We start from the raw sequence: 144,179 nt of genomic DNA on the forward strand, positions 1-144,179 counted from the left end.
TCTTGTCCAACAATCTGTTAAATTGGTTTTGGTTCAATTAAAAATGGGAGAAGGAAAGAAAATTTCTTCTAAACAACAAGGTGAAAACAGAATTGAAAAAGATTCTTATTAATGGTTATTAAATGCATTATGTGTCAGAAGTGGCTAAGAAGTTGGCTTTTGGAAATCCTGAACCCAATTTTCCTCCAATGGCCTTCCTGTACTGTGGCAAACAGAGCTTTGGACTGCTGAGTCTCTGGCCTGTGGCTCAGGAGATTTTACAACAAGCTGCTGATGCCAGCTGTAGACAAAACAGGATCTAGTACCTGTGTCTGCACAGCCTCTTGGCCCTCCTCTGAAAGTACATTGGTGCTCATTGTAGTTAAATGGGACCTTAAGCAGAGGGAGGAGCAGGGCAGGACAAGCATATGGCTGGTGCTTTGTTCCCTGCAGTTGCCTTGTTAATGAGCATACGGTGTGCCGGGCGATGCAGTCGGAAGGGTTGGCTGCATTCCTGCCGGCTGTGCTGGGAGCTGGCCTGGGCTCACCTGAAGCCACCTTCCCCTTTTGGCAGCTTGGCTTTATTTCTGTGCTCTTTTCCCTTTCCAGCTGCAGTCCTTTGAGAAGGGCAGACAGTACCTTGGCAATTGGAAGTGGAAGATTTTGAAGGAAAAATCTTTCTGGTGGTGATGCGAGCTGTGCATTTATTCTACCTACGTACTGGCACCTGTACACATAACTACATGCCAGCGCCTGATAGATGCCATACATTTTGGCCACCTGCTCAGCTCTTGAAAAGTTAGAACACTCCAAGTGACTATGTTGACTGTCTCAATATTTTATAGGAATGCACATTCATCAGGCATCTGTTTCAGTTCATGGGGCTTGGCTCATTTTTTGTGGAAGCTGCTTGCCATTCTAGTCACAGAACAAGAAAAATTCCGCTCTGCAACACACTAAATGAATAGAGAATCAGGCCCTTGCAAAATATATGATTTCCTTGATGGTAATATTGAGAGGAACAGAGTGAAGGGATTTGAAATCTCAGGGTGTCTGACAGTTCCACTAACACAATATTCATATTTAATGACATTCATCTCCATGTTTTCTTTATCTGCTTGCTTCTTTTCAAAGATAATCCCTTAAGGATTCCTCATTCTTCTGCAAAGGTTTCTTAACAAGAAATGAGAAATGGCTGTGCATCCCTTTTGCAAAATGAACCAGTCTGGAATAAGACAACAACGAGTAATAAAGATGAGGAAAAATCTCCTATTTAAAAAAAAAAGAAAAAAGTTTAAATTATATAAGAAAGAGAAACCACCAACTCGCATTTTATTATTTATTATAAAAATGCTCAGTGATTTTTGAAACTCTAGTGTTTTACTATGGGTAAAATCTAAGCATTTGCAAAAGATCTGATTCAAAATTGACATTAGAGGAAAATTCAACTTTCTGTCAGTTTGGGGATCTGATTCAAAGCTGGATAGAGACTTGACAGGTGAGAAAGATCAACCTGGAGCCCAGCAGAGAACAGTTATCTAATTCTGTGATGCTTTCAATATTTCAAAATTAAGTTTATACAGATTCTGGATGAAAGTCAAACTTTTCCATCAAAGAGAAGGGCTTTTCAGCTGTGCTTACTGGACTCTAACTCCAGAAGCAAGAAATTTGGGGATGCAGTGAACACAGTGTGCTGTTAGTTGGCCCCGTGGCCCCTGGAGTCTCTGCAGAGTGTAGCTGAAGTTCACACCTCACAAAGAGCATCCTGGGAATGGATAAGTTTGGCAGTGTCAACATGCTGCTACCAGGTCCTGCTTTGGGATGCAGATCCTGAAACTAAATGCTTGGGAGGAGGTTATAACCAGCTTCTGAAATCTTACTTTGACTCCCAAAATTTTTAATCCTAGTAACAGCCACTTCATTCTGGAGGGTGGAGGATGGATATTAGGGGTTTCTGTCAAGAAAATCCAGTATCTTTTTATTTAGCCCATAAAATATCATTGCTGTTTCTAGTCTTAAAGATTTATAAATTTGATGTCATCTCCACCTGGAGGGGCTCAAAAATTGTATAAATGTGAGTACAAATGTGTGGTGGAATACTTGCATCCTAAGTAAGGCACACATGAAATCCTCTGTTTCACACACAGCAATGACCTACAAGAGTCCAGAGACATGGGCATCCCTTCCCAGCCACATCCCAGGCACTGGGACCACGTGGAGATGTTTTTGGTTCCAGATTTGAGGCAATCAATGCAGCCTGTTTGGGTATTGCCTACCCGGGGTGTCCAGGTCTGCATCCCTCTGGGTGCACAGCGCCAAAGGAACCCAAGGCATGTGCTGAGCAGCTTGTTAAGTCAAAGGAGAATGAGTTTCTGACAGACAACAGGAATTGTGTCACCAATGTGTCAGTTCTGCTCTCCTGTGCAGCGGGGATGAGGGCACACCACTCTAAAGTGGTGCTGTGCTCCAGAACCAGCAGCTGAGTCCCTCTGAGTTGCCCCAAATGTTCAGCTTTTGGGGAGGAGCTGAGCACTAGGAAGAGCAGGCTAAATTTCCTCTTCCAAAGCTGGCATATAAAGATTTGGATAAGCGTGGGGTTTTTTTTACAGAAAAGCAATTAACTTGCTGCTCTTTTAGAAGTAAGAAATATCTCATTCTCTTTCTTCCCACAGTCTGATACCGTTATTTGTTCTTTGCATTTAATATGATTATGCCTAACTATTCCTGGGTGCCAAAGCTCCAAAGAGCAGAAAACCAAATATTTTTTCAATTTTACTCTGAACGATGCCTAAATACAACAAAATGAAATCTAGCATAAAGTCTCAGTAAAAATAATATACTTGAGCAAATCTTTTTTCTGCCCATTTCAGATGTACCTAATCTTTTTAAAAATTTGACACATTAGAATATTTACACTGGCTGGCTTTTGGCAGGTTATCTGCATCATGCACAAAAATACTGCCACACAACAGTTTCTGCCAGGGAAGTCAAGATACAGAAACAGATAGCAGAGGAGGAACCAGATATTCCTGCACAGTCCCTCCTCCTACTGCTGCTGAGTTTTGGAGTGTAACATCCTCTGTGATGGCACCTCTGCCTGCCATGGAGCATCCACACTGTGATGCACAAAATGAACCATCTCCACCTATTGCATTTCACGGCTGCTGTGCAGGAAAGACCAGAGTTTTTGCATGAGGAATTTCAGGCTTAAATAATCAAAATCACTAATTTTTACTTGATCTTTAAAAACTTTGATTCATTGCTTCCTGTTTTTCCTTTTCTTTTTTTACCTTTTCTTTCCAGAGTTACCGACCTACATCTACCACATCACATCATCACATCATCACATCACATCACATCACATCACATCACATCACATCACATCACATCACATCACATCACATCACATCATCACATCAATCTCCTGGTTTCACTTTCTGCAGTTTACAAGGTTTCCTCTTCTTTCCAGAGGGGAGTGCCATGCCACTATGGGGAGATAAATAATAGAAATTGCACATCTGCCCCCATGTTTCTGCACATGCAGGGTGTCAGTTTTGATGCACACAGCAACCACAGAATACTTCCTTCACCTTTCAGTGGAACCATTTATGCTCTTAGGTTTTCTGGTGCTTTGCTTCAAGTTTTCTTATTTAAGAAAACGAAATGTGTGTAGCTCCTGAGACTGAGATAAAGGCAACAGCAAATGAGGAGGCCTCTAAAGCAAGTTCTCTCTATTCTTCTTTCAAATAATCCATTCTTATTGCTTATGGATATTTAAATATCTTTCCTACTTATGAAGCATGCTGTGGTGCAGTGCTATAATACAGTGACTTTAAAAAAAAAGCCACTCTAAAGGTTAAGAAGGAAGAAGCGTATGTTATTATACATTAGATGAAAAACTGTCTTGCAATAATAATTGGACAGCATTTTGCATTAAAGCAGAGAGAAGACTGAACTTCTCTCCCTGTAAAACTGTCTCAATCTCTTAAAACTTTGAAAGTTCTCAGAGGCTTTCAAGGTCCCAACTGAGGAAAAACCAAAGTGTGTTACTGGACTCAATCAGCTATTCCTTCAGCACAGAGGAGCTTCTAGGATTTGATCTTGCATTTTGTAAGTTTTTGAGATTCAATCATAAAATATTTTATTTTGCCATTCATTTCAGAATTTGCTTAATATCACCATGGAGAGTGGGGTCAGGAAAAAAATCTGAACACGAAATTTCAAAGAGTTGTTAATGACTTGTAGTGGTTTAAAACCAAAGTATTTTATTCTAGAGAATTAGCCTAATTCTAGACGTGGTACCACAGACAGCCTACGGCTTCCAATTCTGTGACTAAACAGCATTTTGACAACAAAACACGGCAGAGACAGTGACTGAGAAATACTCACTGGAGGAAAAGCTAATAGTGATGGAAAATCTGCATTAGCCTCTGCAGACCGGAGAGTGCTGGAGCAGGGCATGGGATAACCTTTTGCAGCACCTTAAGCACTACTTAGAGAAAGTAGCTGGCAAAGCCACAAGACAAGTCACTCTAGGTTAGCCCTGAGAGCTGCCCATGATCTGGCATGTGGGGTGGATACTGAGAAGCCTCTTAGTGCCTGTAATATGCTTGAGCTTAACAGCTCTGTAGGAATGAAAGTGCAAAAAACCCAAAAGCTCAGTGTAATAAATTTCGACTCTAGACAAGAGAATTCTGTAAATATAAGAAAGAAACATTAGAAGAAGGAAGAAGAGGGGTAAAAAAAATGGTAGAGTATTTTCAAGACGGTTGGATGCTACTTAAATACTGAGCAGAGTTTCAAAGTCAACCTGTACAATCAGTCAGAAAAAAATGCAAAAATGGTTCCCTTCTCTTTTATATAATATATATGAGCATTTCCCCAGTGGTTTTCAGCAAAAATGTTGTGGTTCTATAATATTTCTTTTAATCTTTTTTCTTTATATTTCTTTTTTATCTATTTCATGTATCCAACCCATGAGTCATTTGTCACTGTTAAATATTGATCACTGGTGCATATTAGTCAGAGTTGATTGCCTCCTGACTGGTACTGATTATCTGTACTGGTCTAGACTGATTCCCTCCTCTAATGTCTCCACTGAATGACTCTGAGGACTCCAGCATCTTCTGGAGGGCCTGATTATTGCTCAGACACACAGAGGTTTCTGCAGTCTCCAGAACAGCCTGGTCTAAAGCCCTAGATCCAGGCATGTCCTAATTTGGGAGGATTCAGAGTCAAAATTTGGACTTGAATTTCCCTAATTTCCCCTATGAATACAGGGTCTGGGATTTGGAGGGCCTTTTAGTGACCCCTCTCTTGCTGCTCGTGTAGGCAGGGATAGGCACAGTCCCAAAAAGATCAGGGACATGGACGATGTGGGCATTTTGTGGAGACTGCTGCTCCAGCACCTGGGGAAAAGGTGTGCTGTGCTAGCAAGAGAGAGGAGTCCAAAGACTCCTGAGCTCACCCATGGCCATCTGTACCTACAGAAATGCAGGACTGGGTTTTGCCATGAGCAGGTAAGGAGACATTGAATTGGTGGGGTGTGAGTGTGAAACACTTCGAGTTCTGCTTAGGATTGCACTGTCATTGGGACAGAGCATCCTCACAAAGATGAACAAAGGCTGTATTTACAAGTGACTTTGAGCTCTGGTCAGGGAAGGTGAGTGCTCTCTCATTTGTCACCTTGATGTACAGCTAGAGTGACGCCACTGGAGATGGGCAAAAAACATCTGAATAAACAGAGGGTGTGTGGGATCGGTGCCCAGAAAATCGGTGAATAGAGACATAATTGATTACCTGATTATTCTGAAGAGTCTTGAGCCTCTAAGTATTTAGGACCTGTGCCTTTCCAGATAGGTTTTCTGTATGGTGAAGAAAGCACTGCCTTCCTGGGTGTGCAGCACACTCCAGCTCTTTGCAGAGGTGAGGGAGAGGTCTATTTATGGGGTCAGGAAGATATTGACAGGTCCCTTAAGCCTACAAACTTAATAAGGTTTTATTAATATGGGAGAGCATGTTGGTGTTTGTTTATGGATATACCATAAGACTGAAGGTAATCAACATCATAGCGAGCCCAGCTAAGGTAAGTAAGCAATGCTGCTGAGTGGAATACCCAGGCTCCTGGGTTTAGTGCAGGGAAGAGCTCCATGCTTTTACAGGTGTGCCTGACTCCAGAGCTAACAGCTTGGGGTGCCAGGTAATCCAGAATAGACAAAGCACATGGCTGGGGCCATGTGTGCTGACTTTGTTACTGGCTGCTGCTGTTGGGAAGAGCATGTGGATGGCTGTCGTCAGAGTTGTACCAAAAGAAAGCTCACAGGAATGCCAGCTTGGTTGTTTTTTTTTTTTTTTTTTCCTATCACTCAGCTGCACTGAAGCCCGACACCTCTGGTAGCCAGTGAGAGGCTGGTTCTGTGCTGCGCTCTTACAGGAGAAGCCTGGCTGCATTAACTCTTACTAAAACCAGCACTAGACAACTTCAGCAAAACCCAGTGATGGAGGTCAAGTCCACAGAAGCCAGCAGCAGCTCCCAGGGAGGCACCGGCTGTCTGGATCTTACCCTGGTCACTTTCACTGAAACGGTGACTTTCACAGAAGTGGTGGCAGAAGAGGAGTGGGGATCCTTTTACTATTCCTTTAAGGTATTACTTTAGGGGTGCATTACTTTTCTCAAATGCTTGCAGCTTTGGAGCTTTTTGAGCACATATGTGGGGAGGCAACTAACATTCTTTAACTTTTTTTCCCAGATATTGGTAGGTTTTTTTCCCTGCAAAAACAGCTGACAGCATGTGTGAGGCATTTACTGAAAAGCAAAATACTTGTAGAAATTGGACTTCAGATTTACATGTCTTAGCTAACTCTATCCCCTTCCAAGAGAGGACAGTACTGGTTTTCTGTAGAGGTATTGTAATTATACATGCATCTTTAGTCAAAAGCTTGCATTATTTTAACACATTTTTAATGTAATTTCTTAGATGCATCATCTTGGCATAAGGGATTTCTTTTCAATTTTCCAGCTGTAACAAATATTGTACACAAGTGAGACGGGGTTTTTGTTGTTTGGGGTTTTTTTAATTGTGAGGGACAGGTTCTAATTTGTTTGTTTGTTTGTTGGTGAGTTGAGTGGGGGTTGCAGTGTCTTTTGAAATCTGTTGTTAAGAATGCATTAGATGAGTCATTCAGTAGTGAATGCTGTTCAATTGAATGGGAAGTGTATTCAGTCATCTCCAAAACTAAACATCATCCTAGCGATATGTAAATGAAGGAAAAAGATTGGAGAAGTTCTGAAGCTCACATTTCCTTCAGATTTCTCTGCCTGTTGCTACTGCTTAATTTTTTTCTGAATGCCATGTATCTCTTTATTTTTATGGTATGTTGTACAAGTTCAAGTCATTAAAAAGTCTGGCTAGGAGTGCCCTGCCATTCCTTCTGGACCTCAGCACCAGAGATCAATTTCAGCAAGAAAGATCCAGGCATTTGTATCATTTGACAACATGAGAGGTAAAAGGGGATATATTCAGGAGCAATTTTGTATCTGTGAGAGTAGTAGTAGTGCTCTGACACAATCTTAGTGGAATCAGTGGAATTATAGCAGGTTCCCAGCCCTGGTTTAGAAAGAGATGATCCATAGGGCCAGTCTTAACTAGTGAGGGTCTCTTTTAACATGCTGCTTGAAATTGCTAGGGTAATACTTCCTAGCTAGGATTTCAAGGGTGAAAAGTATTTTTTATTCCCCCTCTCCATGTTAGACTCCTAAAATGCTCTTGAAAAAAAAATCACAAGGGACAAGAAAAATATTTTAACAACTTTCTCTTTATCTCCTGTCTTCTTTTCACAGTTAGGGCTGTAAATCTGAACAATGTCATGGGACCAATATTTTATAATAGTAAAAGTGACAATTAATTCCATGATTAGAAAGTCCCCAGGCAGAAAAATGCTCATTAATAGGAGAGATTGAGTAAATTACAATAATTAGGGAACCAAGGATAGTCATGCATGCTCATCCAGAGCTAAAGGAAATGATTCTTCTGTAGCTGTGGGCTTCTCATTAGACTTGCTCTTGAGTCTCTGCCGGATGCCTGGCTCTGGCACATGTAGCATGAACTTTGCAAGGAGACTCACTGATTTCACATCAATTACTAGCTGTTGATAGGCATGGAAATATTTTGACTCTAGAGACGAGTGACAGCTGGTGCAGCTGTAGGAAAGGAAGGAGAAAGCACCTGCTCTGATGACTGCAGTGCAGGGAAGACAGGGCTCCCTGCCAGCAATTTCAGCACTCAGTAAAACCCACATGTGGAAGTTGCTGCTGATACCTGTTGACTCCGCTGGCCATCATCATCCCCCTGCTCTGCCCATATTGTGGCTGCGTCCTTGCCACTTCAGCAAGCCAAGCAGCATCATCTTCCTCTTTATAATGCTGTAGTTAAGCAGCTAAAACAATTCAAGTTTCAGTTTGGAACAGGCTGAATGAATTTGAAAACCAGAGCTCAGTGTTCAAAACGTAGCTTACAAATAGGGTTTGGATTTTCAAACACACTGTAGCTTGTGGCTGACTGTGAAGGCAGGGTGGGTGAGCGGTCACTACACAGGCTGAGCCCAGACCCTATGTGCAGACAGAGCACACAAGCTATTTCTGCTTGGAAAATGCAGGTGTAACCCACCTTAGCAAAGCAGTCATAGGAAAATATGATCTAAACTGATAAAAGGAGACTAGGGAGTGACACCCTGTAACTGTGTTGATGACTTTTTCATGATTCTACCCAATGACAGGTGCCAGGGTATCTCACACGTTGCTCAAACTACATGAGCATGTGCTGGTGTCTTCTTTTCCTCCCAAGTGGCAAAAGGATGGCCAGTACCCACCCCGGGTACTGTGGTGGCAACGTGACAAAAGTAAAATAATGTGCATTAGAGTATTTCAGTGCCAGAAAGGCTGAGCTGTGATTGCTTCTCTTCCCAAAAAATTTGCGCTTCTGTCTCTTCCTCTGCTTAACAACTAAACCCTGCAGAGTTTCAGATTAGACAATGTTTTGCCAGTTCAGGTTTTTGCTGTCTTTTTGGGGGGAAGGCTGAGGAGAATTTTATTGATTTATTTTATCTCAAAAATGGAACATTTCCTCCACTTAGAGGAATGCAGATTTTCTTCTAGTAGTCATTACTACAGAAGGGCCAGCTGCTCATCAAAGCTTTGCTAATGATGTCTAATTTTGGGGCCATGTGGGCTAACTAAACTGACTCTTGGCATACAGAATGGCAGCTTTTGGGGCAGGACTGGGTGTATCCATGCATCACTCAGCATGCAAGAAGAGCTGGTGCTTTCCATGGCAAAGGCATTGCCTCATTCCCACTGCTATTTAGGTCTTGCTGCTGTGTCATGGCAAATTGTCCCTGAAAATTCAGATCATCTTTCTTCCTGGGTGCCTTTTTGTGGGGTATCCAGGCATTTTATACCTACCTGGTATAAAATACCAGGTAGGTTAGTGTCTTAAACTACAAGGAATTCTGCTGGCTGCTTCAGCACCTAATTCAGAACAGATGTGAAAATTGGCATTAATTACAGCTCCAACCTTCCAAGCCAAAGGAAAGTTCATTACAATCCTTTACAATCTCCTCCATATGTGTATGTGTAATCCATGTGTAAAAGGGCTCTAAGCATCAATAGCACCTGCCAAATACAATAGTACAGAAAGCGCAGAAATCATCCAAATACCTGTAGCCTTCCTCTACTTTAGGACCCCCTTAACTCTGCAAACCTGACAGGGTACAAACCAGAAACCTGCCTGGAGAAAAGGTGGAATCTCAGAATAGGTTTGGCCTGATTTTGCACAATGTTTGGGAGGTTTTGTCAGGGCTAGAGGAAGCATCTCCTCCTGCCAGATTCTTAACAGACCAGAAGTTTTCACAATGGTAGGAGCATGTGCTTGTCCTCAGAAAGATTGGGTAGGGCTCATCTCTTTTTTAAGAGCTCTGCTGAGAAAGAAGATGCCCTGCTTTTACACAGGAAAGTAGAGCTTGGAGTGCTCAAAAAGAGAAAGGAACAGCAACTGTGAGTTTTCTCAGTGGGACTGTGTTCTCACCATCATTTCCTACCTCCCAGCAAAGCTGGGAATCCATCAAGTAGTATTTTTTGTTTCCTGCTGTGTACAGTCCCCACCTGTACAGCAGGAAACGAAAAGCAGGACACAAAGGTTTTGTTGCTTACATCCAAGGTTGTTGAGAACCCCAGTGTCCCCCCTTGCCAAATGGGAGCCCCAATCACTGCTCCAAAAGTTGACACACCCCTGCCTCTGTGCCCATGAGCCCTGGTCCCCGTGCCATGCAGCAAGGGCACAGCAGTGGCATTGAAGTGTTACCGCTTTCAGGAGGAACTGTGTGCTTATCAAAACCATCACAAATTATTTTAAATGTGTCTTTGACTGCACTCCCCCAATGTTGCAGCATTCACTGTACCTGTGTGTTTTAGCCTATGTAGCTCAGATTTTAAACAGGATAGCACAATCTAGCACAAGTAAGTACAACTCTAAGAACATGGGCTGCTTATCCATGGAGCTAATGGTCTTTACAAGGGTTGGGGTTTTTACCATTACCAGCAAAGAGCTGAGGAGACCAGCATGCTGAGAGGTTTTGTAGGACTGTCCTGTTATATGGATTTGGCTCCAGGTGTTCTCGGAGACTGCTGAAGTCACAGTCTAACGTCCCTATCCTTTAATCCAAATATAGGAGTCTCTTTATCTCCTGAAAAGCATTTGCTTATGCTATTGCTCATTCTGATTTTCAAGCAAAGATCACAGAGCATCCCATCATTGAATACATAATAGGAAAATAATAATGGGTGCTGTCAAATTTCTGGAGTAATCTCTGCAAATGCAATCACACATTTTAGAAAATAGACATATCAAATAATTCAGAGGTAACTTTGCAATCTTTCGGTGGGGGAGAGGAGGAGGATTTAGTTTACACAAATAAGATGTCAGGGACTCCTGAACACAGCCTCTGCAATGTGCTGTAATGACTGTTGCTATTCCTGAGATGAGAATGATGTCCTTGGGCTGCTGCCCTGTTGTTGGCCAGGCTGGCCTCATCCATCAGCTTAAACAGAGCACAGAAGGGACTGGCAGTCTGACAGCCCAACAGGGAGCAGCTCTGAGACAGCTGATTTGGGCTGTTCTACACCAGCAAACCTCATACTACTGTCCCTGTTCTCCACACAGGCACACTGTTTGCACCTGTCTGCATCTCCTACATAAATGTCCCTAAAAAGTATAATTTTTTTTTTACATTTTTGAGATATTTAAATTTTACCAATGAGGCATACATAATAATTTTAGGTGATTAAGAAAAACACCACTTTGGAGTTTTAAATAGGGCTGTCAAAAATCATAAGATTATGGATAGACCTTTGAGTGGTCTAATATTATCTTTCTAGACTGAAAATATTCTAAAAAAATATAGATAGGTACACCATTAAAAATTTATGTTTCCTGATGACATTTAAATCAGGAATATCTGTCTAATTCTGTGGAATTTTCCTAGAGTGCAATGAGTAAAACATCCTGCAATAACTGAACAGCACTGCCTGCATTTCTTATCTGTCTTGTACCAAATCACAACAGAATGGCAAATAAGAACTATTTGGTGACAGAATTGAATTGAATTAATCACATTTGTTACTGACTGTCACCATCACACCCGTGGAGAATTTTGGGACAGAGTGGAGGCTTGTTCAGCTGTTGAGGTTGGAAAGATCATTGCAATTAGCATGCGTTAGATTGCGTGCACTGAAGGGACCCTGCTCATCCATGGTGATGAAGTCAGAGCTAATAAATAGTTTTTTTTTTAAAACAAAAAAGGTTCACAAAAAAAGAAAAAAGCTAGATTTCAAAAAGAGGAGAAATGCATCTTGATAACAAAATTGCCCCTTTCCATGAGGAAGTGTCCTGATTTAGTGAATAGACTTTCTCAGTCTATTTCTCAGCTTTTCTGTTTCCCTAAGTCTAAAAGGAAGAAAATTTTGTAGATCTTTCCTCTATGTAACACATAAACATAACAGACTATGAGTGAAATACCATGTCGACACAAACTCATACAAAACTGCTTCTCAAGTTCAACAGAACAGAAAAAGTCAGCTTGTGCTCCTTCCAGCTGTGTGTTTTTTACAATGATAAGGACTCCTTGGGAAGTGACTGTTGTCAGAATATTTGATATGTTGGTGGAGGTTTCATGTGGCAATGCATCCCAGCTTTTCCAGAATGTTCCGTAACCTTGGGCTGGGAGGGTAACCCAAGTAATCAGTTGGAAGGCAGCCTCTGCACAGGGGATAGGAGGGCTATCAAGCACAACCAGTAGCATTTAAATGAGAAAGCAGCAGTCCCAGAGTCAAACCTGAGGCTGAACTGGTGTTTATGCACTTTGAATCAGGCTCCATTCCAGCCTCACTAATTAAAAACAACAAAAAAAGATCAACTCCTAGAGGGCTTGTTGCCTGCTGAAATGTGTTTCTCTCAAATTCAATCATAATGGAAGCACTTTCAATGACAAAATATAAAACTTAGCTTTGAACTTTCTTTTCTCCCAGTCTTTCTTACCTTCACATGAGTTTCCCCTCTGTTTTTAAGTGTCAATCAAATTGTTTTCCCAAAATTTTCAGGAATATCTTGTGTGAGATCTGAGTAGAAACATCTTCTCAGTTTTGCCTTGCTGGATGGAGAACCCTCTTTCAAAACATATTTGTATTACAGGGGTGGACAGTACAACTTCCTGCTGCTTGTGACAGCAAGGCTGAAGATTCCAGTGACCTTCCCAGTTTTATGTTTCTTTCTTATTAAGACACAGGCTATCAGCAAATGAATCAAGAGCTTTTCAGCCATTTTTTTAGCTTTTCTTTTCTTGAACATTAGGAGACGAATTAGTAATCTGAATCTTCACATTCAGGTCATTAGCATTTGCTGCTGTTTGAAGCCTACTTCTAGCCCAAGTATTCTGTTTGTTGTGCCTCTTCTTGTAAGATATTTGGTGGCCCTTGCTTTTTTCCTTCTTGACAGTCAGAACTGTTGTTAATAATTTAAGTATACGCAACTTTCTTTGAGCAGATTGATGTTACATTGTGGGGGTTTTTCACAACCCAACTTGGGTAGAAAGTTTCAGCACAGGAAAAAAGATGGATGTTTCCTTAGAATTTTAACCAAGTTTGTTCTTTATTTTTATGTATTAAAAAACCTTTACTTTGTAGGTGGTAAGCATAACCATAGTCATGACCCCTTCAGTGGCATCACACTTCATTTCTGGAAGCCCACAGTTTAAGCTGATCACACCTGGCAGAAATTCTTCATGTCAGAACTGCAAGTAAATATTTTAAAAAGGACCTTTAAAGTCCTTTTTCTTAAGACAATGATGTTTTTCCCATTTCCATGCCAGTAGCCTTTACAGCCATACTCTTTACTTGCAGAACAAATTTTAAGTTATGTAAAGATTACCAGAAAGATCTGAGCTGTTCTTTTTTCTGTGATACAAAAAATAATATGCAACATGGGCAAAGCACTAATATGATTATGTCTGTTTAAGTATCTTCTAGTTTTAAGAATACTTAAGAAAATAGGTATTATGCATACTTGTGTATGTGCATAATAATTCAAGTAGAGAAGGACTTCTGGAGGTAACCTGAACTAGCCACTTGAAAGCAAATCCAAATGATGCTAGATTTTTCAGGGCAGTGTCTGCCTAATTTCTGAATATCTCTAGGGATGGAAATCTCACAACCTTTCTGTGTTCCCATCCTGGTGCTTGACCACCCTCATGAAGAGACTTTCCTTGTAATGTCATACCAAGATGTCCCATGTTGCAACCCCTGTTTGTGGACTCTTGCCCTTTCATGGTGCACATCTGAGAAGAATCTGGCTCCATCTTCTCTGCACCCTCCTGCCAGATAATTGTAGGCAGCACATAGACCCCAGAAGGCTCCTCTAGAGTTTCTGCTGTGTAGGAATCTGGCAGTATGGAAAAGAGGTATTTTATTATTTTTGCTTTTGTTTATTTATTTAAAAATTCAATGAATTATATCAGAGGTTTAGTCAGTACCTTTAAAACTCCCTAATTGGCTTAATGGGTGTATTTCTTTTATTCCCTTCAGTGTAGCAGTCCAAAGTGCAATTTGCCTTAGAGATAAGCTGATTATAAATCCCTGACAGAAATCAGTCAAACTGCATGGCACCTGTCTGCCTCTGGAAAATTAATTCTCCTGGTTTTTTGGGGGTTTTTTTGGGTCTTTGGTTTATTTTTGGGTGGGTTTTTTTTTTTTTTTTGGTGTTTTTTAAGGGTTTTAAGTTTCCATCCTAAATGGGGGATGTTAAAATAGCAAATCCATCCTGAACATTTTCAGTTTTCAATGTTCAAGATACCAAATCTTCTACAGTAGGATAAAAATAAATGCTAATCTAGACTGCTCCATTTTTCTGCATGGTCTGAAATTAATGTGATTATTTTAGAGAATGAAAAAAGATTTTTCTCTTTTTTTCCCTCCTTCAAGAAAGTGCAATGCAATCTACTAGTGCTGAACTTGACCAAGAGCATGACAGTTACCCAATTTAACAAGGGGATTTATATATTCTTCTTATGTGTTAAGAGCACTCTTGCAAAATTGCTTGGCTTGCTTCATGATTACAGCTCTCTTACAATCTCAATTGCTGCTACGCTAACCCCATAATTTTTAAAATATACCAAAGGCAAGATCATTTGTGTATTCCCAGAGTTTATCAACTGTCAAGAAAAAGCTGTTCAGAGACTTAAGCTGCTACTGGCTTGTGATATGAGGAATCATTCCTCTTCTTCACCCAGGAGACCAAGAAGATGGTGCAGAAAGACGCCAGGTCAGCAGGACCAAGAAGTTGCCACAGGCCTGCAGTGCTCATATTAAGAGGCCAGTCAGCCACTCCAGGCATGGAGTATCTCTCCCTCCCTTTTTCTGTTTCCTCATTTCTTACCTGAAACCAAATTTTTCCAGAGCAGCCTCAGCAGTTAACACGTTTTAGATTGGGTCTCTGTTCAAGTACAAATAATCTTTGCCCATTGCTAGTTGAACCTCTCTCTCTATTAGGCAACTTCTCTAATATCAGACAAAGGCTTTTGCACCTCAACACTCGAGGAAAAGCCCCTCCATTGGACTGGGCTATCAGGTATATCCCCATTCCACAGTCACAGCTGGTGCTCCCCAGCAAGAGGGATACAAATTCTGAGGGAAGACAGAGCAAGGAAGTTGGCTGGGGAGAACTGGAAGGAGGGATGGCATTGTGGTACCAAAATGCCACCCAACATCTCCAAAAGGATTTAAGTATGGTCTTGATTAAAGGGGTTTGCAGGAGTGATCTCTGCCTCAAATATAAAGCAGAATACACCTCTTGTTAGACTTATTCCAGCCTCTGGATTCAGAAATTTAATTAGAGAAAGAAAATTATAAGCCATTTTACAGCCAAAGGAAAATGCACACAGTCTTCAGACAGGTTTTCTGGCTTCCATTTCACCCATGAAGAGGCATTTTCTTCATTGACTAAACATGGCTTTAATCTTGGAGCAACATAGCAAAACCTGAATATGCTCTCTGGATGTTGAGCACTTCCATGCTGCAAACACAGCAGCCTTGTGGAACAGCAATATGTGCAATGGCTCGAGTCAAACCAAGGAAATCCTCTTGACTTTCATTTGTTGATGACTTTAATAATGTCAACAGCATCTCTAGCTTTTCTAACCTGAAATAACTGCTCTATGACACTAGTCTCTCATGGCATTCTCATCTACTGTAGTTATTAATGCCCATTTCAAAAGAAGCCCTTGTCAAAAGAGGTTTGGGAGATATTATTATCTTCCTTTTTATCAGAATGCTTCTGATGTTTGCACAACATATTATTGAGGCATGTTTTTTGTAAATTACCTTGTCCAGGACTGTTATTAAGAAAGGATTTTTGTTTGATGAATGAACAAGACATGAATCTAAACACTTCTATATCAAAACAATCTGAAGATGATGAATAAAACTAAAGAAAGTTCAGCTGGAGTGAGATTCAAAAATCCATCAGCTATCTCTCTAATCTAATAACTATTTTTAAAGGCTTCACAGACGGCTTCACTGGCTCAATCAATCTCTCTATCTATGATATATTTTAAGGCCTTCTTATTCTTTTTAAATTTTCATCCTGACTTCTGTACCGTAGTTTTGATTTTTTTGTCCAGTCCACAGTGGATCTAAAGAAGAGATTAGTGCTTTACTTTTTTACATTAGTCTTTTTATGTCCTCAAGGCTATGTTCATCTTTTCCTGCAGTCGGCTTTTCCTGGATTTAGCAACTTGATTCATTCAGTCGTTTTGCCTGACTACATCCTTTATGCCAACTCGTTTGTGTGTGTCTCTTGAAGCACTGTGCCCAGGAGATGCAGCATGAGCCTGGTGTTGATCCCAGAGTGGTGGGCGCTGTTGCTCCCATGGTTGGGTGATTCCATGACGTTCTGGGGCACTTTGCACGTGTGCTGCCTGTGAGGGTTGGTGTTTGGAAGGCTGGTCCGACCAAGAGAGATTACACTCACTGCACTGCAGCCCTGCACTTCTCCTTGTTGGACAGCATGTTGCTTTTTTTTCCCAGTACACGTTTCCAATTCATGAAGATAATTTTGAATTCCAATCCTGGCCTCTGCAAAGGCCTTTATCACAGTGGGCATCCCATTAATAACCATGGAAGTTTTCATTCTGCAAGTTAACACAGACTGAGAGAGGCTGCAGTGATTTAAGTTTCCTATTGTTACAACTCCTTAATCCTCAGGAATGAGATCTTTTTCCTTTTAGTCAGAATGTCAGCTCCCACAAATAGATTAATAGAAATTTTGGCTTTATTTCTTTGTCTACGGCCCTTCCAGAGTTACCTCTATTTTCAGTGTTTGCATTTTTAAGTTATCTTTGCAGTCTGGTTTAATGTCTGGAGTCTAACATTGCTTAATTGTTAGGCATTGCTTTTAAATTGGCAGAAGGGATTTAATCTGACCATTTGTACTGTGTTCTTATTCTTCTAACACAGCCTCTGATGCTCCATAGCTATTTCTTCTGTGGGAAACATAAGAAGGTTTGAGTGTCAGATCTTTCTTCTGTTCCTATCAATATCAGTTTAATACAGGAATATAATTCCTTTTAAGAAAATGCTCTTCTGATTTTATACCAAAGAAAACGGGAACAAGTCTAGTCCCTTAGTTTTCTTCATGTGAGAAATATGTTTTCTGAAATGGAAAAACCAAAACAAACCCCAAGGAGAAATCATTGATTTCAAGGACAAAAGAGATGTGAAATCTTATCTTATGATTTTATTGTCTTCCAAAAAGATATTTCCTTCCAATTCCTGTGCTAAGAAAAGCATCCCCATAAAAACAGTTTCGCCATATTTCTGCCACACATTTTTAAGGAAATTTGTTTCCAATAAATTAAAGAGATTTGCAGGTAACACAAAAAGACAATTTTTTTTTTTAATCTAAAGGCCAAGTATCTAGCCCACACGGGTTGTCTCATCTAGGTCACTCTATACTCAGTGGAGACAAATCATCCCAAGGTAGGTGAGATGAGTGGTGACTCATCTCTGAGACATGCTATTACCTAGACAATACTAAGACAATTTAGAACAGTTGTGTCTCTTTGGAACTTCAAAGTTAGGTGAGATGACACTATGTTGGTGAAAATCATCATGCTCTGAAAAGTGAAATCCTCTCTACACAGCCTTCATTGTTTGCTTAAACTATCTCTAGGCTCAGGCACAGAGTGCAACATCAAATTGCCCCTCATCAGGTCTTGCTTTCCCTGCGTGACCCTGTGATCCACAAGGTAGTGTGGGTCCCTACCTGGAGCAAAGCTGAGGCTGGTTCCCAGGAGAGGCTGCTCTGGGGGGCAATGGGAGGGACAAGGAGGGACAATGACTGCTGGCCAGGAGTGGGGCTATGTCCCGAGAAGGCACTAAGGCTAATTATAAAGCAGGAAGTTCCATGTCCCTGCTCCCTTCATTTCATTGCACCTTCCCTCCCCACTCTCATAGTGAACTATTTTCTTTGAAAGCAGAAGGAGCTCTGGCTTCTGCTCACCATAGTGGCTTACAAATGCCTTTAACGAGTGTTCTCCCTGGTTTTTGCTCTTCTATCAGCCTAATCATGTAGGTGGGTATTACTGACAGCATCTCTCCCCCAGCCTGCTGAGTCCAAGTCTGTAGGGCCAGCACCTGGCACCCCTCCTCAGCTGCAGCCCTCGCCTGCATCCTCCATCTTCCCCTAACTCCCATGTTGTGGATCTGCTGTTTTGAATGGAAAGATCCCAAACTACTGCATTGACAATTGCTAGGATATAAAGATTGGATGTGCACGTACCAAACAACCAAACGTGGACACACACATACGGTGTTGATCCTGCAGCCAGAGCATCCCGATGCTTTGAGAGCACGAACAGCTTTCTTACCTTGTTTTCTTTATACACACACCACTAGGGGACGTTTTGTCATCACGTTTCAGTCGCTACACAAGTATACTTTTCTTTAGTGGGTCACGCTTCCTTTTCAGTCTTGGTGCACATCTAGATCATGGAGTGGATGTCTGAATTTCATTAGGGCTCGTGAATGACCCAGACTCACTGAAGTTGGGGAAGAGAGAAGTATTTATTTCCTCCATTTCTCCAAAGGAGCCCATCTATCAACATTCCTTATGAAGTGAGGCAGCTGGTTATTTCACAGCTTGCTGGAGCAGCACAAGAAAGCTGAGAGCTGCCTCTCATTTTAGCACTAAGTGCAGAATACAGACGCTGCTAGTTGTTTTGTGAAGGGAGAAGTAATATACAGCCCCTGCAAACCAAACTGGAAAGAACATCACTAGCAGTGATGCATGTTAAGTATTTTCTGAAAAAAACCAAGAATGTCTTTTAGACTAAATAGTTTAAATCAATTAGCAAAACTCAAATTTCACTCCTGTTTTCCATTCTCGTCTCATTTGTCTGAGGATAAGTGACTGTCCATCCAACCACCAATATGCTTCTTTCCCTTCTTTCCATTGCAGACAGAGCAGCTGGTGACTCTTTGGATTCTCTTTATTGTCACAATTTCTGGAAATGCCATTGTGCTCTTCTCTACCTGGAGGAGGAAGCGGAAATCTCGAATGACCTACTTTGTTACTCAGCTGGCAATCACAGGTAGTGTATGGGAGGGGAAAGGGCACCTGACCTGCACAGGAATCACTGTTAAAATGACAAATAAGAAAATGTGAGTTGAGGGGTGAAGAATCTAGTTGCCACCTAATGTCCAGTTGCAGTTTGCCATAAAGCAAATGGATGGCTACTTATCTTAGGGCTCAGTCTGACTCTGATCTAAAAAGATGTTGCTAGATGTAGTAGTATGCAGCAGCTGAAACTCATTGGTGTCACTAAATCTTATATTCCAGTCTGAGTTTGCATCTACATTTCCCAGAAGCTGTCTCCAGTTGTTGTCATGGAACTGCTTAAATTAAACTAGTTTAAGATTAATCTCTTGTGTTTTTCTACTAAAACTACTCCATCAATTATTGTCCTGCGGTGAAGAGTGAAAATAACTTCATGTTGTCCAGTTTAATGAAGGGAAATATAACAATATAAAGGTGGAGAGGAATGCATTTAGGTGGTTTTTTTTAATGGACAAAAGGATGCTGATCCAAGGACTTTGTAGTTTTTAAACAGAGTGTGAAATGTACAGGAGCCTGGTTTGTAAAATGTCAGTCTCAGCAAGAAGGAAAGGAAATGAGCATAAGCAGCACATTGTTTATCTGTGGTCTTGAATGGACTACATTTGTGGGGGTTTAAGTTTCCCAAGGAAAAATATGTGCTGTTTCTCTAACAGTGTCCTGCTACTAATCCCTGCTTACAAGACATCTGTGTTGTACTGTTTGTGTATATAGGATATGTTTATATGCTTCTATTGGTTTTTTTTCTTCCCCTAAGCTATGGTAGGAATTATAGCACTTTTTCACTAAAGAACCATTTAATATATGATTTTCCAACAATACTGCTTCCTCCTTTGCTGTCTGTTGTACCTGTGTTTAAACTGGAAAAACAAAGCACTACGCTGCCCACTTTCCACCATGCATTTTTGTAAATAAATGAACTCCATGGTCTCAGCCATGTCTGCTCAGGAGCATGTTCAGTTTGAAGAACTACTCTTAGCTGAAACAGACCAGGGTGTGCAAATTGATGCAAAGAGGCAGGCCTGTAACAGGTGATGGAAGAATCCTTGTAAGGTGAGGAGGTGAGGGTTTGCAGTGACTTCTTTTCTGAAGTGCTGACAGCTGTTTTCCTATTTGCCTGAGTCATCTGTAATAAATAGTTTTACTTCTTATCTCAGTTGTGACCTTTATTGCCACTTCCTTCATGAGGCAGCAGTATTATCCATCAGGTAAGGCAAGTCAATACAGCCTCACCCCACAGCTTGGAAGCATCAATCACAGATCAAGCATTGCAGTGTTCACAGGAGTTTCAAAATAAACACTGCTCAAAGAGCTCCCCATCCCAGATGAATGGAATGTACTCAGGCAGCCAAGCAGAAGTACAGGCAAAGAAAGAAGAGCAGAGGAAGCCCCAGACGGACATCATCCATTTCATACTTACTGTCAGGGGTACTGGGAGGAGTCTACTGCTGTTTCTGTGCTGGAAAAGTGTCCGAGGGGGAATTTTTCCATTTTGTACCCATAGGAAAGAGGACTTTTTCTATTAGAATGGAGGTCCATGAAGAACTATTCACTAGGGGTTTAAGTACTGTCAGCATGAAGGGAGAGGAAGGCATTGCAAGTGCAATTTTGAGGGAGCTGAAAGAATCAGTGACAGTGGCAAAGTCAACAAAGCAAATACACCATTAGATGTGGGCAGCAAATAGTGCTATACAGCTGATGCTATAATTTGACTGAGATTTGTGTGTTCCACTTGCTGATTCTTCTGACTTCCCCTTCCCTAAAATTATCCTTGACTTTTAAAATTGCCTGAGTTCAACAGTCTATTCCATTTCATATTACGAAAATTCACATAGAAAACTCACTTGACATTCACATCTGCAACGTTAAAAGAAGTAACTTCAGCTCTAACAACACGGCTCCTTTCAAGCAATGTCGATTTCTTTTTTGTGATGCAGGAGTCAGAACTCTAATTTATCTTCCCGCACCAAGACTGCTTGTCAGTATTTTGGCACAAGGAAATGACTTAATTCCTGAAATGGAGCCATTTCACTTTCTTATCTTTAAAAATATTATTAAGAACAAAGCAAGCTGGCAACAGCCATCATCCTTTCACAACAAGTTATGAGGTAGACGCAGAACATTATGAAAACACCGACTTGTCACATTGCTTTGACATGCCAAGCATATTTAAATCCTTCCAACTAGGGCCTAATCTCCTGGCAAAAAGTTTCTGCTTAGTCAATATTACTACTTTCATCTATTTTGAGGTCCTTAAAATATTTATTATTTCTGCCCAGTAGCAGAAAGAAGAATAATGGATATAGTTTTATCAATGCAGACATTTCAAAGCCATTTAAAAACTTTTTGTCTATTGATCTGTGGCTCAACAACTGTGAGATACCCTCAATTCTCACATTTAGCCGCTGATGTAGTACCAAAAATGAAATTAAAATTCAGCCTTTGTGTTAGAATAAACAAGGTATTCAAAGCAAAATTGTGCATAATACATGAATAAGAAGTGAGTGCTGTTGTTCTTCTTGATTGGTTGCCAAGCCAGATGCAGATGAGAAATAACTAACTGATTGAGGCTTCTTTCAACACTGACAGAATTCAGTGGTTCAACCCACTCCACAAATCTAGAGAATATTCTTACTGATCCTTTACTACATCATAAGTCAACATGGTGCTCAGGGCTGTGGCGATCTGTAGGAATGTGAGTAATCCCTTCAACTTCAGAATGCTTAAGGATGTTGCTGAAGCCTGGATTCACAATATTTTACATTAAATATACACTTATACAATGCTTGTGTCAGTACCACATTTAAGTCTATGTCTAACTCTCAGTTCATGCATAAATCTCTTTGAAATTATCTGGGAATTAAGAACTAGGAAATCAGCTAAGAGTTAACAGCTGAGCTGAACAATAGTACTAATCACTCAGCATCAGCTAATTTAATGAAGAGGAATATTGCCATATTTGGCTTGTGTTCAGTTTTCAGTTTGCCTTTGGGCATATTCCTCTTCTGTAAAAATGTTGCTCTTAGAAACAAGTTTGTCTGTGCAGATGGAAACTAAAGCTAGGTTTCCTACAGATTTCTATCTCCAAGGTAATTTAGTTTCTCAGAAAGAGCAAGCTCTGAAGATTACCCTGTGAGGAGGGTATTTCTAAGCACTTTTCCCCAAACACTTTTCTTCTGAGCTTAGCACAAGTTATGCTCATGGCATATCTATCTCTCCTGGCAGGAAATCTCTTACATCTTCCCCTACCCGGTGCCATTTCATGTAACTTCAGTGTCTTACTGTATTTAAGATGTTTGCCTCCGACTGAAATCACCAAGTGGTTCAAGATCAAAGACTGGGATGAGTTCGAAGGCGCTGTATAAAGCTGGAAGTATTGAAGTGAAATATTGTTGTTTTCAGGAAACATGGTTTGTCCACACATTTGTATCTGAACAGGTCAATTTACCCAGCTCTACCAAATGAAGGCCTTCTTAAGTTTACTCTCAAAATGTAAAAGCAGTGGACACGAGGCATATATCAAACTATTTGAGTAGTAGTGGATAAGAAATATAATTTATGGGCCAAAGAGCTAGTACTTTGTAACAGCAAGAACTGCTATTATTTGACCAATTCCAAAACCAATCAAGCAATACATTGAAAAAGTCTATATTTAAATGAAAAGAAATGAATTGAAGAGAACGAATGAAATGAAAGAATTTTTCTTCTCATTATTTTCCATTCAACTTTAACTACCACTGACAGAGGAATGTATTTAAGTTCCTTTTATTGACGAGAAGTAGGTAGCTTATTTAAATCTTTTTCTCCAACATTACCATCCGGAAATTTGGAACTTGAAATGTCACGACCTTTAGCCCAGTGTGCTTCTATTCCACCATTTAACAGAAATCAGTAATTTAGGAACAGTGTTACATTTTGTCCATTGTTAGGGGTAGAACTACATGTAGGCACTTAACTGCATGCCAAATTTTAAGCTACAGTCTGACAGTCTTGTTTGGAAGTATGTGCTCACATATGTATTGCTTTGGCTGTAATGAAGAGAGAAAATAGAAAGAACATCACATAACTTTTATGGTAGCTTACATATAAAGAGGAAAACAAAAGATTTTCTGTAAGCATATGCAGCTGTACAGTCCATATTATGGTATAAATACCAAATCCTAAGGGATGACCTGAGAATTACATTAAAAAGGCAAGGAGGTAATTAAAAAAGTGATATAAAGATATTTGTATCATTACCTTCCTCGGTTGCTCCCAGAAAGTTGAAGGCCTTGGTCCTCACCAGCTGCACTCATTTTGTTCAGTGTTTGGTAAAAAGCCAATACACTGAGAACCTGCTACGAGAGGGCAACACAAGCATATAGGTGGAAATGGACCCTGCTAAAGCAAAGAGTGCTGCTTTATTCCTGTGCTGCTTCTGCCCAGAGAGAGCATGACAGTGAGACTAAAACCAACTGGGCTCAATCACCGACTTCTAGGGCGACTTTGGATTAGATGACTGAAGGCAGAGACTAATTTTCCAGTTAAATGCACTAAATGAGTGTATCTAACTGTGCAGCCACAAGAGCTAAACATGAACAAATTTTGTTCTTTTCTTCTTCTTTTTTTCCCCTACACCAAAACCAGTAGGGTACTGGGTACTGACTGCTTTAATGTACTGTGCCTGTCCTTCAATAATTTTCTTCATTGTTCTATATAACTTGAAGGAATGAAGATGAGTTGTTACTCCATGATCTGTAGAAAAGCTTAATATAATAACACCATTACCAAAATTAACATGTAGAACATTATTAACAGATAATGGTCTCTGTTCCAGCTTTTCATCAGGAAAATGATACTTGGAATATTTCTGCACTTTAGGGAAATCATACATACAAATTCATCAGTTTTACAAGTACCTTAGACATCACAGTGATTATGAGCATTGGAAGTTAATTGCACAGAGGCAATTAGCAGCTAAATCAGCAAGTCACCTTAATGCAGGTGGACTGTTGGCAGCCAAAAAGTCCAAAGAGTTCCCAGTTATACTAGAAAACTTGCCTTTCTTGCCAGCTGGGTCTTGGCTGGAACTTACCAATATGATTTACATGGCTGTCCACCTAAGACACAGAAACTTAATGCACAAAACTGAACTAATTCCCAGAAATCTGGCTTCCTCCTCTTTCCATGCTAATTGTCTGCTATTTGTAGGAAAAATATGAAGGCTGAAGAAAGGTGAGAAATTTCATCATCCTACCTGAAGAAAAGAAAACTTAGAGGAAGTTACAATCATACTGCAGAATTCATTGCTGAAACTGAGAGAAGGACATGTGCATTTCTTATATTCATTATGATCTAAAACCTCTTGAAAGTGTAATTAATGTAAGGAAACTGTCTCTGCTAATGGATCATCTGTGTTCTGCACTGCATGCTCCCATCACTGCTGAAAGAGGTTTGTCAAGGTTGGAAAGAAAGTGTAATTTGTTAATATTTCCTCAGGCACAGACACTTAAATTTTACAGAATACCCAATGGCATCCAAATTCCCCACTTTTGCAAGCAGCTTGATTCCCAAAAACCTATCTGTAAGTCTAAGAATTCTGCAAATCACCTAACTGCACACATGGCTTGATAAATAGGGAAAGAAATAGATTACATTCACCTTTCCTCTGTAGGCTGTGAAAACGATAGCATTTAGTACAACTTTCATTTTGCATTTACAGAATAAATGTGCTTCAATTTACCAAGAGCAAAAATGGTCTCTGGGAGTAAACACAGCAATATTAATATTGCTTATTCAATGCATCCCATGAAACTATGTGAATTTAAAAAAAAATTGTTTCATGGTTGCATTAGCTGCCTGGAAAAGTAGCAATCATTTTTCCATGCTGATTCTGCCAAGATGAATTCAGTAAGAGGAAAGCAACATGGGACTTTAAGCGAGGCATGTATTAGCGTGCCCCCACAAACTGAAACATAATGCAGGATAAGATAAATGTGATCACAGCCTGCAATACCCTGTGGCAGCACGAGGCAAAACAGATTTGCTACCCATTGCCATTCCTTGTGATTCAATAACATCTAGGAGAGACTTGAATTCTCCTTTGAACTTTTACTCAGATTTGAAGATGAATCATAGTTCCCTAGTTTGTAATATGCAACTTGGACACTGGTGCTGTGCAATTCCAGCTTGATATTATGAATCATCTTTTACTATACTCTAATATTTCTTACGTAAAGAGCCATGAGTATTTCTGCATGTATTCATTTATCTCTGCATAAATGGTTAGTCAAAACATAGTTTCTGTTTTCCCGAGGAAAATATCCAATACATGCATCCCTCTTAAAATGCATTTTCTCCCCAACCAGTCCTGAAGTAGATGGGGTAAAAAGTGGAATATCCTCAGAAGGTAGGAAAGGAAACCAGAAGTGAACTTCAACATCAAAACTGAAAGACAGAAAGAAGCTTTATGTGAAAGGGGTGTTCAGGGCCTCTATTTTGTAGTGTTTGGTCTGCCAGCCAAAGGAAAATGCTCACAGAAAATGAATAGATTTTACGTTTTAGAGGTGAAATCATGAAGAATGAGGTCTGACGTAGAAAACTTGGTATCCTGAAAATACTTTGTTCTGATCCTGTCTACTAGTGTAGGCACATTGAATTTGGGACTAGTGCTCCAACAATCCATGGAGTTATACTACTTCCCTGTGAGGTCTAAAGCAAAAGAAACTTCTCTTGGTGCAATATTTACGTCCTTGAAAAGGTAAAGTTATGACACCACAAGATTGGGACTATAAGAAAAAAAGGTAGCCTTAGAGACTTGGCAGTAATCCTGGGATCTAGGGCAGTTGGATCACCTTTGCCTTTCTTGTACGTGCCCAAAAGGTTGGAGTCAAGCAAGTATATGTGGAAAGACAAAGAAACAGCAATGGATCAAATCTTGATGCAGAAACCAGAGAGTTTTAGGCCAGAATGAGATACCCCAAAAACCTGGCTGGGAGCTATTGTAGAAATGGGACATTTGGAGAATGCAGAAATGAGCTGTAGGTTTGCTGACAACAACTTCTGCCTTAGAATTCAATTCCAAACCAAACCCTAAGTGTTTTTAACCAGCCCACAGATGGAAGCCTGTTATGCTATATTTTTTTAATACTCATGTAGTTTTAGATAATTAGATATTTTCTTAGGGGTTCGCTGGGAAGTCCAGGGATGGACACAGTATTTGTGTTTGCTTAGTTGCTTAGACTCTACCCACTGGAGCTCACTGCAGTAGGAAACAGCAGCACTAGCACAAAAAAAAAAAAAAAAAAAAAAAAGGCACTGATGTGCAGTAACTATAGTAGTAGAATGAGTAGAATGCAGTATCCCTCCCATTAGTGGCAATATAATGGTAATTTGCTACTGGAAGCAAGCATGATCATCCCCTTAAAAACCCTGTAATGACTTTTATTTATATCGCGTACTTTAATCTTACAAATGCAGGAAGAAAATGTCCATGATTCATGATTTGTAATTAATGCAATCACAACCCGCTAGGCAGACATCCTTAAACCAGTGGTTTTCTGTCTATTTTCTTTGAACAGTGGTCTTCAGATCCCTTTCAGGCAGCAAAAATCACTCTGCAGCTTAAACCCAAGTGCAGAGCTGACGTTCACACAGGCAAGGAGAACTCATGAAAAAAGTATTTTCTTTCCTCAAAGCACCTAAATGCTGCACTAAATTGTTCTGGAAGGGGACAGTTTGTGTGCTCATCGTACATAGGAACTCTGTGGAATTTTCAGAGTGCCTAGGGATAGAAACTGTATCTTCCTCTGCAAATGCAAAACAACAGACACATTTTCTCTGCTTGTCAGTAGTTCCAGTGTAGGATATGGTCATGTGGGGTTTTTTTCACATTCCAGTGGACCTCCTGGGACCTGAGAATTTAGCAACAAAGATGATATGCCCTCATTTCATCTGCATCTCAATCACTTTGACACTCTGAAGTCAGACATGTCCTTTTCTAATTTGGTGGCTTTTTGTTGGGTTGTTTTTTTTTTTTTGAGTTATGAAGTATTTTCAGTAGATGTGGTGATTCTTCTACAAAGATATTGAGTATTTCCTTATACAGCTTTTAGCGACTTAATAGGCTTCAGTTCATAAATCCTCTTGCATCTAAAGCAGAGGAAAATTTAACTACAACAGGTCTATAAATATGCAATACAGTGTCCAATGACTATTCCCTTGCAGTGCATGTGTATGTTTAAAATCACAAGCAGGCACCAGACTTCTGTACTAAGTCATCTGGGAATGTTTCTGAATGCCATCTCTAAGGTTTGGGCCCCTGTACATCCCCAGAAAGGAAGTAAGAAATATCAACATAACATCTCAGTGACAATCTTGTCTTCCCAAATTCACCCTAGATCATGCAGTTTTAAACTAAGATGGAATCAGTTCTTCTGCTTGCTTTTCCTGGCTAATAAGTCATTTCTGAAAGGATTAAAAGTGATGAATGGACCTTATATATCCTATCTTTGTCAAAGGCATTGTTTTCCCATTTCAACAGACACACACTGCCTAAACTTGATTCCACTTACCCACCTACAGATTTCTGCACAGGAAGTCCACATTTACCATTTCTATTCTTTCAAAAGAAGCTGTCATTCCTTCAGATCTTTGCATACAAATGTTTTTCCTGACTAGACAGCTGTGTGACTAAAATGAAAGCATTTCCTTTCAGCTGGTTGTTTTGACTTTTTTTGCCAGTAGCTTTTTACTCTCTACTTTCACCTGCAATATAATTTCTCTAACCCTCTGCTGACACACTGTGCAGCCAAGTTACTCCACTGTCACAGCTCTGCTGGTACCAGTAGGGCTGTGTGGAGATTAAAAAGGTTTGTAGGGGCAACGACAGCACTTTGAGGGCTGTAAGAAAAAAATGTAGTATGGTCTGGGCTCATATGCTAGAGCAGCTGTGTGGCATTTGAAAGAAACAGCAAAAAGAACAACAAAATTCTAATCTTGGTAACTTTTCCAGTCAGCCAAGTGAAATGCAGACTAGGCAAGTATCTTCAGCTACCTTCCTTGTCTTACAGCTGGGTGGTGACTATTTACATTTGCTGGTCTTTGACCAAAGCAATTTTAATCTGTGACCTTCTCCACCTGAGGAAATTACTGTTATTTGGAACATTACACCTTTTGTTTTATACAACATCATTAATACTGAGATTGGCTCAGCTGCTAAGAGTTTGGTGCTAATAATGTCAATTTTGTGGGTTTGATCGCTGTATGAGGCCATTCACTTAAGAGCTGGACTTTGGTGATCCTTGAGAGTCCCTTCCAACTTAGAATATTCCATGATTCTTTCTAATAGCAGGGAGGATGGAGGGCAGATGCCCTGTTAGCCTCTTACCATGTGTACAGAAGGAGGTCTGAAGAAAGCCCACAACTTGACATCAGTTCTGGGAAGAAAAATGGGACATAATTGTCACAGAGATAATTGGATTAAATCTCATGACTGCATTCTTGCACACTGGTATTCATGTTAGGGATTATTCATGCCATCTATTTTAGGCACTTCACTGTAGGTATATAAGATACAAAGTCACCCTTCCCATGCTCAATTTATAGCCAATAGAGCAAAACTCTCCATGCAGTTCTATACTTGGGCTTAAGTTTCATTGACTTGCACAGAAGGACTCAATTCCTAATTTAGGTCTCTGAAGTTGACTATATAAATCCCTCCAGTGTTTGTACATCACCAAATATGTCAGGATTACTATTCATTTTTGACAACTAAGAACCCAATCTTCCTCCTTTTCAATCAGACCTCAGAAGGCTCTGATTCCAAGCCCATTCCCAAACACCAAGTTTTACAGGGAAGATATTTCTCAGAACCTTTCCATTTGTTTATTTTTAAGCACAGCAAGGCATAGCAATGTTACCTGATGGAAAGTGCAGGATTATTTCTTTTGTGCTCAGAATTGTTTCTTAATAGCCATGTGGAACTTGTCCAAGATTTTCTAGGTGCTGCCCAAAAGACAATTTTTTTCATGAAATCACAGAATCGTTTAGGTTGGAAAAGATCGAGTCAAACCTAACACTGCCAATTCCATCACTAAATCACGTCCTTGCATTTCACATCTACATCTCTTTTAAATACATCTATGCATGGTCATTAACCCCCTTCCCTAGGCAGCCTGTTCCAATGCTTGAGCATCTTTTCTAAGAAGAAATCTTCCCAAGTATCTAAACTAATTTTCCCCTGGCACAACCTGAAGCCATTTTCTTGTTCTATTGCTTGATACTAGGGAGAATAGACTGCCTCTCAACTTTCTACATTGTCCTTACAAGTAGTTGCAGAGATCTAAATGGGATATGGAACAAAACTGACAAATTTAAGTGACAAAAATTACTCCAAACCTGTGCATTAACACTACAGCTGCATGATTAGCCTTAAAGGAGAATCTTTAGGATCATAGAAAAAATTAGGTAAGGAAAGAGCTTCAAGATTGTTGAGTTCAGTGCATGTAAGTGCTGTGCTCCACTGTGTTGGTGGAAAGAACCACCTGAAATCACTAAAGGATGCAATGGGGATCTGGTTCTGTTTCTGCACACATGCAATACAGGCACAGCCACATCCACCTGCCCATCCCCACACCACAGCCCTGAAATCCAGAAAAACTTGCAGGTAAGTCACACGTTTCTCCACTCCTATTATGTTATGTTGCAGGCAGTGGCAAGCAAGAAAGAAGAGTGAAGACCTGCTTAAGAAGAACATGATCGGTCCAAATAGCACGGAAATTACATCTGGAAAAATCTCCAAACATTTCATTCACAAGTCAAACTTTTTGCTAGTTCCTAAGGAACAGGGATAACAGCACTGAAAAGTGAAGTGTTTGATTATGCCAGTTTCTTAGAGGTTACTCATAACAAAGGAAGGGAAGTTTTTCTTGAAAGGCATTTTTTGCTTTCATTGTAAACTAGCAAAATAGAACAAGAGACAAAACGTTATTCAAATATGCCAGAAACCTGCACACTAGAAGTGGGAATAAGGGGTTGTCTGCATGAGGAAACAGATTGCTTTGAAATTCTGGGAATTTGAAGACACATGACAAAAGAGAGACGTTTATTTGTTTCCTAAAAAAAAAACTCCACAATCAAAAACCCATCTACATTTTGAGATGGTATTGGTTTTTTTGATGGACATTTTCTAGTCTTAAATAGAAGAATGATTTCTACACATTTTCATTTCCAGCTCCCATAGTCAGAGAGAAAATCAGGAGCTGATGTCACATCTGGAAAGGATGGAGAGCCCTCTTAGAAAAATGACTTTGCCATGCTGCAGGGACAGGGACTGTAAAATCTAATGTGTTATGGGAGTGCTGGAGTTACTGCTATATTACTAGTAAGTCCAGAGAAAAAATTTAAGGTATATTAAGTATGGTAATTTCAATGCTCATTTTGAAACTGTCTCTCCTGCTGATAAGCCAGTTGAAATACAAGAAATGTCTTTTGCTGCTCAGTCATCTTTGTTTAATGAAACATGCAAAACTTTTAGAAATCAAGGGGACATTTTTATTTACACCCTTTTCTTAAGAACTGCAAGGTCACAGCAGTTTGCTCATGGGAGGCAGTAGCAGATTCCCTCTAAAAGAGCTGAAAAGCAGAGTGGTATTTTCCGTCACCCTTAGCATGGAATCCAGTGTCACCACTCCTGAGGACAGCTTTGTACATAACGGTAAAGTAAGGGTCTTTCAGTGTTATGTTCATCTTTTTGAAAGGAGAATTCCATAAACACTTCCATGTTTCATTCAGAGAATCAATTTAAATTTGGATTCCCTCTTATCCCTGTCAGAAGCACATGCAGGCACACAGCAAGCTTGACACATTGTTAGATGGCACACTCCATTTGAATAATCCTCACAATACTGGGAGCATGAGACCCAAGAAGACTCCACTACAGTACCAGTTCCAATCCACTCATGGAATCCATGCATCTCCAATCTCTGATGAGGTTTTATAGTGTTGTGTTTCTCAAATGAATAAGTTTCTTTGTGTCAAAGAGTTATTAGTGGCAAATCTCATTGCGCTAAGACAGAAACTCTAATGAAATTTTAATGCACAAAAGACAGCACAGTGATAAAACTACTCACCTGAAATCTTTGCTTTGCCAAGGTGTCTAATCTAATATTAATAAGTGACAACCACATCAGTTGCACATCAACCTAGTTTCTCTGAAGTGCCCTCCCATAATATGCTGTAAGATCTTTTCTCTCAAGCACTGAAACTTAGACAAACAAATCAGTGATGCATCCTGTGCCTTTGCAGTCTGTCTGTAAGTCTCCCTGCGTGGGTATGCTGGTACTCACAACTTGCCTAGTTCAATGGAACACCACAACACGGTACTCAAGTGCCTCCCAAATTCCCAGTTTGCCTTCCACGCAGTAAATAAACCAGTTTGGTTTGTTCAAAATAGAGCACTTTTGGCTCTCCTCAGGTATTTCTCAAAGGCAGTCACATGTCTACCAAATGCTTGTTAGGCCAGATGTTTTTGAGTGGTGTGGGCCTGTAGCAACGCAGCTTATTGGACCTGGTTGTAGAACGAATGAGACAAGGTTCAGTGCTGGCTGTCTTCTGAGGCCTTGGAGAAAATGGATGGTTAATGGAAATCAGCATGGAATTGTTTTGCACTGTGTCTGGGGCAGGGAAAAGTGTGTGTACATTGCCTGAAGTATGGATTTTCTGTCACTAAAGGCATTAAAACCATGTTTTGCACTCCAAAGTTACCTTACTGTAAGTGCATACCATGTCCAAAGGCATGGAGCATGAAACAACTTATATACTTAAAACTGAATTTAAGCCCTCTGCCTACTAATTTCTTTTGGTTATGGTGGAGGCATAAACTCCATCTCTGAAAGTAACTTTTAAGTGCTCTTTTTGGGAGGAGCTCTCGCTATCTAGACAGTTATGCAAATCAAATATCTCCATTCAGAGCTGGAAGTGGAGAAAGGGGAAGTGGAGAAAGGGGAAGGGGGCAGTGGAGAGGAGGAAATGAAGGCAGTACAGTTTATTCACTATTAAAGAGGATTCCCTAATAGATCAAAATACACCAGAAGGGAAAGTAATTTCCATTTTAGGGGAAGTTGTGAGCCAATAGAGAAATTGTTGTTTGAGATAAAGCTCTTGAGGCCAACTGAAAAAATAAATCCTATGTTGACAATTTGATACTGACTAGAATGGTGCCTGTTGTCTGTATGAAGGTTTTAGATGTTCCAACATATCTTGCATCCTTTTTGACTGCATTTTGCAGAAATACTTCTTAAGGCTGCAAAATCTGCACCCTGTAGACAGTATAAAGTTAATGCTTAGTTTAAAAAAGAACTAGGCAAAATAGAAAAATAATAAAAAAACAGCATTTACAGAAAATAATAAATTATAGAAGAATTCCCCAGCACACTGTAAATATTAGCAATGCTTATTAAGCTGTTGAGCTCTACAGCAAGTCTCATTGGTCTTCTCTTTCTGGGGAAAGTTCCAGGTCACCTGCACAAGTTGTCTTGATTTTGAGAGAAAGCACATCCTCAGATGTGGTCCCAATTCATCAGGTAAAGGAGAAAACTCATATGTCTGGACATTAGGTCTGAACATAACATTATTGGATATTGCTTGGCAAGGGATGACCTTAGGAGATGGGAAGATTGCTGTTTAATGCAGCCAGAAAATAAAGCACTATGCCACTTTTTCCGTGAACATCAGGATTATCTTTAAAATGGTTCCTTTGTTATTCTACCTGGTAAAGCACACAAAGCACATCGGCACAGAAAATGCTCTTGTCCTCTGTGGCCTTTGTAGGTCTTCAGAACTCTCACCTTGGGAGCCAATTCACATTAGCAGGTGAGCCAAAGCACCTTTGCAGGACTGGGCATCTCCAGAGACTCTGTGGTTTGGGAGAACACTCATTAGTAGAAGGGAAATGGTTCAGGATGCTCTGAAAAGGTTCCTTCTGTAGAAGAAAGGTTGTTTGTGCCACCTGCCAGTCACTGAGCTTCCCAGCAAACCACACTCAGACTCCTGACTTCTGGAACTGGAGGGAGAGCCAGAGTCAAACCAGACCAGGGTGACTGGCAGAGGAGCACAAGCTGTCGGCTGGAAAGCCACGACACCAACTCCAAGAGAGCACATCTCAATATATTAAAATGCATTAGAAGTATTAAAGCACTTCAGCTTGTGTGCTTTAGGAGTTATGAGCACAAAGGGCATTTGCCTTTTAATAATGTTTTTTATGAGGTGCCTGAGTGGCTTGCAAGCAGTTCAATATCCACTGCTGCATGCCATTACTGCTGTAGTTTCTAGAACACTGCTTGGGAGACTCAAGAAAGAAAATTACTGTGATCAAAGTCAAATTACAATACACAATTGCATTTCTGTGAATCCTCTACCCAGCTAATACAAATAGACTGGAAAAAATCAATTCAACAAGATTGTTGGAAAAACAAAGCTGTGCTTCCAAAACCAAGCCCCTTGAAGGTATACTTTTAAATAACTCTGTGCTCCACTTACAAGGTTTATAATGTCAATGTGAATTTGAAAGGATCTGTAAAAGGAAATGGTTTTGAATTCTTCTATTGGACCTCTTTGTATGCAGATACTATCACAAACAAAATGTTTTACTCTTGCTCAAGACTAATTTGATCACTCTGAAATATCACAAATGAATGGACTCCTGCAAGATAGAGTTTTTCATTTTCAACTCTATTTCCAAATCCTTAAACACTTACTCATTAGTATACCAAATACATTTCAGTATGAGTGCTTTGGTAGGTTAGCATTGTTTTCAGCTAACAATATTTCCACAATACATTTTTTGCGCCTTGAGGAAAATGTTCTTGAAATGATAGTGGTTATAAATTCTTCATATTGCTGAATTTATGAAGTCTATTGATTATGCCATTTATTCATCACAAAGATTGTTTCCAACCTAAATAATTCTAGGATTCTAAGGTGTTTGTAAAAATACTCACATCCCTTTCTTGACCATTCACTGCTTCAGATATAGATAAACATACTTGGAATTTCATTATTTTTTCCTCACAGTTACATTTTCAGTGTGAATTTTAAATAAACACAAAACTTCATATTCATTCATCATTTGGGAAGACATTCCAATTTCAGAAGCACTTTGCTAGGATGTTGACTGACAGGATGTGGAAGAGGCACAAGTCAATTGATTTTAGCTTTCAAATTAGAGTTGTTGTTTACAGTCTTTAGAGTCAATCAATCTCAGTGAATTACCTCCAGGGAAAATCCAAATATCTGGTTATTAATCTCAAAGATTCTCATGCATTTTTGGTCAGGAAAAGAAGCCAGGCATTTTGAAAAAACTAATGTCTTTTATGATTTTAGCATGTTGGGGGTTCAATTTTGGGCTGTGATTGCAACCTTGACGCAGCTTCTGGCTGGCTGGCTTAGCCCTTAAGCTAAAATTCAGATGCAATCCAAATATTTTTGACACTGTGGGGGACTTTGACTCCATCAGAGCAAAGCTCTGTGTAGGTCTTGGAGATTTTTTGTGCCCCAAATTGGTCTCAGGTGGAACCCTTTGGGAACCCAGGGAAGGAGTCAGAGAGGTCTGAGTTGGCCACACTGACAACATCTGATGCACCAGCTCCATGCAGTGCCACAGTCCAGATGTGGTGTGTGTAGGCACAGCCCTTATTCGCATCAGTAACATAGTCTGGGAAAACAGAGCAGCAACATCTCTAAGTCTGGCTGCAAAAACAATGTTTAATGCCTCTTTTCATAAATCACTTTCTTCAAAACACCGCATTTTTTGAACAAGGCAGAGTGCAAGAACAGGTGGGGTTTTATTCTTGTTGCATGTAATGAGGCGCAGGGAAACATGAAGGGCAAGAGGTGAACTCAGGGTTTTCTATGGGGCTCCAGAGCAAAACCAGACACGAGGATGGTCTAGGAAGGTTGTTTTGATAATCTTAGGAAGGTTATTTTGATACCCTTTCCTGTAGCCCAGTGGTGGCCCTGAATATGTTTTGTAGATACACTTGACAGTCAATGAAATGAACCATGCATTTTCTACATCAGCAGCAGTCAGCTTTTGCTGTGCCAATTTATGTCAGTTTATAGGAAGCCTTAATTCTTGTTTTGACAGCTACAGAATTGTTATGTGGTCCTGAAGGACTGATTATGGCTTTTCTATCTTCAGCCTGTTTCAGACATTCAAATCCTAATGACAGTTGTGTTATGTTTGTTTTTGGTTTTGTTTTTAATAAAAGGTGCTTGGCAGATAAATTGTATAATCCTCTGGGTCCAACATTTAAGCATTAAGGGGAGAAATGGATTTCTTTCTGAATTACTTGAAAAACATTACCTCTAAATTTTATGGATTCCTGTTTGATTCCCTGATGGCTATCCAGGCAGGTTTGTCACCTGGCATAGAGGATATTTATTTTACAGTTACTCTACATGAGAGTTTGACTTCTATTGTTAACTATAGGTAGGTGTGTGGCATTTGCTACCTTTCTTCACGTGCAGTAGTAAATGCTGAGAAACAGGATTGCACAAGTGTGGCACTGCCAACAGCATGGCAATAACGACTATGCTTTACCTGGAATCATCACTTAGGATCTCATTAGCTCCCATTAAAAGACATGACTTTAAACTTTTGACATCAAAAGTACAAATACATCATTAGCACCTTTTAGTCCATCATCTGTACTGCAGCACATCTAGTTGCAATCGAACAGAAATTATTCTAGAAACAGCCTTTGCAGGCACTGAAGTTACGTTAAGAAGATCAGGGTTTTTCTATTCCCCTCTTGCATATTCAAGCAGTGGTATTTATTTACTTAGATTGTCTTTGTGTCACTAACAATAACACTGACACATTTCCTTTTACCCATCTTTGCAAAGGGCTCTAGGATGACACATCCAACTCTTTCATGTGGCAGTTCATCACCTGCCAATATGTCCAACTCACGTTCACCTGTTTTGCAGGTTTTCTCTGGAGAGTCATTCCCTTTAGCTCCATTGCCTAGATGCTTACCAAATGTTTACAAATGATTAATAGGATTTATGGAATTCAGGTCAAAGATATCATGCGGCACTACAGAGACCTAGTTGCTCTATTAAGACCAAATGCTTAGAAGTCCATTTTGGCCATGTTCAGCTCAATTACAGGACTGAGATCCACACCACATGTAATGAATTTTCAGCCTGTTCTGGCACTGCAGTATATTTAATGGAAAACAGCTCAGTGTGAGTTTGCCTGATCTGCCTTTTCCATGTGATGATTTTACATGGGAATTTGCCAATGAAACTAACCAGTGTGCTTTTGTTCGTGCTATGAGCAAACACCAGGGGAGACAAAGCAGATACAAAAATGGGAAGGAACACTATTCTACTATTCTGTAAAGGAAAGCCTAAGCTTCAACAAAAATTGAGCTGCAGCATGCAGTGTCACTGCTTGAGCACCATGGGAGTCTGATTTGCAGTTTGCTGTGAGGGAAGAAAGAAGGCTTCACCCTTACCACTCCTATTTAAACTAAGCTACCTGCATCAACAATATCTGAGCCAACTAAGGCAGTGTTGGAAGAAGTGTGGGTAATCAATGACTCTGGTGACCTGGGTGCCTGAACTACACCAACAGAAAATACTCCTAGGATGGTCCACATTTTTAGATGACAATAGTCACACAGTTTCTGTTGTGACCAATATATACACCTACGGTCCTTCAAATAGTTGAGGTAAAGAGTTGGCAAAAGGATCAATACAGAGGATTCAGAAGAAATAGCAGAAGGTTGAATGTACAAGATGTTGGGGAAGCAAATAATTAAAAATTGAATTGTTTGGTACTTGGTATCTCAGAAGGTAATTTTTTTTCTGGAAAACACTTCAAGTATAGGCACCACTTGAAATATATACAGCAGCAATGAATTACAATCAGTGTGATTCCTTTGTCTTTTGAGGAGGCATATTCTTGTTTTTCTGTGTTTAAGTAAGACAAATTCATCCACAGGACTGTGTCTTCTGCATTTACACTGAGACACATTCTTTTTACACAGAATGAACCACTGAATGAACCATTGAATGAATTTACACAAAATGAACTGCATGCAACAAAATAATATTTCATCTAGTAGAAAGTGGTCTCATCTACGTGCAAGTAACTCAATCTGGGAAGAGGAAACTTTTTGCTAGGATTCAGAATTATCAACAACTTCATCTGCCCCTGCATATTCCCCCTAAGGGCAACTGCCATTCCCAAACCACAGTATTTACAGAGTTCTGAAGAAGGGGGCATCTGAATGAAAATTACTTGCCTTTACTGTTCTGACTGGTTCATAATACATCCTGGTTTTACAAGGAAACCGATCTCCAGTAATTTATTCAACTTTGTGGGAGGAACCAGTTTTTCTGAATGATGAGACAAAGCCCTCTGTTTTGCCTACCTCTCCCCACTGTATTTGATATGCTGCTGCTGTTCCCATTATCCTGCCCTGTTTTGGTGGGTGCCATTCTCCTTCTTGGCAGAACTGCTCGATCAGTCCAGCCCCCTCCAGCTCTATCCCCAGAGCAATGGTGTGGTAGGAAGAGATATATTAATAAAGGTAAATTAAACATAACTTTAATGCCTTTCACAATGGCAGGGCATATTAAATTTTAATTCCTGCAGGCCTGATCTCCACGTCTTTTGTAAGTGCTGTTTCTTAAGAGGTTGGTACTGTGCAGTATATTCTTTTCTCAGCCCTTCATCTTTCAGCCTGGATGAGCTATGGAGTGAGGCTGGTGCATCACTGCATCCATCCTTTAAAACATCTAGCCTAACAGGGCCTGCCTCATCTCATGAGAAAGTGGATCTCAGAGCAGAAATATAAGAAATGCAACAAATAAATTAGGTGCTTACACAATTCAACAAAATTTCCTGTCACTTCCAATGAGCCAGAAAGAGAAAGAAAGCACCACTTCTGCCACAAAAAAAAAAAAAAAAAAAAAAAAAATCCACATAGCTTTAACAGGTCAATTGAGCAGGTTTTCTCTTGACAATTTTCAAGTGGGTTTTGCTTCATACATTACATTTGGTGTTCTGTTCCAGCCTGCCAGGCTTGAAGGATAAAATGCCCAAGAGCAGCACAGTACACATTGTTAGCACCTGTGGCAAAACTGCTGCTCCAATGCAAAATGTGTGCTCCAATGCAGGCACCACAGTGGAACAAAGCACTTGTGGGTGTCCTTGCTGATTCCCTACAAATACTTAGTGCACCCCACATTTTGGCTCACACTTGCTGTCCCTTTGCCAGAGATTCTCTGGCAGAGAGCTGGGATCCTCGCACTGCGTTAGCACAATCACATCTGCTTCTTATCAACACTTCTAAAATAGTTAAAATCAGGATTGGCAGATCCATGGCAGCTCCTGGGGTTGTCAACCACCCTCCCTACTGGCCCTGCCTCCAGCATGGTGCCCAGATGCTCTTCAGTGCTGGAGCAAGGGGCTGCAAACCACCATAAACTCGGATAAATGCACCTGGAGGGGTTGTGAAGAGGAGGAATCAGTTGTCAAAGCACGAGGGCAACTCTTGTACCCAGGCCCCTGCACCTACCCTGCTCCACACGCAGCCCCTTGCTGCTCCATGACTGCACAGAGAGGCCACACACCAGGCTCTCCTGGCACAGTGTTTAAAGAGCTAAAATGTCAGAATTTGAAAAGGCATCTTGTAAGTATCTTGTCCTACAGATGCCCAGAGCAGGGACACAACCTATTTCACTATCAAGTCCTGAATGAGAACAGAGTTCTGGGTATATTTTTCAGGACATGTGGTTACAAAATTATTTCTAGTGCAGTAAATGCTTGCAAAGCCACCTGTGAAATTTACAGTGGAAATCACAGGCTATGGGAAGAGTGGGAGAAAATGAGCTGCAGGGGTGTCTGCAAGAGGCAGGGCAGCTTCTCCTGTTATCTCTACCCTGTGCCTGAATTAAAGCTGACCTCCAGGACCCCTAAGAACACCTAATTTAAATATCTTGCACCCACAGGCCTGTAGAAATATCAGATATGAGTTTTGCTAACTTGCAAGGCCAGTTCACAGCACTGACTCTGGTTAGCTGATAGCACATAAAGTGTGATACACAGCAGCAAGGTCAGAGAGCAGTGGCTGCCTCATCAGCTCAAAATCATGGACAGGACCTGATTTTTGCTATAGGGCAATGAAGCCACTTTTGTTTTTATGGGTCTATCACTCAGTTGCAGGCAGTTGTTGGTGAACTGCTGCTTCTGATGCTTCCAGAGGATCCACTCCTTGGGGAGTGGTGGGTGATGGGAATGTATATCACAAGGTCCAGAAAAAATGAGCCATATGAAATGCTCAGCCCTGACCAGCAGCTTGCACCCTTTGTCTGGCCTTACAAAATGTTGTGTTTCCTTGTGCTTCTTGGTGCTGTTTACAAAGCAGAACAAGATATACCTCGTTAAAATGGAATCACTGTAAGTGACACGAAAAGAGAGCAGGTATTTTAGTAAGAGGCACAGCTTCACCAAGATGTCATGGATCACCACATCCAACTTAATAGAACTGTTCTCATCAGGGGAAAATGAAACTGCAGCTGAGATGACATGTGGAGGTTTTTAACCCACCACAGCTTACCAGCAATCTGCTCTCCACTTCTGACAGAAAAGACTTTCATCCTCAGGGTGAGTGTCTTGAGGGAAGAGTGGTGTCAGTAGTAATAATAAAATGATAGAGATATTTTCTTGTAGACTTGCTAGTGCAGATTTTTGTCTGAACCTCCTTAGTTGCAATGAAAGGAATATCCTCAAGTCTGCACAGGTACATCCCTGTGGCAATACCATCAAGTCAATGAATTTCTATGAACATATTATCTGAGACAGTTGTAACCTGTCTATTCCCAAGCCAGATTGCTAATTACCTCCATTTGCTTTCTATAATGAACTTCTTTCTCTGTGGAGGGCTTTTTGACAAAAAAAATCTGTTTCACTCACACCAACAGCAAGCTGACATTCAGATTTCTCCCTCCAAGGGCAGTGATTTCTTTTTTACATTTCTGAGATCAGTCATATGAGGCAGCACCCACTACCCAAGCTACTGCCATCACCTCCTGAACCAAGTGGTACCTGGGCTCAAAACTATAGAGGCAACGCCTGCACTCACTCGTGCCTGTAAAAAAACCCAAAGGCATTTTGCTACAATGATGGAAACCCGAGTTGTGTTGGCCTTTAGGACCCAGGATTTTCACAGGTTGTTTCAGTACCTGACATATTTCCCAACGACAGATGCTGCAGCTCTATATTCAGCATGTTTCGGTCTCCTCTGGGAACAACAGGGCGCTTCTCCTTCTCAGGCACTTTCTTGGCCTTTTTGATAAATGCTGTCTAAAAATGCTGCATTTTGAAATGCTGACAGGTTTGTAAAGGCAGACACTAATTCTGCCTTTGAGGACTGTCTGTGGCCATGGCGGCAGCAGGGAGGAGGCAGATCAAGGTTTGCAGACCTGTCCAGTTGCACAAACCCCACAAAGATCTTCTTCCCTCCCTCTGCCCAGGCAAAGCTATCTTTACTCCCCTTCTCCCTCTACTTTTCCTTATTATTGAAATCTCATGGATTTTTTCTTTTACATTTGTTTGTAGAAAATCCACTCTCCCTCAAGAGCAAACTTCTTCCATTCCTATTATACTAGCGCTACGTTCTCTCTTCAACAAGAAATTGTTTCATCTGTATCCTTCTTTGAATATACATTCGGCTTAGAAGTCAAAAAGTATCACTTTCTGGCATCTTTATTTTGAATCAGAAGAGAATATGTTTCATTAATTGAATTTCTGCCTATTTTTCTGAGTAATTAAATGGTCTTATAACCCCACTGTTGCCTAGCAATGCTGACACAGTACCACAGTAAACACACTGCTGTTTAGTAAAAAAACTTAGAACACTGTTTAGAAGGCAGTGGGAATGACAAGGCTTGTACACAGCTGTGAGTGAAGATTGCTTAGGACAGTTTTTAGAAATTATCTTGGTGCTGTTTGGGCCAGGAGCAGTTGTCAGTGAAAGAGCACAAGTGTTTAACACTTGAGCCACCAGCTTTGTAAGGAGTGGTGAGCACACTCAAAGTAATGAGGACACTGAGGTTTAGAGCAATGTATTGGCTATGTCAGCTTTGTGTACCTGACATTCACCACTCAGGATGACAATGATGCAATCCAGTGACACGGTTTGAGGTGCAAGCTTGCCAAAAGCAGCCAGGGAATGTGTGATCTGCTGAGATCATCACTGAAACCAGCTGACTTCCACGCACTGACCTCTACCACAGCAATTCAAATTACATGGCAAATGAGGATTTCAAGATGCTGTGGTCATGGATATAATTGCATCTGAGATGATACAAGGGTGAGAAGGATTCATCTACCAGTGGCAAAAGGTCTGCTGGCAATTCATTATCTCTGTACCAGGTTTATAGTGCTGGCATGTCAGGGCTTTGTGCAAAAAGAGGCTTGTAAGAAAAACCACTGTGACGGTGTGAAAAATATAAAGTCTAGTTATTGAAGGTGTGATGAGCATAAGAGAACAGATTAATGAGCAGCACATTTAGTGTCTAAATCACTAATAACGGTTTGCACTAGGTACTTGTGTCTCTGGAGAGTATATAGCAATCCTTTGTCATAATTTGTGGGCTTGCTGCATTTTCCCTTTATGCTGTCTGATCACCAGCACAAAGCACATTATTTATTTGGTGGCCCTGTGTAAATTCTGCAGAACAAACCCTGGAGACGTGTGTTCATACTGAGAGAGCCTGGTCCTTGGCAGAGATGGGATAAGAAACACTCTCTGGAGCAGGCAGCAGAGGACTGAAGGATCCTCTGAGAACAGTTAGTCTGGTACATTTAGGATTGAAAAGACAAGAGATATTCCTGAAACCTGAGTAGGGCATGAGGGCATTGAGTGGGAGAATGTTTCTATAATTAAAGGGCATTGAGAAATCTGACTGAATTTGGCCCACACAGGTGCATTGGCTTTGGTACACACATGTATGTTGTGTTCAGGGGCACGTGCTTGGAGGCTCGTGCTGAGCCCTCCACAGTTCTGAAATTCAGCACAAGGAGCTCTTAGAACATACTGCTGGGGGAGAGGAGCTGAGTCTGCCAGCACAAAAAAAGCTGTGAAGTTTGAGCCTCATTTAAAAGCCTCTGCAGTCACCTGAAAAACCTCACTCTACGGCTCTCAAGGGAATGACAATTCTGAGTTGTCTTTAAAGCTCCTGAAGTACTTAAGGCTATAGATATATTTGTGGGTAATGACACACAGTGGGTAGAGACCGGTAGCATGAAATACACAGAGCTGATACCCACATTCTGTATTTCTGGAGAGGCATCTGCTTCTGCTGCATAAACTTTGCCATTGCTCCTGAGCCTGAGCACTGCCTGGTAGCTGCACGAGTGGGATGCATGGAGGGCAACCCTGGAGAGTATTTTTGGGCTGAGCATCAGCCAAACAAAGGCTCATTTCCCTGTGGATCTTCATCACATCTCCAGTGAAGTGGGGGCCATCCATAAGTTAAAAATCACACTCCTGACGCAAGAAAGCTGAAAGGTGTAAGCTGAAAGTGTGTTACCTGGGACTGCCAAATTGCTTACCTGAAGGAAACCACCAGGATGCTGTCCCATCTCCCACCACAGCCGCAGGGTGCACCACTAAAGCGCTCTCCGATGCACTGAAAAGACACAGGAAGATGGCCATGAGAAGAGGGAACTGAGGAGATAACCGAGGTGCTGTCCCTTCTCCCTCCCTCTCCTCACCAGAGCACTGAGGTCGGCAGGAGGGAGGGCAGCCTCCGCGCCCTCCCCCTCCCGAGCAAAGCCGAGCCCTGATTTAGCACCTGCTTGGCGGATGCTCACACCATCAAAAGCCGAAGGATGCCCTGAGGTGAAGCTCTATTGATGTGCAATACTTTGAACCAATATATATTTCATTACTGTAGAGAGAGAGACTATGAATCAATAATTCAGGGGTAAGGCAAGGGAAAGGGATCGGTTGGAACCACTGCTGGAGGATGCACTTCGCTTTCTGAATCACTTTAACTGTGTGGTTTTTTCAAAGACCACCTTAATTATATACCTACAGTCTTTTCAGTAAAGTCTTAAAGCCACTGTACTCATCAGAGGAACAATCATTCCTTGCCCCATCACCCTAATCAATGAACAATATTTAACATAACGTTTCAAACCACAGACTTCCTTCTGGATATTGCCTCTGATCCAGCCTCTCTCTGGAGGCAGGGGAAGAGAGAAGAGACAGAAAATGGGGCTGGGAAACGCTGCGAGAATAAAGAGCAAACCAGTATTAATTGAACAGTAGTCATAAGGAGGGAAGCAATGTAGTTACACTAATTTAATTTTGAGCTGAGACTTGAAGAGGAAGATAAATGGAAGAAGAAAATGAGGAGATAAAGGACTGCTGATACAGAAAAAATAACCCTGATTTTCCAGTGAAGCAAACCAGGTTGCTTTTTCTGAAGCATTAAGCTGCAATCTCAATTTCCAGCTAGAAATATCTGGAATTTCTGTAATTTCAAAGGGCTTAGAAGAAACCTATTTTGCAAAACATATGCCTATTTCCTTGGAAATACTGACCCAAACTGTTTATTTCCCAAAACATTTTTTTAAAATTGTTGAAATAGTTTGTTTCCAAAGGCATAAATTTCAAATCAAAATCTTCTGATATGGGGGTTAAAATATCTTTATCGCACTACACTTTAGAGATGGTTTTTGAATGTGTAAAATGGTGGTAGCAAAATGAAACACTTTTTTTTTTTTTTAATATAGACTGAAATTTTTTCTTCATATTTCTTGATTTTGTCCTGAAAATTGCATGAAATATTTTCCTAACCTGTTTTCTCCCTTCGTGGTAACCTGTGCAAGAACAGCAAAATGACACCTTACTTGAAGTGGCACGACATTGGACTGGTACACATTTTCTTCCATGGACTGCACTGAAAACATTTATCTTGTCCATGTGAGAGAAGCTGGTTTTGAAGACGAAACTTAATATTACCTGTGTGTAAAACAGGAGTACCAGTTCTTGTGATTAATTTGTAAAATTTGCATCTCTCTGAGCACTCATGTGTTCAATAAGAAACAGAACAAAGGCTGGAATTTCTCTTTAGATTTTCTTGCAGGAGAAAAAAAAGAAGAAGAAAAAAGAAGAAGAAAAAAGAAGAAATAGCCTGAGGTGTATTTTATTTGGAAAATATAAAAATAAAGGCATAAGTAGGTTAACTTCAAGCTGACAAGGCACGGTTAGTCATTAATTAATTAAATTTGCAAATTAACTCCTGACAGAATTTCCACTAACTTTAGCAGCATTTGGTTGCCACTCCAGGTGATTTCGCAGGAGACTTTTTAAAGTGAAATAACAGATAAAGAATAAAGGAGGTTCAGTGGTTCAGTATTTGTCACAGCAGTAATCAAGCTGACACACTTAGACAATAATTATGGGGTGTTTTCTGAGGCTTTCCCACCTCCTCTGGCATACTGGGCTGAGGGGTCATGGCTTGACTGCCCCTAGGACTGGGGAGCAGACACATCCCAAGGGTCCTACTTGCCTCTGTGGTTCACCTGAAGTCATGTATTTGCTTCTTCCAATGCTTCTTCACTTAATGTCTTTGTAGATTCATTCACAGGACTCATCAACATAATGACAGACATCATTTGGCGCTACACTGGAGATTTTATGGCCCCTGATATCGTTTGCAGGGTCGTTCGCTACTTCCAGGTACAAAAACCTCGTGCTTTGTGCCCCCATAGCAGTAAACTCTGACAAAAACGCTGTGTAGAATTTTTTCTAGCAGCAAAAGTGCTAAATGTTGAAAATGTTCATTTAAAGATCAAACACGTTAGAGCATATTAAATATTTTAAATTTTGTGGACAGGAAAAGCGAAAAATACCTGTGTGAATATACAAGGGGGTGGAGGGGTTTCCTTTTCTTTTTTTTTTTTTCCCCATTAAGCTTTGAAACATTCCTAGTTCAGAGTTCTCACTGACATCACCTTCTGCAATAAATGTGTCTCAACTGTTGTCCTGTTATGCTTTCTGCCCCAGGTGGTCCTTCTCTATGCCTCAACTTACGTCCTCGTGTCACTAAGCATAGACCGGTACCATGCCATAGTTTACCCCATGAAGTTCTTGCAAGGAGGTAGGAGAATTTCAGTACCTTGTTCTTGCTGTAGACATTATTGGGCAATTTTTTAGTTCTCAAAATTCTAAACCTTGTTGCTTTGAATTATTCATTCCTGCTCTAGCTGCATTTGAACTCTGTTACAGTTTTCCAAAGGACGAAGTAGTTGTGGTTTCAAGATTTATTAAACTCCACTTAGCCCTCAGCAGTTTTTACAAGTATTGTGTTAGCAAAGAATGAAATGACATTTTAAAAAGCATAATGGTTTTCATTATATTCCAGGATTTTTAGAAAGTTTTAATGGACAAAAGCTATCCCTTGTTCCACTATCCTGACTGTAGGAGCTGAGACATCTATAATGTCTATTTATTCACATTAAAAAATAACTTGGATGGAGGGTGTACTGAGAATTCATGCAATAATTTCATGTATCTTCAAAAGACATAGCATATAAGTTTGGATATCTATTGTTTCTTATAATTTCCTCTGTTTGTTTGGTTTCATTTTTTTTTACAGCACTCAGATATATCCTGGCCTCTTAGCAGTACAGTTTAAAAAAAATTATTTCTTCCCCACAGAGCCAAAGTGGGGTGCTAAGAATGTTGCAGTGAGTGAAGAAACAGAAATTGCAGGTGGGGAGGAAGAAGAACAGTTACAAGAGCCATGAGGTCTGGAGGATGTGCTTTAATCAGATGCAAGTATCATTCTTGTTTTGGAGCACTGATGGCTTTTGCCAGACGGCTCCATTCAGGGGATCAGATTAATGGTCCTTCCTGGCCTTAAAAACCTGTGAGTCAATCACAGCTCTGACAGTGTGCAGCTTTGGCAGATGTTAAGGTCTGAAAGCTTCAAAAACTTGTGTAAAATTTAGCTTTATATTCCCCAGTGTGTAGATCAACTCTTTCAGCACAGGGAGATGGATATCAAGGTTTTCTCAGTGGGCTTTGGAAGAGGTGGCATTGCTCTACAGCTCCTTCAGGAGGGCTCATCAACCAGGCAGGGTGGGGGCTCATAAACCTGCTGGCTGAGCAGGACAGACCTGCTGGCATTTCTTCTTCATGCATGGCACAGGAAAAGCAGTGCTTGTTAAATTACTGCCTGGGTATAGTAAAGAATTTGATGGGTAATCTTTGAAAAGCGCTTTGAAGTTGAAAAAGAACCCGTGAAAAATCACTTCAAATCTTCATAAAAGCCTTTTTAAAATCCCATTTCCTATACCTAGACCATAAAGGTTTTTTTTGTTTGATTTTTTTTTTAAACTGGAGAAAAGCAGATGTTGCCCCAGTTGAGGGTGGCATAATCATCAGCTGGGTGCAGCTCTGGTCAGGGGAAAAAGGTCACAAGCAGAGAGAACACTGACAAAACCCATCTGCCTCTTGCAAGGTCTGGCTACACACTGATGCACAAGCAAAGTCCATGTTCAAAGGAAAAAAGAAGAGAGCTGTAAATCCAAAAGAAGGCTCTAGAGAGGTATATTTTAAACATAGCAACTTTCTGGAATGTACATAAAATAATCACCTTTTGCACCCAGGTATTCCTTGCACAGGTGCTGTGTGGGACGCTTTTGAAATGCCCTCTTAGCTATTCTACAGATGGAGAACAAAGAGATTTACAAATCTTTGTCATTGGTGATGACACAGAGGAACTTCATGAATAGTTCTGAGTCAACCTATGGCAAATTTCTTTGCAAAATGAAACACTCATCCCCCCAAAATCCTTCAATCAAGAAACAAAAGAGTTCTTTCTTCTTATTGATTTGAAAAATTATGTTTCCATGTAGCCTTGAAATATCATTTTAGAAAAAAAAAAAGTCAAACATTCCACTTTGAAAATGTCAAACTATTTTTTTTAATTGTGGTTTTGTTACTAGCCTCAAGTCCTGTTATAAAGTATTTGCAATGAGCTGTTCTTTGCATGGTTTTTAAGAAAACAAACTTCAACAGCTGAATATTTTATACATATCAAATACATCAATGACCAGAGAAAGTGCAGTATGGGAAAGAAACATGCCTTTTAATCCTAAAGCTTTTACTATGAGACATCTAATTCTATAACCAAAAGGGTATTAAGAAAAAATTGTAAAATAAAGATCAAAAAGAAAAGAAACTGAGAAATTATAGCAGAAAATATTTTATGGATACTTCATCATGTTTGAAAGGTATGTGCAAACAACATGCAAACTAAACAACAGGTGAAAAAAGAACTGCTGAAGAAAATGACAAAACCCAAAAAGGCGTAAACTGATCCCTGTGGGGCTTTGGGCTGGAAACAGCGCTGTCACTGAGATTCTGGATTTAAAACCTAATTTTAAGGTGGCACTCAATTTATCAAAGGATTGCCTAGTATTGACATTCTGGATAGCAGAAAGCAAAGTTCCTTGCAAGAGGTGACCCCCTGTCCCGTATTGCTGGGAGCAGAGAGATGCTCTCAAACCCGTTGGCACAGGGCAGGGGTGGTGGGAGCAGAGCAAAGGCAACAGTCACAAGGAAACTTCTTTTAGGAGAGTCAGAGCTCACAGCTCCCAGTCCAGCCCTGGGAGTTAGTCTTGGCCACCACACTTTGAAAAGCTCTAAAGGAAAATGCTCAGACTGGTTCAATAGAATATTGTATTTCAAAAGTTATTTGTTTGATTTCATTTATAACTGATACAGCTCTAGTTATGGGATTTTCTGGCATTTTGAGCATATTAGAGCAGCTATTAAAAATGCAGCATAAAAAAAGCCCTGCTGGTGAGGCAGAAAATTGACATTATTCCAACAAAACAAAAATCTGCTTACCTATCAGTGCCCCATAAACACTTTAGACTAGCAAGGCCATATTCTACCAAATGCAAGGGACATTTAAAAAATAAAATAAAGGAACATTGCAGGAAAAGTGCTATGAAACACAAGGAAATATCTCTATTGCCAAACCAAATTACCCAGTTCTGTTCAATATACAGTAAAAAAAAAGGTTTCTTTTCGTGCTCTGATCATTTTCAGTTAGAAAAACACTGAGGCTTGCATGATTGTAATTTAAGTAGTTAGCTCACATTTGAAATGTCCTTTCTGTGATGAAATATTTTGTGAAATTTATTCTTAATATTCCTTTTGCTAAGTTTATTCCCTTATGCTTTGGGAAATTTCACTGTTCTCTTTCGCCTGTACAATATTTATAGCCTTAATCTAACTCTCTCACTTAGGCAGATGTCATCAGAGTTCCCTTAAGCCTTAGATTAGCAAGACCATGCTTTCCTGAACGTGGGTAGCATTTAAAAATGAGCAGGATAACTGAGTATTTGCAACTGATGTTTTATAAAGCATAAAATTACTTCTTGAATGTTTCGCCCACTTGCTTTTGTATTGCTCTTAGAGCTTCAAGGAGGAAAGACATTCTTCTTGATATGCATAATTTAAAGTGGTTTTCTATTTCACACACAACCTCGGGTATTTTTTAGGACAATAAAGTATTTGAACACTAAAGCTCCCAGATTAAAAAAAAAAAAAATCTGTCCCCATATGTTCCTCTTGCAATCTGGCTGAGGAGGAATAAGTGTCACTGATAATCATGGGTACTCCACAGATAAGCCCTTTTTCCCCACACTTTTCAGCTAGAGCTAACTGGATTTTAGCCAGAAGATGCAGGTTTTTGAAAATTAAAGCTTTGGAACTTTGTGCTCCAACCCATTGATATTTACGAAATCTTGTGGGTGCCACCAGACGTCATCTCATTTCCCAATTGCTTGTCCTCACTTGGCAGTGGCCAGAAGTCAAGAGGATGCAGTAACCCAAACCTGCTGGAGGTTTTGAGGTCCTTTAGCTCCCGTTCTTCGCCATGAAGTCCAGCAGGATCTCCCAGTTCCTGTATTTTGCAGCAGATAAAACAGGGCTGGGCACTTGACCACCGTCATCTGCCCTGTCTTGTGGTTAGCAGCCCACTCCTGGCATGGCGTGGGTTCATCAGCAGGAGCTAAATTTTATTCCTACCATCATACAGAGAAGGGCCAGTGATGCCCAGGCTCTTCAGGCGTATGTTTCTTTGGGACAGTAAAATTGCAGATGGAGTTAAAGGCAATCTTGTTCTGATCCTGAGCTGAGGCATTTTCTTTTTCCTCCTAGGAAATGTTTTGCAGTCTTTCTCACTTCAAGGTGCATCACTAGGCATGCAGTAGGGCAGGTCTGAGGTCCTTCACACCCATAAGTGATGTTCTCTCGGTGGCATAGAGCTACCATTTGCATTTCATGTTTCTGACTTGCTGACCCTGACCTGTGCCTTTCTCAGAGTGTTTCAGATTCAACAGGCCCTAAGCATCCTTAAATAAAACTTGCAAAAATACAAGCTCTTAATGACATGACAATTTTTCATGAGAAAGAGATTAAATCCTTTTTCTCATTTGAAGTCTTTTCAGCACCAGCCAGCTGCAGGCTAAAATTCCCTTTCTTCACAGAATTTCCTCCTCCTCCCTGCCTTTCTGTTAATAGTGCTGTGAGGGTTCACTGTCACCAACAAGCCCACTGACACTGTCTGTTTGACTCTGTTACACAGAAAGGCAGGCAAAAGTGCTCATTGGAGTGGCCTGGAGCCTCTCCTTCCTGTTTTCCATACCCACTCTGATTATTTTTGGGAAACGGCAGCTCTCCAATGGGGAAGTGCAGTGCTGGGCTCTCTGGCCTGATGACTCCTACTGGATCCCCTACATGACAATTGTGGCTTTCCTGGTGTATTTCATTCCTCTGATCATAATCAGGTGAGTCCAAAGCCCAGTCAGCAAATGTGTGGTGAATGCTGTCAAGTGTGCAATCAGCTTAATGCTTTAATTTCTAGTCATTCATTACAATTTCATTTCCATACCTGCTGCATAGCTGTTTTGGTTTTTATCACATAATACAGGGGTCATTGTACTTGCCCTGGGTGTTCTCTGTGTGGTATTAACAGCCAGAAACATTTTCTCTGAAAAAAGGAACGAATCTCTAAGTGTGTCCACTTATCTCCACAGCTTCAGGCTTGAAAGATATCTTTATAAACCCAGTATGAATATTTGTCCATTATTACAAAAGATAATTTTAATAAAAGAACAGGAAACTGCACTTAACACTAATTAAACTAAAATTAACTTGAAGTGCTCTCAAGCTTCACAATACTCGACAAGGATTCCTTCACCAGGATTGGAAAGAAATCTCCAAGTGCTCCAAGTAGTTGCCAATTATCCTAAAGTATGAACAAATGTACTTCTTCCTGTTTTGTAATAGGAAACCTAAGCAGATATTTGAGACTGATTTCCCTCAAATCACAAAGACAATCTGCAGAAACTGTATAAAACTGAGGTCAATCAATATCGCAGACTTCGTGATCAGCCTCCCTCTAGAGCACTGCCATTAGCTGCTGTGGAACAGAAGGCAACTGGCCCTGAGGAGCCACCAATGCACAAGAGCAGTCAAAATCAGATGTGGAAGGGGGGTGAGGTTTCCTAACTGCCTCAAAATGCTGCCAGTGTCAGTGACAGTTCTCAGAGCCATTACTGTTCTTTCTTTCACTAGCAAGGTTACAATTGTATTTCTTGGTGTCCATCTCTTCTTGTCAGCAGCAAGAAAGACTTGTTGGGACTCCTCTTTTCCCCCCATAATTTGGTGCTGCTTGGACTCTGAGAGAAGAACTATTTTTGCAATGTCACTTGGATTTATCTCTTGTTCCAGCTGCTTTTCCAATGAGTGATGAGCCATGAGTGTCCCTTAGCTTCCTGCTCATTAGTGCCCTGGGTGAGAGTGGGGTGGGCAGAGACTGATCTCTTCTAGATGATGACAGGAGTGACTACATAACCTTGAAGTTTATTACTGTTTTATCACAGAGATTAAGTTCTGCAGCTTTTAATGACAACTAGTTTATCTCTGATAGAATCAAAACCATGTGGCGCTTGAACTCATCTAGCTGACTTTTTGATATGGATTCAAAATGGACCAGTGTTGCTCCCTAGAGAAAAAGGATGATTTTTACACATTGTTCATAACATGTCAGTTCACTAAACCTTCTATTTTTTGTGCCAGATTGCATAGATATAATTAAAAAAAAATCAAGAAAGTTTTCCTTAAAGGAAAGTTTGAGAAGAAAAGAAAAACTACCCCCAAGTTATCCTTCCTGGGTGGGATAATTTCTCTGCATGTTTTCCTGTCTCTGAAAGCCAGCCCAGTTTTCAATATGCAGAAAAAATATTCTTGGGAATATGTAAATAAAAATGTGGGTAGATCTGCAGCCCAGCAGTAGCAGCAAAAACAATAAACATACACTGCACAGACAAAAAGCAATTTAACATGAAAAGAAATGGCACCAGAAAATTTTGAGGCTGGCTGTTACTGTGAAAGGGGTTCTTTTATGAGCTTTCTCAAATAGGCAGCAGTTGGGAAATTCTAGCCAGCATCCTAAGTGTTTCAGGAAAAAGTCCCACAGCCTGCCCAGTTACCAGTCATTCCACAGGTGTGTGAAACATCTCTTTCACACTCTAACATACACATAGATTTGCATGGTTTCTGTTACAGACCAGCCACTCCTTTTACAGGCCATCTATACTTGTTTGGCAAGAAAAGGCAAGCTACAGAGCAATAAATATTTCAGAGCTGCTGACATTATGCTCCCCTCCTCCCTGCCAAAGAAAGATATTCAAACCAGATCAGCTCTGTGACTTGCTTTACAGTAAATCCCCAGAAGCAAGAAGGTGATGAAGACAGGAAGGGATGGAGAAAGGCAGTGAAACTGGCATTTCATGAGATTGTCCTGACATCTGACACATGAATAAAACATCCTAAATTTTTTGTGGCTTTAACCATAAGCAACATTCACACAAGAAGTTTATGGCAGGACAGGAGCTAAAACCACTGGTTTTGGAGCCAGGGGCAGCACAGTGTCCATCACCTGCCCAGAAACATTCCTGGTTTCAGTGTTTTTTAACACAAATGCTCCTGTGTCCTTGCCAGCAGAAAAAAAGATTTTTGACAGGTCCAAAGTGGTGTCTGGCACTGGAAGGAAGGAAGGGGAGTGGTGCAGGGAAGGATTTATTTTGTGCTTATTTATTTCTAGCTGTCAGTGATACTATTTTCTTCAGAACAGAGAGGATTGTCTAAAACCACAGAAAAAGAGGATTAGCTACAGGGCAAGGTCAGCAGAGACATTATGAAAAAATGCCATGCAATTTGGAAGGAAATGGCTATTTTTTAGAACACTTTTTAAAGTCTCAAGCATAAAAGTGAAGGTTGCAGCTTCCCAGCCGATGTATCTGTAAAACATCTGGCAACATAGCCTGAAGGTGTGACATCTATTCCTTTAAAAATCATTGGCAGTCCAGGAGTTTAAACCTAATCCACCTGATGTGGCTGCAGCATACAAATACTCTGGTAAGCAATTTATGGCTCAAGAACAGCAGGAATGGCTGCTAATACCCCCTGGGACTCAGTTTCTCTGTAAAAGTTTTATTCCACCCAATACTTTCAGGTGCACAAGATGATAAATGAGATGCTATTTCATAAGGGTGAGAGGAATCACATATGTTCCAGTTGTGTGTTATTCTGACAAGAGATTATTTATAAAATGAAAGGTGTTATTTAATAAATTTAGGAAGGCTTTTTTTTTTTTTTTTTTTTTTTTTCTGACCTTTAGCCGAAGATGTTACTTAGAAAAAGCCACAACATAAAATGGAGAGAAGATCCATAAATGTGTGACTGAAAGGTCAAGGATCAGTAGAAGAAGCCATGAATACATATAAGCCAGAAGCTAAGTCATACACCACACTTAGTGAGGAAGCAGGGTGCACACAAAGAAAAAAATTAAACCTTTTCTGCAAGAATTCATATTGTTTGCACAGCTACTTTATTTTCTCTGCTGAAGCACTCTGATTTAGCTGCATGGCAGGTGTCTGATGCAATGTGGGACACTGGCTGCCAGACTTAATTCTTAATTAGTTCTGCTGCCTGAATCTGCTGAAAACCTAACCTCTAGAGCAAAGCAGTTCACTGATGACAGCACTTTTTCTGGTGCTGTTCATCTGAAGTGCATACAAAGGATAAAATCTTACTTTTCAGGTGCAGGACTTAATTCCACACTAGATATGCTGCTTTAGCTGAGCTGTTTTCACTTGTTACAGTTCAGACACCATCATCTTTTAAGCTTCTCTCATCCAGCTCTCAGCTCTCTGTAGAGCTGATCTCACGTGTTCCTGATAGCCTTCAACTAACTCACAGGAGTTGTGTTATTCATAACTCTGCAGCCCATGGAATGAATTATTTAGCTGATAACCTTATGCTCACCATGGAAAACCCTTCCACTGACAAGCTAAACCCCCAGATGTGGTGTGAGCAAACTCTACAGATTCCAAGCCAAAACGTGAACCAGAAGAACGCAGCACTCTCTCCCCCTCACCCCCTGCTTTTTTAAAAATGTATGTATAGAAAGGTAATTTATGATGAAAACTGCAACAGCCTGAAAGACCTTAATACTTCTGAGGTATATTCCTACCACTTCTTCACAACTAGAGAATCAGCAATCAGTCATCAAAAAGCTTGTGGTTTTTCAGCAAGTTTTTTTATCTGACTACAATACCAATGAGCAATAAGACCTGAATAATGAAAAGAAAATGAAAAGCTATGATTGGTATTTTTAACCCCAGTGTGTGGATATCTTTGAGAGCTGAAAAAAGTGGAGAATATTTGTTCTTTTCATATTAAAACTTCCCTTGTCCCCACTGTCTCAATGTTGTGCAAGAAGAACAACAGATCCTGAGTCAGGCATTTCTATACAACGCTTAAAAATTTGGCCTGTTCCCTCTTATTTACATTATTCTACCACTTCATCTGCAGTTGATATTACCAACCTATGAAACCACAGAAGATTCAAAAAAAGTAATTAGGGAACCTGCAGCAATTAGCTCTCTCCTCTTCTGGGACGAGTGTCATCAGCTATAACCAAAGCCTTTCCTCCTATTCCGAAACACACCAAGCAAAGCTGAAATGGTATCTTTGATTGTTGAAAACCTCTGGGACACTGTTGAACAGAGGTTAAATATGGCTCAAATCAAGATTACACATTGCTCTCCTGCAAATATTTGCACCTGGGCCCCTCGGAACCTGTGATGGGGAAACAGAAGAGCTACTGTGTTTCTAGTCTGCATTGCTACTCTGTGCCAAAACATAATTATGTTCTGGCACTCGAGTATCCAGAAATTCAGAGTTTTTAGCTGTTATTCATGACTGCTAAATATATTTTTTATATTTTAAAATTATAAATATGATACATAGACATTTACCTAATATAATTGCAAACTCATGTTTTAAAAAAATTGCTTAAACTCCTCTTGAAGCACCGAGGAAAAAGTTATCCATCTGCTGTTTAAAATCTGAACTCCAAAGAGAGCATTTGCTTTGGAGCAGCTGAAAAATAATTAGAAGAGAAAAAAAACCCAAAATCATCTAAAAGGAAAAATATGGAATTAAACCCAAGGTATTGTAATGAAATAAAAAATAGATTAAATAAAAGGTATTTCTCTGAATTAAATCAAATAAAAGGACTGGAAATGCCATTAATAAAAATACCAAAGGTCATTTTTTGAACTTGATTCAGTGAGGCCATTCTTTTTTGCCTGCAATTTCCATTTCTAAATAAAAACCCTGCACACACGTTCTAGTATCTGTCCATCTCTTCACTTATCCATTACATGTGGCTGCAATGGTTTGTTCAGATGAGGTTACTTTTCTCTTCAGACAAATAGTGCTGTAAATTAGCTGCCATTAAACAAAGCAGCCACATCACTTTGCACAAATAAAGTATAGGGAACAATAGGCAATACTGGATGATAAATAGAAGTAATTAACAGGGAGCTTAAGTGCTCTTTTGCCATGGTAAAGGCTCATTTTACTAGAAAATACTGAGGCTGTGTGGGACGCCCTCATAGTGGGCGTAGATTTTATTTCCAATAAATAAAATGTAGATTTTGTTTCCAAAAAAATCTACATTTAAAGAGTGGGCAGATCAATAACACTTGTGATTGTTAATATCAGTACATAGCTTTACCAGAAGACATTTTATTTAAAAAAACAAACAAACTGGTCTATGAATTAAAAATACAGATGGGGTGAGATTATTCACAGTTGCATTTGTATGACTAACCCTAAGTTACATATTTACATGGATAAAAAATGCTGTAATTACCAAAGAGGCATATTGAACAACACCATTAACTAATAGCAGGCTATGATGGACATGCCTCTTAATCTTTTAAAATTTGGATCAAGTTTTTGGAGATGCAAAGAATTTAATTTCTGAGATACACCCATAATGTGAGCCATACTTTTGTATTTTTCTCCCACCTCTCGAGATACCTATTTTATCAGGGTTAGAAAAATCATCACATTTTCAGATCAACAGCATGTCCTTTCTATCCTGTGGTCATCAAAGCCTGAGCAGCTACTTTTCAGAATGGCTTGGATGAATTTTCCATCCAGGCTTGACTTTTCCACCTTAGTACCTTTTCATTAGTCTCTCACCTACAGCCTGGGCTGGAAGATCAGTGTGCTGTGCACTTACAGACACAAAGAACCCTGACAACACCTGGGCCTCAAGAGCTGCACATCACACCTCCCTGTGCTTTCGGGGGAGACAAGGGCCAGCAGCATGCAGGCCTGTTGCATGGGTTAAAAAAAGAGCTTTGTGGCAGTGTGTACCACAGGCTTTTACATCTGGGCAGTGAGGGCTGAGCAGTTCAGAGTCCAGAGGAAGGGAGCAGAAATCAGGATATGGTTGGAATAGTGCAGACTATTTCCAAACACTCCTCTGAATACCAGTTTGTCATCTGTTCCCTGCTACTCTTTGCTCATCTGCCACTTCATTTTTCAAGTGAGAATTTCTTTGAGATTTGACCAACCTCTGTATCCTCCTCCAGCTGCCTTTTACAAGAAAGAAAGGAGCTAAGAATATATTCTGAAAAAAGCTGATTTTCCCTCCTAAGAAAAATACTTCTCTTCCATAAGAGCCCTCTTTTTACTTCTGTGGCTTTAAACACACGTGCAGGTGCCTGTTATGATCCTATGCTTTAGTAACTCGTTTCTGGAAAGTCCAATTCCTCAGCTCCATGTCAACATTGCTGGGGAAAAAAATAAAGAAAAGGGTCAGGCACTACTGTGAATTGGAGTCCCAGAGAGATCAAATTATAAATGAATAACTGTGGCTGGCACAAGAGCTGCTCAGAAGTCTACCTAGCATGTACACTTTCCTGACACCCACCCTGAGCAGCTTTACACCACCTCTGGTCCACTCTTGATAAGGAAGGCTCCATTGGCTTCAGCTACAGAGAAAGGAAAGATGAACAGAAGCAAAAATACCGACACAGATCCACTATGTTGGCAGCACTTTGTTAAGCTGCTGGATGAAAACAACAATTCAGCTTTCCTCTGGAGCTCTAAAAATTAAGGATTCAAATGAATCAGCATGTAATCTCATAGGTGAAATGCCAGTGAGAAGACAGATGCTGTAACTGTATCTGGCAAAAGACATGCCCCTACCAGACTGCAGCCAAGAGGGCAGAAATTCTGGGGTCAAGGCAAAGCAAGTGAGGAGCCTGGCTTCATAATTCAGTCCTTATGCCATTTGGCTGAAAGTAAGGATATTTTGACTACAGAGTTAGACTCCTTTGTTCTGATGCTTAAGAAACTCTGAATCTTTCCTGCTGGACAAAGGAAAATCTGCATTAGAAAGGACATTGTCTCAGCTGCAAATAAAGAGGTCAGGCTGGAGACAGCAGGCTAGGAAGAAAATAGAAACAGGACTTTTAAGAGCGAGCCGGTAAAATTTCTGAGATGACAACAATTATCATTATAATACATTCTGATTCATTGGAACAATCAAAGGAGAAACGTACATTAATTTTCCACCATTGTCTGTAAAAAGTACAAAGAAACTTTCGAGTTTCAAGTGTACAAGCTGTCAAATAAACAGGCTCTTGAGAAGCCAGGAGATAAAAGGAAAATGTTCAAATCAGCTGGGAGCCAAGCTGGACTTTTGAAGGGATTAAGGAGAGCAAGCTGTAGTCCAAGCTGCAGGCAGATGTGAGCAAACCCCTCACTGGGCAGGGACGCTGCTGCTCCGCTGCACAGCCCAGACTGCACCTTGAATTTACAGCTCTCACCTACTGAGCCTGGAAACCAGATGGCTCAGACTTCCACAGAAAGGGAAACCTCCAAACCTTCATAGTTTTTTGAGCACAAATTCTGCCTTTGCAAGCGTGTCTAGAAATTGAGGGCGCTGTAGGAAAGACTCATGTATCAGTCTGAAGGGACTAATAAGTATAATGCCTCTTCTGATAACAAAAATAAGCCATATAACAGTAAGACACATTTTTGCCTCTATAAAACACCCTGAAATGATGTTCTTTGTTGCACCTATTTCACATAAGGACTACTAAGGTTTATGACAATTAATATCCTCAAGCAGGAGGTGGTTTAAACAGCTCTTCATCTTGAAGGAATAATTTTTATCTATTCTATATTAAGTCAGTAGAAGTCCAGATTGGCTATTGCACAGGGAAACTCCATAACTATGCAAGGTCACTGTATACTAAGACACCTTTCATCTTTCCTATTGAAAGTATATAAACCTCTCTAAATATGCAAATTGTGGTGGATCTGATTTTGAACCATCCCATCAACTCTTCCCATTTATCTGACACTTCAGTTCTTCTTGATTCAGTTCTCCACAGGACACTGAGGTCCAAAACTGAGCACTGCTGTATTTATTTGCATTTCTCATGGATCTTGCCCTTATCTAATTCCCCAGGGTGAAATTTTATTCACCAGCTTCACATCCAAAAAGTAACAACAAAATTGAAGTATACATACAGCAAAACCAGGTCCCTCCCTTGCTTCCCTCATCAGAGCTGGTGCTGCAGGGCTGATACTCAGATGGATTTGGCATTGACTGGCTCAAAATCACCAATGAGCTCTTGCCTGAAAGATTTTTGGCCAAATCACTGCATTCCTCTGAGCCTCAGATTTGACATCTGCAAAGCCAGGGCAACCAAAAAGATGTCCATGGTGAAAAGTCTTCACTTTTCAGTACAGAAAATACTGTGGGAGAGTCATATAATAATTATTATTATTATTGTCATTTACTATTATTATTCCTATGCAATCCCACCACCTCTGTGAACTCCTTACACATGAACAAGTATATTCTTAGGGCACAAATGGCTGGGATGTCTGTTAAATTTATTGTGCCTAATACCAGCAACTTTTCCCCTTCTGCAGCGTCATATACTCAATTGTGATTCGAACCATCTGGATGAAGAGCAAAGCTCAGGCTGTCATCCTATCCAGCTGTCCTGGTGAGTCTCAGCATACCTGTGACTCCTGCTTTGTGATTCAATTCCAGCTGATCCTCACAAATCTGGGAGTGCTTGGACATGCACATGTCATGTTGGGCCCCTATCGCTGTGGTGGGAATGGGGTTTCTGTATTTGTTCATTCATAACTCATTTCTACATTACTTACTTCTTCCCTTTGACACTAAATTCTCTTTAGAGGCATAATAGGAAACATCTGTGAGAAAATGAATAAAAAATAAAATCTACTTGTTCCAGAAGTTAGAGTTCCTACTCCCAGAACTTTGTCCATTCCCAGAATAGTTTTTTTCTAGCATATACTTGGCAACACTTTTTCTGTGTCTTCATATGTACTTGCAAGTCTAAATTTTTTTCAAGATCAGAAATTCCTGGGCACAGAAAGCTAGAAAGTGATTGGAGTATTCCATCCCAAGACTACACATGCCTCAAGTAGATCTCTTTGGGGATCTACTCTGCTTACTTTTTCCTTTTTTATTTTGGGTGGCTCAGGTTTTGATTGTCCAACTTGAGCAGATTTGCAAGTGTCCAAATTTCAGGAACTACTGAGGTGACAGTGACACCAGGGAAAGATGAGATTGTGTATTCCTGTCCTGCCTGCCAAGGTGCACACTGACACATCCACATACCAGTCCTGTTCTTTCACCAGCTGAACTGTTCTTTTCCCAGGTGGCAAAACCTCCCGTGGCTACAGCAGCCGTGGGTTCATATCCAGGGCCAAGGTGAAGGCGATCAAGTACAGCATTGTAATTATCCTTGGTAAGTGAAAAGCCCCAGAGCTGGGAGCTAGGGAGGATGCTGACATTAGGAAGCTGCTTTTCCTCAGCAACCTCTGTCATCAGCAGACAAAGTAGATGGCTTGGAGAAGGAGCTTTACTCAGACACCTGACTTGCCTTCTGATCCTGTCCTTCCCCTCTTTTCTGGCTGATATATTTCTATTTTAGGTATCTGACATAACCTTTGAATTAAATTAGATGCACAGCCTCTTGTGTACATAAAGAAAGTGAAGAGACAATGTCTAAAAGGAAGAAAGGAAGAGGACATCTCTTTTCTATCCAGACTGCCAAAAGATTTGGCAACTGAGTTGTCTTTCAGGCTTAGAGATGCTGTATATGGCCTGTGAGGTGCTGGGGTGTTGCAAGGGAGAGAAGAAAGGTGAGATGTGCAGCAATTGTATTTAATGTCACAGGTGTGTTGCCTGCCAAGATGGAAAGAATGAACTCTCCTTTCCCAAGTGGGCAGCAGATGACTTAGTGCAGGTGTTCTCTGTCTCCCAGGGAAATTACATTATTCTGATGCAATTAGGAGGCTGATATTCCATCTCAATAAATAAAGGCAGCATCATACAGAACTTATGATTAGCTGCCAGAGACATGCAGGAAAGGAACTAAAGCTGTTTACTCCCAAGGGCTGACAGTCATCCCTTGACACTGAAAAAGAGATTGCTTCTCTTTCCAACAATGTGTAAAATTCAGATTGGAGAATATTGTGATAACAGCCACTTGAGTAGCTTAGCTCACTGTCTAGAGGCAGCATCTGCAGACATGAGAGAGGCCAGTGTGATTTATATTTTCCATAGGCTCAAGAACAGCTTCTCTGTGTCTGAACTTTTCTGCGTGGCAATCAGAGAAAGCTTTTGGCAGACACAACTACTACTGCAAGGCCATCAGATTTTGAGAACTCACATGGATGCTCAAGTATTTCAGCAGACCTTGATAATATTAGGCACCCAGCATCTCTTGATGTGCAAACAGATTGACACCTAACATCCATGGATTTTTTTAAAGCCACTTAAAGTTCTGCATAGTGAGTGCTATGATCCACACTCTGGCACTGTGTATTGCTATTTTGCATATATCTATGCATAGACACCTCCTGTTTGGTTGTTCTAAAAACAGGAGGGGAGCTTACCTCTTCCTTGCACTTTTAGTGAGCACTCAGCTGACTGCCCGGAAAGAAATTCTGATTAATGAGACAAAAAACCAGGCACAGGTTTACTCTGCTGTCTCATCTGAGTCAGGATGTCATCATGAGTCTGATTTCACAATTACCTGTATGTTTGCAACCCAGGTACTATAGCTTAGTTGAGTGAACTACCTGTCCCAGCATTTCTATGCAAATCCTGAATCAAAGGCCTTTGTGAGAAGAGATGGCACAGAAATTTGTGTGAGACAGATTTATTCCCTATGCCTGCAAATAAAGCTAGATCCGTGGCTAACCTTTTTTTTTTTCCCTGTCACTCTGAACCAAAGCAGAGGCTATGAACAGACAGTCCTCTCTTCCCTTCCTCAAATTCATCTCTCAAATGGCAGTACAGGGAACCAGGAGAATCTTCCTGCACCCTCCACGTACACAGTGTTTCCATCCAGCATGCCGAGTGGCATGTTGGTTTGCCATAATGCAGTGTGAAAGGGTGTCACTCCTTGCTCCTGGGTGTCTGAGAACCTTATTTTAATAGGTGGCTGTGACAGACAGCACTGTCACAAAGCAGCACTTTGGCTGTGTGTACATTTAGATTGGCTGCTCACTCCGGGGACCATTAAAAGAGCACTTCACTAGAACTGATGATGCTTTAACTGGCTACCTATTTACCCTTTATGTGTTGTGTAGTGTTCAGAAGTGTCTCAATATGTCTAGAGGGAGCACTCTAAACACTTAGAGAAACACACGTAATATATTTTATAGGCATTAAAATAAAAATAAAGACAAATAAAAGCACAATCTAATAAGTATTCTCTTAAATAAGATCCTGAATGGGGAAAGGTTTTTTTTTGCATGAACAAATATTTATGTGTTATGACAGTTGCTCCATGAGTGTGTAATTACTTCCCTAAATTGCTAAACTATCCAGTGTCAAGCTCTTCCTCTCTCTGTCTCGTCTGCAGCATTTATTCTCTGTTGGAGCCCTTACTTTCTGTTTGATATCCTGGACAACTTCAACATACTGCCTGAGACCAAAGAGCGCTTCTACGCATCTGTGATTATTCAGAACCTGCCAGCCCTGAACAGCGCCGTCAACCCCCTCATCTACTGCTTCTTCAGCAACAGCCTCTGCCCCCCTTCCGAGTATTGCTCCTTTACTGTCACTCTGACTACCCCTAAGAAGGGAGGGAATACATAAACACAGTCCTTAAACTGACTAACTGTTTTTGACTCCTTTAATTCTGACCATTCTCTATTTTTTTGTAGGGAAAGAAGAACTCAAAGGCTGGGGGGGACTATGCGGGAAAGGAGCAATGGAGGGCAGGAGATGCAGGTCCTGTCGAGACCAGAATACATCTAGCACTGACAGTGTTCTGCAAAGCCACACTGGCACCTGTACAGAGGAAAACAGAGGTCCCCCACAAGCCCTGTGCATGGTGAAGTGGATGGACACTGCCTGGCAAGAGCCTGCACCTTGTACTCCTCTGCACCTTGCAGCGCACGTTTTGGGTGGGCACTGCAGCCTCAGCAACTGCACACTGCCAGTGCCAAGCTCACTATGAGAGGTTTGCATGCCTCTGTTGTGGGGTTTCATCTTGACCCTCTGTTTAAAGCAAGCTGTAATCTATGTGCTCTAAACAGAAAAAAAAAAAAATGTAAATGGTGTCTAGTCAGAGTCTTCTCTATTTTTCAGGAGTCACTAAAAGCCATCTACTGCACCATCTGGCTCTTATAACCAATAGAGTGTTTACAAGAAATTACAGAGCAAGGACCCTAGCTAAAATGAAAACACAGGCACTTTTCCAATGAGAAAACACCATTGTCACTCTGTGTAATTATATCTGGGTTTCATATGGAGCCATTTACAAAATTATAGCCAGAGAAGAGGGGAATGGATGGCTGGGATACTGCCTGCCACATCACCTGGCCCAGCCTCTCAGATCACACCAGCAGCACTGTCCCTGTACCTCTTCATCCCCTTCCAGTGTGTTATTTCCCTGCTGTCCTACCTTGGCACATCAGTGGCACCCCATTGTCCCAGCAGGACTCACACATGACACATCTGGACAGCCATTTATTTCTGGGATAATGGTGAATGGCTCACCAGACCTTCACAGACTCCATGGTGCATCCCACATGCAGATCCTTCCACACTTCTGTGGCAAAGGCCCTGAGCAGCTTCTTCAGGATCCTATGGGAGCTGCCATGCAGGGCACTCAGCCAGAGCAGATCTTCCTCACCACCCACATGGCAGCATTTCCCTATCCCATATCACTGTAAATCACGCAGGGAATCACACACATCTTTGCACAAACTCAGAGCTGGAAAAAGACCCAAGCAAAACCACACAACTCCAATTACATTTAGAAAAAATAATCTGTTGATGGTCCAGTCTTGTGAACTCATTATAGATTTCACAGAGGACCAATGCTCAGGCCGAACTTTGCTACTGAGTGCCCAAGCACCTGGGCATCCCCTTTCCCCAGCCCTCTGGGTATCTTCCCACCACTCAATATAGGGAAAAATTTCTCATGCAGCCGGGGGAGGTGACATTAACTTCAATGTTCATTTTCCAGCAAGGCAGCTTGAAGTGTTTGTATTAAAAATGCACTCTAACCAGCTGTATGGCAACTGAGTTTGTTTCCTCTCAGTGAAAAAAAATTGTTTTTACTTAAGTGGACTCAGTTTAAAAAGGGGTTTTTATTATTATGATCTTTTGCAATGAGTTTGTTCCCTGTAAAGCAAGAACTGAATAAAATTTATTTATAATCGCCCATATTACAAAAATACATTTTCCTAAGTAGGAGACATATAAAATCATGGGGTTTTATGTTCTCAGGAAAATAAATAAGGTATCTCTTTTTATTACCACGAAGTTCTGTTATTTAGACTCTGTGTCTAAATTTTGCTACTGCTTAATTAAAACTATGAATCTGCAGCAGCCTTTACTGCAGTGACCTTGGATAGGCTGTATATAAGAACAAGACAATATTTTCTTCCCATGGGCATGTAATAACTTTCCTAAAATTGGACTGCTTTGTTTAAGCTTCACAGATTGTAGATTTTAGCTTTTTCATCTGATAAATGTACACTCACCACCTACTTTTGAACAATTAATGGAGTTTTAGACTCAATACCTGGAAATCAGATAACGTTTCTGAGCAGTACTTTGATTTGCAAATTTAGTATGACTCAATCCCACTAAAATTTACATAATAGTCACTAGGGTCACCACATGAATTATCCCATCCATCTAAATTGAGCATTTGCATGAGTTATGTCGGACTCTGGACTGAAATAAAGTCATTATCAATCTATTTTCAAGGAAACAGCTTTTTGTTTCATTCATTATTCTACTATGTACCATTTACAAGTTGTTCTTAATCATTTTTCCTCTGGACATGATTGTGATGCCTTTCCTCATATGAGAATCCTTCAGTTTAAGTGGCCTCACACTGCTTTTGTCTGCATCCCTTGCAAGTGCTTAAATACAGAAATAAATAATTCATCTTATTTTCCATGCTGCTTTCTTACTGTGCAGGAGACGGCATTTTACTACCTTTTTTCTATTCTCCACATCTTCTGTTGTAAAGCTGAGTTTTTCCATTAGTCTGGAAAACACTTGCATGCTCCTCCTTTGTTTCTGGGGAAGAGAAATTTAGGGAATTTCATCTGTCTCCAGCAGGTTTCTTATTCCTTGTCTGCAACTCACCCCACATCTGTTGGCTGTTTGGTTGCCTAAAGGTGCCAGAGTTGCTCTGACAGACCCCACCCTTAGGAGGAGGCAGCAAAATTCAGTGTTGAGGTCTGAGTGCCCAGAGATGGGGGCAGAACACAACAAAAAGAGGGCACCCAGCTGGCTTGTCCATGACAGCCCAGGAGCAGCTCTGCTTTTCAGCAGCTTTAACACTTCCAGAGGCATCTGTGAGATCCTTCTGACATTGCCACAGTGAACAGAAATATTCACACACACGACTGCTGGGACATAAAGCCTTGTGTGATGATAAAGTCCTGTTTGACTGTAGATTCCTGAGAAGCATGAAAAATCAGATACTCATCTCTCAGGGAAGTCACATCAAACAGCATAGGACTAGGATACTTTCCAAACTAACACTAATCCAAGAAAACATGTATGCTTTCAGTGCAAGTTTCAAATAAAATCTGAATGAGAAAGCTATTTAATTCTCTTTTGGATATTTTTGATGTAATTTAAAGTTCAGTTCTCTTGGATCAGATTTCCATCTCTTGCTAAAAGTGTAAAGCAGAATTTTGTCTTTCAGTTTGGTTTTGCCTCGGAAATTTCTGTCTCCTCTTTTTATTTTTACTTTGAAGAAAACTAATGCAAGGCAGCAAAATTCAACATTTCCCATTGTGACCATTGTAGAACATCAAAGCAAAACTCTACCTAGAAATGTGTTTCTACCTAGAAATGTGTTTCACCCTCCTGCACATTGCCAAACAAGTGCTAAGAAGTGCATTATCATTCCAAGAAAAGAAAAATTTAGCCATTAGTTTGTTGTTTGTAGATTTGGGGCTCTTTTTGAAAGATATTTTTCATAGAAATATAATTACACTCTTTGAGATGACACAGAATGATTTGACTTCCACAGAGTAACAACAAAAAAATATTCTTACATATCTGCAATTTTTGTGAGGCATAAATGAATGAAGGTTCGTACTCTACATGTTACCTAAGCATTTAAATATTAATTGTTTTCATAGGAATCAAGCACATGTCATTATGGAAGTATGCTTTGGAGTATAAGCTATTGCAGCACCAGACCCCTCTTAATAGCAATCTACAAAGACACAGAAGAGAAGTAAAAGCAAGTCTAATACTTATTGTAGTTCAAACCCTGACATTTGAACAACAGAAATCTTCATGCCTACTCAGATTACATATTTTCTTGACAATACAAGATGCAGGAAATGAGGAAAATCCCCTCTCAAACCATAGGGCCCTATGAAAAAAACAAAAGAAAAATAACCCAACTGAACACCCCACAACACTGGCAAGGAATTTCTCAAGATATGAGCACTTTGGGGTAACTATGAGCCAAGATAAGTGAGGATAGTCACTTGGCCCTCTTTACAATGAATACCCTTGCTGACAAGAGGCCTCAAGTTCAGTGTCCCTTCAGAAGTCCCAATTCCTTGTTTGTGCAGATATGTTTCTAACAAGAACACAGAAGGCATCACACTACCTGCCACTTCATTTTACCCTTCACAAGGACTGCATTTGCTTTTCATAAACACTTAACGGAAAAAGAACAACAAAAGAAAGAAATGGTAGAAAGTACACTAAAAAAACAACTGTATACATATATGCTCTGGTCACAAGTGCCTTTGGTCATCAAGAGAGGAATCATTCCACAAATGAAGATAAACTGGTGTAGAAGCTATCTGTGTGTACCTTCCAACAGAGAGCCTTGGTGCTTACAGGAGAAGGGATTTTACTTTATTCATCAATCTTGAGAAATGTGATTAATTTGTGGAGTAAATGCAATATTTAGTGAAAGGTAAAATATGCTTCATTTTCTTTAGCAAACTAATTTATTTTACATAGTGTTTAATTTAGATAAGCATTATGGCTGAATGGCTCATTAAATAATCTTTTGTCATTTTTGATGGCATCTTATTCTGAGTATGCATAAAATATGGAGGTAGAGGGTTAGGCATACAAACATGCATGAATTTACAAATAGACATTGCTGATTTCTCAGGCTGAGTTGGTTACACTGGTACATAATTAGAATCTTCGTTGTTGATTTAGTCTCAAACAAGGCAAATGAAAATGGGTTAAAATTCAGCAATTTTAATAAAGTCAGTAAAAGTGAACAGAGTCTGAGGCATCACACAGAAGGATGACCTTCAGGACCCAAATAGTAGAAATGTGATAACTACAACACGATGTTAACAATCAATTACATTGATTACAAGAAATTCTGTTGTAAATTGGGAACTCTTCAGCTGGAAATGTCTGAAGAGAAGAAAGCCTTGAGCATCCTCAGCCAGAGGATGCCTGGTTACCAACAGCACCACAGCCAGTGGGGTCAGGGGGCTAGCATGATCCCCACAGGTGTCTGGTGAAGCATTTGTCAGAAGAGCTCTAAGACTCTGTGAGTGTCACTGTTGTTCTCTGATGAGACCACTGGGTGTTAAACAAGAGAAAGAGGGAGCATGGAAAAGAACAGTCTGAGCTTCTGGTTTGTTGGGACTGGTAAAATAGAAAGCTGGAAAAGGGATATTTCTGCTGCTTATTAAGACAAAAAAACTTAAAAACATAAGTCTGCAACAAACCCTGCCCCCTGGAATAATCTCACTATGAATAAATTCCTCTAATACAGCGATCAGCCTACCCAGACCTTGTTGTATGGGCTGGAAACAAGTTTTTGGGTTATAAGAGGGCCCTTGTAGTTTCTGCTATGGCTGTTTATTGAGATCTATATCCACAACAAGGCAAGGTAAGGCAAAGCTTTCTCTACAAGCTTTTCAAAGGGACCAGGAGTTGTTCCTCTAATTTTGGATCTTTCTAATGGTCATACCTCTGTAATGGTGCAGCAAGGATGAACAGTATCAAAGGGGACTTCTATTTAGAGGGATAATATCCTCTTAAGTCAAGCTGAGAGAGCTGGAAAAGCCAATGACCTTTCAGGCAGGAGCATGCCCTCCCCCTTGCTGCCCGGCCAACTCACATCACAGATTTCAGGAGAGTGCAAGGTAGCACCTGGCCTTTTTGATTTTGCTCAGGCTTCCAGGCTGAGATCAATACTGATGAGAGCAGAGTTATACAAGCAGTGTTCTTTGAAGCTTAATCCTCTGTCCAATCTGCCCAAGACACTCACTCTCTTCTCACACAGCAACCTGTGTGCTGGAGCAGCAGCCCACAGCTACACTGGTGGCTTGCAGGCAGCCTGGATCCACTCACCATTGTCTGGGCTCCCACTCTACCTCCTTCACACCTGGTTTTACAAAGAGGTGACTAAATGCCTGTAATTGCATAAGTTATATATGGAGTGACAGCAGAATTCAGCCTCCTGGGCAGGAAAGACTAATGCCAAAGGGAAAATTTCTTGCAACTATAAATTGATGAAGTGCCCTTAACTTGAAGGATTTGGGCCCCTTAAATGCTTTACACAGAAAATTAAAGATAAATCAGACTCCCTTGATCATGCTAAAAGCTAAAAGGCACTTCAAGTAGCTTCTAGGGAGTGAAAGGAGACTTTAAAGTGATCAAGTAGCAAAATATCACCAAGTCCCATTTGGACCTCATGGCTTAATCTTCTCCTTGGGAGGATTATTTCAAGAGAGTTTTTAAAAACCTAGAGAGGGAATTACAGATTTGTATATATGTAATGTAGGTGGAAGAAGCATGCTCAGTTTTAATATAGGACCAAAATAGCAATTTAAAGGTGACTCAGCATTATGGTGTTTATGAGATGCTGTGGGTGCCAGATAATTCATAGTAGAAATTCAAATACCATCAAACACTTGGCATTTCCCAGAACATTCCCCAGAGAATGGGCTGGTAATGTGGAACAAGGTATAGGGTCATCTGGAAATAGTTACTGTCAATCGAGCTCTTCTAGGAAATTATTATTTTTGAGAGAACTTTGAAGTTTTTTGATGCAGAGAGTATTTTCTGAATCAAATGGAGAAGAGAGGCACTTCAGCATCACCATGGCCTTGGCTATAGGGTTAAGCAACCTGCTGAAGCGAGGTCTTCACATAGCTTCTTAGATCCAAAGTCCCCAGGACTAGAAATAAAGAGACATTTCCTGACCTCCAGTCCCCCATGATGTCCAGCATCCACTCTGTGGTAATGAACCCCTCAGACTCATCTCATGACTTCCCATTCTAGGAAAAGACCCTCACAGAGGAGCACCCTGGAGCTGTGCCATGATTTAACCCCAGCTGGCAGCTAAACACTACACAGCTGCTTGCTCACTCCCCTGCCACAAAAACTTGTAGGCTAAGAGCAACTCAATGTTTGAAACAAAGTAAAATATAATAATAATATTAAATTGGAAAAGAAAGAGAGGAAAAGAGAATGCCCGAGAAAAACCAGTGATGCACAATAGACTTGACCACCATGTGCTGACCAATGCCAAACCCCATCCCCACAACCAGTAATCTTGTCCAGGTAATTCCTTCAGTTTAAATACTGGGCATGACATTCTCTGGTACAGAGTATCTCTTTGGCCAGCTGTCCTGGCCATGCTCCCTCCTAGCTTCTTGTGCACCTGCTCAGTGGTCAAGTATGAGACACCGAGAAGTCTCAGGGTAAGCACTGCTCATCCACAGCCAAAACATCAGCATGTTATCAACATTATCCTCGTACTAAATCCAAACCACATCACTCTGCCAGCTACTTAGAAGAAATTAACTTTATCTCAGGCAAAACCAGGACAAGCTGCCTCTGCTTTCACACCCCTCTGCAGCTCCTTCCCTCCTTCTTAGCCTATCTTCCCTCCTACACCAAGATTTTCATGTGGCTTGGGGTTTCTTGTTGAGTCTGGAAAAATGTCTTCCTTCTTACCAAAAGAGAAATAAAGAGAGAAGTTTCATGCAAATGGGTCTAACCTGATTCAAGAGAGGGCAAATGGCTCTGCCTCAGTTTTCCTAAAGAGCACTGCTTGGCCAGGAAGAATGACTGCAAGGCACCATACTGCATGCCTACGGTAAACGCTCAATTCAAATTCCAAAGCCGTGGGTGAGATACCTAATTAACAATATATGGAGGCAAGCTGTTGGTATGGTTCACACAGGGACTCAGATATCAGAAAGGCCTGGTGGGAATTCAGCATTACACATTTGGATCTGTTTAATATTTGGAGCCAGGTTCTCTGTTTATGCATCTCAGCAGGTCTTTATCACCTTCCATTGAAGATATGGTGGGTTCATTAGATCAGGCCTACATCCATATATCGAGGAACTCCAGTGTGAGCCATTCTGAACCACAATCAATCATCAGAAAACAGGCATAATTTTAATTTTATAATTATGAGAATAATTGCAAAAGATTAGTAGTCTAGCCAGCTGGAGACTTTGCAAAAGCCTGAAGGCAATTAAGCTGCTATATTTTGAAAGTATCTAATCAATTTAATTTCTTTTCTTAGATAAAGCAGCATGAACTTCAGTTTGCATTGTTGGAGGAGGCCTGTTGGGTGATGAATAAATATTTCTGGTAGATTAACCCAGCCGTATCACAAGTCAGGAAGATTCTTTTTGCTGGTTTCAGTAGGAGTTGATCGGGCTCTGTTCAGGAAGAGCACAAGACCTGTTTAATGTGTTTACATTTACTATTTCAGGCAGGACTGAACTGATTTAACTACCACCTCAAAACAAACTGACATTTAAAAAACAGGTTGCAGAGACTTTTCTTCAGGTCGGCCAAGCAAAATGCTAGGAGAAAAATAGTGCACACTGACATAGAATTATCTAACAAAACACCTAAGAAATGGGATGGGAGGAACCACTGAAATGGTGACAGTGGTGAAATAAGTAATGCTTGCTTCCTCTTTCACAGGTCATTCCTATTTCTTGAAAGAATGCCCTGATACCCTGCTGAATCCACTGAAATTCAGTGGATTCAGATTACATCACAGACAGGAGAGACAGGAATATCATAGAATACCAGCAGTCTTGAAAGAGCATGTATTTGATGACACTATGGGACACAGATCTTTCCAGGATTTTTGCACGAACCTCATACACCTTCTTGACATTTTTATGGGTTTGGCAGTGGTACAACATAATTCCTGGATCACCAAGTATGCTCAGAGTCACATCTATAGGAGCTAAAGGCAATCTCAGGGAAAATACAATCCTCTCCCCAGTCAAGATCAGAATTCTCAGGGATTTTACTCCTTCCCACCACAAACTGGGATTAAGCAGCATAAAATCCCTGCTTTAAAGGTCCCAATAGACAAAAAGGTCTTAAACTCGATGAAACGTGCCACCCTGCCCCCAGACTGTGACAAAAGTCATAGATAGGCTTTCAAAAGTGGGCTTGGAGTATTTCACAGGTGTCACTCTGTTGGAGAAGATGAAACAGGAAAGCCTTATAAATATGGTTGTCTGGCAAAAGATTTTGAGAATATAGAGACTATAAACAAGATTGAAATGAAAGCAAGCTTTGAGATCCCTTAGTTACTGAACAACTGGAAAACAATAGTGTGGCAAGACTGAAGGCAATCCCCTTTTGATGGAACAAGACCCTCTGCTTGCAGGCAGGTCCAAGGGTCCGAGCAGACCCTGCCAGATTGGCAGAAGGGGTCCAAAGAGTAGTTTTTAGGGTTTAAAATATAACACAGTATGGTAATATAGTGATTCTTATAGGCTGCATGTAAATGCTATAAGATTTGTATATTGTACTAGATTGGTTAGTGAGAATCAGAATATTCAACACAGAAGAAGATTTATTGTGTTGTAACGGGAACTTCTCCCTCTTACCCCTTTTACTCTCTTACACTCTTACCCTTTTACTCTCTTACGTTTTTGCTCTCTTACCCTTTTACGCTCCTACCCCTTTTACTCTCTTACCTTCTCATCCTCTCTACCCCTTTCTTCTCTGGCTGGCAGCTCCCAGCAGGGCCCTGCACCCAGGCCCTTTGCAATGAACCCCAAATTCCAGCAGGCCCCTGCACCCAGGCCCTTTGCAATGAACCCCAAGTTCCATGACCTGGCTGCAGAGATCTCTCGTCTCCATCTGTCCCGACCGTGCTACCCCTCGATTCTCCTACACACTCTCTTCATGGAGAGTTTGGGGATTCATTGTTATCTTCTCTTTCATCTTTTTTCTCATCTTCTCAGCCTGGGGAAACCCTGGTTCCTGCGGGGTAACTTGTACCATGCACTTGCATCTGCAGCCTGAACACCAGACTGCAGAGAGAAGGAATCAGACTGAATCAGGAAATATTTAGTCATGGTCAAAAGCCATGTCCAAGCCCATCATTTGAGTAGCCCTCTGGATGGCAATCTTGTGCATGCATAAGGTTACAGACAAAAAGTCTGGGGCCATAGTACCTGGAGCCAGTTTGGATACTCTGCATGCTGCTGCACCCAACTGCATTCTTAGACACTGCCTCTGCAGATACACCACCCCTCTGTCTAGGAGACAGTCACACCAACTCTGACATCTGTCTTTTTTAGTAAAGTAAAAGCTTTTGGATAAAAGCCTCAGCATGCCTGATTGCTTTGCTGTTTGTTCAAGGAGAAGGTGAGCTCCAGGGTGAAACTGCCCTAAGTGCTTGTCTCTGCCAAGACATTCTTATTCAAGATTAACAGTACAGCAGTCTGATTTTAATATTTCTATGGTGTAATAAAAGCCGCCCACCACTCCATTTCTGCCTCACAAAGCTAATATGACTCAGATAATTAACTCAAAGACAAATGATTATCAAGCTACAGGACATTCACCAGTGGAGTCATTAAACCGTTTAAACACAGAACCGCTGCTCTATTGACTGACAATCTTTATATGATTAGCTGAAGTAATTTCATGATCTTTTCAGCCAGCAGCACAAAATACGACTGCAGTTTCCCAGTTTTCCTCTTCTGAATTGCAGCATTAGCTGCCTCTGAAGTTTGAATCACAAAGATTTTTGAAGTTTCTGCTGTTATCTATTAAAGTAATTTATGGTTCATACTATTTCAGGTGGCATACCTGCAAGCAGAGACAGAAGTAGCGCTTTTGCTCTAAAGCTGCTTTTAAGTTCTTTAAAGCATTGCTGAAAAGCAGAAGGGGAAAAAAAAGGCTTTTCAAGTACAGTGACTATCAGGAAAGCCTGTTTACTACAACCCACAGCTACAATCAGAACTGCAGCATGACATTTTGGCATACCAAACCCCCCCATTTAGGGCTTTCACCTGCCACCCCATTGCAGCTTCATAAATCCCTTACAGTGCATCAGAAATTCCCCTGTTACCATGTTGCAGTGTGTTGAAATCCAGAGCAATCCCCACACAATCCCTGATGGCAGGGGTCTCCTTTCCACCTAATCCTCCAGCTCCACTTGCTATACAGAAAAGGGATGGGAGGAAATGCAGGAGATTAATGGGGGACAAGCTGAGCTGGCTGCAGGTGCCCTCTGCCAGGACTGTGCAGGCAAAGAGGGCATTGAGAAATCACCTTCCACTGAAAGTCCTTTCCCCAGGGCTCTTGCAATGGCTTTGCTACCAAGTGTTATGCAATCTGAACCCTTATAGGCAGATCAAAAAAGAAAGTGGAGAAATATCATATTGATCTGATTCAGTATACTTATCAGTGATTTGAAAATATAAAGGAAATCCCTTCTGCTAAGCTATGCAGATGTCAAACAGATAAACACAGATGGGGGCTGAGTGTTCACAAAAGCAGGACAAGGACATTCTGTAAATTAGAACTATACAAAAGGTGCATGAGTACAATCAAGCACCAAATTATGAATCAAGGGGAAAAGAATGTCCCCTCTATCTAAAGAAAGTGGTGCTGTGGATGCAAAGCCCAAGAGTAGAAAGGGACTAGAGATAATAATAATGGACAACAAAGCATGAGTGTTATCAGGGCATCAAAGGACATCAGGGACAAGAAACAAGGGGTCATTCAATACCCTTCCACACACAATGGGAAGGACAGACATAAAAATCACACCCTTTTCAAAAAGCTTTTACAGATTTTGGATGTTTTTAACTAGTGAAGGAATCACCATGAGGAAGAAATACTGGATTCCTCATCTTGATTTTTTTTCTTATCAAAGCTGAAGAACTTCTCTTTTATAAGTGTAGTTCAGCAAGCCTTCTTCAGTTTATGGGATTTGTAAAGCAGAGTTATATTCTGCATGGCTTTGCCTCTTCCCTTCAAGCCATAGTTACCCATTATGGCTAATGGAAGAAACAGAGGTAAAATGGTTGTCCAGCTTCCAACAAGATTTTTGCATCCTTGGTTTGGGATAGAAACAAAATAATGATTCTAAATGTAGAATCAAAATCAGCCAAGTGCCCCAGTATCTTCTAGGATGTGTTGAAGTGGCACAGGGAAACCAGTGGCTGGGTGAAGTCTGGGCAAAGCAAATTCCAAACCTCATCCCAGCAGGACACAGAGAAAACTGAGCATCTTAACAGAGGGGATGAACAAGACCATGGTTGGGTAGCAGGAAGAAACTCACAGGATAATGAAGGAGATTTCCTGTTCCTATTGTTGTCAATGGAAATTCTGACATTGAAATCAAAAGGAACACAAAAACATTGTTTAGTTTATCTGGGAGAAAGCCAGAATTTGGACAACATCGTGATACTATTTAAGCACTGCTGAGACAGCTGTCTTATGAGAACAGGAATGAGATACAAAAAAGAGAGATAAAGAACAGACTGTGAAACCAGGTACCTGAAAAATTGATGCCCTTTTTGACACTGCATTGGTATAAAGGAGTAAAATTCCAGTTTTCAGAGATTTGGTGACACTGCTATCTATTTTGTCACATGACCAAGGAATAAAGAGAACCAGATTCGATGAGAAAGGCTATTACACTTGTAAGCAATCACTATAAATGCATTATCGTAATTAGCATATTAGTATTTGGAATTCATCACTCCTCTCTAACACTTAATCAGTTTTAATCTTTGTAAACTTGACTGAAATGAGCAGCACCTGCAGTAGCTCTGGGTGGATTTCAGATTAAAAATATCATGATTGCTATCTTTGGAAGTAAAAAAATGTCACAGAAAAGTGGTGAAATACCACTCCCTGCAATATTCATCTGAATGAGTGCCCTTCGTATATTGCTTTTGAGTCGGTCTCCTTTCTCCCTTTTAGATAAAGCCAGCCAAGATCACAGTATAGGTAAAACAGGGAGTTGGGGGAGATGGTTTCTAACCCCCTTGAGGATGTTAGTTCCTCCTTTTCCTCTTCTAGCAGCTGTTCTGGCTTGATGCAAATCTTTGCATGTAGCAAGTAGGAGAAGAGTGATTTTACATTTTCACAGTGCTGCACAATGATATTACCAATTGCAAATTTAATCTGCAGTGTGGACTGCTTATGGTTCGACAGCTGAGTCGCTGTGACTGCTTGGATCAGCTTTTGTAATTTTGAGAAGGATTTATTTAAAAAGAAAAAAAAAAGTGCAGGAAGGGAGGAAAGGACTAAACTGGCTCATTGGTGCTTGGCAAACACCTGAGTCTTTTTCTCTTGAATGGAGGATTAGTGGGCATTAATCCTTCCTGAAGGCAGTGTATTCAGCTGATCCCCATGGGGAGCATGGTCCACTGTGACTATTGAGATGTACTGCCTCAGAAAAACCTGACAATTGGCCTTGTCTAAGTGCCAGGATGCTTGTAGCCAAGCAGCAATGGGCCAGGCTTCCACTTGAGAGAACCCTGGCACCTGGACCAGCAAGGAAAAATCTATTCCCACCAGAAACAGTATTGGGGCTCCAGCAGGCTTGAGCTATCCTCAGAAGATGGGCTCTCTTTGGAAAGACATGAGTATTTATCAGCATCTCATGAAGCATCTCATGTGGGAGTGCAAGCACAGGGCCTACAAGCACCAGGCAAGACTGGTAAGGATTTTCACAAGAGTTGTCCATACTGTCACATGAAGGATGAGGAGTTCAAATTGTAAGGGTATAATTGCCCAGGGATTTCTCTGTTTGGGGTCCCTCTTTAGAGGCACCTGGCTTGAGATACCAGAGACTGTCATTGGTCTGTGTCCAAAAAGTATTTTGGAGATGGAGATGAGAACCTGGTGACAAAATTTCTCTAACACTGCAAGACAAGGGTAAAGTCAGACCCCAGTGCCACTTCAGACTTCCCCAAAGGGAGCCTCTCACTTTATGCAGGTGTATCTGTCACCAGAGCAGTGCATGAGACAGCCGCCAGCTGGTGGATGTAGTGGCCTGACCTAACCAGAACTTCCCACCACAACTCCTAAAGAACGGATTCATTGCTGACAAACCCACGATGAGGATGGGGAGGTTTGGTCCAAAGACTTGTGAAACTGCTGATCCCCACAATTCAGCCATTTATGCTTGCCATAGTACATCTTCAGGAGTCCAACAACAGCAGGTCATCACCATTGCAAGAAAAGAGTCAGACCTACCAGGGTACACAGTGACCTCGAGAGGACTTTGTCAGTCAGTACAGAGTGGCAGCAAAGATGAAATGAAGTTGCCTTCCCAACATGTCAGCATCCATCCAAAGGTGTCCTCAAGTAAGCTGGCCTGAAACAGACGGTCAAACTCCAAGTTTCAGTTATTTGCACATTTATCAGAAAACTCAATTCTCACAACTGTTCCTACAACAAAATCCCAAAGAATATTTTTTTTGCTACTGAATGTGACTTTGTTTTATTTGGAAGTATCAGCCACAATGAGCAAGATCTGAAATACCAGAGTGAAACAATAGCAGGATGAAGGGAAGGAAGGCATTCAAAGTTACTAGAAGGAAAACTGCAATTTTCCAATCAGCTCACGAACAAGGGTTCACTGACACTCTGACAACTAGAGCTTCAATCAGCCTGCCAAGTCTATTTAATCTAATTTGCTGATGAGATCAGGCCAAGCCTTCCTATTCGTTTTGATCCTTGATCTAATGCTAACCACACACATTTCTGTAGCTCGTGCCATCCACCCCGGTACCCTTGGGACTCCCCAAGAACAAGTGTGCATACAATGCCTGGTTACCCTTTGGTGACAGCATAGAAAAATCCTCCTTTCTACAAGTCAGCGCTACTCTAAGCACACCAAATGAATTACCCAAAACGCAATTGTGATAAAAGAGCCTCATCATGGTGCAACTTTAGAGAGAAGGAGGCTGATATTGTCTCTGTTACTATAATTACATAAGAGGCATGTAAAGCAGCAACATAATTGCTCAGCCCACACTGTGACTATTCCTTGGAATTGCACAAAATTGATAGTAGGAAAACAACAAGTAAAGGCACACAGCAACACATGTCGTTTCCAGGTGAGTTACAGTCAGTTACTATGTAAAAGACTAACAAGACAGGCCAAGAAAGAGAATTTGCCATGAGGAAGTCAGACCCGGGCAGATTTGGATCTGTAACACATTCCCCTCCCAGATGGGGAACTCTGAGTTTGAGGTCGGTGGCTCAAAATTCTCACAACCCTTGTTTAGCCCAGTACAAATGATGGCAATGTGGTTTATCCCCTGCTCAACTGCTCTCCCCATCTGCCAGGCAGGGGGGGAGAAGAGAAAGGATCATGAGCACATTTCCAAGAGGACAACATTGCTCCTTGCTGGCTGCATTTTTCAAAGTGAGCCAGGCACTGCACTTCCATGCATTGGATCAGTGTAGCACCAGCAGAATTCTAATGCAGATGGGTACTTCAATATGCAACTTTATCCCACTGATTATCCTTTCTACAAAAGGTCATGCTACCATCTCTCCAACCCATCTTCCTGCATTCCCTGGGACATTTGCCTCAGGGGGATAAGATTTAAGAGTAGGGACAATCCTTTGATATGGTGGTATGAAATGAACTCTTTTGTCTGTAACACCACTGATACCAAAAACACATTTAGGTGTGTGTTTGAATGGAGACAGGCTGAGCACCAAAATGCAAGTTCAGTCCATGGGTTCCAGGTGCTGGTCACTGAGTTGCCTGTACTGGGGTAGCCCCTACTTCTCCCTCACCCTTCTGCCTCCCATCCACAGCGCACTCTATGCCCATGGCTAAACATCTCCCAGAAAGTAAGGAAGCCCCTAATCTTGCTAATCTGAGAGCAGAGGCACAAAAGCAAGAGCAGGGACACTTCAGGCAGCTCGCTAAGAGTCTCCATACGGGGCTGAAGCAAAACAGTGCCAACCACACATCGACAGAAAATCCTATCAGCCCCCTCTGCCAGCTACAGCAGCTATTTTTGCTTTGCCGTGTAGACTGTGATTTGCACAGAATGCTCAGAATTTCCCTCTCAGCTTTCTTTGGGACAGGATGGACTTTACCTAGAGGTTTGTTGAGCTTGCACAGCCACCAGCATTAATGAAAAGCATCCAGAAAGGGTCATCATTGTCTGATACACCTTAATCCACAGACAGAGGGTCAGTTCCACCACAGCTCAGATTCCTCTCTTCCAGCTGGAAGTGAGTCCATAGCAACATGAACAGAAGCATGGCTGTAAGAAGCAGATTTCTTTACTGAACTTTAAAGATTAGATAGCTTTCTGAAGCAATTTTTGACCTTCTAAAAATGCCATTTTTATTCATTCAAGCAATTTGCGACATGAAAGTTTAAATATTATTCAGGGGAATCCTTTGTCCTTTTCAAAATGCCGTTATACTCATCAAGACACACATATTTGTTATTTATATGTCTCTTTTTAATTCTATTTTGCTGTAGTACTGAAAGTAAAGTTCATGACCTTTAACTACACTTTGAATTCCTCTTTACTTGCATTGCCTAAAGAATTTACACTACACTGAGCTTGCTGCAAGGCTCGGAGGCTGTTTCTTTACCTTCTTTGAAATATGCTTGTCTGGAGGTAGGAACCAGGGCTGTGCTTCCCAGCCCCCTTGCAGTTCAGACAGGAGCCCCACGCTCCTGCAATGTCTCCAGCTGCTCTCTGGGCTGCAGGGGGTGAGATCTCCCTTAGCAATGCCTGGGCTCTCTCTGCTCTCCCTCACACTGGCAGAGCAATAATTGGGATCTCTGCTGTCCCTCACACTGGCAGAGCAGTGTTAGGGATGCAAACATCACTGCACAGATGCACACAAGGTGGTTTTTCATCTGACCAGGCAGGATACCACTGAAACTCAGAGGCATTTCTGCCCAAACACTCAGGGCCAGCGCTGCTGCAGCCACTTTGCCTTTGTCATTGGAGCCACTGAGATGAAAGCTTTATGCCTCTGCTTTTCTGCCAGCTACAATCTTTAAATCCCTGCCTGCAGAGTCGATATGCTCCCAGCCCTTCACCCGTCCCATCCTTATTTGTACACAGGCAGCAGCACCATGTCAAGAAACATCAGAGCTGCAGGTTTCAGGCTCACTTCTCTTCTCAGCTGTAAGCCAGCACTTGCAAAAAGAGTGTTTAAATCAACCTAAATCCAAAGGAAAACACCTATTTCAAGAATGGCAAAATTCCATTATTTTTGCATTTCCATTTAAAGTGAGAATTCTTTTCTGGGTTATGTATTAGCCTCTCATCTAGTTATACAGCTTACATAGGGTAAAATATTGACACAAGAAATTTTACACTGAAATGAGCTATGTTTCTGCAGTTACCTGAGCAAAAACATATGGAGAATATGAAAAGGCAAGAAAAGCAATTTTCTAGAGCTCTGACATACTGATTTTATACAGAGAATAGCACATGAAACATTGAACTGAAAGCAAACCCCAGCCACTTTGGACCATGACTAAGTACCCTTGAATTGAAGTTGATGATGTGCATTCCTTCAGTTCAGTGTTTCCAAATTCCTTGTTGCTGTTGAGCTGCATTCCCAATCAATTAGTAGATGCTACACTGTGCTGCCAGGTAACAAACTGATCTGAGTTAGCAAATAAACAAACAGTCTTTCAACCAGACAACGGTAATTCAGGTCTTCTAGGTGCCATCCTGGATGTGCAAGGTTCTAGAAACTCCTTCAGGCCTTTGTGTAATAGGAGGGCACTGGATCTGTCCCACTCCATATGGGCTGCTACTGGGTACTGAGTCATGATCAACAACACATCAGTCATTATTTTTTTGGCACTTCAGTGTCTGGGATAACAACTGCTAAAATCTTACAGCTCTGTGCTAGGGAGGTTTAGCTTGGATACTATGAAAATTTCTCCACCAAAAGGGTTGTCAAGTGCTGGAAGAGGCGGCCCAAGGGAGTGGTTGAGTCATCATCCCCAGAGATATTTAGAAAAGACATAGATGTGGTGCTTAAGGACATCTTTGGAGGTGGCCCTGGCAGTGCGAGATTAGGGGTTGGACTCAATTATATTAAAGTTCTTTTTCAACCTAAAAATGATTCTATGATTCCAAAACACTTTTGCCCCAGGATAGGCACAGCTGACCAGTGCCAGGGTGGGCAGTCTGTATCCAGTACCTCTCCTTCTGGGAGACACAGGTGGCACCCACCCACAGCACTACAAAGCCTGCCTGCTTTGCTCAACACAACCACAAACCATAACCATGGCTTATTCCCATACTTCCTAGCAGTTATCTCCTGACCTCTCTCTAAATCTCTGGCTATCTGGTGCTGTTCAATCACTCTACATCTTGTTCTGGATTTTCATACTTAAGTCAGTGCTAGCTGTTGACAATATATGAGATGCCATAATGTTGTTCTCCCCGTTTTTAGCCATTTCTGCAGCCCGAGGCTTTCCTTTACATATCACATAGTTGTTTTCTTTTCTTTATACCTGAGGAAGAGTAGGTGGGATGCTAAATAAAAATAACAAAACCTTTACCTTAGACAGGGTATCTCAGATACAGCTCCACCCTGCAATCAAAGCTCCTGCCCTCCACCTGTGCATGCACAGAGGCTGCTGACAGCTCAGGTGATGACTGCTATGTACCTTACTTAACATGCACTTCTCTGTCACCTCTTAATCAAAACAATCTCAATATAAGCTTGAACAATTGTCATGAAACATCCAAAATCTTATAAATTATGGAAAAAACTATCTGCAGCTTTAGTATGGAGTCCCTTTGCAACAAGAGAGCTCTCAAGCAGAGCTGGTGAGGTATTCAGCTGTGGTCAGTTCTCTACCCAGGACACATTCACAACCTCATAATGCATCATTTCACAGATAATCAACTTTGACATCAAAACCAGTCCCCGCTTTTCGCAATTTCAGGCTTTAGGGTGTGATTTTGTAACATACAGCAAGTGTCAGAGAGGGCTTGCTAAAAGTTTTCCAACACGCATGTTTCCTTCACCTTCATCTCTCAGCTGTTGGCTACACATCTACACACAGTTTGCAAAAGCACTTTAAATTAGCTTTAATTTCAGCAACACCAAGTATCACCTTGACCTGTTTCCTATATCCTGTTCCTCATAAAGCTGCAGGAATGCCTCAGCTAACCAAAGGAGAGGGTGGAGGCGGAGAGCCAGCAGACCATGCTTTCTGGCAGCAACAGCAGTTTGTGGAGTGCTGACATTGGCTTTGTGCTCAGAAAGCAGGCAGCCTTTTGAGCTGTCAAAGCTTTCCAAAACACTGTCTGGTAAAATGTACTCTGAGGACAAAGCACTGTGAGGTACCATGGATGAAAACTCTGGTCCAGCATTGTGCCTAACAGAAATCCACTATTCACATGCCCTTGGACCACACAGGTCATGTGTGCATGCCTAGACCCCGGAAATGTGCCAAAGTTAATCCCAAAGCACAAGCCAAAATTAAGGTTGGGTGTGACCATTAATTTAATCATTCTTTCTACATGTGGACATACATTATAGAACAGAATTGCTACCACAAAGTATATTTGATTTATACTACACATGAAATAGGCTACCCTGATTAATTCTATTTCTTTAGTTTACCTAATCCCAAATGTTCAGTGCATGGCCACACACCTTCTTTACTCCATGCTTTTCAGATGTGCTGCCTTAGATTTCTATCTCACAGCCATTATCACACCACAAGTTTGCATTAGACACATCAGGGAAATTATGTCCCCAACACCCTTGTGAGGAAGCCCATCCTTCCATATCTGTGGACACAGGAGTCTTGCATCACCTGGTCTAGTTGATACTTTCCAGTCAAATTTCCTAGCGGCTTCTTGGACAGCTGAAAGTGCTCAGCCCTTTGCAGCAGATTCCACTTGCATTGGTGAAGGGGCCCAAACTAGGAAGCCTTGCTCACCCTTAAGTTTGGTTGATTTAGTTAAACTACCAGCAGATAATAAAGGGGATAAACATGACACAACCACACCTTAGGAAATAACCCACTGTATTAGAGAAGCACACATCACTGTCTCCTCTAGAGCTGTGGGAGTCTGCAGGTCAACTGCAGACACAAACACCCACTCCACGTCCTTGCTGTCCCCAAGCCAGTCCCCTTGAACCTGTGCACCTCACAAGACCCACAGAAATGCCTCAGCTCCACAGCTTGCCTTCCAAGCCTGTGCTGATATTTATGCCTGCAAGCCTACAGGACCTTGGCTTGGACCTACCTGCAGCCCCCTCCGGCTTTTTGTTGTGCCCTTGGAAACAGGCCTGTAGTACTCTAGGCCACAGGGTGAATTGCTGGAGTATCCACAGCACTTCAAACAACATCCAGACAGCCTCCTTCTCTTGGTCCTCCCTGCAGCAGGTGCTGGTCCCACCTGTGCTGACTCAGGAAGGGCTGGGAGTGCTCTGTAAGCGTGGCAGCTGGAGCCGCTGTTTCCAAGCCCTGGAGCTACGGGGCTGCTATGAAAGGGGCAGGGATGTGCACACACTCCTTGAGCACAACCTGCACATATGAGGCAGGAGAGGGGCTTTTCTGTCTGGGGTATGAGGATGGAAATAATATCTTAAAATCAGGCTGATGCAACTTACTGATAGCTTGTAGGCATCTTGATCCTTCCAGTGAAAGGTCTCTCTTGATCCTCTCAGTGAAAGGGGAAAAGCTCTGAAATATAAGCACTTTCCAAGGGGAAAAAAACCCTAATTATTTGCCCTATGAACAGTAAAGCCTCTCTCCTTAGCTTTCCCTCCTTTACCATAACAACTCCCTTTTCCCATGTCCTCACTACACCTGCACAGAGACAACAGTGCTTTGGGGCAGAGGTACTCCAGCAGCTGGGTTCTGCTGCTTTTGCAGGGCAGAAGGAAACTCTGACCTCTCTTGCCTTCCTCCTGTGCACCAGTTTCACCAAAACCTGTACCAAATATCCTGTTGGAGCTCTACCTCCTCATTAAATTTCATTGAACTTGGGTAAGAATTTAAAAGTTTTTCAGTAGGGCCTGACAGAGCAGGGCTGTTCTGAAGGACCAGCATCCCTGGCTTCTATGAGTCTTGTTTGACCCAGCCACTGAAAGAAGATGGTTGACTGTCCATGTATTTCTCCATGAGACTTTTTCTTCTTGGGAAGTTTGAAGGTTCCCGTAGCTGTGTGATAAATGAGACTACAAATTAATTCAAATAAATTTATTTTCCCAGATGAGTTTCATCTGGACCAATTCCTGATCTGGTTTATAGCCCTGACTACATGAAATTTCATGCTAGCATGAGAGCTGGCTGGGGGACAATGAATTAATCAGTGGCACTCGTGTTTATGCTGTCATGTACGTGGAAATACAGCTTTAGCCAGACTAAATCTTTCCACAATTTTAATATCACTTACCTTAGAAAGGTTTAGAAAAAGATGTATTTAACATTCTCATAACGGTATTTTGCATTAGCCATTCTCTCAAAGTCAAATCAGCTTTTCATTTCTTGAAATGTTCATCCTTCATTTTATTTTTAATTCAATGAAAAAGAAGAATGTATTGTTTTTTTTTTTTTTCTCTAATTGAATGTGATTGCTGTGTCTCCCCTCAGCCTTTCAATCTTTCTCAGGCACAGAACAGTTCTGGGAGGTGGTATTACAGCTTGTACAAATTGTGTGTTTAGACTTCAGTAATCCTGAGGAAGTAGAAAATCTCTACCTCAGGGAAAGTTTAGTTTATCCTTCTCTAAATCCTTCCAAAATCAAACACACATGCTAGTAAATGGATAGGGACGTTTCATACAGTGATGAGACTGAACCCAACCACTCAAGAAGCAAAGCCTGAGTAAATGGGTCCCTGGATACAGGAAACTCAGACTAAAAACAAGGCAACCTCCCTGAAGTTCCTGGAGTAGCACTTGAAAGGCATCTCAGCTGGCAGAGATACAGAGGAAACGCACCTGAACTCTGGCGTGCCAGCTGTGCAGGTCAGCACGCTCTGTGGTGACAGCCCATGGCACAGAATGTGACATCCCCAGCTCCGGGTGCTGGGAAGGACCTTGCTGGTCACTGCCACCACCCATCTAGTTCTCACAGCTGTGATTTAGGCACTCACAAAGGAGTCAGTGAAACTCATTTATGGGGTCTGTGTCCAAGGGTGCAAGTAATACCCAGAGAGATTCCCTGCAATGGACCTCTGCCACTGACTGTGCAGAAACAACAGATGCAGAGAACTCAATAAGCTGAGACAGCAAGAGGTTTTGGTTCCTTTGCTTTTTACCTTGAAATTCTGCTCACATACCCTCTGCTATCAGCTCAGATGGCAACAGAGAAGGGTGTCCACAGACACACAGTCACCTTATGTGAAAAAGTACAAAGGGCTATTAGGAGACCAGAAACTGATTAAATGTGTCTGTACTGCTTGCCCTCAATTCTATTTCAAAACTGTGTGCTTCCTTCATCCTTGGTTCTTAACAAATGTAACTTGACCCACCAAAACAGATCAGTGTGATCTGAAACGCTGTCAGAGAATATCTTCTGACATTTTGGCCACTCTATCAAAGGAAACTGCCTTGATTTATAAAATGAACAGTGAAATTTTTATGTGTATTTACTGTAATTTCCTGCCACAAATTTGGAGAAGAAAGTTCCATAAGGAACTGTAAGCATTTACAGAGTGGTAGCAACATCAAAAGGTTCATCGCTGTTGTTGCTTGTGGAATTTAAATGGGAGCACAGAAACAGATAACACTCCATCGTAGTTGCCTGCTCTGCACAGACAGCATTTAAATCCCTTTAGTCACAGAGTGGAATACGACTTTTAACACAAAGGCATTAGGTGAAGCACAGTGGTAGTAAGGGTTAAAAAGTGATAAAAAGGTGGGGAAAGAAGGGGAAAGCACAGTGAGACAATAGGGAACAGAGGTCCTGTGCCTTACCTCACTGACAGCAAAGGTAACTGCAACCATGTGCTGCCTAAGAGTCTAGATGATTTGAAACAATTCAGAAAACATAGCTGTACAAAGACAAACCCAGCAGTTAAGCTTGTAAACAACAGTGCTATGAAGCGACATCACCAACCACAGCCATTCAAATTTTGTGGTTTTAAACACACTGGACATATCCTCTTCAGTTTCAAAAACTATCAGCAGGAGTGAGCATTGTACAGGTCACATGTTCATTAGTGCAGCTCTTCACAAAAGCTTTCCAACTGAACTGCTTAGCACAGCAGAGCAACATCCTCCTGTTGCTTCTTCAGTAGCTTGTCTTAATGTGCTTTAACATCAGTCTTGGAAAGAGAGCAAAAAAAGGAGCCTTGGAGTGGAAGGACTGCAATTCTTCACATTTTGCTGTTTCATGGGGGAGTAAAAAACAATGAAGAAACTCTAGTCCTACATCCATAGAAAAAGGGCAGCTTGAAGCAGTGATCATTGAGGATCCTGCAATCTTCTTAAAATAAAAACTTATTTCTTTCTTGAAAAGCTTTCAAGATTTACTGTTATTACTACTATTACTACTCTTTATAACAACTATTACATGTACAGCCCAGATCAAGCTACTTGTAGGATATCAGTTTCTCTCCCTTCCTCCTAGGGTGAAAGTTTCAGCTTAAGTAGCCAGTTCTGACTGACTTGATCAATATTTTTTTTTCTGGAAGCTGGGCCAGGACTGTACACCCTAGAATGAAGGCACACAAAATAATTCATGAATTTGGAAAAGCCATTCCTTCACCTCTTTTATACTAAGCCTTGTGCATTATGTTCCCAGTGATTAAGAATCCCAACAATCCCTCAATTTGTCCAGAGTGCCTCCTCTGTACATTGACTCTGCCACATTCATCAGTCAGATCAAGTTATATTCCTTTCAAAGGACTGCACCATGACACAGTGTATAACATTTGTCCAAAGTGCTCTTAAGATGAAATCAAAGTCCTTGAGAAACTTGGTTTCCACTATGACCTAAAAAAAGATGTCATGCAGATTTCCAGCAGCCTGAAGAAATCCCTCAGTAAAGCCTTCGTCTGGATGTGCTGCTTAGGGCAGTAGCAACGCAGTCCTCCCTAAGAACAAACCCAGCTCCTACTAACTCACTGGTTCATGACCACACAGAAGACAACATGCTCTGATCATTGTCATAAGCCAGGCATTTTGATGAGATTTACTAAAACCAGGTCACTTTTGGAAGACACAAACATCTTCTCAGTTTCGGCTACACAATTTTTCTTAAGTCTGTTCGGTTCAGTTTTATCCTACTTCCCAGCACTGAAGAGGAACAGAATAAAGCAAAATGGAAAAAGAAAAAAAACCCAAACCACCCAGAAAGAGACATTCCAAATAAAGTCTGACTTTATTGAAACCATGTTTCCTTTAGATAGTCCGGCTGCCCCTTGACATTGCAAATATTTACGCTTTTCAATTTATTTCAGTTGGAACTTTATTGCTTCACTACTTCCTTATGTGCAAGGGCAACTTTACAAAACAAGCCATCAGTGCTGACAGGTTTCCTTCGAAATTCAAATATTAATTCAGTTGCACATCGAGGGTTCAAAGAAAGACAGTAAGACAATACATGTCACAAGCTCCTAATTCAAAAGCTTTCTACAGTATCTTTTTATTTCAGGCAAAACCTCATGGATTAAACAAACCTGTAGTTCTTCAAGTAAATAGGCAAGATGTCATTAGCTTAAAACTAGTTACAGATTCTGTAAGCACTACTTCCTAAGTAAAGTTTCATTGGTTTTAAGCATTGAAGGTAGTAAATTCTGAAATTAAAGTTTTGAATAAATAAGTTGTGGAATACAAATTCTTTTGATCATCTTGCTACCCCCTATTCTTTCTCAAAGTAATTATTCCTTTCATTTTTCAAGGTCAGGCTGGATGAGGCTTTGAGCAACCTGGACTAGAGGGAGGTATCCCTGCTCATGGCAGGGGGTTGGAACTGGATGATCTTTAAGGACCATTCCAACACAAAACATTTTATGATCAAATTATGTAGTAACACCAAAATAGCCAAAGTGTATCAAATCAAAGATTCTTTATGCAGCAGCCAGCATGATAACTGCAGCTAAATCCAGCAAGAATCTAGAATAAAGAAAATTAAGGTTAAGGAAAACATCTACACCTAGTGCCTTTATACAATTCGTGTTTTTAGTCACATGGCCTTTGAAATACTCCAGGAATGTAAATGCATTTACTAAGCTAGATTCTAACTTCAGCTTTGAAAAAAATTTTAATAAGCAGTGGAAGGTAAATTTCTCCAAGTATAGATGCATTACATTTTACATTCCAAATAAAAGCAAGACAGCAATTCACACAACATCATAAAGCTAATTTAGGAAAAAAATAGGCGGCATCCTACTCTTGGCTATTTTCAGGCATTGCTACGTTGCTTAAGCCAAGAAAATAGCAGATTTGTCAGAAATAAGTAAACTATAAAAGCCAATACTTCAGAAGAGGTTAGAATTTATTCTGCAGAGCTCAGACAGAGATACCTACACCTAAACACTAACTCCCTGCAAATAATGTTTGCTAACACCACCTCAAGACACTCCAGGGACTTGTAGTCAGAGAAGCTGAGCAACCAGTTGCTCAGTAACATGAAGATGATACTGCTCAGGTGCTCAGACACAGGGATTGTTAGTAATGGAAGAATTTGGTGCACTGGCTGTGAAAAATAAGCTTGGTCAAGCCTAAAGAATGAACCAGAGTGATTTGTCTCCTTTCAGGTAAACATTTAAAGGAGAGAGGTTTTCCTGTTGCAGGCTCAGTTTCACCTTTAAATGCAATCTAGTCAGTGTTTTCATATTCTTCAGGCTAAAAACTGGAGCTCATCCTTCCTACCAAGCAGGTGAAACAAATGCTGCTTGCACTCAATACTCACTTTAAACATTAATAACCTTGACAAGGTGGAAGACTGGCCACAGGGACCCTCCCTGAGTCCTGAGCCAGATATGAAATCAATATTATTCATTCACTCTGTGTTTTCTATCCATATCTCTTGATCTATTGGCAATAAGTGTTCTATATATGCTGTAGCAGGAAGTAATAAAGTTGTTGAACTATTACATGATGAACCCACTCAAACAACTGATGCTTTTAGACATTATATGAATTACATCAATAATGGAGAATTACAGCATGAGATCAGGAACAAGCCAGTTTGCTGAGAAGGAGATTCTGCCTACCACTGTAAATCCTCCTATTACTCTGTTGCAACCCAAAAGGTCAGCTTAAAGCTGCACTACAAACAGTTCATCACAACACTTGACTTTGATTTTGTACTGAAATAAAAGTGCTTATATTGTACAGCTACAGCTGAGAACTTACTGCAGCACTGACAGGTTTCACTACCCAAGCAAATTCTGCACAGCTGACCAGCTCTCAAATTTAGAATTTTGCACGCCATGCAGAAAAACAATGCTGATTTCTGACAACCCTATGTTTATACTCTTCCTTACATCTCTGCTTTTGCTAGAGGAGTTTTCTTCACTTGGAGCAAGTCCTGTGTTTCGGAACCCCATGTCTTAATCATAAAAATTCAAGTGTTTGACTCAAGTCACTGTTTCAACTAAACTGCAAAAAAGTCAAAAGAGCATTTTTTAAATGGTATATGAATAGAATGAAGTCAGGGCAGTAGTGAATAGGACTTAGCATCTTCATTTCACAAAGGTGCTTCATTTGGATTTCACCCTGAATATTAAGCTTGCACAATTATCAGAAGTCTGGTACCAAATTCTGCCCATTGTACTGAAGAAATTTTACACAAAGCAAGCCGCATTTTGGATTCCAACAGACATTTCAGGCAGATTGTCATAGTTTAACAAGCAAGCAGCCAAGGCACTTGCTCACTCCTTTACCAGCAGGATCAGGGAGAGAATCAGGAGAGCAAAAGCCAGAAAAGTCGTGGGCTGAGAGAAAGACACTTTAAAAGAGAAAGCAGAAACTGCTCACACAAGCAAAAACTGCTCACACAAGCAAAAACCAAGGAATTGATTTAGTGCTTCCCATGGGCAGGCAAGTGCTCATCCATCTCTGGGAGAGCAGGGCCCCACCACCCACAGCAGTGACTTGGGAATACAAACACCATCACTCCAAACATCCCTCCCCCCTTCTTCCTCCCTCTCCCCACTTTGTTACACACTGAACATGACGCTATGTCTGCAGCGTCCCTTTGGTCACTTTGGGTCACCTCTCCTGGCTGTGTCTCCTCCCCACCTCCCACACAGCCCCAACCTCCCGGCCAGTGTGGCAGTACGCCTTGGCTCTGCCAAAGCAGAGCCTGCAGCCAAAACCAGCACAATGATCCAGTATTACTAAAATGTAATGGAAACTGTCTTCAAGTATGGAAGTATTCCAGCTTTATGCCTAAATTACTTTAAGGCCTGCATGTATTTAAAGCCAAACTTACTCGTATAACACATTTATCATTTGGATCTTGCAAAGAGAGAAGCAACTTCAATGAGAGCTAAGAAGCCTCCAACTTGTGTTTTCTGGCTGAGGTTGCAGCGATAAGCATAATGTTAACATGGTGCTCCTATGTGTTAAATGTTGTGTTGTTTAAATAAAAATTCCTTCCTTTGAAACTCAGAGCAAATTACTGAGATGACAGGAAATTCCTAACATAGGATACCTGATTCAAGAATTCACAGGTTTCTTCCTCACAGTCATATGTTGCATTTTTTACTCCATATTTTTTCATTACTAAATTTTATCACATTAATATCAAACAGATGAAAACAATTATTAGGGTTTCAGAGCAGCTTAAAGAGATGAACAGCATAATATCCCTGGAGATGAAAATTTGCATGTCTGGCCATGTCCCGAGTAAAAGTCACCTCCTCAACAAATGACAAACATTTTTATTAAAGCACATCTTTGAACTTTTAACTTTCAAATGTTTCTTCATTCCACCAGTCTTTTCACGTACTCCTGCACTGATATTTTGAATAAAAAGGAAGCCAGAAAGAGGTGTGTGATTTTGGTTTAATCATCTGCAGCCCTTCTGTGCACTTTTTTAGTTGAAAGTTTGGCTCCAATCGTATCTGCTGTGGTAACTGTGTTAAACTTCAGTTTAACAGACATAAGAGAAGTGTAACACCTACCAGAAACATGAGCACAATTTCCATCTTTCTCTTTTTTATTTAACCACATAAGTACATGTCAACAGTTGGCATAAACTTCATAAAAATACAGTACCTTTTTGTGCCGAAACACTAGTCACAATGTTTATATAAAGACTTTTTCCTGCTTCCTTGAATTCAATTAACATTTTAAAAAGTGACTTCCCAAAAGCCCTTTTTTTTTGAGTTTCCTTATAGAAATTTTTCCAAAATCTGTTCTGTAAAAGTTAAAAAGCTAATGCATTTTCAGCCATTCTCCCTCACCCTCTCAATAAAACAGATTATAAAAAAATAAGATGTTTTAGAATACTGATCAGTCGTTATACTACTACTTTATCACAGGTTCCCATTTAATTGACACTGTTACAGGCGTGATGGATGGTGTCCCTATAACATCCAGGATCTCCAGATGCCATTAGGGCTGGAAAGACCAGTCACACCAATAGACTGATGTGAACAAAAAAAACCAGTTGAAACAAATCCAAACCATGAACAACACACGGCGAAACATCTTAGACCTTAGCACTCTTATGATGCAGTAGAATCACAATTACTGTGATAGCTCCCAATGGCAATAAACATACAAAAATTCTACCAAGTCAGATAAACGACTAAAGGGCGTCCTTGCACTGGGTATCTCGGAAAGTGAGCTCTCTATTATCTAATTATAATACTGGTGTGACATCAAGATGACAGAAAAACAGCAAAACCAGTCTAATAATGCTGGAGCAATTATACCCACACAACTGACTACACCCATAGCACAACTGGGATAAACTTCGTTTTTCTTTAATGCTGATGAAAAAGTCCAGGCAGGATCTAATATATGGGGAAAGGAAAAAGGGCATTAAATTTTGAAAGTAATTTCTTATCAAGTTAGGCGCTGAAGGTCTAGTTAAGGCAGTGAAGGATTTATTTTAGTATCTTTCTAAGGCTATGACAGATTTTTCCTGAATAAAGCATTTTCCCTTAAAAATTTCATGTATATTATGCCAGCTTATTCTGAATGCATAAGAATGCTAAAAACCCTTGGACACTGAGAAGCTAAACTATTGCTTACTGCAAATATTACCCTTATTAGTCTTCTTTTTTAATATCAATAGGATTCCAATAACATGCACCAAAAAAATGAAGTTTCAAGTCCACCTACAAACTTTTCCATAGCTACTTTTAGCTCTTTTTGGATCAGTGTTAAATAAAATGTGCAAACATATAATCATTTGCATAGCAAATTTCAAGGGACTGACCCTGAAATAGAAATCCAAACTGTTAGGTTTAAGATATTTCTATAATCAGAATTTACTTAAAATGGTAAAAAATAAAATACACATTTTTCCATTTTAAGTCTAGTAAAAAAGATATTTCTGATTTAGAATTCTTACAGTTACTAGTTTAAAGATTTGAAAGACTGATGCTTCATTGCATTGAAATGTTATTCCTTTGGAATCTTCAAGACTCTGTAATTGCTATTTTCAAATACTGTGATGAAATATGGCCTGGAATCCTTGCTCATAAGGGTACATAAAGGAATTTTTCCTCTATTAGCAGGATCTTCGACATCCCAAATTTCAGGCATACTGCAGCCAGGCCTAAAAAACAGGAATATGAAAAGAGAAATGAAGAAATGCCATAAAAAACCCATGAAGCTTCCTTCATAGTGCCCCCATGAATACTTGATTGTGCCATCTATATTTTTTAGAGTTTGTCTCTGTACTAGAAAAATTATCAGATTACAAAATCAATAAATATAACAGTAATTTAAAAATAGTATTGAGAATGGCTTTTGTGGTTATGTAATTAATAAAGAATTAATTTGGAAGAGGAAGCACATAAAACGACGCAAATTATGCCACACATCATACATTACCAGGGACCCTTAAATCTTCCTATAAAATGGAGTGTGATATACATATTGCTAACATTTCTAAAGAAAATTCAGGAAATAAAACACCTTAAAAAAAGTAGTAATTCCTTGTTTTTTATAAAAAATCACAGCCAACATCAATTCCCTGTAAAACTGCCTTTCAAAGTTATAATAACTGTGAATATTCTAATTTTATCAAAGATAACAGAAAAGAAATTGAACACATACATTTAATTTTATTCTAAATGAAAAAAAATCCAAACTAATTCTGCTCTGGAGGCCAGAAAGAGAAGGGGGGCCAAAAACCAAGGGGGGGGGGGGGTGAGGGGGGCAGTAAAAGCATAGCTCTTTCTGGAGAACATCTTAAATGTAACAAAATTTTTATTGACTATTAGTGGTCATAACATTTTGATGCTCCAACTATCTTTAACTCTGCACCTTTTATTCATACCAGGCTTTCATTATACACACATATCTGTTCTTGCCATCAGAGAATAACTGCTTCTTTCCTTTGTAATGACTTCCTTCCTTCAGGGTTTTACAGTTTGAAGTTTAAAAACTCATACCACAGAGCTTCCCAGGTTCACACACAGAACACAGGGCTGCTAATGAGGGTAAAGTCAATTACATCAGTTATTATCTACAGATGCTGGACAAAATGTATTTTGGACACTTTTAATAAATAAACCACAAATCAAAACTTGATATGAATTTTAGACTACATATTTCAGAAGTGTATCATTCTTGTGAGGAAGAGGGAGATTACTTACTTTTTTCTGCTTACACACAATGACTCTTCAAGGATGTAGTAATTCACTCCTAGTTTTATCAAATCTCTTTTTACTTGACTTGCAGGTTTTCGACTGTACATGGAATACACTACTTTAGTTCTGGCCCTTCAAAAAGAAAAATCTAAGGGTTAGCTGCAATAGAGCATGAAAATGTAAGCTTTAACCTTAGACTGGAGAGGAAGGCTTTTTTATTTCACAAGGTAACTATGCCAAAGCAAAGTTTCCATAAATAGCGCCATTTGCTGAAGTACGATCATGTCTTCAGAAATATAAGGATTCCAAGAACAAGTTATACAGTTTTTCTGCAGCAGGAGACAACTGTGTAACAGGATCCATGGCTACTGTGAACTGCAAGTGTAAAGATGTCAAAGCAATGCATTCACCATGGAATACTCAGGACTAGAAATGAGCTTGCTTGGACTGGGGTGATCAGGAGGAATCAATCCTGTGCCAAGTCTCTCCACGAAAAGATCCCCATCACTGTGGGTCACTATGTCACACTGCCCTTGCTGGGACATTTTGAAATGCAGACCATAAGACCTGGAGTCCACCTACAGTCCTCAAGCCAAATCAGCCCTTGGACACCATGATCCTGTTTTGGAAGTAGATGACCTTTAGGTCCCTCCAAACCAGGCCAGTTCACACCATATCCAGCAATATCCTCCTCTGAATGTGCAAAGCATGATACTCTTAAAGCCCATCCATTTTCTGACACTTAATACAGGTATTGCCTGTACCTTATTTTTCCCATAATTTTGTAACTAGGACAGAATATTTCAGTTGAAAGGGACCTGCAGTGATCATCCCAGTCCCACTGTCTGACCAAAAGTTAAAGCCAGTTAATGCCAGGCAGTGAACTAAGGACATAAGGCATGTAAAAAAAAATCCCTGCCCTTTCTCTTTTATCCCCCTCTATCTTGCTGCCTTCTTGTTGTGTTGGATTTCTTTCAAGCAGTTTCACCAAATTAACAAAAAAATGATGCTACACTATTAAATTTAGTAAAAGAGATTCATGACCTTTTCAGATAAATCAATTTCAATTTAGGCAAATATCCTGATTTTGAAAATAACAAGAGTACAAATCTTAGTAACTCCATCCCAAAACTTCAGCTTCAATAATTAACCAATTATGACAAAAAATGACACCCCATCACAGAAAGCTAATAGAATAAATACACTGGCTATCATGGAAAAAAAATTATATCTGTCTACAACGTCAGGAGTAACTAGAATGAAGAAAGGATATAACTGAACTGATGAAATCAAATTCCTTAACTTAATTCTGATTTTGAAGTTTGAAGCCATATCTGTCCCTAGAGTGTATCCTTTCTGATGAACACAAATCCTCAAGAAACGATGTTTTCATTCTGACTGAAATAACAAATCCAGTTCTGTGAGATTTCAACAAATTTTACAATATAAAACAATGCCATTCCTATTCTTTATTACAGACATTATGAGAATCAATAGCAGACACAAATAAAACCTCAACTGCAAAATTTACCTCAATCCTGCATCTTCATAGTGAGGATGATTTACAATAGGACGAAGTGTAGACAATTTGACACTTGCCATTGTAGGCATTGCTCCTGCAAAAACTGCATCTGAAATACACAATCAAGGGCATTTTTGAAATGAGGAATCAAACAATTAGAGAAGCAATTCAAATATCTGAGCAGTAATCCCATAGGAAAACCATGAAAAGGGTAGGGTACTCCTTTTTAAAAGGCTGTATGTGACATCAACAGGAAATGCACAAAATCAGTGTTTTAGTTTGGGTTTTTTGTAACCTTGAACTCAATATAAGCAATTAGATAACTAAGCATCTAAGAATGGAGATTTAATTAACTCATTTTTCTTGAATGGGTAGAATAACATACTTACTAAAACAACTCTTTCATCAGTGTTAAATGGGCAGTAAAATCTCAGTTCACTATGGCTTTAACATATATTCCCTCTAGAAAGGCAAGTACCTTGTTTCCAGCCAGTTTTCTGACAGATTTTAGGAAAAGGAGGGGTGCAACCACAACATACATAGACATTTTTAATTCACCTCTAGCAAAACGCTGATCATGTACCAACATACAAGACCAGCATCATTTAAGTAAAAACCTATTTTAATTGGACTTGGCAAAGATGCTTTTGATGCTTTTGTTGAAAATACTCCACCAGTGGTTAGAACCTCCAGACCAGTAGCCAGGAGTCTAACAAAGACAGCTTCTGGTGCTTTTTTTCACTGGACAGAGCTTTTATGTGGACAAGTAGACATGCCAGAGCTGCAGATAGTAGCAACACCTCTGCAGTCATTTGTGACAGGTTCCATGGTTCAACCTCACAATAAATGGGGACATCCTACATTATTAAATAGTTCACCTTGTCTGGTATTCACTTGTATCCACTCTAGAAGTTCTTCCTGTGGCAAATTGCTAAATTCTCCCATGATGTTCCACTGAGTTCGAAGGTTTGCAGATCCTTCTATTGTCATCAATGCTAGAATAGCAAAGACCAATGTTTTGGGCTGGACTTTATAGAAGAGCCATCCAAACAACTGAAATGCAAGAATCAATTAATTCCTAGACAACAATTCCGTAATGTTGTATGCAGAACAATTCATTTTTATTTCTCTATGAAGAATCTAACCTATATTGCACTATAAAACATCTCTTCTATTTCTTCTCCACTAAACTTCAGATTATAATTCATAGTATTATAATATAGTTCAGAACATAATATTATATACAATATATACTGTATTTCAGAATGCAATTCCTAAGAATTACTCATGTTCAACAAATATTGCACATTACATTTGCAATTCTAAATAAATTTAAAAAAAAAAAAAGAATTTTAAAAATTCACATTAATGTAAACTTTTAAAGTTGAATGTCAAATCTCAGATATCAAAATCTGCAAGGAAAGATGATTCAATAAAGCTAACAGGACTTTAACAGTATTTTATCTCCTGTTTCTATCTAGAGTTTTTATCTTAGTATACAGATTAGAGATTGTACTACAAACTTTTGAAACATATTAGAAGGTCAGACTTGGAAGACAGTAAGCTTAACGCTGCTTTATACCCCACTCTTTCCTTTCTTCAACTGGGGCTTGCATTGTTTCCTAAAAGCAATTTGCTGGAGGCTCTAAGCAAATATTCATAAATACATGAAAAGGGGTAGTTAAAAAAGTAGTACTAAATTTGCTGTGTGGAAGCTTAATTTGAGCAGTAACACTTTATCACATCCATACCTGAACCATTAAATAAGAAAGTATAAACTACATTTTTTTCCCAATTAGAAGGCTCCACACATCAAAAATATCAAACTCACACAAAATAAATACATTTAATTCATAGAACTGTTATTTGGGTTTTTTCAATTAAAGCATCAAGCAATGAAAGAAAGTCTCTCAGCAGAAGCTCCCACAAGGCTGACTACACCAATTAAGTAGTGTGTTTTATCTTTCTTATGAACTAACCACAAACTACCTCAGATTATTAAAATTCTCCAGTCACCTCTCCAAAGATACAGTATACTCTACTCTCATCCCTAAAGACTCACTAAACACTCAGAGAAGAACAGCAATACTATCCAGGGAAAGTTAATTTCCCAAACAGGCCTGACCACTGTGTGCATCTGGAAGGATGAAGTGAAATTAATTCATTTGTAGGCTGCTCTGCATGAGCAAATCTCCCTTTCACCAACAGCTGCAAAAATGTCACTTCATTGACATGTTAGAACTTTGACAGTTCCACAACTTTTAAAATCAAAGAAAATTACATTACTGTCACGTTTTTATAAAGCCTCATTGATGTTCAAAGTCTCTGAATTTAGCACTATTTTGTTTACACAAGGAGCTTAAAATGATTGAATATATATGCAATGCAAAAAAAGCATTTCTTTCATTGGATGCTGTTCCTTATGTTTTTTTGGGTTTTTTTAATCAATTCAAGCTTTTGGGTTGCTTTTTAGTTTTTTGATTAGTTTCCCCAAGTTAATACTTTAAGTATTTCTCCAGCTATTTTATTTTGTTTTCAAAATTTCCATTCAGGATAGCATCATTTTCCCTAACAGAAAGAAGAAATGTGTGGATGCAAATGGTCAAAAGTCTGAACAGTAACAGCAGAAGATCTGGGCCTAACTTGAAGAACAAACAGTGAGTTCCATGACAAAACTGAATCATCCCTAATTTAATTACTCCTCCTTGTTCAACCTAAGAGAAGTAAAGGTTCTAATAGCAGGTTTCTCATACTTAAAATGCAGCTGTACAGAAGAAGGCAGTTACTCCCTTTGTAAAGATGCAGCTACTTTAAATTTTCATTTCATTAAAAATCCTTTCTTGAAAATGTGTTATGAAGTGAATTACTTTCCAATGAAAATCAACATTAGGTCACTTCTTTTCATCAGAAAGCATTCCAGACAATGAAAATACTCTTTATTTGAAAAAGAACATTATCATTTTTATTGCCCATCAGCTGCCACAGGCTGCTGGTAATGGAAAAATGGAAAGTGCAGGGATTCACACAATGGGCTGAAACAACACAACATACAAAATTTCTTTTCCATGTGCAAACAGTAATTTTTAGCCTCAAAAGAAACTAGATATACTAACATACCACTGCAGATAAGCTTTCATGGCCTGCTAGATGAAAGGACAGTGTTGACCTCAATTGCAGTAAGATAAATGCCTGTCTTAAATTTGCTTAAATTTTTCTTGCATCTGTAAAACCAAACTGTCACTTATTAACTTATGTTCATTCAAACATCTAAAACTTTATCCAATGGTATACTGTACTGAGTGTTAATCAATCATTTTGTCACAAATCTCATCTTCCTCCATCCAAGAAATTCTGGATCAGTATTGCACACACAATTAGATTTTTCAGCCTCACAAAACTACTTCTCCTCAGCTGCCAGTAGGATAAAAAAAGCTCAACAAAAAACACTTCATATTCTCCTGGCCCTACAAAAACAAGCAAACCAACCAAAACAAGAACAAAAAAAAGTTTTCTTATTGTTTGCTTAAGTCTTAGAGGTGATCTGCTCAATGGTGGCTCAACAGCCTTATGGGCCAGTGTTTGTGTACCATGCTGAAGCCAGTCCTGTATTGCTTGGAAGATTGTCAGCCTCTCTCTACTACAGCAAGCACATGTCTGTCAGACCAGGAAAAAAATCCAGCTTGTCTTCTACAGGTATCAGTCAGCACCAACCTGGGGAACAGCTGAACAGGCAAAAGAACCTTCACTAACAACAGGAGAAGGAAATCAATTTTATTTCCCCTTGTGCTGTTCACCTAAAGTTGGATTCACCTGAACACTTCTCCCCAGGCCCAAGCCAGGGCCAGGATATCCCCAAGCTGTATTATGTATCACTGCTGGTCATTTATCCCTTTCTGCACAAAATAAATGTCTGACCTGCAGCAATCTAAAGCCCTTCCCTAGCACTCATGACCTGTTTCTTTCAAGCCTCCATGATGCTGCAGTGAAGGAAGGAAAAGTTACTGGACCAGAGTCACCTGATCCAACAGGGGCAGCTCCCAGAGCAGGTTATCATCTGCAACTGCAGCTTCCTGAGAAGCTTGCTCTCACTCCACAATAGGAAACAGCAGAACAATCAAAGGGCCAAAATGCAGTTGGAAGCAGCAGATAAAAAAATATTGACAAAATACTGTCTACTGTCCTCCCTTCCAATAGTTACACATTTAGGACACGTGGCATCCTCTAAGATCCAACATGCAACAATTGTGAAAAGCACCAGCATTCACTAACTGGCCTGATGACCTCAGCTGCAGTACTAAAAACACACAACAATCCAGGAAAAATTACTGAAATGCTATCACTCTGTTGCTTAAAAAAAAAAAAAAGTCACCATGCAGCTAAAAAAAAATCAGCACAGATTTTACTGTGGCTCAAAATATATAAATACTTTTAGTCCTGAACTTCACTACAAAACTCTACTACTACTACCACACCACCACCACAACCAACAGGGCAGAAAAGACCATCAAGAAATATACAGTTAAAAAATAACTAAGAACAAATCAACTTTGGACAGCATTAATCTAAATCATAACTGTTATCTAGAAACTGGATGTTAAAAGAACATTTTTTCATTTTGTTCCTCTGACTTCTGAAAAGCAGCTTCATTTCAAATTACTCAGAAACGCCTTATGAAAGTTCACTTAGAAAAATAACCAGTGCAACTGCTATTGCTTGAACAACCAGATCACCTAGGAGGATGCCTGCATTTCAAGAACAACTAAGAGCTGCAAAACTGGACATCTGTGAATCTTCCAGAATAGCAAGCATGTAGAGGAAATTTCTAAGTCCCAATTACAGGGTGGCTAAAGAAAGAGGTTTTGATAATTTCTTAGCATTTTACATTTTAACTGTAGAGATTAATCTGATTTTGGCAAACGCGTGGCACTTTAACCTATGCCAAGTACATCAGGCATCAGAAAGGGATGAGCACATTTAAGCAGACTGATACAGTGTAATCTGTCCAGTGTTATAAAGAACTACCCTTCTCTAAAGATCATTTAGGAAGCAGTTCAGTTTTCTGGGAAACAATTATTTGTTCAGCTAGCCCAACATGAGATAGCTTTCTCCTCTTTGCATAAATCTGTCTCATTCACTCATCCTCCAGTTGTTTGACACGGGTATCAGCTGCTCCACAGACAGGAACTGCCTTCACCATAGCACCCTAATTCCCTTTTAGACACTTTCTACAACAGCACAGTGCATGCAGGGTGACAGGAACCTCTGAAGGCTGGTTTGAGCATGGTCACCCAGAGCCAAGTGTCCCTGATCCATGTCCAGCTCCGAATACCTCCAAGGATGGACCTGATTCTTTGGACACTCCACCACGTCCCTGGGCAATCTGCGCCAACGCTTTTCACCCTCCCAGTGAAAAGGTTTCCCCATGTCCAGAGGGAACTGCTTGCATTTCAGGGTCTGCCCATCGCCTCTGGTCCTGTCACTGGGCACCACATGAAAGACTCTGCTATTTCTCCCAGCTCTGCACCATCAGCAAACTTGCTGAGGGTACCCTGTGCCCCACCCTTCAGTCCATTAACACTGAGCAGCCCTGGACCCAGCACAGGCCCCTCAGGTTACTGGCCTTCAACCAGACTTGGCACCACCCATTTCTGGGCCCAGCTGTTCAAACATTTTTCAATCTACCTTTCCTGCCTGCTTCCCAGATAAAGGACTACTTACCCTACTTTTGCTGCATGTTCAAAGCTTCTAAAACAGCTATTTAAATGAGAGATTTAATCACGTTCACTTCTCAGAAACACAGATAATGAAACATGGAAAGCCTATTCTAAGACCTTTTATATCTGGAGGAAATCTAGTTAACATTTGATGTTACAGATTATTCAAAGTAGTAAGATTAAGTCTGAGGCATATGAGTTTTGATTTTTATGACTGAAATGTTTTCAACAAGCAAGACTTCAAACGAGACTTCTAGAAAGAATTAATAGGCAGGAAATATGCAAGGCAGTAAGCTCTGAAGAGCTGTGAAAACACAGTGTAAACAAAGACAAACACTGGATAAAATTAATAGTCAATAAAAACTTGCAGTGGCATAGAGGTGTGCAAACACAGTAAAATCTAAGAGATGTCTCCCTGTGCTCAAGCTTGATACACAGCATGCTAACTCATATAATAATGCAGTTGGACAAGGTGCATAAAGCAAGACTTTTGCTTTATTTGGGAAGAGGGGAGAATGGAACCATTTTTGACAAGCAATATAATCTGGTTTATTTTTATCTGGTACCCTCAGATTCAGCAATTACACACAGAGAAATCTGCTTTAGGACAAATATCTGTGTAACGCTCTAAGTACTGAGATAGCTACAAGATAAAAAAGACCTTACCTGTTTTGAACACACCAAGGAAGCCATAATGCACAGATGTGGTGTTAAAAACAGCTTTAGTCTCATGATTAAAATCGCTAGGACACTGTATGCCAACAGCTGCAATGCATGGAATACCAGCTGAAAAGAAAAAAAGAAACCACAAGACACAGAAGCAAATTTGCATCCTTTTCTGCCTTAAACAGACAACCTCATTTTCAGTATAGCTTAAATGATGAGCTTGTCTGAAAGAGTCCAAGTCAAAGTAAAGATATTCATATTTCAGATGGTGATAATGACTTTCTGTAATCTTTTATCTAGAGTGCATGTAGTATGCTGACGAATGGAATAACAGGAAAGAGAAATATTATCAATAAAAGAAAAAGGAGCTAGAGCAACAGCTAGCTATTAAAAAAAATCCTTAGCCATTAACAGGCTTCACTTAGACAACAATAGAATATGTAAAACTTCTTGTATAACCTCTTTATAGAAGCTAAGAGACCCTGATTTTTAGTGCCCAAAATACACAAGTATAGAGTAAGAGAAGAAAACAAGATCATCCTTGATAATGACACAATCAGAGGCAGCTTGCTTTAGTCTTCTAAAAAGCATCAGATACATCACTCATTACTCCTAACATTAATCTATGTCACTTTTCAAAGTTCTGTGCTATATAGAGGCATTTTTGCAATCAGTGCTTTTATCTGATTGATTATCATAGAATCATTCAAGTTTGAAAAAGCCTCTAAGGTCATGTCCACTCATTAATCTAACACTGCCAAGTTCACTGCTAAACCATGACCTCAGTGCCACATCTACATGCCTTTAAATGCCTGCAGGGATGGTGATTCAACTCCTTCCCTGGGCAGCCTATCCCACCGCTTGAAAATTCTTTTGGGGATTTTTCCTAATATCCAATCTAAACCTCCTCTAAGGCAACTTGAGCTTAAATCACAGACATCTACCAACTCTCTGGGCCACCTGATCCCAGTGTTTCACCACTCTCGTAGTAAGATTTCTTCCCTATGGCTTGCCTAAATCTATTTGATTCCAGTTCTAAGTCACTATCCCTTGTCCTAATGGAACAGGCCTGCTAAAAAGTTGTCCTTGTCTTTCTTATACGCCCCCTTTAAGCAATGAAAGGCCCCACTAAAGTCTTCCTGCAGCCTTCTCTTCTCCAGGCTGAACATCCTCAACTCTCTCAGCCTGTCTTCACAGGAGAGATGTTCTATCCCTCTGTTTTTGTGGACCTCTTCTGGCCCTGCTCTAACAGGTCCACGTTCTTCCTGTGCCGATGGCTCCAGAGGGGGACACACTATGTTGCTTTGCAGAGTTTTACTAATAAGAACTATGTGTACTACAACATTCATTATGGCATATCTCAAAATAGAATTTGAACATTACATGTCATGTGAAAACCCAGTAAAGGAACCATCTTCTTCTCAGTCTCCATGTGGAAAACAGAAGGTCCAGCCTAGCTTCAGTGTCTTTTGGAACAGGTACAGTAAAAGCCCAAGATTCCTCTCTTGCACAATCACCCCCATTAGCCAGTATATTCCTTTGTTCAACATTTCAGAGTTATTCTGGTGACATACCAGACCCAGCTTAAGATGAGGGAAATAATGATGCAAATACTTAGATGCAAATAAACCATATGTATTAGCATCAGCCCATTGCAACCTGCATTTCAATGCTGAGTATTTGCATTACCACAGGAACAAAATTGTGCAGAAAAAGAATCTTACCTCACCATGGTTAAAACGTTCTTCTCTGAAAAAAATAATAACCCAAAAGCCATCATTATTTATGTACAGAAGAAATGGCTTTATAATAAGATAATCTCTAATGGCATTAGACAATGCAGCTAATCCGGTAAGCATGAATCAAGTGTTAGAATTTTTTTCCACCCCTCTATCCAAGTTTTGAAATAAATTGCAAACCATAACCATCTTCCTCAATCCCTGTATCTATCTGGAAATCTCGAGTACTGGTTTTAGCAGGTTTTGTTTAATTACTTCCATGAGATGAAACTCTGGTACCTTTATAACCATGATGAAATTAATGAGGGAAAAAAGAATTTGTATTTACTATTTATAGTAAAAAAGCCAAAAAAGCACATAAATACTGCTTCAGGAAAAGAGAAGAAAAGTAAATCATTAAATATAAAATCTATGCATAAATGGCTTTAAGATGTCTAAAACATGTCAGATAACTTTCATTTTAGTTATAATATAAAAATACCATTTGCAATACATCCATTCAGTTACCGAACTGCACATAACTAACCTTTCAAAAAGAACTTACACAATGTAGAATTCTGAACTTTGTAGCATATAGCAAATCAAAATTCAGTTTTACATTAAAAAAGAAGACAATACTTACTTTTCATATCGGCCTGTGTGAGATAAGGAGCCCAGAATATATTTAATTGCCTGAAGAAAACAAGAGACAACAAAAAGTATGAACGTACTTTCAAAAGCATTTTGAAGCATTTACAACATTTGCTAAATTAAACCACACCTGGGTAATCTCTTTTTGAGATAATGCTAAGATAAAAGACATGCAATGTTTTAGCCAGAACTTCTTTTAGAGGATGTTAAATTAGCCAGGCAGTTAGCAGTTATCCCATCTGTTCCTGTGCAAACTGTAAGTTGTTTTTACACAAACGATACATAATCAAATTTACAAAAACAGTTATAAACTCCAGTTTAGTACTCATCAGCTAAATAAAAGAAATTTCTTCTAACTGTCTCAGGACTGGACCTTTGCAAAAATCTTTGCAATGAGAATACAGAATTTTAAATACATGTTCTTGAAAACCTGTGCTTTTCTGACTGTATTGGGTTTACATGTCAAGGTTTCAGTATCAGGAGCAGTGCAGGGGTGGCTTCTGTGGGAAGAGAGCTAGGGCTGCTCCCACGTCAGAGGCCAAGTTCTAGACAGCTGCAAACCAGATCTACCACTGGGCAAAGCTGAACTCATCAGCAGCACTGGTGGGGCCCCTGTTGATAACATGTTCACAAAAAGGTAACTCTGCAGCATGTTTAAGAGAGAGCAGCAAGAAAACTGGGAGTGAAATGAGACTCAAGTCACCGAGGTCAGTGAAGGAGAGGGAGATGCTCCATGAGAACCATGAGACTGCATCTTTTGGAGAACACCACAGTGATGTAAGTTGTTTTTCTTTTCCCCTGGAGGGCAATGAAGGGTTATGGTGGAGCAGACAGAAATTCACCTGAGACCTGTGCAGGAGCCCATGCCAGAGCAGGTGCGCATGCCTTGAAGGATGCTGCAACCCACAGAGAGCCCACAAAGGAAACAGCTCCTGGCAGGAACTGCAGCTTGTGGACAAGAGCCCACAAAGCTGTTGCAGATTTTCTGGCCGGAGCTGCAACCTCTGGGGGACTCATGCTGGAGCAGTCTGTTTCTGAAGAACTGGACCCCACAGAAAGGACCTGACCTATGCTGACCCCATTCTTAAAACAACTGCAGCCTATGGAAGGGACCTATTGAGCCTGGGGATGAGGAGAAGATGGTTTTAGCTTTTTCTTTTCTTCTTGCATTTTATTTTTAATTCACAAAATACTTAATGTGATCTTCCTCAATTCATGACAGTGAATCAGAGAGTGAAGCCCCCATACTTATCTTGACCCATGAGATTTTTCTATTCATATTCCCCCATCATAGTGAGGGTAAGGAATGGCAGCATGGCTTGGCAGGCACCTGGCAGTCAGCAAAGGTTAACCCATCATATCAATTTCTTCCCATATAAATGTCTTCCCATATCAAATAAATAAATAAATAGCAATCCCTTAAAAAAAACCCTGAAATGTAAGTTTAAGGTAAAGGTGACTCATGAAATCAATCACTTACCCTTTTGATGATTACCCCAAAAACCACCAGAACAACTGGTAATAGCAGAGTCTTTGTGTATCTTACTGGAGTCTAAAATGGAAATCAAGTTCTTTAATTGCTTCCCTTCATCTGTAATTATTTCAATCACCATTTAAAAGAAATTAATATAATGAGACCTTTCTGGAGTAAAATGTAAATGTAAACTCCACTCAGCAATCATACTAAAGACATAATACTAGGGTCATCAGTAAATTATTTCCAGTTCTTTGGCAAGCCATTCAAAGATGAGAAATAGTTTGTATCTCATCTGAATTTGAGTACTATAGGTTGACTAATCTATAAACATTCTAAATGCATATCTAGGCAGTGATAAATTAAAGGAAGTCTATTAATGCCACATGATGAACCTTCAATGCTGTTCTCCTGTCTAAACTTATCACATAAGGCCCTTGCAGCTCTCAGTACACTTTCCATACACTCAAAACCAGGTACTGAGAGCCCCATAAAATCCTGTTTGCAGAACTGTAACCTTTCATTTATTCCTGAGGAAGCACTTCTGTCATTGAAGCTAGCATATTTCTTAGATCTAAAATCAAAACACTACTTCGGTTTAAGTTCACTTAAATGCAATAAACCCAATTATATTTAGCTTTAGTTCATTAATTTATCTTTTCAAGTATGTATTTGAACTTATGATGGCAGTAGGACATGTGGTTCTGAAATGTTTTAAGTTACAAATAAAAATAAAGCAAGAAGTTCCCTCTTCCAAAATCACATTACCTCTTTTTCCATGAAGTCAAACTCAGCAGCGCAGGTATACATTAATGTATCAAAATCCTTGTAGCCAATAAATTTAGATTTCAATATATTTCCTATATGAGCCTGGTAGGATACACAGGAAACAAATACCAAACTGTAGTAAGCAAAACCAGTCCTGTTTTCCACAACAAAGTAGTATAAATATGATAAATTACACTGTATTGAGAAATATTTTTAATTAGAACAGAATTTTATATCACTTACAGTATTGTTACAAGAGCACCAAAAATCTACTTTCAGTGTATTAAATAACATCTTTGAGTCTAACACAGATGGTATGGTGTTATATAAAAAGCAGAAAACAGCAAAAAAATTAGTTCCAGAGAAGAGTGCATTGACAAACTGAGTAAATAAAGGTGTAGGTAGAAGATAGCCAAGACAAACAAAGCCCTATAAATCCACATTTAAAAACAAACACATAGAGCATTCACTAAGACAAAAGTATTTGTAGTTTTGCAAATTTTGGTAATAAGATCTCGAAGCGATAATACATAATGAAAGAAAAAGCAAATATACAATCTCTCTCCCACTTCTCTAAAACAAATTCTGGAAATTCAGGAAAGTACATCAGTAAGATGTCAAAATCAAATATTAGGAATGACAAAATTTTTGTAAGATACCAACCAGATACTCTGATAATAGAACTTACATCATCAGCTATTCCAAACACAAGAGAAGTCAGGTATTTCAAGGTGACTGTCCCAAATAACCAGGCACATCCTTCAATGACCTTGAAAATAATATTTAGAATGAAATGGGTGTCTTTATCTTTTACAAATTTTTTCTTTTTTAAAAAGCTTCTTAAATTTAGCCACTATTTATAAACTCTCCTATGTTATGGCTGAATAATTTTGTGCCACTGCCTTTCACTACAGCTGTACCACTGCATACAACAGTGCAGCAGAGGGGATAGAAAAGTTATTTTGAAACAGGGGCAGCCTCGCTGTCTGTTCCATCTGTTTTGCACATATCAGTGTGCAGGGATTGTTTCTGGACAAGAGCTGCTCCATATTACCAGGTTGTGCTAGCCTGGTAATTTAAATCTTTGGAGGAATTTGATGATTTATAGCACCGTCTCAAGATGATCTGAGGTTAGAAGTTGATGGAAATAAAAACAAAGTATGTCCAGTTACTACTTTTAGTTATGTATCAAGTTTATTCCTGTACCAAGAAGGTTAAATTCTTGGCAGTGTAGCTTAATCTAGCTAATTCTTTATAAAAATGGATCAACTGAATAGGACAACCTGTCCCTGCATCTTGTATTTGGGACCCACAGCAGATGCTTTCAGAGAGAATGCAACAAAAAACTGATCTTTGCCCTAATGTAACCAGGGTTTTATGTGACGATGGGCTGCATTCAATCAGCTCATTTCATGGCTGCTAAGAAACCTAAATACCTAGGAGGTATCCTAATCCTTTACTGAATGCCTCTGGGTATTTTTCTTCCACAGCACCTTTAAAAAGTTATATTTTACTTTTCTTCACTGGCTTTGTCATATTTACCTTTATTTTACAATATGTAGAATTCTAACATATTTTAAAATCTGAGCTATTTAGTAAATCTACATTAATAATTATCTTCATACTTAATGTCAATAGATTTTGGGGGAAGGCATTATAGTTTTTAATTTTTTTTTATGTAAGACACATTGACTGAGACTACATGCAATATGTACAATGTTACATATGAATTTACAAAATAAAAAAAAGAAATTCTGCTTTCTCTACAGGTCCTTCTCTCTGATTTCCATCAAGTATTCTCCTCTTTGGTGTCTGCTCAGTAATGAATTGGTGTGTTCAGAGAACTCTGTGTAAGAATACTGATATTTCTCTGCTGAATGGTAGCATCTTATTTAGGATCAATTATTTTATATACATTTTAAGGTTGGTGGGGTCTTTTGAAAACTTACCATTTAATCCCACCATCCTTTGTTTCTGACCTTCTAACGTTCATACCTTATCTCATGGAGTTTAGTTTCTTTTATAGTTCCAGTTAGACAGCTTCTCCAAAAAGTTCCTGAAATTTATGTACATTACATTCACCCACACACCCTTATCTACATCCTTCAGAGGAGTCAAACACTTTTGCAAGGCACGACTTCCTTTCACAAAGGCTGCACTGGATGTCTCTCTGCATGTACATACAGCTTAACACCTTCCTCACCATACAAGTTCTTATTCTTTTACAAAACCCAGATTTTTTAGTTTGTTGTTCCACAAGTGCATTGGATCTCCATTTCAGAAAACTGACATGAAATTTGCCTACACTCTGATTTTCTCTGGTACTACAGCCAGGCATGTAGCCACACACTGCAGTTTCCTATTAATATTTTAATTCCTTCCTATTCTAATTCCTTTATAATAACTGCATGAATTTCATCCAGTTTTGCTAACAGCTCACCCTTCACTTAATAAGAATGCCTGTCTTAAGTCAGGCATAGTTTTGGTAGGCTCCCATTTCAGGTGTTTTTACATGTTAACATCATGACTTATGCAGCAAATCAATTCTCCTGTTTTCTACAGTGTTACATTTTATTCATAATAGTTTTGGGAGTGTTCTCCCTGTTTGGACATGACTTCTACTCTCCAACCTCACCTACACACTCTACAGTATTTTACAGTGACTTGCTTCCCTATGCAATTTTAAGATGTTTGCTGTTGTCATAAAAATATCCTTAAAAAATTCTATAGATAACCACATTTTAGTGAATATCAAATGCAGTACCTTAATCTCCATTTCTGCAAGCACTGTTAGCCTTTTACTTGCCTTTTCTAAATTGACCTTTACTTTAAAAGTATTTCCATACAGATCTTAGATTTTGTAAACATGTAAAGTTGTCAATGTGAAATTAAATGTGTTGCCATTTAAAGGTTATTTCAGCTTTCTCATATAAATGTGTTTATGCTCTCTTTATTTCTTCAGGAATTTAACACTAATTGCTGGGAATGTTGACAATTTATTAAAGACAATAGCGCAGCTATAGTCCTTGATTTTCAATTATTAGAAATGAAACCAGAAGTTGTTTCTGTATTTGACAAAAGCAAACAAAAAAAAGTCATCGTTTTTCCCTGAAATTTCAAAATATTCGAAATTCCTTACCCATACATAGACTTCTCTTTTGCGCCTCTTCAAGATTTTTGGACTCCATTCAAGAATTCCCTAATAAAAAAAAAATTAATGCATATTTTCAGGTAACATAATAACAACAAGCTATTCCAGTACCCTGAATGAGAGGTTTTTCCTTTTGGTAAGCCTATCACACCATATATTTAGTTATTAAAAAATCTTCCATAATTAATACAACCTGAGATATGAATATATATAGTATGATTTCACCCTCCACTGGCAAAACTTGCCAACAAAGAAACTCTTACTGCAGTTTGAGTACAATTATGGAAGACTACTTTTCTCCTGAACAAGTAAGGAGATTCTGCATTATTCAGTTCTGAGCTTCTTTAAATCAAAACCAATGGGAAACTGAGCTCTGTCTGCTTCTGTGAATGACAAGAGACTGAAGCAAGAAATAAACTGCTGGCAGCATTAATACAAACAATTTTCAAGTAAGGCAACAGAGTATGGAAGGTGGTAGGAGTCACACCTTTCTGTTTCACAACGTATTCATTTTATAACACAAGGAAGACCCATTTTAGGCTAATTTGATGAACAATGTAATTAAAAGCTTCCAGAAATCCAGTCCATATGTGAGACTGAGGCCAATATAAGTATCCAAATAACACACAAACAACAAATACTTTTATCAAAGCAGAAAATGGGCAAGGAACTCAACAGGTTGAGAACTCAAACTGTACTTAATATGTAATTAGAACAGCTGCTACAAGAAACTAGAATAGATTCATAACAAGCAAACTATACTACAGCAAATATGCAGCCAAGGCAGTCTACTCTAGCATAAGTGAGAAATTGCCACACTCTTGCTGATTGACAAAATTTAAACAGACAAAAAGAATCAGAAATTAAGATGATTTGCAGCAAGCTAAATAGGATCTGCTCACAACACTTTCTCTCCTATTTCCTATGTACATAAATCCTTTATGAGGAACTATACAAAAGTGAAAGAGCTTGTGAGGTTTTTTCCTATTTAAAGAAAGATTAAGATAATGAATAGTGAGATGATGAATCTTCAGTGAGTAATTTTGCTAACACTGTGGCATGATGCAGCAGTTTCAAACAATCTTAAACCACTGTTATATATGGCTTAGTCATTTGTTCTGCACTAGAGGATTTACTATCAATAAGAAGCATTTAAATGAAGCTCCTTCTTGTTCATGGTTCTTATTTTACAGTTACTCTGGTCAAAATTACATACATGGTGCATTTTATATTTTAATAAAAAGAAGTGAACTATAAAAGTAGAAGAGCTGAGTCTTAACTGAATTTCTCTTACAAAGAGGTTTTGGTGTAAATCCATGATTTCTTGAATCAGTATTTACGCCATCACCAGATATCTTTATGGTCTGATCCTGTTTCTCATGTGAAGGGTTCCTCATCCGTCTGGTAGTGCAGCAGTTGCACATTTTACATCAATACATATATAAAAGTACAGCACCGCAGTCTCAGCACAGCATATGATTCCTCTTAAGCAACTTACCGAGATAACTACTAAAGATGCAGCATAATATGATGTCAGTAACATTGAATTACCAAACATCAGAATAAAACACACCAGAAGAGATACCTGAAAGAAGAAAATAAAAATTATTCAATTCAAAATAGAAAAGGTAATGATTACCTAATGTGTTAACAGCTTTAAATTTAAAAACACCTACTTTACAGCAAAGTGCAGTCCTGATACACTTGCAGATTTGTTCTGAAAACACTGATTGTAAGGACCTAATGGCAGCAGGTAGTCAAGTGTAGATAATTGTTTTAATTTATTCATTAAAAGTATGCAAGAACAAATCCTGGATAAATTTATGTAATACAATACATAAATTTCTGAAGCTACTTCTAACATATTATTTTTTTTCTAAATTACTGTGTTATTTATCTTTATCCTGTTTGTTACGTTTTAGAATTCTGGACAAACGTAAAAATTAATAGAATGTTTCATGTCTTCTTTCTTCCTAACTGACAAATATTTATTTAAAGTACTATCATCATCAAAGTCAAGGAAGCAGAACTCTGTCTTGTCATATGCACTCAATTCAAGGCTGAAATACAACTTTCATCCACTATCCTGATCTACTGTGCTCTCTTTTTTAACAGAAAGCAATCTGAATTACATTTTCCAACTTGGCGGGCAAAAATCAATAAGCAAGCTCTGTCTTCTTTTATACACAGGAATAAGGAAAAATAACACAGTAACGTGCAGACTTTTCTACTCCCCTCTTCACATAGTTAAGACTTTCATTTTCCACAGAAGGAGGAGGGTAGGAGGGAGGAAAAAATTGAAAACACCACGAAACAGACTGGCAGTTTACCCAGACTCAATAAGCTGTCACTGTAACATAACATGACTGTTTATCTATCTGAAAATAGGCTATTTATGGTACTTCAGCACCTAAATTATGATATAACTATTGACATAAGCCATAAAGGTTAAGTATGTCATCCTGCTTCTGTCAAAAAGCTACCAAAGAAATCTGCTTATTTTGTTCCTGCTTTACATGACAAAAAAAAATCACACAGAACTTAACACTGCCTTTAGTTTACCATTTACAGTATTTCAAAAAATGTTTTAAAACATATGAAATATAATTCAGCTTCTTTTCTGGGGAAATACTTTCTTTTCACTCACTGAGTTAGCATAGTACAATTTTAGCAAAACATATTTTTAAGCACCATCACATTTCTTAAAAAAACTTGTCTACATCTTCCTTTGTATTTAAAACTGTAATCTCACTTCAAAAAGCAAAACTTGATCACTATCTCGAATTTAAAAATTAAAATCAGGTATTATGCAGAAACTTACACATCTTTTACTTATCATTTCCCTTTTTTCTTGACTTTCTAGCACAGTTTTGAAAAAAAAAAGGTTTTCAACTTAAAAATTTATTTTCTTGTCCTCCTTTTTAAGTGTCTCCCCAAATAGTTAAACCACAAGATCTCTGGATAGTCAAGACTACAGTAGTTTTCAAAACCCAATTTTAGTTCCAGTCCAGACTCCTCCCTCCCCTATCACTGCATGTTTTCAACCTTTGTGCAACTAAGGAAAACACTTCAGACAAATGGTCTCTTTTCATGCTTTGACCTGTTTGAGGGGACTTAAGGTTTATTTTAAAAAACATTACCATATGAGCAGACAGTATCTTCTGTAATTTGCTGGAGTCAATATAACCCATAATACACACGGCAAATAATGAAGCTATCTAAAATGAAAAGTGAAAGAGAAGTTAAAACAATTTGCACTGGTGTACTCCTTCATGCAAAAGAAAAGATTATTCAACCAATCATTAACTTTTATTGCTACTTTTTTGCTTAGTACTTAGGCATTTCATAATTATTTCTTTCAAAAATCCTGTTGTGGTGCTCTAAATAAGAATTATCAAATCCAGTTGAATATTTAAGAACTAAGTACTCAACTTTGTAAAAATGCAAGCCACCAAAATACAGCACTAACACATTACCTTTCACGTTTAAATTGAAAACAAAATTAAAAAAAAAAAGCCAAACACAAAACACCCCAGACCAAACACATGAAAACCCAAACCAAACAAAAATGGAAAAAAAAAACCCCTAATAAACAAAAAAACCCAAATGAACCAAAACAAAAAAACCCCAAAATATAACAGTCAAAACCACAAAAGAATTACTCATTAATTTTAAGTTTTCAGCAAAGTATGGAAAAATCCACAATTTGCTGCTGAGGAAAATAAGGCTCAAGAAAATATGGATCAGACAGCGTCTTAAAAGTCATATGGGAAATTAATGAAATTATGAAGTGAACCTGAATTTTCAAATTTCAGGCTCAGCTTCTTGAACAGGTTACAGTGATGAGATTTTCTCAATATGTTACAGAATTTATTGATTTCCTCTTATGCAGTTAGAAACCTTGCATACCACAGCTTATATGGATTGTTTAAAGCTATCAACTCAAACCAGGCAAACTCTGCTTCGAGTAAAGCAGACAAGAGAAAAGGTCTGGAGACACAGATTTTGGATTTCAGTCAACAGGCTACATCTCAACCAACTCAAACATGGAGAAAGTTGCTGTATGAGAGTATCCTATGGTTCCAATCAGCATTCCCTAGATTTCAGTGCTAACTACAGTTACCTCAATTATCCAAAATCTCAGACTACAGCACTACCCACGAACTCATCAAAATTATATAGGAAATCATGCAAAACCATGCCAACTATTACATGCCATGCAAACACTGGTACATTTAAAACTTTCTAACAGCCTGATCAATGCCTTTTGTTTTATTTTTGTGCTCCAAAAGACAAAGTTTTTTTTCTTGTTCTAAGGTACTGATCTCAGGCTAGAGGCTGTTTATGTGGGAAAAGTAAATATTTTTAGATCTGGAGACAGAATGATAAGAGGTGTAAACAGTCAACTTTTAAACTCAAGACTAGCAAGATTGATGTGGTAAAGGGTGAGAATCTTTCCTGACAGCGAGAATGAAATCTGGCTAAAAAGGAAAGTATAGTTGTGAATTCAATGGCTGTCTATACAAAGCAGTCAATTTGTCCAGGTTAGACAAAGAGGCTATTTAGAGGTAAATATGGGCTCACCTGAGTTAGAAGAACAAACTGAGCAAACTGCCAGGGAAGCATGAAAAAGATATTAGAAACACACAGTGCAATCAAGCTTCCTGTATTAATACTCGGAATCCTTGGGAAAAAGAGACAGAATAGGCATCAGTAAGTACAATTACACAGGTGTTTGCATATAATTGAAAAGTACAATAGAAAATGCAATAAAAACACAGCTACCTTGGAAGATAGCTAGCAATATTGATCAACTACAGATAACACTGCCCAAGTAAATTTAATATCTTTTTTTTCTTGAGCTTCTATGACAACAGCTCTGATTTCTTAACTGTTTGATGACTCACTGGTTACCAAACAAGTCTTCTCCTGGCAGTATGCAGTAGAGCAGGCCAAAGCATGTCATTTGCAAGTGCTACACCTTCTTGTGATGACTCTACAGTCAGGTCACAACCATTTCCATTTCAGTTGAAATCACAACTGTTTCAGAACGGTCTGCATTTGAAAGTGATTTAACTCCTCTCTCTCACATTTCTTCCATATTTACCTTCTGCTAGCAATCCTGAGTGATGTTTCAGGGAAGGAGACAATGGCAAGTACATGAAACTCATCTGTAACTGAAACCCCAGTCTATTCTCCATGTTTGGAAATAAATGCTATTTAAACTATTTAATCCTGTGTTGGTTCAAGTTCAATTCTGAAACATGTCATGTTTCAAATTCTACTAAATTCTTGAGAGCACATATCTTTTCCTTATATAAAAAACCACAAATTAGTGATAAGCATGAGATACTTTTGCTTTAAACATCAATAAGTACAAATCTGTATGACCTAATAAAGGAAAGGTGGTGGTTATAAGTACCAAGTTCACCTAAATCATAAATACATAGTAAATCTGATGCAATGGAGTTGGTGAAGAAGCCCTTAAGTAGGAATGGTCATGCTTATTTTCTAAAACAGAGGCAAGACAGTAATAATCATGTTGCAAGCCAGAAATAATCACGGAAAAGCAGGGCTAATGAACTCAAGAGCATCCCTGCATTAATGTAATTAGACTGCTCTAAATCATTGAACTAGTTAATGAGACTAGTTAATTAGTCACAGAAAACTGCAAGAACATACTAGCTTATGGATGCCTACAGCATCCTTTGGTGCAAAGCATAGGCTTACTCTACGTGCAGCCAACATACCACTCTCCAAGAGGGACAAAACCAAATGATGAAGTATCAGCTTGTTTCTCATGGGAAGGAAGGGACATCAACCAAAAATTCTGATTTTTACTTTAGACACGTATTTGCCAACACAGTAATTCTGATTTTTATGTTAATCATGTCTTCAAGTTGCAAAGTTTTTCCTTTTAATAAGTGAGTAATATGACTGCAGTTCTACTGGTGCAGCGTCTGTAATGTAACAGCCACAGGAAAGTTTCTCTGTTAATGATACCATTGTTACAGCACATGGAGGCATTCAAATAAATATTTAAATAAAGGCACTTCAATAAATGTCCTGTGACATTACGTTTTTTAAGGCATTGTAAAGACCCAGTATAAACTGAGAGGTACCTGAGAATATAGGTCAAAATCAACATCTGCAGCACAAGGAATGGGTACGAGAAACTTTCACGAAGCGGTGGAGTCCACATGACACGAGTGCACTGAAAATAAGAACTGGGTTAGATGGTGACATTCACTGATATATTTCCATAAAATGTATTTCAAAATGAATGACTACAGATACTCCAATAAAGCAAAAACCAAGCTACAAGAGGTTTTAGTCAGAACGTTAAAAAGACAGGCCAGGAAGCAGAAAAGAGGAAGGAAAAGGAAGTGGCTTCCACCCTTGGGGCCTAATATACACTGTTTAATTAAAATAGAGCACTGCTTTTCCAAAATGAAATGTGGCAGCTAGAGAATATCCAAGGAAAAAGCAAGACAGCAGCTACTTGTCCCTGGTTTTGCTGAAATAATCAACTCTTCTAGGTAAATAATTCTCAAATTCATGCAGTGACTTGCCACACTTAGACAGAGACAGTATGTTGGAAGATGATCTGAAAGATAAAGCAATATATTCCTCATTATGCTAGAGTTCTTTAGGTTATAAACATTTCAAATTTCTATCAGTAACAGCACATTAAGTATAAAATCTGAAGCTGCCTTACAAAACAGGCCAGTACACTAAAATAATGAAATTAAATTCACACAGACCCTATACTACTTATACGTAATTTATGCATTCCATTCTTTAACCCTAATAAAGCAAAGCATAATACACTGAAGTCAACTGAATAGTTGTTTCATTGATTTCTTAATTAATGGGGTTAATGACAAATAAATAATGGGCCTCATGGCAAATGGCTCAGCTACAATTGTTGTCTCCAATGTTTATATTCAGCTCTTTATAAAGGGCTTACACTGACCTTAAAAAAACAACAAATACAACTTTACAGGAGTACTCTGACATACAAAAAACAGGTTCAAATTGGCGATCAAGAGATTTGCATTAAAAATTAGAAATAAGTTATTTACAGCTACAAGAGAAAAATGTAATTAATCTTAACATAGACTATAATCAATCTATGAAAATACTGTAGGATACTGCTGCAAAAATGTAGCTTTTCCTTTGCTTCCTAGAATCTTTAAACCATTTTTTAAAATATTGTTTTACCAAGCAAGTCACTAAAATCAACATTATATAATTCCTTGCTTACTGTCTTGCCATTTCCCAAGTATGTTAAATTAACAGTGTAAAATAAAAGCAAAGAACAGAAACACATCACATTAATCACAGTCCCTGACATCTTGAAGCACTCTTTGTAAAAGCTGCAGCAATTATCATTAAAATAAACCTTTCATAAATATATGTATTAATATGCTGTCCTCAGCTGACTGCACAGATGTGATGAGTTAATTTTTTTAATAAGCAATAAATATAATCATGATTATTCTAAAGCAGTGTAGTCATTTTGCATATTTTTCAAGACTACAGCAACATTTGGTTTACCAAATCTTATGATACTGGGAAAGATAAGACATGAAAAAAATGATGAACATATACAACCATGAAAAGGAAGCATTACCTTAGAAGTAGATTGACTAACATGGGCTACTTTTCTATATTTAGAATGCAATGCTAAACTCAATCATCTGTGGATGATTTATCAAGGCTGTAAACTCACTCTGCTGCAGGTAGAAATATATCAGATTTGTCTAAGTTTGAAATCATTAAAACACAGCAGCACAAGCGCGGCACAAACAAAAACATACAGCCTTAGGGTCACTAGCTGAAAGCCAGAGAGCATTTTTACATACAACTTTTACATCTCAGCATTACAGCTGAGATACCAAGGGCTGTACATGAGGCTTACTTGTGTAGCTCAGTCCTATCCTTCCCAAATAGGAAGGGAAATTCTTGGCAGCTGGTCTAGCTAGACTGCAGGCACTGCTGGCCCACTCAAGATGATTTGCACATAATCACAAGCCTGTCAAAGAGCTGGGCCTTTCTTCCACGCACACAGGCACACCCACAGCATGGCATTCAACAGAGCACCCCGTGAGGAGAGAGCCCCTGTGCACCTCTGACTACAGGTACTACCATTAATATATACACAACAATATCAAATCAGTCTGAGTTGTTCCATTCAGCTACAGTCCAAACACAAAAGTACCAGCTGAGATCCAATGCTGCACCTCTGCGAGTATTTCCTGGTGTTCTCCAGAAATCCATGCAGTTGAGCTTGAATCAGGATTGCCTTCCTTAAGCCCCACCTAAACCCAGACTACATCTGTGTAGAGCTATGCAGATCTGCTTTCACACGTTTCTCCAAAATACATTATCTGTGCTTTTTCCCCAAGTCAAGTCATTCACAGAGAGAGAGAAGCTCTCCTACAGTCACCTATGGAAAGAATTGCACTGTATCACAGTGAAATAAATGTTGTTTTGCTACCACTACCTTGAAGTTTTTCAACACATTTCTTTCTGAAATTACACTTACCACCTTCACAGACTTGGAAAACAGTGCCTATTCCATTAGTATTCACAAGCAAAGGATGAAACATCATTTCACTTCAGGATGCCATTAAGAATAGAAATCCACATAAAATGCCATATTTACACACATAGAGCACAAAAAATAAGTTTAGGAACTCTAATGTTCACCTGTTCTCAACCAGGCAGTTCAACATCCACAGGTGACAATGCTTTAATATGCTTAAATTTTTAAGTGCCTAAATTCTTTAAATATCCCCCATGCATACATGGGGGATATTTAAAGAAAAGACATTTCAAATGAAACTTGAAAATAAAATAGTCATTTTATCACATAGATTTTTGTTTTATAAAAAAACTGTCAAAGCTTACTGTGATGGAAGCATCTCTAATTCTCTTATGTACAATACATGTTCTTACAACTCAGTGTTCTCTACCATGTTCAGCTCAGTAAAGTAAGAAAACAAAACATAATTTCAACCCTAAACTAATTTATAAGTAGTTAGTTTCCATTTAGAAGTTATTTACAAATTTTCTTTCATAAAATGAGCACTAAGAAAAAAAAAAAAAACAGCCCAAGGGAATAAGAATGAAAGCTATGATTTTTCTTCCAAAATACGAAACAATGACATGAACAGCATTAACTGGGAAAACCAGGAGGTGTTGCAAGTGACAGATCCTTTTGCTTTCCTGCAATGCAGCTTACTTAATTTTAGCACTGGAATCCTTTACATACATACACTATTTCTAAATTCTATGTATCCCGGGTATAGTATATAAATAATACTGAGGTTTCTTTGCAGTTTCTTTGTATTTCCAGTAAAATATACAGCAATTTAAAGAAGCTTCTGAAGCTCACTCATATGGTAAATGTAGCCCAGTTATGTGTGGTATGGGCATGAAAATAGAGTATCCTGATGTTTTGAAACTTGAAGTCATTGTGCTACTGAGTTTCAATCTCAGGACCAATTTACAATATATTTCCTTTCTGATTTTTTATTTTAAGCACTTAAGGGACATTGGACTGTGCTATGTATTTTTCAGTCATAGTCTATTTTGCTTTCAATTGTCTTATTAATTTATTTTAATTGAATTTAAGTTATTTAAATTCAATCTCAAATAAATAAGCAACATCACTACATTTAATGAAATGAAAATAAGCTTAAACTTTGGTAATAACTAAAAACAAAAAGGAGTGGTGGGAGAGGGAAACCTACCTCTCCGTGATTGAAAAAGAAGCACAACACAGTAACAAGGCCTCCTAGGCGACTCCCACTGTGAAAACAAGAAAAATAGGTACAACAGAATCTTATCATGGCCAATGTTGCTTAAAAAAAAGTGAAGCTGCACTTGTGCACAGCTAATTTTATTGGGGAGGAAGGGAGGAAAGCTTTCAAACTTCAAGGGAAGGCAATCAATAAAGTACATACAATATTAAAATACTAGTTAGTTAGACAGGGTTTATTTCAGAGCAAACCAGTCCTTCATACATCAACTCTTTTTCACAGAACACCAATTTTAATGTTAATAACTTGGAAAACAGTTATTCCACTGCTCACAAATTTTGGTGCAGATCATTACATCTGGTGCTTCTAAAAACCAGACAATATAAATGCAGTACTTCTTCCCTAATATGTTGAGCAGTAAATATCAGAATCTGCATGCTCAGTCACCCAACAGGAAATTTTGGTGTGGATCTAAAGATTAATTTAGGGTAATCAAATCAAGCAGATTCAAAATCATACTTAAAAATTAATTAATTATATGGGTCAATGCAAGATACAATTTAATTTTTATGTGAAATACTGCAATGTTAACATGAGGAAGCTTTTTAAGCCCTTGACTTAAATGTATTTTTTACATTTCCATACCAATCAAATTCACCTATTGAATAAATACCAAAAGTAAACCCAAAGATATTAATTAGATTTTTCCCATTTCAAAAGAGCAATAGAAAAAGTTCCTATTGTTTGAACAGATTTATAATTGCTCAAGCTATGTGATATAAAGCAAAGAACATTTTTGTGCACACAAGTTCACTACTACTCTGAATGACAGATGATACCATTTTTGCTACTAAACCAAAGCAGCAGCCAGCTGTTAAGATTCTTGGAAAAAAAAACCCAAACAACAAAAAATCAACCACACACAAAAAAAAAAAAAAAAAAAAAAAAAAATCCCTAAAAAAAGCCCTCTGAGATCCTTCACCCATCACTAATATACAAGTTAAACAGAATCAGTAGGTTCTGGGTACAAAATCTGAGGATTAAAGATACCAAGTGCTAAACCAATCTCCAGGAATTGTGCATTCTTGCACATAAAACTCAACTTTACATCCCATAAATTTGAAAAGCTTCAACACTAAAATGGACAATTTTAGTTTTTAAAATTTTTAATGTTAAGAACATGCTTAGCGTTAAAACGTTAGCCCTAGAAACAGAATAAAAATTTGCCAAAAAACACACAAAACCAGAAACAAAACTCAAGGTCTATGCTTTCTAAAGAAAGTAGTGAGAAATAAAGAGGTCACTGATTTTTCAATGACATTCATATATAAAATGTGAATTTCTGTATAACTCCCTTAAGAGAAATATTACAAGTTAACAAGACAAATATTCAAAGTTTACCTACTTCCTCAAAACATGCACTAGGCAACTTCCTCTTTTTACTGACAGTGTCTGCCCTGAGCTATTCCTTATTTTATCAGCACATGCTTGAGAAAGGAGTAAAACCCATGACAATGAAGCCAGAAATGAATTGGGGGGGGGGGAAATCAATCACATCTCTTAGGAAAATATAGCTGCCTTTCACTTTTTGGCAAAACCAACACATGAAAACAGATGCAAACAGAAAACATATTTCCACTTCTGCTTTTCTGCTGAATGTGGAGTCCATTTTTGTATGAAAGTGTATTACAGCTCCTGAAATGTAAGGACAGATACTGAAAACACAAATTTGTAGAAAAAAGGAAGTGCATACAATTTGTCCAAAAGAATGCATTAAGTCAAAAAATATTTTGCCTTCTCAGTTATGTTAAAATGGAAATACATGCAAATATAACTTGAAGCAAAGCAGTGGGAAAACGCCAGTCTTGGTTAAAAGTACACCATCATTCAACTTGTTGTAAAAATAAGTCACAATGATAATTTTAAGAGCAGAAATATGTCAAAAGCTTTTTAAAACACATATAAACTTCTAGTTTTATCCACAACCCCATGGTACCAATGAGACACAGCCTCAATAAAATTTTTGACAATTTTTTTTCCAGCAGCATCATTGTTTTAAGAAAAAAGCTTCTCTATTTCAGTAATTCTTATTGACAATGTGTATGTAAAAAAAAAGCACTACTGCTGTACAAACCATCAATATCCCACAAAAATATTTTTACATTCACTTTTTCAAATTTTGTCTAAAAACTGACAGCTAATACCAACTAAATAGCCCAGTCTCAACTGCCTTACCTGAGGTATGTACCATATATGAAGAACAGTGACATCATGAATCCATTCAACAGAAAAATCACAGCAACATAAAAGGAAGCAGGGTCTCCCAACCCTAACAAAAAACAGTTAATATATGTTGTCAAATATAGAAGGAAGGCCATATTGGTTACAAAGCATCATACAATCAGTATACTATCTTAGTATGTCTATATTATTTATAAACTATCAGTATAGTATCTCAGTGTATCTACAGAAAGACAATTAAAAAAAAAAAGTAGATGGCATTAAGACTATTGTGAAGATTCAATCAGGAGATCACAGCTCTGGAAAAAAACAGGAAGAGTAGGGGTAGATACAACATTGGGGCAGTCAGTGACAGAATAAGCCAAGAAGGATGCACTAACTGCAGAGAAAAACCTGTGAGGTTTAGCAAGTAGAAATACAGCTAAGAATATTCTCTAGACTACATTTTTATATCATAGAGATTTTTAGAACAGGTCTGTTAATCCTAGACTCACACTTCCCATCTCTTGCAGGAGTAAACTCATCTTTAAACATATCACACACAACACTCTTTGCTTTGTTTCATTATAAACCAAGATATTTTCCAGTAACGCAAGTCTTTCAATTTATTCATTAACAGACACTTCTGCGCTCACTCTTCTGCCGTTATTCTCTTTCCCACTATTTCTTTAAACCCTCCTGGCTCTAATCATTTCAGCAATACAGCATTAAAAAGCCTTATTCATTAAAGTGAATGGCAGCAAAACTTCAGTTTCATATGCAGAACTGATTATTCCCCACTGCTGAAAACACAGCAAGACAGTTTTCTAAAGTAAGATGATGATATGCTCACAAAACAGAGTAGTCTCAATAGCTGGTGCTTCTGTTGGTTTTGTTTTCATGAAAAACAGGAATGAAAGGTTGCACACCGTTTATTGCTTCTTACAAAATTAGAGAAAGTGACCCATTCAAGCTCTGAAGTTCTTACAGCCTTTGTGCAAAGGAAAAATACTACCCTGTCATCACACAAAGGCATTCTAAATGATAAAATGAAACAACTTCACAAACTACCATCTATTATTCAGCTTGAACTGACTGTAGAACACCTCAAAAGCACTTCTCAGTAAGGTACTTTTATTGTTTAATACCTACTTGACAAGCCAATATTTCAAATGTGGGGGGAAAAAAAGTGGCAGTGTCCTTTGGAGCACAGTGTCAAATCAACGTTTAAGGCTGAAATTCTTATGCTGAATTCTTAGGCTGAATAGCACTGCATGTAAGAAGAGGATTTTTCTCAGCAGCATCACTAGGCAAGAGTTCTCTAAAAAATCTCCAAAATTGAAGGAGGAAATTTTGAAATGCAGGAAGTTGGAATGTATTTGAGATCTTTCAGAAGTTACAAAAATTAATACATCTACAGTAGGCTTCCAATTACATTTAGGACATCTTATTCTTTGTAGCAACCCAACATTATGAGGGCTCAGACCATAACTGTGAAGTTTTGAACTCCAGGACAGGAATTCAATCTAGGCCAGAGGAGGTATCTAATAAGCAAAACCCACATATTTCACCCTCGGTAACACAGGAATATTTATTATTTCTGAAATACATAATGTCACAAGTGCATGCTTCCATGGAGAAACCATGATAAACCAGAATTTACCTTCACAGCTTTCAACAGGACTAAGCCCTTTTCCTCTGTTCACAGTCCAACAAGTCTTTGTTGGCACACCAAGGAAATCCATAACGGTGGTATATGTGCGGTACCAGCTGGCAAGGACCACCTAGGGGGAAAACAGGATTAGAAGTTTCTGCCCAGAGTGACCCCTCAGGACAGCTGGCTCTCATCCAGGCTCATTTTCAAACTCAGGATTTATCTCAGCACTTTTGACCACAATTTCCTAGAGGCATCTAACAGACTTCATTAACAGACTAAAATTATGCCTATTGATACTCAGATGCTTTATAACAGAAATAATTTCATGCATCAAGCCGCAATATTCAGCAAAAAAACCCCACATATTGCATTGTCTGGAAGGCTCCTCATTTGTGTATTTTTGTGTATCAGATATTAAAATCACAGATGTTGTTGACAGAGGACAGTGGACAAAACTGAACCCATTCAAGGCAATTTTTTTCCACCTCACAAGAATATTAGTGGACCAAATCTTTAGGATTTTTAGTCTGTTAAATTTTGATAGCTTAATTTTAAGCATGCATTCAAAGGGCTTCCAGATGCAATGTAAGAGAGCATTTCCATTTTCCATGCAAATGCTGTAATGTTCTTATAGCAACAACTCAACTAAATCTCAACACCTGACACAGAAAACATCAGTACTTTACACACAGCAAAAATGAGAACTCATCTCACAGCAAAGTCATTAGTTAATAACATTACCAAGCTATTCTGTCAGGATATAACTGACTTTATAGAGTTCATAAATGAGTAATGTGGCCATTCCAGTTGAGCTGCTTTGAAAGTTATAACCCAGGGGTTCCCAGACTGACAATATGTTTCACCACTGCAGTATTAGCTGCCTCTGCCCTGTGTCACAGAGAACATATATAAGAAAGATGATTCTCTCTTCTTGTTCCCCATACAATTAATAAAACTCTTTATGTCACTTCTGTCTTCAAGAAGGGCAAGAAGGAAAAACAGACAACGCGTGTGAGAATGTGATGGAGTAAATCCTCCTGGAAACCACTTCCAAATACACACAGGACAAAAAAGTGATTTGAAGCAATCAGCACAGATTTAAAAAGGTGCAATCCCACCTGTCCAGCTTTATAACCTTCTGAGATGACTGTCTTGATAGATAAGGAGAAAACTGCAGATTTTTTTTTAATCTGGTGCCAATCTGTTCTACATCTTAAGACTAGATGATGGCACAAGGGAACATCCTCAGCAAATCTGCAGGATAAACACTGGAAGAAGTGACTGATCCTTGTGCTGTCATTTAGAGGGACATCAAAAGGCAGGGGAAATGGGCCAACAGGAATCTTCCCAACAGGGAAATGCAAAGTCCTGCACTGGGAATGAACACCACCATGACCACCTAGAAAGCAGTTTTGCAGAAAAGGGCCTGTGAGTTCTGATGCATAATTTATACTTGAGCCAGCAACAAGCTCTTGATGCAGAAAAGACAAATATATCATCAGCTGCATGTCACCAGGACAAGAAATGCAACTTCCCCTCTTCTCAGCATTGCTAACACTCTATCTGCGGTGCTGGGCTCAGCTGTGGGCTGCTCAAGACAAGGAGGACATAAAATAAAGATGACTGAGACAGGCTCTTTTTGGTTGACAAGACATGAGACAACAAGCACAAATTCAAATACAACAAATTCCACTTATACATAGGAATTTTTTATTTCGGGAGTGGTCAAACACTGGAACAATCTGCAGAGAGGTGGAGTATATTCAAATTGAGACTGGAAATGACCCTGAGCAACCTGCTCTACTTCACCCTGGTTTGAGCAGGGCTGAGACTAGAGGACCTTCAGACAACCCTTCCAACCTCAACTGTTCTGGGATTCTAAAATTCATTCATTTTTAGTATCAAGGCCTCAGTCTTCATGGCTCACTTCATCTGTGACCTTCACACCCTCACAATGTAAATCCTGTATATTTAAAATATAACTACATCTTCCTAGACCAAGACTCTGTGCCTCAACATTGTGCCTTACAAAGTACAGTATCCTGAATTCCTGGAAGCTTTCTGAACATCTGTGCCCTGGTGCTTCTGGCAATGCACACGTGCATACATGAACCAGACACTGTCCCATATATCCAGACAGACATCAACAGGCCTGGAGAACCAAATCGGTGTCCTTCTTTTTATCACCTGAATGTCCCTTTGTTAGGGATATCTCTATGGCATATTTGCATCACCAGCCCTGAAGCTGACATTAGCCAAGCATATAAACCATTCTTGCCAAATGTTGCATCAAAAAAAAGAAAAATCAAATTACTAATTTATCAACCTGTTTTTAATTTATCAATTTAACCTGTTTATGCCACAAGTGCCTGTCTGCTGCAGATTTTACATGTGAATACTCCCTAAAAAGGTATCAGGCTAAGTACTTCAAGCAAAAAAACCTATTTTTTGGCAAAAGCTGCTTTACTTGAAACAGTTAACATGGGCATAGAAATGGAAACAAATCAGTAAGCAGCACAAAATTGCTAGGTCAGTTGGAGCACAGTGATGTTTCTGGAATTTCTACTGTTCTGTATCAGATGAGGCAGCAAATGCTGACCCTGGAAAACAAAAGCCTGGCACTCAGACCCAGGAGTGCTCTGTGGACAAGGCCACTGCTTTGCTGCAAAAGAACATGCAGAAAAGTTAAGCCCTTTCACTAGTTGCCTTTGAGTGTACACTCTAAAGCCAACTACATGGATCTTTGTAACACACTCCTCATTTCAACTCACATCCTCATTATCACCACCACACACAGAAATATCAACTGTTCCACAACAATGAACATCCATCCAGAGAGCAAACTTAACACATTATCTCTCCACCACAGAAACTAACACATTATCTCTACCATTTTTCATCAGAAATGAAAACACTACAATTACTAGAACAACCTGACTATGGAGCAAATACTTGGAAAATCAACTTTATTTGAATTTTAACGTTGTACAGCTACAAGGACAACCTTGTAGCATTTGACAGCTTTTTTTTACTGCTTATATGTATAATTTACATAAATGATGTATTGATTACTACACACTCATTTTACTTTTTTTCCCTTTTTTTGAAGTTTTTAAGGCTAGTACTGGCTGTACATGTAAGTGAATTGTTTTACTTTTCTTACTTAATTTAACGTCCTATTTAGCAATGGGATTTCCAGATTGGTTTTGATGAATTTAATTTTAATATCCATTAAACAAACATTTTATTAGAATTCATCCTTAGTGCAACTAATGGGCTTAAAGAGCTGGAAAGATCCCAAAATATCAAACAGGAAATGAAACACTTTCAGGAAGCATGACTGGATACTGAGCATCTGAAGGAAAAATTTTACTGCCAACAAATAAATCCACATGCATCTTCTCACCACCCAGCCCCATTATAATCATGAGAAAATTCTATAAATTCAGACAACATATTTCAAATGCCAAGTTGCACCTATTGACAGTTTTATAAATACAGTTATGTGGAAACAGGAGTACTTAAGAAATACACTTAAAAAAAAAAAACCCCAAAGCACTATTTACAGGAAGTCTAGACATTAAGCAGTAAATGACTGAAAGGAGTAGAGGAGACTATTTGTCTGCTTTGCATGCCCACACAGGCACAGAAAAGATGAATGAATTCATACCTTATCACCAATATTTCTACGAGCCAGTATAATCCTAGAAATCTGAATGAACAGACAAACCTACACATTTTGCACTGTAATCAACCCAGCTTTCTTATTCATAGAATGTAAGCCACTATATTTGATTCCACCACCTAATTTATTTAGTCATCTTTCAGGAGGATACTGTTGAGTCTTTAAAAACAAGTTGATTTGACCAGTAATCCTTGATTTTTGAAAGTCAGACTATAGCTGAAGTCAATAAATTTTTTCCAGCTAAAGGAAATAGCTCTTTAGTATTCAAATGATGTTCACAATAGGGCATTTCTAGAACTGAACTGCAATCCATCTGGAATTAGAAAAAAATTCCAAAAAAAACCCTAAATAAGTGAGAGGGCAACAAAAACGTGCTCATCTACACAGCATTTAGTTCTTCCAGAGCAAGGACTTAGGAAGGAAATGAAACCACTATGTGCAACTTGTACAAATACATGCACACCAAGAACTCTTACACATACAGTTCCTGACAGCAGCTCTGCTCCAACAGAGCAGAAGAATGAGTATAAAAGCTAGTACCCAACAATAACAGCCATTATTAGTTGGCTCTCATAAAAATAAACTGCTGCTGACACATGAAATTACAGAAACGTACATTAACCAAAGGAATCTTCCCTTTGCAAAATGTTTGAGACACACTGGCAAAACCCTAAGAGACAGAAACCTCAACATTTCTGTACACTTGTTCTTTTGAACACATTCTGAACACATGTTCTTTTTACTGACAAAAAAGCAGAGTAGGAATGTGATCTAACCAGGTAATAAGTCTAACATTAAGTATGCACAAATCAACAGTAGTCAGTCCTCCACGAAGCAATTTCCTGCGCAACATCTAAGTAAACTATTACCACCCAAGGATTTCACAGCCACTGTGAACTGTGATGTGCTTGGTCCTGTCAGTTTCATGTGTCCTACAAAAAACGGAAAACAAAATAATCTCTTGCAACCTGCATCACTTCAGTCATTACTGTCACATACTACTGATACTGCATACATCGGATTTCCTGAAGTATATAATGTCAGCAACTTACTTGCTTTCAGGGAAAAGAACAAAAAAAGGCAGGAAGTGCAACTTTCGGGCACAAAATACTGAGATCTAGAAAGCTTTCATAGTTAATTGAAAATACTTGACGTTTGGAAATTGATTATAATGTATGAAGTAACTTTCTCATTTGAAATCTGGAACTGAAATACAATATTTAAGCAACACTTCATTAGTCATTGTATCTTTACAAATACATTTTCCAAAGTAACTTTTAAAAATTTATAGTCAAAGCTAAAACAACCAAAGACCTGCAGAAGGGATTACATTTAAAACATAACTCACCTCTGGGTAAAGATTGAACCTTTGTAAGGTGTTAATCACTAAAGGATATTCAGTTAGCTTGTCATTCATAATGGCACCTACTCCACTCCAAAATGACGGTGCCTCAATAATGGTCTTGAAGTAGGAATAATAAAGACCCTACAGGAGAACAGATTAATTATTTACAATTAAAGATGTCACTTCTGCTTCAGGAACCACTACATACAAGCTTCATTTTTAAACAAATTTTGTAACATAACAAACAGGACAGACTTATTGAAGAGGACTATCCTGTTTTTCAAATCTCTTCTGTTACTGCAACCAAAACAAGTGGTGTGGGTTTCCTTCCACTTTGTTTCATAGCATACCTGGCAAGCTCTCATTTGGGCTGGTAACTATGCATTAAATAGTGTTTCACAATTCTCAAAATAAAAGCAGATAAAAGGTGCGTGTGTGTATCTATATGCCAACATATATTAACTGAAAAAATATTTAGACAAAAAAGGTGGCATAAGAAGACTATAACTGAAAGCAAGATATAAGGTACTTGCAGTTTTGTATTTTGGGTCCTCCAGAACCGTACTTTTAGATTATACTTTAAGTGAACTGTGAAGTGATAAATTCATAGGGATCAGCTGCAAGTCACACAAATACTTTGCACACAAAAGTGTAATGCACAGTAGTTGTAAGAGAGCAATATGCATACTTATGCAGAATCTATCTATTAAGACATTTTGGAAAGCCCATGATCAGATTACAAACAAAAGTTTTCCAAACACTGGAACATAACTCACCATTTCCGTGCGAAAAGCCATTTCTCTTTCTAGTGTTGACAGGTGAGAAAAATGACGGTCATTTTCAAAAAGAGTTGTTATGTGACACCTGCCAAAAAATAATAACAATTAAAATGGAATAAAGAGGTTTAGAATATGTACTAAGTCATAGATAGCAAAGAACATTCAATGAATACCCAAAGTTTACTTACAAACTGCTACTGTAATTTTTTCATATATTATAGCAATATCCTCATCTATTCAGATAATTTTAAATTGAAGAAGAATAAACAAAGAGTATTTATTAAATTCTAGTATGGCATTAGTAACAATACTATAACGCTATATATTATATATAAACTGTAATGTATTTTAATTAAAGTGCAAACACTAAAGGATTAAGCAGCAATTTTTCACCTGAAAAGCAGGCTTCACTCTTCTCTGAACAGGCTTAAGAAACCTTTCACATCATCTTCACAAGAACAGAATTATTCAGTTCAAAGATAATTTAGTCTTGAGAGGAAAGTTATAAATATAAATTATCCCAACGTCTTCTCTAAAAATAACTAAAAATTATATTTATATTATTTTAAAATAGCATATTACTCTGAAGTAATAAATTTAACCTTACCAATGTAGAACTCCTGCAAAAACAGCTGTAAAGAAAACATAAGGTGCAAAGTTACTCAAATATTTAAATAACTGAACATGAAAATGTGCTGACTGCAGTAATTGCAGTACTACTTGAGACATGCACAGAAGGTACTCAAGACCCCAGCAAACAGAAGAATAGGAACATCTGAATTACACCTCCACAGCCAGGTCTTTGAAAATTTTCTGTGGTATTCAGCACTAGGCAACGTTTCCACCTACATCTTGCATCACTCAAGCTGACCCACCAGCATCTAATGCACACATTTCAGTTATTGACAACAAAGCTAAATTAAACGCATTTTTTTAATAAGCATAAATATTTTTAGGATTTTTATGACACCTACTGTTACTGTTCACTCAATTCCTGCTCAGATTTTCAGTAACTCATGCTAAGGCCTGGAGCATTCGAGCAGCACTGCTAGGTGAAAGCAAGGGCACCAAAGGCAGAACCTGGTGGGCTGAAATGGCTTAAGGTTTGTGCTTCCCAGGTGATGCAGCATCATGATGAAAAAGGAAGGATGAACACTCTCACCACCATCTAGGTAATTATTTTGCTGAGAGGTGCACAAGTTAGAAGCTTCAAGTTCAGCTATGAACTAGAGAAGTTGTAAGTTCAAAACCTCATGCCTTAAATTATGGTTCAGTGAATTCCTATGTCAGACTAGCCTGCACAAAGTGGACTGGCCCTTGTTCGTCATGTTTGTTGGTTTTCTTCCTTAATGGACTCATAAAATAAATTTTAATTTACAGAGCACACTGTGCTGTAAATATGAGGAATCCAAATGGACCATGACAACCAACACAAATCTAATTGAAACTGTAATTGCTAAAAAATGATAGACTCTGCGCACAATTAGGTTCCATTTGAAGACTATCTGCACTGCTACCATGTAGATACAGAACAAAGGGGGTTGTCTGAGAGACAAAGGGAAGAGACAAATGCTGATAAAGCAGTGAGTTAACAGCCTAGGTCTCTGACACCTCCTGAGCATGACAAGACCCAGAGAGAGAAGGAACCACTCCATTTCTCTTGGGCAATGCTGGCAACAAACGCAGCCTACCACAGAAGCAAAGCCTGCCTGAAGGAGGGATAATGGGAAGGCATTTAGAGGGACCACAGTGCTCCTCCTGGACTGAAGGTGTCTCAGGTGCCCTCTAGGCTTTCTGCCAGAGAAAGATCTGGCAGACTAGTTGTCTTTAACCCACTAAAATCTTTATTGTTAATGAAGAGCCCTCTTACTCACACAGGCTGTATGGAGCAGAGAGAAAATGGAGAGGACAATCACCCTCCTGGCCCAGACCCAGCTGTGGCCAGAGAGGTGCTGAGCACTGTGTCCCTCTCCAGGGTGCTGACCAGCACACACCTTCCCTCCTTCGGGCACCCAGACACTGCTGCTGCCTCTCTGAAGACGTGGAAGGAATCAAGGTGCTTGGATGTTGGTAAAGCACACAGCAATGCCTGCATGCTGATGCAGAATACAGTCGGAGAGTTAAGGAATGTACATTTGTTCAGGCTGCATGTTACAAGACTCGAGTTGTCCGTTTCTGAAAAGCAGCAGGGATAAGAGAAAGAAAAACCCTTTGCAAATCCACTAAATTTATGCGGCATGGGAGTGGACCTAATGTGCACTTCATGCCCGAGTACATAAACCCAACATATATTCCATATATATGTTTATTTCACATAGTCCTCCAACACAGAGGCTGGAAGTGCTGCTTGCTGCTACTGCCAGTACTTGTTATCCTGGTCACAACAAGGTTCCTAACTGTAGTGCGTTGCATTATGACCTAATTTTAAAATTTAAGTTTTGTAAGTGAAGAGATCCAAGATGAAGCTGGGCAAGACAAAAAATTACCACCACAAAACAAAAAAAGAAAAACATACAAAAAATTACCTGAAAAAATTTCTAAACGAGCTGCTGGTACAATTTAACAACATTGACCTCATGTTAAACACTTCACACAGCAGGTGAGGTGGTACTATAGTACACTGAAACTTCCCTCAGAGTTTTACAGCTCCACTTCTATCACTTGAAGTAGGCTTTTCAAGGACAAGACTGGACCCAGACAATTCGGTTCCAGTTAGAAAATGAAGACCTCAGTCTTTCACTTATAACTTCCCCTTTTTTATATCCTTCCTAAAAAAAATCACCAAAATTGCTTGGTGTAAGCAGAACTTAATGTTTTAGGAAAGGTTCAGGAGCTGCAGGGGTATTTTTATACTAAGGACATTTACATTAGTTCCCATGGAAAGCTGCAAATGTCTTTCAGAAGAGCAGACATTGATATGACACGGATTTCCAGGTAAGCACATTAGCTCTATCAGCAATGCAGCAAACCATATTCCATACTAAAAAAAAACATCTTCTGCAGCAATTGTATGGAAAGAAACAGAGCAGCTCATACCTTTCTTAGTTACTGCTTATTGACTAATAGTTACACATGTGCACAAGGCATTATTTTATTTCTCAGCAACATTCACAAGATTCCCAGTAAGATTAGATACTGAAATACATTTGCACATACACCAGCTATAAAAAAGCAAAAAAAAAATTAAGAGAGATCACATGTTAAGAATATACAGTAAAGTCCAATGCATCTTAGCTACCAGTATTGTTTTTAAACTCAAATTCACAGGGTTCCACATAAGGCAAATATGCAGTATTTTATTGATGCAAATAAATTAACTATTATTATGGAAATTACATTTCACACCCAGACATACCACTTATTTCATAGAAGAAACAATGTCTTTAAATCTGATTCTTCCCTTCAGTAAATGCTTTATTGAAAGTCAATGCAGTAAATGTAAATACATTCACAGTTATTTTGGAGAATTTCATATACATTTTCACAGTATCATTCTATTATAAGTACAAAGTGAAGACCTCTCATAATCACACAGCAATTAATGTTAATTACTCATATTTCAAGAGACAATGGGCTTAATTCATAGACTTCCACTCTAAGCCCAAATCAGCATTTTTCAACAGACTGCATTAAGCCAGTTTCTGATGGAAAACATGCAGCTCAGCTCTGTCAAATTACCACCCTTTGGTCTCATTAATGTCCTTACTGGAGAGGGAATGAAGGAGGGGACAGGAAGGGAACACTACAGTCCTAATGCTACAGACACTTACACAGCTACCATGTGCTTGAACTTGCAGATGCCATTTTTTCACCCAGCCTAAGAAGCCCTAAAACCAAAGCATATGATAAGATTTTTGCAGACTAGGGTTATTATGTAAAATCTGATAGATTTCCTATTTTTGTCTGCGTGTTATTATAAGAAAAGCAATATGAATGGCATATAAAAAGGATTCTAATTCTGGAAATTAAATACTGAAGAATACAGCCATTCTTTGGCTTTATTTACCAAGAGAACAACAAATGCTGAGACACTATAATCCAACAGGATGTGAAGGGTACAATACACTGATTCATATTTTGCAAATATCCACAAAATGACCAAGTAGGAATACAGCAGAACTGGAAGCAATGAGGAACCTGCAAGCATTGACTACTTCTGCAGCTTAGTCAAGTTGTTACATTCTGAGATTCTGTGAAATATAATAAGGATGTCTCCAAGAATAAGGCCTCAAGTCAATGGTCATTATGAAAAAAACCCAAACAACATAATAGGATGAAGTGTTGTATAAGAACATCCTTGAAAGTCTGACAACTTTACTGCTGCACATAAATTGGGAGATAATTTGTAAGGGAAAAAAGTCACACTCTATAATTAAACTAGCTCCAGCTGTGGGAGCCTCTGTTTTTAAAATAGGCCTTAAATCTTAAGCAAAGAGACAACAAAAATTCAAATTCCACTAAACTTAATCAAAACTCACTATTTCATATTTCGTATATGTACATTCTTTGCTACTGCAAATACTGTATGCTAGTACATACTTTGCTATTACTCCAACTGAAAAAAAAAATCGCTGAAATATTTAATGTGTTATCTGGGTGTCATGGACAAAATCAAATTCTAAAAATTATAAAGCTCTCTCCCTAATCTGCTCTCAAATTTCAGTCAGAGGAAAGCCTTTTTCAATTCTGACCATCATTTAAGCATTTCTATGTCATTTAAGTAACTACAAGTCTAGGAACTGCTGAATAAACAGATGCAAGTAAAGCAATTCAGGAACACTTTATTCATTAATTAGTTTGTAAGCTAAGGGCTGTTTCCCTGCTACTGCTTTGCAATGCAATTCATCAAACTGAAGAAACTCCCTCCAGCAGCCAGGACTACTGGTGATGTGATTAACAGTACCAGCACCTTTGGAATACCCTAAAAGTCTCTATTAAAATACCTTTTAGTGTATACCTAATGGTGCAGCTGACAAATATGCTATTACCTAACATTTGTTAAATTTAGGAATGCATCTCTTGGCAAATACTTCAGATGTTTTTTTCAAGACTTTGGTCATTAATCATGCCATTATTTACTCAAAAATATTACCAAAGATAATAACATCCAAATTTACATCCCTCTACAACTGTATGTTCTTCCACTGAAACAAGCTGTTGTTCTTACATTACTTAATAAGAGTTGCTGCCTTTTTTTTTCCCCCTATAAATTAATGACTAGATAGAAGAAATACGTGAATACCTGGAATTTTTTTTCCCCAAAAATCCTTTTTTCCTCCATCAACTGCTACAGTAACAGCTTTCCAAAAGTTACCAGATAGGAAGTTATTTCCTGTCCGTTTTCAACATCAGCTGTGTTTTCTTCCTTTTCAAATCTGTATTTCCAACTACATTTTGACACAATTTACAATTACAGAGAAGGGTAAAGAGATCAGTATTTCCCCCCTTTGATGTATTCCTTCTACTTACCCAGAAAGAACGTGAGCCAGATGTTGCTATCAGCTTTTGTGATGAAGGCCTTTCTGTCGACAATAAATACTGCCAAAAGAATACAAGCACCTTAAGCATCACTTAAGCACAGAGTCTACAAAAGGAAATCTGAGCTCTGCAACATTAGTTTTATGTAAAAATCTTGACCTCAAAAATGCTGAAATTTCATACAGCAAGTTCATAACTACACACAAAAGCTTTAAACATCACAGATAGACTACGAAGGTGACTATTTAAATCATCAGGTTTTTAATTTCTGAAATAACTTTTACAGAATAACTTGTCAAAAGGGAATTTCTACAAAGCTATGTTACTGGCAAATTCGCTCAAGCAGAAAGTCAGACTTTTAAAGAATACTGAGCCCTCCGTGCTTTTCAGCAGAAATAAGCTGGTCATGCCAGCACCGCAAGCTGCGATAGTCAGCACCACCAGACAGACTCTTTTAACAAGAGTTACTTACACAAACAGCACGCTTCCCCACTTCTCCCCCAGAGGATGCTGAAGTGGTAAAAAGCCCTTTCCCCTTCCCTCGCCGATCGCTGTGCGGGTTTCGTCAGCTTTCCTCTCTCCTTACCGTCCCCGCGCAGGGACGGGGGAGCAGGGGCCCGGGCAGAGCGGGAGCGCGACCCGGCCGCCGCTGCCCGGGCAGTGCCAGGCACCGCCCGCCGCCTCCTCCCTCCTTCCCGCCCGCCGGACCCCGACCGCTGCTGCTTCCCGGGAGAGACGTCCCGGCGCTCCCTGCCCCGGCAAAAGCCGCCCCGTGCCACGGGGCAAGGGAACAGCCACTTGCCGGAAAGAGGGACGGAAGCGGCGCTCAGCCCCGCCGCACTTCCCGCGGGCGGAAGGGCCGGCTCCCATCGCCGCGGGGGCAGAGGGAGCGGAGAGGGGGCAGGGTTCGGGGCAGCAGCCTCACCTCGGAGCCGCTCTCCGCAGAGGCGCAGGAGACTCAGGGGCCCGCGGCCCAGCACGTCCCGCTCCCCGTCCGCCGCGGGCCCCTCCCGGTAGGGTCCCCGGGGGTCGCCCCTGGCTCCCCGCCGGCCGCCGCCTCCCTTCCGCATGGCGCGGGCCCCGCCGGAGCCCTGCCTGCCGGGCGAGTGCGGCCGGCGACCGCGGCTGGGGCTGGCGCCCGGCGACTGCTGCTGCTGCTGCTGCTGTTGCTGCTGCTGCCCGGGCTTGAGCGGCGGCGACTCTTTGTTCCTGCCTCGGCTCGGGACGACCATCTCCGCATAGTCCCCGCCGGGGCCGGGGCGCCGCGCCGGAGGGGAGGGGAGCCGAGCTGAGGGGGGCGGTGCTCAGCGAGGAGCTTCCCCCACCCCCTGGCAGGGCCCGGAGGCCACGGGGCGGAGCCGCAGCCGGCGGGCTCGTAGTAACGGGGCGAGGGGGCGGCCGGTCCTCGCTCCGCCGCCGCCGCCGCCCGCTCCGCCCGGCTGGACACGTGGGGGCGGGGGCGGCGCTGCCGGCGGGGCGGGGAGCGGCTCCCGCGGGCCCCGCTCCGCCCCGCCGCTCACGGACGCGCCGCCCCGGAGCCCGGCGAGCAGGGGGAGGTGGAGGAGGAGGAGGGGAAAGAGGAGGCGAGAGCGGGGCTCTTCCCGCTCATTCCTTCCCGAGGGCCGGCCGCGGTTCTGCCGTCGGTCCCCGTGTGGGCGGGCCTGCCCCCCGCGCTGCTGCGGCCTCGTCCTCCGAAGCCTCTCGGTGTTTCTGTCACTTGCCTTTCCCGTTCCGTTCAGCTTTGTGATACTGCCTGCTTAAACTGAGTCCGCTCCAGAAGTGCGCGGCACCTCCTCCCCCCGCCCAAATGCCCAAAATTTTCATTCCCAGAAGGGAATTTGCGTGGGTCGTTGCTACGTCCTATGGGGCTTCCGCAGCACAGAAAACACCCCTCTTCCTTCTTCTAGAGTTTTATTGTGGGTTTGCCTTTGCAAAGCGGCCTTTCCCCTCATGAACACCCTGCAGATCCAGCCAAACCCTTGCTTGGGGTTCAGGGTTTAAAAGGCCCCGTTGCACATAAACTCTGTTACACGGCCCCTTGGGACATGAGGTGCTTCATGACTTTTCCAGAGCACTTACCTTCAGGAGCTCTCAGTCGCAATCCCTGAAGCTCCTACTCTAATTACTCCTCGAAGAGCTGTGAATGTACAGCACAACTGTGGAACAAGACCCAGCTACAGCAAAGCCGCTGTTTCTCCTCCTTGTGCTCTCCTGCTCAGCACAGAACAGCGCTCAAGCAGTGGCTCATCCAGTAGGGATAGATTAATTATCTATGTGAGGAATTTCTCACAATTTAAATACCACATTTTGGTAGTGTTGATTAAATGTAGCAGAGTAGAACCTCTTCAGTAAGTGCAGCCTCTCCAAACAGATCAATTTCACTCTTTCCTCCCTGACCTCTTCTTATTTTTATCTTTCTTGACTGTACCTATTCCTTGCCTCCCAGGTGCTCCTCGTTGCTGTCTTCAGGCTTTCTTTATCCCTCTGCACTCTTCATTTTATGTTCTTGCTCAGAGAAGTTTTCTATGTTTGAGTTTTCCATTCAACTCTATTTACTTTCTCCAGCCTTTGCACTTTTTTCTTTTGACAAATATAGGTTTCTCCTAAAATGTTTACAACCTATGTCCATCTCCTTTTCCTAATTATTTTTATGATCCTATCCTGTGAAACACAAGGTTCGAGTCTAATGTGGCAAGTACCATACTAGGTATTTTTAAAAATTATTTAACAGATAGATAACTGTCACATTGCAAGCCCAGGAAAGTAATTTTGGTTCAGATTCAGCTACTGAGGCAATGGAAGTGTAAGAACAGGATGGCTTTTGCTGTTTTTGCGGTAGTAGTAAGGCCACTGACACCCCAATAAGGTTGTGAAGATAAACCTGGTACTAAACAAAGCAGCCTGTGGGACTGACAGAAATCCTGTGTGTCCAAGTCCTCCATATTTTGATCCTTGCTGGGAGAGAATCACCCTTCTACCACTAGCTGTTTTGGGGAGATAGCTGCAAAGGACATGTATTACACTGATCTCAAAAAAGCAAGCAAGGAAGAAATACAATTTTTCATATAAGACAGCTGGTCTCCTGAGTACCCAGGCTCTTCTTCCAACGTGAATTATGTGTGGCAGTTTCATATTGCAAGAAACATTTATCTGTGTTTATTACACACTAAATATAAATGAAGGCATAAAAGGAACACCTTTCAAGTGTTTGAGGATTACATACTATTTTCCTCACCTGCTTTTCAGGAGAAAAAGTCCCATAATCTGCTCTTCTTTGTATTTGATTTTAATTGAGTAGCCTTGTTATAAATTCAGTAACCAGAGGAGTCTGTTGTTGCTGTCTGAGTGATTGAAGGGTACAGGCTCCAGATAGAGTTTTGTACATAACCAGCATAGAAAAAGAGCAATATGATATGTTCTGCTGATTTTTAACTCCTGTAACCTATATTTCAATTTTTGCCAAAATCAATAGAGTCATGGAACACTTAGAAACTTGAAGGGTTGATATTATTAAGGTTCATAAAATTGCTGTGGGATGGCTCAGCCATTGAGATTAACTAGGCCTGCTCCAGCCTGCAGCAGATCAATTACCTTCAGGCTGTTTTCGCTTAATAAAACTCTTCAGGCAATTTATTTCAACAGGTGCCACCCACAGAACCTGGCTACAAAGGCACATGCTACTAAACAATTCTAAAGGTTTTAAAAGTTACTGTAAGTGTGCAAAAAACAGAACATCACATTCCTAAATCTAAAGGTGCCCATATTCAGAAAGCATGAATTGCTATAGAAAACCTCCAACACTACTTCAGAAAAGCTGCAGTAGAGCAGTACACCTCTAAAAATAAAATGACATTTGTTTCAATCTATAAGATACGAGTAGTAAGAAACAAAGCTTGGGTTTATATCATCACAGGAATTGCATATTTTTTTGAGAAGTGCTATGTTTAATATCCAGCATCACGTTTCAGACAGTGTAGCTCATTACTAATCCTGCACACTACAGCGAAAGGAGCGATTCCAATAAATCTTTCTGTTTATAACAAAAAATGAAGGGAAGGAAAGAAATATATCTCTGAAAATAAATGAAATTTTTCTCAACTCTCAAAGGTGCTGACAGACCTATACATGTACATAGGAGAGACATCATCTTAATCAGATTGTCCTGACTTCTTTTGTCCAGGGAAAACAAAATCTGTAAGAGTTTGTTCCACAGTTTTGTGGTGTCCCAGGACAAGGCACATTCTGGAACATGAGATTTCTGTTTCTGGTAGGTGTTCCTGATCTCTTTGCTCACACATTTTCTGTGATCACTGGATATTTCAAAATCACTGTGACAGATATCAGCAATCTCAGCTGGATAGCGGTTGTGACACACTGTCAGCAGAAATAATTCTCAGTCCTCAGGAATTCACTGCTAGTGAAGCCCATTGGCCTTGGCAGTTCCTGTACGTTCTCTAACAACATTTGTTCCTTGGGAGGCTGGACGGGCACACCTCATTACCAAACAGTCCAGAGCTGGCATTCCTCCCCCCACTCACCCTCATCTTCTGTATTGTTTCATTACACCAATTCTCTCTTTTTCTCTTGCCTCTAGTGAGACTTCTGCTTTCTAGTTTGTTACCAATACCAACTCTTTCTCTCTCCAGCCACCTTCAAGGAGATCTGAATAAGGGTGCCTGTAGAGACTCCCCTTTTCAGTCTGCAATGGTGTTTCTTGTACTGCTCTGCTTTGTTCCAGTGGAGCTGCCGTGAATTCTGTGGATTTTGTGACAAGGCTGCCGTCCCACCTACCACAGGGCTTTGCTTCTGTGAGGTTTCTGTTGATCCCCCACACTTTCACACGTTCAGCAGCAACTTAATAATAGCAGGGCTGCATTGTAGCAAGTTAGGGAACTTCAGGCTCCCTCTCCTTGGTTCATTTAATCCAAGGTTAGCATGCAATGAAGGCATGTTCTAGAAAGTACGTCTCTTCAGAAAACCACTGTGTGACTGCTGCATGGTTAGATGTACTCAACCTAGCATTAAATGAGCCATTTTGAGTGCTGACAGCAAGAGAGCTGCAGCAATGTGGAGCTCAGAGCCTCAGGTAACTAACCAGGATGTTAGAGTGTTTTGAGCTCCACGCCATATGGCCATATCTGACTTAACTCATTATTTATACTACTTGAGCTTCAGTCACAGAGCAGAAAAATTCTTACTTACAGGAGGATCTTAAGGAAAACATTAATATTTGGGACCTCTTCTTGTGAAGACCAGGCTGAATATAAGTGCAGGAGACAAAGGAGTCTTGTAAGGTAGAAGTGAAGATGTGGGATTGCCATTGGCGTTTGTACATGGAGGAATTTGCTAGGGAAAAACAAAAACAGCAGAATGCAGTGGCAAACGATTATAGTGTGTACCTTGTCCTATTTAACAGCTTTGTGGGACCAGTTCACTTTCTGCAGGATACAAATATGCCCCCATGAGCTAACCCCTTTAAACATACTTTACCTGTATTCTGAGGAGGAAAAAGTATGCTCCTGGTAGGTTAGTAATCCAATCTCTGCTTGCACATGTTTGCTCATATGTATCTTCTCTCACTTTTCATGTTGCAGTTGCACTAACTTTAACTTTACATATATAAAACACCATGTAGAAGTGGATTATCTGTGTCTGTATGGCTAACTGCTCATACAACCAAAACCTTGCTTCTACTAGAAACAAGTAAGAACAATTTACCTAGCTTGCCTACCCTGGCAACAACAACAAAAGAAACAAAAAATCACGTATTATGAATTAGAGATCCTAAAGCCCTTCTATCTTTGACATGGAAATTACTTCCTTTGTTTTTATAATGTTGATTATAAGCCTCAAACTTCCTGCTGCCAGAATAACACTGAAGAACATTAGTGACTCAGAAAACCTAATTAGTCTCCACCAGAGTTTTCCTTATTTCTTTGCTTTCAGTTTCCAGTACCATGTATTCATGCTACCTTAAGTGCTTCCCTGCAGCTCTGAAAAAAAAAAAAAGTTAAATAAAACCAGGGCCACTAAATACTATGACCTCAGGAAATAAATTCTGAGAACCTTTTAGGTAATTCTAACATATTTCCAGTTACCCTTCTTTCCTTGCTGCACAGATGAAAGCAGCAGAGGCGTTCATTTGCCCTATTGAGCAGCTGACTGGGAAGATTTGGCAATGCCCCTTCCTAAGTCATGGAGTGTGATCATCTCCTCCCAGCTGAGGCCTGGAATGTTTCTGTAATTCTTCACAGTTCTGAGGACTTTCAACTCCTCTGCATGACATAATCTCCTTACAGATTTCAAAATGAAGATCTCTTGCTGTACATGCCACATGCTCATTGCGTGGCATTTGGCCACTGTGAGTAGTCATGCTAATTTGGCATAGATGCCATGATTCACAGCCACAGCAACTGCATCTCATTATGCTTCTATTTGGAGGAGCAAATTACAGAGTAAGTTATCCGAGGACCACAGAACTCAATATTTACAAGCAGAAGTGATGGATCCAGCTTCCCCTAACCTGATTTACTAGCCACGGTGGTTTTACTTAATTTTTCATGGAGTCGGTGTTTATCTGCTGTGTCTCTAAGTAGCAGCTGCCAAAAGATGCATCAGAGAACACGGAGGAAACAGCTTGCAGCGACAAGCAGAAGCTAAGTGGTAACAGCAGAACAGGACCATATGAACATGGGCTGAGCTACTCCTGTATCTCATGGCAGATGCTTGCTGTGGGAGATTGAGAGTATAGACACCACTTAGGGTGGAAATACAGGAAGGTCAGCAGTGGACTTAGCAACAGGAGGAAAGCAATGATCTGGAAGTGCTCACAGAATAGCTTTTCAGTGAACAACTGGCAGAGCAGCCAGATGTGAGAGACAGTGGGGCTCTTGAAATATGTTGCCATACTGAAGTCAGTATATCTGCATCGCTGGAGATTTACTGGCAAATCTGTTTTGGCAAGAGAAGCTTGTGGACCAGTGTGAAATACAAACAGCTGTATCAGGAACAGCAGCAGGGTCTAAGCTCGCCTGTTCAGATGTTAGCAAGTTTATTTCTGTTTCACTCTTTGCTTGACCTGATTTTCATTTCAGTCAGGATTCCAGAATGTGCTTTGCTGCCCTGGTTACTGCAAGTCGAGAAGAGGCACGTTAGGACAGTGATAGAAAGTACCTCTGGCAAACTGAGCAACATGGCAGACAAGACTGAAGGCAAGATAATCCTACACATCTAACACTCCTTAAATGACAAACAAAGTCGTGGCTTGGGAATGCTGTTTGCTTCCTGTATATGACTGAGAAAAGGTGAATTCTTTATGAGAAACTGAGGTGACTAACACAGTCACTTTGAGCACTGCAGGGCATCCTTTCTTGGTAAACGTGGTCTTTTTGCTAGATATCTTATAAAGAGGAGGGGGGAAAAAGGATACTGAGGCTACAAACTCTTTAATCTATACCCATACAAGACTAAAAATGTGATACAAATTTTACACTGAAAAATTTGGAAAATGGTACTTGGAGTCCCTGTTGGTGACTAAAAATAGTAGTTGCATCTTCTCATCTCCTTCCTCACCTTTTCAACTTTTTGACAATCTGTCTCAGAGCATGATCCTAAATACTTCATTATACATTCTTAAACTTCGTTAAGAGTAGCACCCAACTCAGGCTTTAAAGTCTGTGTTCACAAAACATTAAGATGTGCCACAGTGTCAAGCATCTTGATGGAATTCATCCCCTTTTTTTCAGTTTGTTCCTGTGGAAATTTATAGTGATCATGCCCTTACAGTATGTCTAAGTCCAGCCCCTCCTTGTTTTTGACATTATTTCTCTAGTCTCTAGATCTACTAAGAAACAAACAGAGCTTTTTTTTTTTTTTTTTTTCTGTTGGAATAGGACATTTGTCTGTGCCTGATCAGCTGTGTTCACAAAAAGGCTCAATTACAGCCCAGTCTGAAGCTTATTTTTGAGGTCACAGTGCCCTCTACTGTCCAATGCATCCTCTCTGCTGCTGCATCGACACAATTACAAAGAGCAGCAGGTGAAATAACACATTCATTTATGTTTCAATATACTTTTTCATCTAGGCTAGAAGGCCAAGTCTGGGGCTGTTTCATTGATTGAAAAGAAAACAGATTGGCCGGGCCATTGTAATTTCTTGCTGACTAATGCTGCTTTGTCAGAGTTGCTGGTAATTTAAATTAAACAACTGATCTATGCAGATCTTGAATCACACCTGACTTGTAAATGTTGAGAAAGTCTACATAAGGAAGCACTTGGAGATGCATGCAAAGTAAGTAGAATCAGGCCTGTGTTTCAGGTACAAATTGTAAATACCTCTGCCACAGATTTGTATTGCTCCAGGTGATCATTCCAGCTCTGCAGATACAAATTACGTGTTTCACACAGAGGTGCTCTTTACAAGCTCCTCTTCAATTTGTGTTTGCCTTCACTCTCTCCATGAGTGCTGTGTGGTAATGTAGGTAGTTTCACTTCCCTGTGAGTGCTGCCTGGAGCACCACAGACTGTCCTGTGAGAATGCCTGGGACCATTGCTCACAAGTAACCACAGACCCTTGGTGGCACTCCCTCTCTCCCCATAAGCTCCATTTACATTTACACAAGGCATGGACTGCTCTGCCCATTCCATCCCTACCATTAGAACTTTTGATGTTACCAAAAACAATTCAAAAGAAGCATCTATAAGCAAGAGAAATCTCTAGCCTCGTCTATTTCTCAAGAAGCATGCAGCTGTCAGCATTGAAGAGATTATGTGAGTGGAGGGGAAAAACTCCTAAAATACACTGTTTGTTTAATATTCTCAATTTCTTTTTAGTTTGACAGAATAACTCGTGATGCTCAGACAGCAGCAGCTGACTTACTGTTTCACAAGGCAGGTGCAACCACTCCAGTTCCTCCCTGGGCTACAACTTGTTTCCCAGTAAGGGATCTCGTAGCATGGCTCCCCGTGGCATCACACGTGGGAGTTCAGAGGATTTCTCTTCCTGAGAGATTCCATTCATGATATATATCAAGGTATATGTTGATGATGGACTGAAGCCTGAATATAGGATGGCATTCATTTTCTCCTGCTAGCCCCACAGTAAAATAAGGAGAATTCACTAAACAATGTACTTTCAAATGTGCACATACAAGTGTTTGTGTTTGCATGCATGTATATATAAAAAGCATCTATAGAATACTAAAAATGCTGCACTGCTGGGCATGGAAGGCATATTTCACAAGACAGACCTGTCTTTAGCCATTTCTCTCATGCAGCTGTCATGTCATAAAGTCACAGAGAATTTGAGTGAGTAGAGCTGTGGTTTCAGAATGAGTCCCAGGATTGCACTGCAAGGAAACTATGGCCCACTAGTAATCCTGGATTTTGCTGAAGAGATACTTCACATACTTTTAAAATTGCCACTTAATGGAAGGAGAAAAGGATGTCAAAGAGCAGAATGCAGAATAACTGTCAGAAAAAGATTATAAAGTTTTACAAGGTATTTTCTCTTCAGAGAAGACTTTCTGATCTGTGGAGTGGTACTTGGAAAAATTCTATCTGCCTTTCAAACAGAAAAAGCTTCAATGCCCACTAACAACTCACAAACTGCCTGAACCAGGTTTAAAGTAATTTTGTGTTAGCACACCATATGTGGAACTCCATTTTACAGGCAGCATGGAACCTCCACATTTCAGCTGTCATTATAAGCCTTATTGCCAGCATTGTTAGAAAAAATGCAGAAGAAAGAATACAAAATGGGTTATGACAGTCTTACTTTGCAGTCATCTATTAACTTTAGTTCGTACTGGGGAGATCTCAGCTAAAGGAATGTCTGATAGTGAACACTGCACTTCAGTAGTGCAGACCCACTGAAAGACAGGGACTTTTCCTAATCTCCTTTATCCCTTGCTGTCATCCTTATTTTACATCAGCCATGGTAGTTGCAAAGCAGATTTCCCCCTCCACCAAGCATATATACACAGCAGAAAACACCCTTGAATTCTACACAAGAAAGATGTAAAAAGTAGCCTGGAGAAGAGTAATCAGAGGGAATGTAATATCAGTTTTCAAATAGGCAAAAGGTTGCTACAAGAAGTGGCAGAAGCACTGGATAAGGAATAAAGGGCTAAAATTTCAGTCTGGGTCAGGTTAGATATTAGGGCCAATTTCTAAAGAAAGAATAGTTAAGCAGCAGAATCTTTAAAGGACCTGTGGAGTTGCCATTGTTGGGGTCCTTCAAAAACAAAAAAGATAAACATCTTCCAGAGGTGGTTTAATTATAAACTGATCTTGGCTTGAGTCAAGGAGATGATCTCTGAAGACCCCTTCCTGCCCTACCTATTATTATTATTATATACTGGCTAATCCCTCAGTGAGTATTTATGAAAAACATTCATCCCAAGTATCCCCTGACCCAGCTTTGAGCTGGAGACCACCCAGCTCCTAATATACTGAAGAAAATGCAATGCTACTTTCACTGCTGTTTATCACAAAGGCTCAGTGTAACTTGGAGAATATCAGTCTTCATCAATAAACTACATGGGCAACACCTTCAAACTTTGCCACTATCTGAAAAACAAGAAAAAAAAACCAAACAAGAAAAGAGAAAGAATTCTGAAAGGAGAAGAGCAGGGACAAACCTGTAATATTTGCTTGGGCATTTCTTTTGAGGTGGGAGAGCAGAAGAAAAGAAGGAAGAAGTAACACTGAGTTTGCAGTGGAAAACTAGCCCAGGTCTTAAAGAGGCACACAGGTTTCACTACTAGGTCTGCCACAGATGTACTTTGTAAGTACAGTGGATGGTCTAAAATGAGGCGATAACAAGGAAGGAAGAGAGCTGTGACAATAATTGATTAGTAGCATTGAGAATAGGGGATGTGTGAGCAGAATGAGAATGAAGAGGAGTAGGTAATAAATGAGGAAGAAAATGAAAAGTCAGAGGATGAAGAAGGAAAGAAAAGTCATATTAGAAAATAATCTTAAATGTGCTAGTGCAACAAAAGCCTAACTCCAACAAAGATTCTGTGCTTTTCAGTGTTTCATATGCTTTTAAAGGAGTTCTACAGGTACAAAAAAAATCTAAGTACTGAAGTGAACCTTGGCTCTGGAACCTGCATCCCCTGAACTGCTGCTTATGGTAGGTCAGACACCCTGAAACATCATACTCCCAAGGACAAGTAAAAACCAGTCAGCCATGGGTAAATTTCTCATGTAATTCAAGAGATTGAGAAGGCATCCTTGTATGTACCTTCTCTACCCTAGGAGACAATAAATGTTGCTTTCTTGGCATCCCATCCAGTCTCATGCCCTCATTCAGGAGTGGGTCTGTCTCTTCTGTGATGGATTTTTGCTGCTGTCTTCTTTTGAACTGACTTGAG

At 39.7% G+C, this 144,179-nt stretch overlaps 2 protein-coding genes across 3 annotated transcripts; one reads left to right on the forward strand and one right to left on the reverse strand.

Moving 5' to 3' along the window:
* The first annotated feature begins 6,367 nt into the window (after positions 1–6,367).
* On the forward strand, positions 6,368–64,080 carry NPSR1 (neuropeptide S receptor 1). The gene is made up of 9 exons (XM_063176995.1): positions 6,368–6,623; positions 19,041–19,173; positions 44,841–44,944; positions 45,272–45,365; positions 49,872–50,073; positions 58,604–58,680; positions 59,365–59,454; positions 61,582–61,762; positions 61,886–64,080. The coding sequence occupies exons 1-9, from the start codon at positions 6,477–6,479 to the stop codon at positions 61,977–61,979; spliced, it is 1,122 nt and encodes a 373-aa protein (XP_063033065.1). The 5' UTR covers positions 6,368–6,476; the 3' UTR covers positions 61,980–64,080.
* Positions 64,081–89,575: 25,495 nt separating this feature from the next.
* Positions 89,576–134,086, reverse strand: DPY19L1 (dpy-19 like C-mannosyltransferase 1). Of its 2 annotated transcripts, none has more exons than XM_063156882.1 (23): positions 133,728–134,086; positions 132,794–132,862; positions 127,932–127,956; positions 127,322–127,409; positions 126,549–126,686; positions 121,522–121,642; positions 119,874–119,967; positions 117,630–117,687; positions 113,991–114,082; positions 112,453–112,552; positions 111,009–111,086; positions 109,367–109,453; positions 107,857–107,916; positions 105,406–105,486; positions 104,718–104,819; positions 103,956–104,027; positions 102,468–102,517; positions 101,831–101,855; positions 100,107–100,226; positions 94,605–94,779; positions 93,736–93,835; positions 92,211–92,336; positions 89,576–91,165 (listed from the first exon to the last, which is right to left on the reverse strand). In XM_063156882.1, the coding sequence occupies exons 1-23, from the start codon at positions 134,032–134,034 to the stop codon at positions 91,009–91,011; spliced, it is 2,325 nt and encodes a 774-aa protein (XP_063012952.1). In that variant the 5' UTR covers positions 134,035–134,086; the 3' UTR covers positions 89,576–91,008. The 2 variants fall into 2 exon arrangements, with proteins under 2 accessions (XP_063012952.1, XP_063012961.1); XM_063156891.1 differs by lacking the exon at positions 133,728–134,086 and adding an exon at positions 133,275–133,357.
* Between the last annotated feature and the right edge of the window lie 10,093 nt (positions 134,087–144,179).

This window comes from Melospiza melodia, chromosome 1 (assembly GCF_035770615.1).
Source record: "Melospiza melodia melodia isolate bMelMel2 chromosome 1, bMelMel2.pri, whole genome shotgun sequence".
NCBI classification, from domain to species: domain Eukaryota; kingdom Metazoa; phylum Chordata; class Aves; order Passeriformes; family Passerellidae; genus Melospiza; species Melospiza melodia.

Bases quoted from the DNA above. Each gene is read 5' to 3' on its own strand.
- NPSR1 (XM_063176995.1), top strand. From the start codon at position 6,477: ATGGAGGTCAAGTCCACAGAAGCCAGCAGCAGCTCCCAGGGAGGCACC. The intron at 6,624-19,040 runs GTATTACTTTAG...TTTCCATTGCAG, and splicing joins CCTTTTACTATTCCTTTAAG to ACAGAGCAGCTGGTGACTCT. The intron at 45,366-49,871 runs GTAGGAGAATTT...TCTGTTACACAG, and splicing joins CATGAAGTTCTTGCAAGGAG to AAAGGCAGGCAAAAGTGCTC.
- DPY19L1 (XM_063156882.1), bottom strand. From the start codon at position 134,034: ATGGTCGTCCCGAGCCGAGGCAGGAACAAAGAGTCGCCGCCGCTCAAG. The intron at 132,863-133,727 runs GTGAGGCTGCTG...TTCTTTTGGCAG, and splicing joins CTGCGGAGAGCGGCTCCGAG to TATTTATTGTCGACAGAAAG. The intron at 93,836-94,604 runs GTGAACTATTTA...TGTGTATTTCAG, and splicing joins ACAAGTGAATACCAGACAAG to ATGCAGTTTTTGCAGGAGCA.